At 40.3% G+C, this 121896-nt stretch overlaps 5 protein-coding genes across 9 annotated transcripts in view; 3 read left to right on the forward strand and 2 right to left on the reverse strand.

Moving 5' to 3' along the window:
- si:ch211-250c4.3 (uncharacterized protein LOC100535981 homolog) overlaps window positions 1-34444 on the reverse strand; it is a 47031-nt gene extending 12587 nt beyond the window's left edge. For both annotated transcript variants that reach the window (XM_054797325.1, XM_054797324.1), the window contains exons 1-4: window positions 34216-34444; window positions 14354-15102; window positions 4920-5081; window positions 2577-2721 (exon numbers count right to left, since the gene is read on the reverse strand). In XM_054797325.1, the coding sequence (XP_054653300.1) occupies window positions 2577-2721; window positions 4920-5081; window positions 14354-15102; window positions 34216-34294 (1135 nt within the window). In that variant the 5' untranslated portion in view covers window positions 34295-34444. The remainder of the gene's footprint in view (window positions 1-2576; window positions 2722-4919; window positions 5082-14353; window positions 15103-34215) is intronic.
- A 7866-nt stretch (window positions 34445-42310) lies between these two features.
- Window positions 42311-78156, reverse strand: ncapd3 (non-SMC condensin II complex, subunit D3). Of its 2 annotated transcripts, none has more exons than XM_054797353.1 (35): window positions 78023-78156; window positions 77590-77756; window positions 77221-77383; window positions 75944-76110; window positions 73431-73601; window positions 73290-73351; window positions 73127-73214; window positions 72799-72932; window positions 71990-72062; window positions 71776-71901; window positions 71416-71668; window positions 69771-69809; window positions 67279-67365; window positions 65977-66050; window positions 65740-65874; window positions 64659-64879; window positions 64286-64477; window positions 64109-64206; window positions 63159-63268; window positions 62195-62302; window positions 60567-60681; window positions 58233-58328; window positions 57912-58150; window positions 56161-56240; window positions 55735-55872; window positions 55487-55620; window positions 53466-53674; window positions 53236-53346; window positions 51334-51501; window positions 50841-50953; window positions 48286-48353; window positions 47837-47884; window positions 47398-47460; window positions 45686-45734; window positions 42311-43617 (listed from the first exon to the last, which is right to left on the reverse strand). In XM_054797353.1, the coding sequence occupies exons 1-35, from the start codon at window positions 78072-78074 to the stop codon at window positions 43548-43550; spliced, it is 4221 nt and encodes a 1406-aa protein (XP_054653328.1). In that variant the 5' UTR covers window positions 78075-78156; the 3' UTR covers window positions 42311-43547. The 2 variants fall into 2 exon arrangements, with proteins under 2 accessions (XP_054653328.1, XP_054653327.1); XM_054797352.1 differs by having other exon boundaries at window positions 73431-73607.
- A 1005-nt stretch (window positions 78157-79161) lies between these two features.
- hells (helicase, lymphoid specific) lies at window positions 79162-97112 on the forward strand. Its single transcript, XM_054797354.1, has 23 exons — window positions 79162-79431; window positions 80095-80192; window positions 81316-81434; window positions 81548-81670; window positions 81749-81790; window positions 81867-81894; window positions 82300-82358; window positions 82443-82484; window positions 82752-82979; window positions 83617-83799; window positions 83969-84112; window positions 85164-85360; window positions 85987-86080; window positions 86173-86334; window positions 89345-89487; window positions 90215-90359; window positions 90477-90560; window positions 91927-92046; window positions 92182-92298; window positions 93140-93299; window positions 93379-93475; window positions 93553-93629; window positions 96584-97112. The coding sequence occupies exons 1-23, from the start codon at window positions 79424-79426 to the stop codon at window positions 96670-96672; spliced, it is 2559 nt and encodes an 852-aa protein (XP_054653329.1). The 5' UTR covers window positions 79162-79423; the 3' UTR covers window positions 96673-97112.
- Window positions 97113-102636: 5524 nt separating this feature from the next.
- calhm3 (calcium homeostasis modulator 3) lies at window positions 102637-111578 on the forward strand. The gene is made up of 4 exons (XM_054796711.1): window positions 102637-103464; window positions 105066-105193; window positions 105716-105843; window positions 107626-111578. Exons 1-4 carry the CDS (start codon window positions 103178-103180, stop codon window positions 108067-108069), a joined length of 987 nt encoding a protein of 328 aa, XP_054652686.1. The 5' UTR covers window positions 102637-103177; the 3' UTR covers window positions 108070-111578.
- Window positions 111579-112971: 1393 nt separating this feature from the next.
- On the forward strand, window positions 112972-120794 carry LOC129193087 (calcium homeostasis modulator protein 2-like). Of its 3 annotated transcripts, XM_054797707.1 has the most exons (4): window positions 112972-114243; window positions 114409-114742; window positions 114812-114985; window positions 117781-120794. In XM_054797707.1, the coding sequence occupies exons 2-4, from the start codon at window positions 114434-114436 to the stop codon at window positions 118198-118200; spliced, it is 903 nt and encodes a 300-aa protein (XP_054653682.1). In that variant the 5' UTR covers window positions 112972-114243; window positions 114409-114433; the 3' UTR covers window positions 118201-120794. The 3 variants fall into 3 exon arrangements, with proteins under 3 accessions (XP_054653682.1, XP_054653680.1, XP_054653681.1); XM_054797705.1 differs by having other exon boundaries at window positions 114409-114985; XM_054797706.1 differs by lacking the exon at window positions 112972-114243 and having other exon boundaries at window positions 114250-114985.
- The last annotated feature ends 1102 nt before the right edge of the window (window positions 120795-121896 follow it).

Consider the following 121896-nt stretch of genomic DNA (forward strand, 5'->3'; position numbering starts at 1 on the left):
GGAACCAATTAACCACAATCAACGAGGGACGACTGTAATATCACTTGATCAAGCCTTTTCTATTATTTAACACTACAAAATACGTAATGAAAGTATGCATGATGCATGATGGTACCGGCCGATGCTCAAGGCTGCAATATCAGCATCGTATCGGGAGTGAAAGGTTGTATCGGGACACCAACATTACGTACGAAAACAAAGATTTGATGGCACTTGTGAAGCGTAGAAGGTGAGGGATGCAAGTTCTAAACTCCTTGCAGTAGGAGTCACTCATTTAACTATGCAGAGACCTCACTTTCCTCTAACTGCTCAAGCTCTGAGCTGGACGTCAAATTTCAGAGACATTCCAGAGGCCTTGAGGCAGTAGGATACCAGGAATTGTGTCCGTGCCCCAGTTGCATTTTTCTTGCAGGACCGCGAGGATGCCTCAGGCAGCACAAGGCTGAAAACACTGCAGTAGAATTTCCGAATGATTCCTACAACACCCCATGACTAACTACACCAGGGGTGTCCAAACTTTTTCCAGGGTGGCACGCTCTAAAAATATCATTAAAAGAGAAATAATACAAAAAAACATTTTTTTTTAAGTTGTGATATGAAAACAAACAAAATAACGAACTAGAGAAGCACTCGAAGAGCCCCCCCCCCATATTGTGCTTCACACCAAAATAATCATCCTACATTTTTTTGGATCAGTCTTTGATATTTTGTAGAACCTGTTGGAAACTTGTCCTGTACGTTTTTTTTACCAAGCGCTCTGACCAATTTTTGTGGAGTTATATGCACAAATGCCGAAAATAGTCCTATCTCACAATGTTAAAGAACCCTTTTTTAAAAATTCCTGGATCCAGACCGTGATCCAGATCACCCCCTAAATGAATCAGTTCTTCCGTACCCCATTTCCCACAATTCCTGGAAATTTCATCCAAATTCATTCCGAGCTTTTCAAGTTATTTTGAACACAAACAAACAAACGCAGGCAAGAAAAAAACCTTGTCGCTGCGCTCGGCGGAGGTAATAAATTAGGTTGGAAAATCAGGTTGCAGAAAAAGTTATTTTATGTGAATAAAGTCTAAATATGATGGAAATAAAGTCATAATTATAAGAATCAAATTTAAAAGAAGAAAGTTGAAAGTTGTATAACTAAATAAAACAATTACAAAATAAAAAAACGTAAATAAAATAAATGTAAAAAAAAAAGAAATGAAGAAAAAAAAGCTGTCATTTTATGAGAATAAAGTCTAAATATTAAGAGAATTATTTTTACGATAATAAACATGTAATATTATTAGGAAAATAATGTTATTTTAGGAGCATAGAGGTGAAATATTAAAGAAAAATACAATATCTTTAAGTCACAGTGTTATTTTAAAAAAACAAACAAAACAAAATGAAGTTGTCACATTTGGAAAATCGGGATGGGGAAAAGTCATAATATTACGAGAAGAAAATTTACAAAGATTAAAAAGTAAAGTTTAAATATTTGGGAAATTAAAAAAAACAACAGCAAAAATGGGGGAAAAAAGAGCCAAGTCATACTAACAAAAAATCACTATGAATTTGTCCATTGCGCTCTTGAACAGATGCAGTCGTTCTGACTTGGCATGGACATACCTGTGTGTGTGTGTGTGTGTGTGTGTGCGTGTGTGTATGTGTGTGCGTGTGTGTGTGTGTGTGTGTGTATAACGGCATCATCTACATGCATTTGTGTGTTAACCTCTGGACAGATGGCAGGAAGCTCATTAATATACAGTATATACACTGAAGAACAGGGGGCCTAAAACTGATCCCTGGGGTGCCCCTACAGGGCTGTCTAAACAGGAGGACATCGTGCTCTAAATTCTTGTGCAGTTCCGTCTGTTCATGGATCTTCGTACATTAGCGTTCACGAGTGGTGAGTAGCCATATGTTTTACACTTGAAATGTATTTAATAAGTGCGTGAGGCATATCCGGGGCTTAAACCTGGATTGTATCACGAGTGAACAATGACAATTGAAAAGACAAGAGGATGGTCCTGGAGCCGAATCGAATCTAATAATTCCAATAGTCACTTTTATTGCAAATGTTGATGTGAAATCGTAGGAAAACGGCAATGTCAAGCTAGTAGGTGGTTAGGAGAAGGGAAAACAACAAAGATGTTTAGACTCTTCAAGCTGCAGGGGGTAAAATAACATGTTTGTAAGGTTCTGCCGGGTGACCAGTGGAACAACTTCTCATTCTTAAAAGCCCAATCAGACCTGAAATTCTCCCCGACATGTGGAAGAGCAGAGTAGTTTGCCTGTGAAAATAACAAGGAAGGTTATGTCAGCGCTGAACATAGTTTGATAGTTGATTTGCCAAGGTTCAAAGAATGAAACGCTCAGTACAGATCAAGGACATCGCCCTTCCAATCCATCTACCGCTTATTCTGTTCAGGGTCACGGGTGAGCTGGAGCCTATCCCAGCTGACTTGGGGCAAAAGGCAGACTACGCCTGCACAGGGAGTCGGGGACTGAACCCAAGCTACCTGGATGCAAGCCGAATGAGTCGAGAGGTGAGAACCTAAATACAAACACGAGTCAAACGGTAGAGTTACCTCGCCTGCTTGAAAGGAGCTGGTACCGCGTGGCCTCAGGAATGGTTGACAGATCAGAGAGTGTTCCGCCGGGTGACAAAGCCTCACTTATGTCCTGAAAGGCCAGACTGGCTGCGCCACAGCAGCAGTGATGTCGGAAGAAGTCCTGTTCCCAAATACACAAACGACACATCATTGCAGCTTTCTAGCGCAGTTTCTCCTGTCATCGTTTTGTAACAACAATTACAGAACTTACAGTAATTCTATTTTATTTTTAATACTTAGTACAAGCATGTAGCATTCGTTTCTATGTTGCTATGTGAAGTCAATGCGCCCAGGAAATGAAGTTCCGCTAATGCTTAAAACAAGCAAAGTACGGCAAAATACGCTAAGAATTACATGTTGTCATGAATGTGCCTGTTCCTGCATGGATATAAAAACATGAAACCTTGCTGGAGGTTTTTGGAGGTGTTCTAATGAAGGCGGAGTAGGTGTGTCCCATTACGTGCATGAATTACCTGCTTCTTTGATCTGTTTTTGTATCTTCAGAACGCACAGAAAAGAGAAAGACGTGTGTGCAGTTTTCCTCCTTGTTTGAACATTCGGAGTTATTTATTATTCAGTTTGTAGATTTTCTCCCCAGCTCGGTTGTTTCCGGCATTTCTTAAATTGCCACAGAAATGTGTAGTTTTGAGAACAGGTCGTCATCAAACATTGCATAACCACGAGATATTTATGTTCTCCATTAGTCTGGGGAGTGGGAGCGTCATTCATGAGGGCGGGCGGGCAGATGACGACATGCTTCTGGTATTTCCCGCGGTGTGTTTGTTATTGTTAAACCTCTCGGCATTCAGGCTCCGACTGAACACACTTTCAACATCAACAGCATTTTTTGACACTTTCAAATTTAAAGTGGTCTTCTTCATTCACACGAGACGCAATTTAAAGTAAGCCAATCTGTTAAAACCATTCCTGGGTGTGCAGTCCAACATCTCACGCCTGCGGCCTCGCTTTCCCGACATTCCATTGACCTGCGGAGTGTAAAGATGTTCCTTATTTCATGATGAAATCATTTGCTAGATGGGCAATGAGGCTTTAAATCAAAACCGATGTGTGTTGACAAACATAGTTGAATGGATGTACGTTACACTAATACCTCGTTTATCGCGGTTTATTACTTCTGATTCCACCGTGATAAGGGAATTTCAGTGAAGTATGATACCTTATTTATAATAGTTATAGTTAGACCTGTTTATGACCTTCTAAACACAGTTTTGAGCATTACTGGAGCCCCAGACACGAAATAACACCCCTATGTCACCTTTACACTCGTATTACCCCATATAGAAGATATTATAATAGTAAATAAGCCATTTACGACATAAATAAGGCTCGTGCTCATGTGTTGCGATAAACGTGTTCCCCAGGGGAGCAGAGTAAGGCCCTGTCCACACAGGAACGTCCTAGGGATTTTTTTTGGCGGGTTGGAAAATGGTAAATGGTCTTTCACTTATATAGCGCTTTTCCACCTCCATGGCGCTCGGAGCGCTTTGACGCTGTTAGCACATTTACCTCCTGATAACGCAGCATCAGGAGCAACCGGGGGTTCAGTTTCCCGGCCAAGGATACTTCGACATGATCACAAGACATGATCGAACACGTAACCCTCATTTTGGGAGACGACCACTGTACCACCTGAGCCATGCCGCCCGGGGGGGAGACCCAGTGTTAAAAAAAAAGTTGCAGCCACACTGTGCCGGATTAGTATATAGTTGCATCCAGACGGGAACTGATCACTGGGTGAAAACGATGTAACACACCAGGCACACCTACGTGGGGCGAGTGGTCGCTGGTCAGGATGCCTCCCGGACACGTCCCTGGGGAGGTGTTCAGGGCACGTCTGACGTTGGTGAGACTATGTCTCTCAACTGGCCTGGGAACACCTCGGGATCCACCGGGAGGAGTTGGATGAATTAGCGGGGAGAGGGAAGTCTGTTTCCCTGCTTAGGCTGCTGCCCCCGTAACCCGACCTCGGATGAGCGGAATAAGATGGATGGATGGAAACACAGACGCCATCATTGCTCAACAGACCAATGCTAGAAGATTGATTCGAGACTATGACAGGGAAAAAGGTTGTTGAAGGTGACGAACAGCGAGTGACTAACATTTATGACTGCTTCGTTGCGCACGCCAGAGTGGGCAACACAATTTGAGTTTGGCTTTCAAATTTGCTATGGTAGATAGTGAAACTCATTTTTAATACTCATTTGTATTCAATTAAATTATTTGGCAAAAAGCATTACGTTATCATGATTATAATAACATTAATATTAAATTACAGCAAGGGAAATGAAGAATGTGCACCTCTTTCGTCTTTGCCATCCCACAGTCCTTCTGCAAGCGACAGATCTGCTTCTGAAGCAGAAGGTTGGTCTCCTGCAGGTGGCCGATTCTCTCAACAAGCTGGCAGATGTGCTCCAAGTACCCAAGTCCTGACCCCAAAGGGTTGGAATGTGACTGCTGGACCTGGACAAACAGGAGGTGTGTGTGCAGGTTAGTCGTACATCTACTTCCAAAACTAACACGATACAAGATGCACAGTGAAACACGTTTATGTCGGACTGGCTGACTGAAGTCGGCATAAGCGGTTGTTGACCTGACCGAAACCGAAACTAGCCTGCCCATTTACTTGCGCTTGCTGCTGAGGTTGAAACTTCTTCAAACATCTTGAAGCTCATAGAACAAAAAATCAAGTGGTAAACCCCAAAAAATGTCACCGGCCCTGAGCCGGAGGATCCCATTGGCTGTCAGTCAAGACACGGAACCATCCTCGGCCCAAATGAAGGTTGTTACTGGTGCCGAGTGCAGTCCAATAACCATCAGACGGCATCTGCGAGAGAAGGCTTTTTCAGAAAGTCTTCAACGCCACAAAAGGAGATCCCAACTAAGATGTTTTCCACACGGCACAGTGGAGGGGGCACCATCATGATCTGGGCTGCTTTTTTCAGCAGTGGAACAATGGAGCTTTAGGTTGTGCAGGGGCGTCAAACGGCAGACGGCTGTGTGGAGATGAAGCAGGGGGCATCCCTCATGACTGAAGGCCCTCGTCTGTGTGGCAATGACTGGCTTTTTCAACAGGACAACGCTGCACTTCACAATGACAAAAGATTTCTTCCACAGGAATAACATCAGTCTATTGGACCATCCTGCGTGTTCCCCTGATCTAAATCCAATTGAGAACATTTGGGGATGGATGGCAAGGGACGTTTTAAAAAAACTGGACATCAGTTCCAGACAGTGGATGCCCTCCGTGAAGCCATCTTCACCACCTGGAGCAACATTCCCACTAGCCTCCTGGAAACACTGGCATCAAGCATGCTAAACCTATTTTTGAGGTTCTTAACAAGAATGGTGCAGCTACTCAAGATCCAACAGTGCAAACTACAAGTATAAACTTCTGCAATTTTTCAACTGGTCTTAAAATTTGGAGCGCGTTGGTTGATACTCTCTCTATTAAGCTCTATTAAGCAGTAAAAAATGACTTTTTGAAAAAACATAACTCTCCAGCCCAAACAAAACAGGAAATGAACTCTGCTGAGTTTTAATGTCCCGCCTTTGAAGTTCCTTCCCTGTAACTTTGGCTCTGGCAATCCAGTTGAGTCACTGGGAGCTCTAATGGAAACACTGGGCAAACAATAGGCCAGAGCTTCTAACAGGCTGAGATCATACATTTCCTGTGACAAACAAAGTGTCTGAATCATCACACCGACTCCTGAATTCCCACACCACAGACAGTGTGGTAGAAGACAGCATGGATAGTTCAAGTAGTGGCTGTTTCAGTAGTAGTGGTACTTTTTTACTACTCTCATGCTACATAACAATGAAGTGGTGTACTAGTGTTGAGAATGAAATCACATTAACTCATTAAATACCAAAGACGTATTTATATGCTTTTATAAACCCCAACTCCTGAGCCCAACAACGCATTTATACGTCTTTTACGTTTTTTTGTGCGAGAGACAAAAAGAGGTGAACTTTGAAGCCATAAAAACGGCTACAGTGTCGCAGAAGTGCATTTGAAGAGAGCTCTGCGGGGTCATTTCAATGGAAGAATCACACATGACAGGAAGGAGGAAGCAAGAGAGCGTGGAGGAGTGTAGCATGCAGATGGTTACACAATGTAGGGGAATTTTAACGCATGCACACGCACATGCATGTTTAGTTCCAAATGTGAAAACTGTAAATAGTTCATGGTGTTATATTTGTAAATAATTTTTAACGTAAAACAACCCGTTTTTGTGTTGTGGTATAGTTGTTTTAGATATTTCAGCTGTCACAAAAGCAAAAAATATTTGTGTCAAAGTGAAAGTTATGCTTGAAGTGTATCTTTTCACAAAAAGCAGTTTTTCTCCCTTTTTTAGTCAGAAACGGATATTTTCCTGAAACTTCCCTGTGTTCTACTGCTGATTACTGAAGAACGGGAAAAGGTAGAAACAAACTTTTTTTTTCTGATGAAAGACGGGAGTCTAATCTTTCTTTTGGTAGGTTCCATGTTTTTATAGCCATAGAACACAATATTCTGTGTGCCTTGAAAGATCAGTCAAAATCATCTAAAATGGCCTCTACTGGAGGGGATGTTTTTTGAAAAATTGCTTTAAAATGTCATATGTCCCAGTTCTAAGTGCAACTGTGTATGATATTGTTCATGTCCCGAACTTTGTTCTGAGAATTGAAACCCATGAAAGAAACTAAATGAACATTAGTGCCACTGCAATTGCAAAAGAGTATGGTAACTAAAATCCAGGAAAAAGTTGCTTACTAAAATTGTTGTCTGAATAGATTAAGGGGTTTTCACGTTTGATTTCATCCTATTTTGTTTTATTTTATTGTATTTTTAACAAATGATTGTTAGAGTCGCAAAGCCTGACAATGTCAACAATTGTTTTCATTTTTTTTTCATTTTAGGATTTCCTCACTTCTGCCGCATGGTTTCATAATTACGACAGCAAAACACAGTTGCACTGTAAGCTAATTATTTGAAAGGTTGTGGGGAAATGCCAATACAACCGAAATATAACCAAAGAATAACAAATTCATGGTTATGGGAACATTAGAGTAACATTCAAGACAGCAAGCATGCAACCAATAGAGACCATAACGAGAACGTTCCACTGCTCCCAAGGGACAACCAGTGACGTGCAGTGCAGCCAACATGTCATCGTGAAAAAAAAGATCATGTAAATAAAATTGAACTGTATTACTGTATAAATACGTTCTGTATGATTCTGATTGTTTTTTACATTTTCTTTGCTGGATTTGCACATTTCCTAATCCAGTGCAAGCCACAAACCTAAGATGAGGCTGCCGCCAACGTCGCTGGGTCACGGCGCCTGCCAGTTTCTCTTTGACGGCATGTTGCAGAAACCTTTATACACACCATCAGTTAGCACATTTACAAAAATGGAATCAAGTTGGCTGGGATAGTTCAGTATGTGTATTACCAGAATTAGAGCTGAAAAAGGTGTATTTTCAGAAAGGTACAACAAGCAAATGAGGCCGATTCGGTGCAATGGATGTAGAAACATATTGTTGCTAGCGTTAGCATTTGTCATCTAACATAACCACAACACCACAATTTATTCTGCAATCCTTCATCTGAGACGTCAAAAACTGTACAGTTAATACCTGGCTTTAGTCTGTGAACAACAGGCAGTAACCTTTACAACTTTTATAACGATTCTGTTTTGTGTCGAGCTGGGTTAAAATGATGCTGATAAGAGAGACAGATCCTAAGTTCACCAATTCCACTGACATCTCTCTCGTACATATTTCCATGAGCTCTACTGCGTTCAGAACACTTTCCTAAACATGACAGTGCCTGGAAGGAATGAATCCAGATAGGGAGGACAGTGGAAACACATGTACCAGACAAGACTGGCAAAGTGCTTTTGCCTCACTTGAATTCAGTCTTTCAAAGCACCCAAACAGGGGCTATTTTCCATACTGCAGGTCAATTCCAATTTGTTTGCTGTATTTAATTTTGTCATGTCAGTGTGAGCAGTACAACTCCGACCTTTTTCAAATATGACTCACTCCTCATTTGTGTGGAGACAGACTCCTGATCAGCATTTTATGACCAGTTGAAAAACTGCAAGAATTGACATTTTGCATTGTTGGATCTTCAAGAGGTTCTAAGTAGAGCTTAGAATTCCAAAAGAAGAAATGGGAGTGAGGCACAGAAAAGCATTAAGGTGAAAAGGGCTGTTCATCAGCTGATCAAAAGTTTAAGACCATAGCTCAAAATAACCCGAAATCCCCCTAAAATTGAAATAAAATTTCCCAAAAAGGACTCAGTAAATAGTAGCAGCGCCATTCTTCTTAAACACCTCAAAAATGGGTTTGGGCATGCTTGATGCCAGTGTTTCCAGGAGGCTAGTGGGAATGTTGCTCCAAACTTCCCTTTCCAACCATCCCCAAATGTTTTCAATTGAATTTAGATCAGGGGAACATGCATGGTGGTCCAAAAAAGTGAGCTTTTTCCTCTGGAAGAAGCAGCGTTGTCCTGTTGAAAAAGCCAGTTATTACCACACAGACATGTGTGGTAGTCAGTCATGTGACAGTCATGAGGGATGCCCCCTGCAACATCTCTGCCGTTTGACGCCCCTGCGCAACCTGAAGCTCCATTGTTCCATTGAAGGAAAAAGCACCCAAAAATCATGATGGCGCCGCCTCCACTGTGCCGTGTGGAAAACATCTCAGGTGGGATCTCCTTGTCATGCCAGTAACGTTGGAAGCCATCAGAACCGTCAAGGTTACATTTTTTTCATCAGAGAATAAGACTTTCAATGTCCCACCTTTCAATATCCCATGTTTGGTGCTCTCATGCAAATTCCAAACGGGGAATTTTGTGGCATTGAAGGAGAGAGACCTTTCAAGACCGTTTTAAAACCCTTCTCTCGCAGATTCCATGTGATGGTTATTGGACTGCACTAGGCACCAGTAACAACCTTCATTTGGGCCAAGCATGGTCCCGTCTCCTGACGGACAGGCATTGGGATCTTCCGGCTCAGGGCCAGTGACATTTTTTGGGGTCCAACCTCAGCAGCAATGGTGCGCTGCCATCAAGAGATCATGGCAGCGTGAATACCTGACAGAAAATGACATTGAAGCCACATTTTTGCCAAGATTTTGGCTTTTAAAGGCTGTGCTTTTAAACTTTTGATCAGCTGATGAACAGCCTATTTCACTTTAACGCTTGTTTGCAATAAACCGCTTTCCCAAAAGTTTTTTGTCCCATTTTTCCATTCCCATTTGCTCTTTTTGCATTTTGAAGTTCTACTTAGAACCTCCTTAACATCCAACAGTGCAAAATGTAAATTCTAGCAATTTTTCAAGTGGTCTTAAAATTTGGATCAGGAGTGTTTATATCCGATATGTCTTCAAGCTTTGTAGTCTCAACGCTTAGGTCGTATATATCCGACCTATACGTCATCGAAAGTTGTGCTTTGGCTTGGATAAAGGTACTCACCGATGACGGCAAAATTTATTCTTATCATTCAAAAAATTTTTTCAAAAAAGTTCCTGGCTCCGATACCCACATGCTCTGCAAAACAGACGTCCCAGCAAGTTGTCCACAAGCTCCCATAGCCAAAAGTCTTTCTTCTTAAGCTTACTCATTTGGTCCAGAAAAGGTTGCTCTCCCATGAAAGTGCCAAGGAAAGTTTATTTGCGTGAACACACGGCAAAACGTGTGTCGTCGTGCTTTTTGCGCATGCGCATCATTTCCCAGACGCTTTGTGTTCACACTGACAAGTTCCATTTTTTCCGGTAATGTGAACGACCATCGAAATCGAAAAGTTCCGATATAAAAAAATAAATAAATAAATAAAAACTCGATGGACCTGATCACAAACTGACAAGGTCTGCATCCCAACAGACGTTTCTTGTTCTCCGTTTGGCGTTTCCTGTCCTTCCAGGCAGTTTGGTCGGGTGACGAGGGCAACGCAGTGAGGCTGGTGGACGTAATCGGCAATCACCACCACTCCTAAGCCCCACGTCCTCACTGGTTAAACACTTCATTATTCATCACCGTTCCATGTAGACCTAAGTTCTGCTGTCTGGGCCACTACTTCCTTGCTACACCTAGCTTACTGTGTGGAGACATGGGGCAATAATTATAAAAGCAATCTTCACATATGGTCTTAGAGGAAAATTAAGGTAGGTTTTTGTTGTTACGTCTAACTTCTTCCTCTGTCATCCTGGACCTCCTTATTCCTCCATTCCCTAATTGTTGATTGCGTTCCAGAACTTCAGCCGAAGTCGTTACTCTTTTGGACACTTTTTTGTTGCTCTTTGTCTTCTCTTACAGACAATGAAGTTTCCAAATTGTTAAATTCCTTCAAGTAACAAAGTATTGCAGTATTAAATATAATAAGGAGAATAAAAATTCTTGGTTGGTAAATGCTTTTAGGTTGACACAAAAGATCCTTGATGTTCACATTTTTGAGGCAACGAAAAAAATCCTCTCTTTGTCCCAGATAGAGAGTCCCATTCATGAAGAAGGAATTACATTATTATCTGTGATGACAAGCGATGAGATGGTGCTGGTGGGGTCACTGTGCTGCCTTCATCTGCCAAACTTGGCCCTTGGTGGTGACCGGCCCCTGGATGCTGGCCTAGCCTGGGGCCCAGGAGGGGATGTCTAGCATCTGCCACTTCTTCAGAGATCACCTTCTCGCATCAGCAAAAGTTCCACTGGATGTTCCAAGCGCAATCAATCAATATATCAACAGCCAATTTGATCCAACCGCGGTTGGTTGGCCCCAAAATTGGTGGTGCATCGTATCTGTTGATATTACTAGAGATACTTGAAATACAGATTATGTCAGGTCACATGATGCATCTTTTACTGCGATGCCACTCGATGCATTTCACAAATATATGTTATAGAAAAAGTTCCATATTTATGACAAACACTTTGTCTCAACAAAAGTCATTATTAAAAAAATCATGACCAATTAAAGGAAGACGCCGTACCCCACCATTCGCATATCCGGCGCGTTCATTGCCAAGTGAAGCTGTTTTTCTGACATCCTTACTTTGTTAGATGTACCGCGCACTGTTTTTATTGTGAAGGCCGGATGTAAGCTGTTTTTTTGGGGGGTTCTGGTCGGCATCTTACTACACCCTCGCTTACACGTACAGTCGTCCCTCGTTTTTAGTGGTTAATCGGTTATAGAACCAATTAAATTAATTTCCATGTAGGATTCAATGGAGTAGCTACGTAGTTTTCGTGGAAAACCTGTTTCCTATTATTCGTTGTTTACACCACACTGCAAATATTATGCTGCAGGGACTCAAGACGGCCGCTAGCTAGCAAACTAGCGAGCTAACCAGTTAGCCATGAATTGATTTCTTCTAAACTTAAGAAGCCAAAAACGTACCACGTCCACACGGGATGGGAGGAGAACTTTTTTCACGCTATCATGTCGGACATGCCATGGCTGACTTCAGGACTTCATGCAGTGTTAAGGTAATGTAATGTAAGCTAATGTCTCAATGTTTTGTGTCATTACTGCCACCTAGTGACCAGAATACTACAGTTGTGTTTCAATATGTTTTGACTAGTAATAGACCATAATCTACCACAAAACAGCAAACATGAATTCATTCATTCATTTCTGAAAAAATGCAATATAGCGAGGGAGCGATAATTGAACCGTGTTATTGCGAGGGACGACTGTACAGTATTTACAATCCAGAAGGCCAAACTTGGATAAAATTGCAGACTGCCGTGTGGAGCACATCATTGCACGTACTCCGATATCATGGTCGGCACAAAAGTCGATTCTGATATGAACCAGCGTTTCATTTTTATGGTCAGCCGATATCACCGTACATCCCCAGATATGACAATCGCTCTGTATGTGAACCCCCAGGCCAGGGGTGTCCTAACCCTTTCCATCGAGGGTTGCATACTGAAAGAAATCAAAGGATTCAGGGGCCATTTTTTATATGCATGCCATCTATGTGTTATAGATAACAATACATATGATTATTATTATTATTAGTTATTATTATGCCTTTTTGCACTTTTTTTTTTGAACTTTTTTCATGTTTTCTTGTTTAATTGTATTTTTAGAATGTGCCACGGGCCAATAACAAACAAGTTGCAGACCACAAATGGCCCCTGTGCTGCACTTTGGAGACCCCTGTCCCAGGTTCACAGTGGCTAGGTTGTATGTAAAATACTGTAAACCAGTGTCCTACTCATAAAGGAATACCTTTCCCATTTATTCCTGTCTATGTTTGACTTGTTTCATAGTTGTAGCGATACAATAGTCATCACACATCTGTTTAAAAAAAGCCCACAATTGTTACATGTTTATGTCTTCCCTCAAGTGATGAGATTTCACACTTTGTTCAGCGGTCCTTGAACGCACCATGACTCAAAAGTGAACCTTACATGGCTTACAAGTGCATGTGCGTGTACTGACTTGACCGTCCCACAGGGAGCTGTCTTGTCTTCATCAGCGCTTCCATCTGGACAATGACGAAAAAGATCAGCTGCTGCTGAATAAACACTTTTCCGAATGTTGTTTTGTGAACAGTTTTGAATTTGCAGGTATTGTAGGGGTGATGTAGTAATTTCACGCCAACTTCTTTGGCATTGCCTTCCAGCGCCGTTCCACAAAACAATTCTAGTTGACTCGCAGAATCTGATCCATGACCTGCTGCAAGCTACAGCTAACATTCTGGTAAACTCGTGTGCCTCAAGGGTTTACACTTGAACCTCTTCTTCCTCCTCTTCTTCTCCAATGTCCTCCCAAAGTCTTTGTTAGGTTGACTTCAAATTACCAATAGATTAACTCATTCAATCCCAGCCATTTTTCAAAAGACAACCACCTTCAGTACTGGCCACGATTTTGACTGATCTTTCAAGGCACACAGAATATTGAGTTCTATGGTCATGTAAACATGGAACCTAGCAAAAGAAACATTAGACTCCCATCTTTCATCAGAAAAGAAAGTTTGTTTCTACCTTTTTCCGTTCTTTAGCAAACAGCAGTAGAACATAGGTACTGTAAGTTTCAGGAAAAAGTCAGTTCCCAACTAAAAAAGGGAGAAAAACAGCTTTTTGTGAAAAGATACAATTCAAGCATAACGTTCACTTTGACACGAATATTTTTTTGCTTTTGTGACAGCAACAACTAAAAAATAATTTGTGGTTTTACATCAAAATAATTCCCTTACAAATATAACACCATGAACTATTTACAGTTTTCACATTTGGAACTGAACTCTGTGTGCACGCGCGTGCACGCGCATTAGCATCTCCCTACAATGCGTGACCTTCTGCACGCCACACTCCTCCACGCTCTCTCATTTCCTCCTTCTGTCACGTGTGATTCTTCGTTGAAGTGATCCCTGGCGAGCTCTCATCAAACGCACTTCTGCCACCTTGTGGCCATTTTTATGGCTTAAAAGTGCTCTGAAATGTTAGTGCATTAGTGCAAAGATGCATCGTCACCTCTTTGTGCCTCTCACGCAAAAAAAATTAAAAGACGTATAAATACATCTTTGTGATTGGGCGTTCAGGATTATAAAAATGTATAAATACGTCTTTGGTATCGAAGGAGTTCATATTAACAGTTGCTTGTCTGTCTGTGTCCACTTTATGATGAACTGGTGATTCGTACCCCCGTGTGAGTGCAACAGGATCAGGATACGCGATATGAGAGCGATATTGCTGACTGGACTGCAATCGTTCCAGTCGCTGGGGACCACATTGAGCTTACCTGACTGAGTCTGCAGCATTCGTCCATGTACTTGTCCAGACTGTCCCGGGTGCCACTCCCCTTTAAAGACTCCAACTCCGTGTCTGCCTTGTCATTATAGGTGTCCGTTAATGCTTGTTTTCTAGGCTTCAGGTCCTCTGTGTTCTCTTCAAGTTTGTCAGTGTCCTCCGGGTTCATTTGTGACACGCCACACTGATCCATTTCCAGGACCTCGCCAGTGTGCAGGTCTGTTTCCAAGGCTGAACGGCTGAGTTGATTTGAAGGCGTAAGCATGTTGTCTTGTATACTCATCCTGGTAATCTCTGGCTGTGGAATGGCAGATCTCTGTCCTTGTCTTGTTTGCTTGTCCGAGTGAGTCGGTGGGTCAGAATTTAAATTAGATGAGTCACAGGAGGACTCACGGCTGTGGACGATAAAGTTCTGCTCAGAGCCTGTCGGAGTGGATGGAGAGTTTGCGCCACTTGATAATTCCACTCCAGAGTCCTCTGACTGAAACTTGTACAACCTGGTCAGCTGAGAGCCTGACAAAATCTCTGACAGGTACTTCTCACCGGACTCAGATTGATGCCGTCCTGACAGAGTGTCCACCAAAGATCCTTTGGAGTGCGGTGAGAGCTTCTGTTCTGAAGCTGAAGTTGAGCTGCTGGAAGAAGAGTCGTCCACCTTTAAAAGTCTCTCAGAGACGTTGCTGAACAGCTTCATTTTTGTCAGCACAACTGCACTGTCCAGCACCGAGTCTCCATCTTTGCCTGCAAAGAAAAGGTCAAGAATGAGCAGTTTGTTTCATTCATTATAAACGCAACACTTGTGTTTTTGATCCCATTTTTCAAGGGCTGAACTCAAAGATAAAAATACACTCTTCATCAAAATCTCAACACCAGTTGAAAAATTGCTAGAATTTGCATTTTGCACAGTTTGATCTTAATGAGGTTTTAAGTAGAGCTACAATATGCAAAAAAAAGGGGGAGTGAGACAAAAAACTAATTTGAAAAAGTAAATTATTGAAAACAACAATTAAACTGAAATAGGCTGTTTATCAGCTGATCAAAAGACCATCGCTCAAAAAATAACAAAAAACTCTCCAAACCAGAATAAAATATGTTCTCAGTAGGACTCAGTAATGAGTAGCTCCACCGTTCTTGTTCATCACTTCCAAAATGGCTTTGGGCATGCTCGATGCGAGTGTTTCCAGGAGGCTAGTGGGAACATTGCTCCAAGTGGTGAAGATGGCATCACCAAGGGCATCAACTGTCTGGAACTGATGGCCATTTTTAGAAACTTCCCTTGCCATCATCTTTAGCTTTAGCCATCAGGAGGGCATGACAGTGTGAATGCCTGACAGAAAATGAACATTTTGAGCAGATTTGGGCTTTTACAGCCTGTGGTCAGGTGTGCCTTATGTTGGCCACAATAAAAGGCCACTACAAAATGTGCAGTTTAATTGGGGCAGGGCGATTAATTGAAAAATAACCTAAACCGAGATTTACAGCTTCGACGTAAAACTGCTGTGTCGATTATTTCGGATCTCCCCCCACCCCACCCCGGAGTAGGTTGACCACTGGTCGTGTAGTTGCCACAACACCGACAGAAGAAGTAAACACATGACTGTATCCCATCCAGTCTGACGGCACACAAGTCTATGGAGTCGACAGTACAAAGCGAGCAGCTTGTTCCCAAAAGGAATTCCGTGTCAGTTGTTTCGACACACTTTGGCTTCGAAAGGGATGACGTCGACCAAAAAGTAGCGAGTCACTTGTTTCAAAGTTATACAAATATTTACAGAATAGATAGTTGAAAGTGCGATAATCGTACATTAACCGAAATCTCAGGTGGGGGTTCAATGAATCGTGGTTTTGATTTTTTGCCAAAACCGTCCAGCCCGACCGGTCCCAAATACCATGTATGCCCATGCAGAGCATCCCAAACGTGCTCAGTGGGTGGCATGTCGGGTGACTATGCTGGCCAAGTACTGGGATGTTTTCATCCTCCAGGAATTGATCCTTGCGACATGGGGCCGTGCTTTATCTTGCTGCAACATGAAGTGATGCTTGTGGATGAATCACAGTATTGCTGTGCAGTGAAAACGCCATCAGTACAGTAACATGCGCCTGTGTTGCGGAGGGAGCGGCCCATGGTGCCAGTGGGGTTATGGTATGGGCAGGTGCGTATGTTTCGGACAACAAACACAGGCGCATTTTATTGATGGCATTTTGAGAGTCAGCAATCTGAGAGAGATAGGCCTTTCGTGTACGATGTTCCCTCACTGCATCGCGGTTCACGTTTCACGGACTCGCTGTTTGTGGGGGTTTTTGGTTTGTTTTTTTTACAGCGTATGAACGCACATTGTGTTCTGCATCCTGATTGGCTAAGGGAGAACCCACCCATTGTGTTCTGCATCCTGATTGGCTGTAGACCATTGTCAATCAATGTGCTTCGTACCAAAACGGCCGTGTTTCCTGTTGGCTGATCGCTAGCAAACGGCCTGCAGAGACTCTGAACTCTGCATGTTTGCACGTTTTCTCCCTGACAAAACCCACAATGCCAACTAAGGTCCTGTCTGCACGAAGGCGGATATTTTAAAACCATATTTTCCTCTGTGTTTTGGCCTCTCACCCAAACGCACACGGAGGTTTTTGTCCTTACAAACGCAGCTTTTGGAAAACTCCGGCCAGGGTGAAGATTTTTCAAAACTCCAGCTTCAGCGTGTTCACGTGGATGGCGAAAACGTAGCTTCTGGCTTGTTGCTGACAGATGATATAACAACGACGTGCCGTTATTTCCACAGTAGATATAATTTAATGTGTGTAATGCCACACATCGCATTGCTGCTTTCAAGCACGCTGAAATGACTTTTTGTGTGCATAAGAGTAAACATACGCCTATTTTCACATTACATTGACGAACAAAAGCGCCACTGTGAGCTTCGGAGGACGCTACGGCTAGGACATCCTCGCCTAGCTACGGCTAGGACATCCTTGATGGAAATTGGTTGATTGGTTGACATACTAGTACTACTACTACTTTGGCATGCGCATGACAGCCTGCTTATCCGTATTCGTGTGGATAGGAATAGTTTTAAAACGTCTCTGTGTGAGCAGAGCTATTTTTGACAGCGGAGAGGGGCAGATGTGCGTTTTTGAAAATATCCGTATTCATGCGGACGTGGGTGAAACGTTCTGCACCCAAAAGGCAGAGGAAGATGCTAACACCGCACAATAAGTTGGACTTCTGGACATGCTGCTGGAAGGCGTCGTAGGGCGCCATTACGGAATAAATGAATCTTCGGTTGGAGGAGGAGGACTAAAAGGACAAGACGACGGCAGGAGCAATATGTCTTAACAAGGATACAAAAAATAAGATACAAAAAACGCGACAGCCGGACGTCGCCAGGACAAAGAGGCAGATGAGTGAAATACGTGTGAGTCACGTCATCATTTCTTGTGTCCAACCTAGTAGGTTGATCATTCAAATTCAAACGAAATGTGAACTTTGAGTGTTTAGACAAGAGAGAAATGTGAGAAAATGTTCATGCCTGTCTGAGAAAAGTGTTAAAACACACTTAAAAAACACAACACACAACACTTATGGAGGGCTTATGGAACCTATCCCCGGCGAAAAAGCGTTTACATTTCTGTTGAGTGTAATTGTTGGTTCACACATATATGCTGTTCTGCACCAAAATCATTCTATTTATTACAGTCTATGACAGGCGTGTCCAAACGTTTTCCGCATATTGAGAGATGTACTGTATGCAGGGCCGCATATTGAAAATCACATACTGAAAATCAAAAGATGTGGGGGCCACTTTGACATTTGTAAACGTGAAAAAAAATGTGTATATACTGTACATGTCAAGACAAAGCGTTGTGTTATTGTTAGTTATTAGTAACGCTAACATAACATTACAGGTTCTTCTCTTTACATTTGCATTTTTGCGCTAGTTTTCACATTTTTGCTGGGTTTTTTCTTGGTTTCACTTTATATGTATAACTAGCACGGGCCAGTAAAAAGAAAGCTGCGGGTCGAAAATTGCCACCAGGCCACAGTTTGGCGCTACCGGCCTGTGAACTGATTCAAACCATTCCAACATACAAGTAAAAAGGTCAGCTCGTTAAAGTCACAATGGCGATCTCTCAACACATCCCCAAAAATTCCCACATTTTCCATAATTCTACAATTCTACATTCCAAGTTCATTTTCCAAATGCAAATGCCCTTTGAGCTTAGGAAATCGTACGACTTCCACATTTCTCAACTGATTCAAACCATTCTAACAGAAAGAGTTTCAGCTAATCACAAACTTTCCAGCTATCTCTTTTCGAAATTCCCCACAGTCTACGGTTTTCCCCGAATTCTACATTTTCCTGGCCCTTAATTGAGATGAATGCAGTTTTCTTCAAATTTCTCAGCCCGTTCAAGATTTCCAGCATCAAACCATTCAGGCTATCAATTTTCCACATCCCAAAAATTCCAATGCCAATACATTCAGCTCATTCCAAACATTTAAGTGATCATTTATGGAGGTTTCCATAAATCCCCTGTTTTTTTGGCCCAAAAAATAATGAAAAAAAATGAAATAATAAAGTCTTGCAATACTTCCTACTACTTACTCTACTTACACACATACACAGTACACATATAGCTGAATAATAAACAATAAATACAGTAACTTCTGATCAATCCATGTCAATTTCAGACTTAAAATGTTGCACCCATTCTGATTAAACCACACCCACTTCTGGTTTATGGCCCGCCCACTCCGAGTATAGATGCGGATACAGATCATTTAGTTGGGTGACGGGACACAGATACAAATAGCGCTTATCCCTAAAATTGACTGATAAAAGCCTGTGTTGGCAATGCAGGCTGGAGTTTAACGTCCCAAACGCTTGTGAGCCAAGATGAACCTGTTCTTCAACGGCGCGCAACCAACATGTGTGGAAATGCCATAACTGGTGGCGTGACAAAACATGATTATTGGATCTGTGCACTGCCACGAACCCTCCGATGAATGGAAGGTGGACGTCTGTTCGGGATGAAGCCCGACTTGACATGCAACACTTTTGAAGTTCATCTGAATAAAGCGCAACAAAGCCAACTCGGCGCAGCAGAAAGCATCCTGTTCTCATTCCCGGCCTAATCATTCTGAAAAACAACCACCTGTCTGCAGTTCCTAGAAATGGCTCACTTTTTTGATAACCATTTTGTTGACACTTAGCCGAAACACTGATAGTGTAAAAATGCTACACCATCTGCTGCCAAAGGCTCTCCTTACATTTTTAGCAACTGTTTTCCGAAGGCCTGAACTACGGAGCAACTTTAATGTGCAGTGGATCCCTGCAGATTCGCAATTCAGAATTTGAAGTCGCGCAAGTTTGCAGATTTTTGTTTAAAAATATTTTGGTTTTCATTTTTTACAATTATGTGTTGCTTTTAATCACTGAAAAGAGGTCATTTTCTCAGAGAAAACACGTCACAGTCACCCTAAGACGGTAATCACTTCTAAATGCATGATAGAGTCGTCCTTCACCACATCTCAGTTCAAATTTTGCGGCTTCGCTCTATCACGGATTTCAAAAATATTAACTAATAAGTCATGCTGTTTTGTCGTTGGCCTATTATTAGTAAAAATATATCCATATTTAAAGGGATAGTTGGGATTTTTTGACATGAAGTTGTATGACATCCCCATCAGCAGTGTAGTCCATCAACAGCGACTTACCCGCCATTTTGTCCAACAAGTCCACTTCTGGGCGGTAGTCGCTGGGGTTACACAAGTAAGGAGTTTGGCACTTGCATCACAAAAATGCCTTCTCGAAAAAATCAGACCTCACAGATCGCTCGGCGTTATGTTTGTTTCCCGCCGTATCCCTGCGCACTGTCCAACTGGACCAAGTGGGGGCGTGATGGACCACACTGCTGACAACTTCAGGTCAGAAAATCACAACTATCCCCTTAAGCAGATGTTATGCATTTTTTTTGCCTAAATGAAGCACTTTGAGGCATAAAAATGAATGTAAATGAAGTGAAATACAAATATGAGGCATTCAGAAGACGCATTCAAAGACATGATGATGTGTAGTATTCTACACTGGTCACTAGGTGTCAGTAATGTCACTGTAATGTTTGGTGAGACACACAAGCACCGGCTTTTATTGCACGTTTGAATGATCTCACAACAGGCACAATAATAATAATCATAATAATAACACGAGTTACTAGTTAAAAAATAAAAAATAATAATAATAATAATAACACGGGTTACTGCAGCTAAGCTAAAACTGAACTGAATAATCCATGTGAATGGATTATTAACTCCTATTATGTTTACTATGTTGGATAACAGGAGTGTAAATGTTACTATCTGGTTGTTATTTCATGTCTAGAGGGCTCTAATAATGTTAAAAACTGTGTTTAGAAGGTCGTTAACAGGTGTTCTAAGCTCTAACTGCAGAATGATTCCATTTAGAAATAAGGAATCCTACTTAGTGGAAATTCACTTATCACGACAAAATAGCAGAAATAACTCCTGGCACAACAGGCAGGTGGCGTCCGTGTGTTGTCTCGCTGCCACATCGTGTCTTTGGGAACACTCGCATCAAGAATCACGTCTTCAGTGAAGGTAAAAGTAACCTTAAATGTTCATTTATCCTGTTTATTCATCATTTGTATGCATTTTGAATTGTTTTATGTGTGTAAAACAGGGGTGTGCAAACTGCGGCACGCGGGCCACAGCAAGCCAGGCATCTTAAACCGGTCCAACGGGCATTTCCAAAGTCCTTTAACATGGAAACTGTAGCTGGCAACATGACTTGCGGTGCTACTGTGGCGCGCTCGAGTCGCCAAAATAGTCAGATGCAATTTGTAGCTTGTAGAAAAAAGCCATCCAAACAACAGAACACGGCGCACAAAGTAACCGACCTACTGCACCACGTGGGCATACAACACCCATATATTCCTGCCGCAAGACATGCTGGGTAACTTTTTGGCTCCCTTTTTGCCGTGTTTTGCCACATTTTTGTTAGACTGCAAAAATAAGAGGTCGTCAGAGAAGTAAACAAGGAGGAGTTAACAAACTTTTGATAGCCAATGTGTTATTGTTCATAGTTTACATTGCTGTTGCGGCTGGACTACTCAGCATGCCTTGCGGGCATTTGGTAATAACAGTTTTAAGTGACGTGTTATGTTTAGCGCTTAGTTGTTGTTTGATTTATGTGATGCGTTAACTTGCTGTGGATGTGTTGTGTTTTTGTTTCGCCTCATTCTGCCACCTACACACTTTTTAACCCAACGTGGCCCGCGAGTCAAAGAGTTTGCCCACCCCCGGTGTAAAACCATATTTGTCAAACTATAAAAACGGGTTTTGTGTTAACATTTTTGGCTTTCTGGATTAAACATATTTTAGACTCGCGGGACAAATTGATTCGGTTTGCGTCAGTTTAGAGTCGAACTAATGACACTAACCAAGGTTCCAGTGCAATTGAAAAATAGCACTGTCGGCTACAGCTTCCACGGGAAAGGTTTAATAAAGTCATTTGGAAACCTCGGGCAGGCCGGGCTTAACAAATCTTGACTTACATCAGAGTGGGTTTAGTAAGTAGGGTTTTTTTATGAGAAATAAAACTGATCCGGAGAACTTATCGGCACTCAGTTGGAGATGTTTAACAGTGAGAGACAGGAGGACACTGGACAAACTGCTCTCCGTCATGGACAACCTCCACCCACCCACTCCATCGGACATAGAGGGGCAGCGGAGACTCCTCCAGTTTCGCTCCCACAGTAAACGCTACAGGACTTCATTTATTCCACAGCTCTGCAAGACCTCCCCTGCCTGTAAAAGATAATTCACTACACTATTGTGCTGTACTGTCTGTCCTCCTTGTAGAAAGTGGACATTTACTTCTATTTACCATGTTTCTACACACTATGTGTAAACGTGCAAATCTTGTTTATCTTATCTGATATTCTTTTTTATGGTTTTGTATTTTATTGTTATTTAAGAGTTTGTCTTTTTCTTCTGCAACTGAGCTACTGTAACCAAGCAATTTCGCCTGTGGGCCCATAAAGTGTAAGTCTAATAAAGTGAATAATGCTTCCTTTCATTGTTCTCTATGCAGCTCTCAGTTGTGCTGCGTCACTCCTGTCATTTAGGGTTTTACTGTGTGAAATGACGGCCGTGAAACAGGGCACAAAATGGTTGGCAAACGATGAGTCTGCTAAAAACAAATTAAGTCATGTTTTAAAAACAGCTGGTTGACTTTCATGACACCATGTCATCATCGTCTGTGTGCCTCCCCACGCAAGAAAACCACTTCCATCCCATCCTGTCATTGTCTCCAACCTCCGTGCTTGACTACAAGCCACAACGTGTAATTACAACCTAACCCGCCGACCCGCACTAATCCTCGCTTCTTATTGTCTAAACGTGTCCTTCAGCCAGTTCCCGCCACGGTAAACGTCGGTGTTGCGTCCTCCAAAGTCTTCAGGATACTAAAGGAAACCTGCACTTTTATTTTGTGAGACATGAACACACGTCTTTCTCTTTTCTGTGTGTTCTGAACATTTAAAACAGATAAAAAGACGGAGCTAAGAATGCACGTCAGGGGAAAAAACGATTCCGCCTATAAAGCCTTCTGAAAAAACCTCCAAAAAGCGGCAACAACGCTCTATTTCTGTAAAATGTGACGTGCATATTAACCAAGCTGCAGCGACATTCTTATAAGGGATGAGGGACGTCCCGATCCACATTTTTTGGCTTCCCATCCGATCCGATTGTTTTGATAGTCTTTTTTTTTTTAACAATAAGATTTTGTTCCAAACATGAATTTGTGGAATTGAATGTGGTTATGAAAATAGCTCTTCAAAGCATTAAAAATAATGCAGTATTGCTGAATGTACTTTTTTTTTTATTACACATCATGACCAACAATATTGTTTGGCTTTTGTAACAAACGTCTGTGAGTCAGGTCCCTAATCCAATAAAGATCAAATTTGAAAAAATGGGCGTGCAAAATACTTCTAGGGTAGGACTAATCATTTGACATGGTTGTAGATCAATTTGTAGTGTGATTTTGAGTTACTTTTTTTTTTAACAAACTCTCTCCAACGCAATAGTAATTTATTGACGGTCCCAAGTATAAACAGCCAGCTGTTAGAGCAGCACTTCCCGTGCGAGCTCCCCGCACCGTGACACAGAGGTCCCTGCACAGTGAGGGGTACTACCGCTGTAGCTACGGAGCCGAATGTCCAACGTCCAACGTGAAACTAACTTCAGCACGGTACACGGCGGACATGTCTGCATGGTGGTGTTGCGTTTTCTTCTTCTTGCGGGTGGCGGGAGTCGAGTCGAGTCGTGGCAACCAGCTTTGAGGCGCATTACCTTCCCTACTGTTTCGGAGTGTGGCCAAGAGTTACGAACGTTATACGGCAACCGGATGGGCCCGATCTCATGGCACAGCATGGATAGAAAACCTTGTCGGAGGGTTTTGGAGGTGTTTTAATAGCTGTCTTTCTAGGCGCCACTGGTGTGTCCCAGTATGTGCAGTAATGAGCTGTCTCTTTTGAACTGTTTTTATATCTTTACAACGCACAGAAAAAAGAAAGGCGTGAAATAAGGATTGTGGATGATGGGCACATTTTTCCTTTAACATTGGGTACACCCCTGCGTACTGCAATCCACTCAAATGCACGGGTGAGTTTAGATTGATACTGTCGCAATGTTGCGAGTAACAGCGTTACCAGTGTTGGGCAGTTGGTGGTTATACAGTAGTTACTAGTTGTACTACTTGAACAGCTCTTTTATATGGGAACCAGTTATGTATAAGGGGGGCTTGTTCTTGTAAAGCGGACCCTCGGTTAGCGTGTGCCCCGGTTAGCGTGTTTTTTCTGTTAACGTCAAATTCATGCCACAATTTTGCCGCTGTTAGACTGAAAGTGCACTGAGCTAAGAGACTGAATCTAAGGGCGTACTAATAACATTGAACACTGTGTAACCTCGTCATATTATCTTGCCATTTTCCTTTGAGGTCACAGCAGCAGCACTGGTGGTTTTCGGAGGAGTCTCCGAGATGAGCTAAGCCTTCCTCAAGCCCCCCAGGCAGAAAGGTGGGCTCAATCGGCCGCTCACATACTTGTGGACAGGACAAAAACAGGCTGTGACAAGCCAAGTATTTGTACATTCCAGGTGGTGATGGACACGTCCGTGGGTTATACTGACACACTGCGTCATAAAAGGCTACAGACGGGCCGGCTGGGGAAACTGCATCAATGGGAGCGGAATTGTTGCTGGGAAATTTAGCCAGCGACCTATTACCTTTTCTGTTATCGATTTTGTAATAAAACTGTATTGTAATATTTGAATATATAATCCTAGCTTTCACGCACTATACAGGTATAGTTTGTGCGTAAGTACTGTATGTACAATACTGCCCAAAATGATTCATACCAGGAATATGTTTGGGTCCATGTGAGTTCTGATGTGGTTAATGGATGTGTAACTGGGAATTCATAGCTTATGATATTGGGATATAAATGTAAAATGTCTGCCATTGTCATTGTTTTTTACATGTAGAAAATGTATAAAAGCTCTCTGACGTTGCGTTGATGGATTTTATGAGCAACAGGCTGTGCACAGGTGATGATTACGTGACTTTTTAGGCTGACACAGCATGAGCTGACAGTCAAATCCTTACTTTTTCATATTCTGACTTTGTTCTTGAAACAAAAAACACTCAAAATGGCAATTTTCATCTTGTACAAACACTTTTTGGACTATTACATTAACTCATTCAATGCCGGCCATTTTAGACGATTCTGATCTTTGATTTTGATCTTTCAAAGCACACAGAATATTGTGTTCTATGGTTATAAAAACATGGAACCTACCAAAAGAAACATTAGACTCCCTTCTTTCATCAGAAAAAAAAAGTTTTTTTCTACCTTTTTCCGTTCTTTAGTAATCAGCAGTAGAACATAGGGAAGATTCAGGAAAATATCAGTTCCTGACTAAAAAAGGGAGAAAAACAGCTTTTTGTTAAAATATACATCTCAAGCAAGCATAACTTTCACTTTGACACAAATTCTCAGCTTTTGTGACATCTAAACAAGTATACCAACATAAACAACATAAAAAAGGGGTTGTTTTACATCAAAATGACAATTTATTTGCAAATATAACACCATGAACTATTTACAATTTTGACATTTGGAACTAAACTGTATGTGTGTATGTGTGTATGTGTGCGCCCGTGTGTGTACGTTAAAATTTCCCTACAAAATTTCCCTAACCTTCTGCACGCTACACTCCTCCATGCTCTTCCACTTCCTCCTTGCTGTCGAGTTTGTTTTTTTAAAAACTTATAAATACATCTTTGATATTGAATGAATTAATATAATATTCATTTTATAATAAAATGTATTGCTTTTTCTGGTAAAAATGCAATTTTCATCTTATATAACTGTCATTTATTTCTCACAAATGTACGATCCTTTTTACAGTCTCTTTTGCGTGTGTAAATATTTAACTTGTTTCTCATATTCTGGCTGTGTTATTGTAACAATGTCATATTTCCTGGTGAAATGATGACTTTTTCTATAAGATGACGACTTTCATCTTGGAAAATTGCAATATTGAATATTAATATTACTTTTTCACAAAGTACAACTTTTTTCTCGTACAATTTCGACTTTCTTCTGGTAATGGCTTTTTTGGGAGGGGGGTTTTGGAAATGTTAAAAAAAAACTAATTGTGGAAAAATGTTTTTTCATTATTACTACAAATGTCCGTCTCATAAAACTGTGATTTTAATCTTCTATTTTTACCACATATTCTTCAGAACTGTATGACTTTGACTTTTCCTCATTAAGTCTTAAGATCTTTTTTGTGATATTCTGACTTTGTAATATTGCAATATTTTCTCGTACAATTACAACTTTTTTCCTCATATAAGGAACTATTATTGTAAAATTCCGATATTTTCATAATCTTGCAACTACTTTCCCGTTTTTCATATCTCATAAAAATCGTTAGTTTGTCTTTTTTTCTCGTAAAATTGAGACATTTATTTTGTAAAATGGCAATATTTTCTTTTCTAAAATTATGACTTTTTCCTCATAATATGACAACTTTCACATTGGAAAATTGCCATAGCTTCTTGTAAAATTCTGATATTTTCATTATATTCCATTTTTTTTTCATCGAAGTAAAACATTTTTTCTCGTAAAATTGAGACTTTCATCTTATAAAATTGCAATAGTTTCTCATAAAATTCTGATATTTTTTTAATACTGTTTTTTTTCCACGTTTATTAAATTTCCCATAACAATTATTACTTTTTTCCTTACAGGTACAACTTTCTTTCTGGTAAAATTGTAACTTTAATCTTATTTCTCTTAAATATACAATTTTTCCTCATATTAAGAGTTCAGATCTGGGTTTTTTCCCCCATATTGTGATGACTTCTTGACACATCGCTATAGTTTCTCGTGAATGATGACTTTTTCACTCATATGTTGACGCCCAACTTGGAAAATTGCCATAACTTCTTGTAAAATGTTGACATTTTCATAATAGTCCACCTTTTATTTTTTATTGCAAATATGTTTTTTCATTTCTCATTAAAAAAAACATGACTTTTTATCTTAGCAGATCAAATTTCTTTCTTGTAAAACTGTGACGTTCATCTTGTAAAATTGCAATGTTTTCTCGTAAAATTCTGATATTTTTGTAATACTGTTTCTTTCTATGTTTTTTCATTTCTCGTCAGAAATAGGACTTTCTAGTCGAGGTACAACTTTATGGTAAAATGGTCATTTCATTCTTTAATCTTTCTTGTAAATGTTAAGGCTAAAGATTTTTTCGATTTTTTTCTCATATGGCTACTTTGTGCTTGTAATGTCGCCATGTTTCTTGCAAAATAACGACTTTTCCAAAGTGGCTCTGCTTTATTTTATCAGCAACAGGCTGCACACGGGTGATGATCACTTTACTTTCATCATTTATTGACTTTTTCGGTTGACACAGCACATTTCTATGGGACATTTTATATCCTAATTAAGATCATTAACATGGAATGAAAATGAAATGCAGTTTTTGCGGTGGTAAAAACATTAGTACAGTCATTTTGATACATCAATGTATCAAAACCTCCTCTGTATTTCCATCAAAAAGAACATGGATTTGTAGACTTTTTAGATGCAGTGAAATGGTGTCTTTTTAGTAGTTGTGTATGCGTGAAGAGGATAAGCAGCCGCATCACATCCACACCCAACGTTCACCACGCGGGCCAGCTCTCTGTTTTTGGACTGTTGGGTCATCAAACCCAAGGATGATACCCAGACTCCCTCTTGTTATCAAAGTGAACGCACCCCCCCGCTCCCCCGTGGCGATAAGGGAAGAATGTTTGCAACTACTGCAACTCAGGTCAATCCAGGGCTGGCTTCTTGTACTCTTTCATCATCCAGCCCTTCACAAGTACACCAGGTCATGACTTAGGCTACATTTCATAAGCCTTACAGACAAGCCTGGGAAAAATGGGTGGGAATCCAAAAGTTTGTCATATTCCCCTTCTACCCTTACACTTGACCAACTTCTCTGTTACCCTTACTAGTCTCTTTTTGTGTTTCCTCCTTAGACTTCACTTTTTCCAGTTTTAGGTCAGTTATGATTACCACAGTGAGTTCTATTTGCGGGCCGCACGGTAGCCTGGTGGCTATTTGCTCAAGGCTGCAATTATGAGAGTTTTTTCTGACATTCTCCAAAGTCACACATTTCCTTAGTATTTGCTTCCATTGTCTTGGGTTAAGTGTTTGGGTATCCTTCCACAAGCTTCTCACAATAGGTTGTTGGTCTTCTGGCCCCTTCCTCCTGACAGAGCTGAGCTGTAGCTGAGTCAGATAGGCCGCCTTGCTCACACACGCCTTTTCCAATCTGCCCACAAATTTTCTATGGGATTGAGGTCAGGGCTTTGTGATGGCCACTCCTAAACACTGAGTTGTCCTTGAGCCACTTTGTGACTATCCGGGTGCTATGCTTTGGGTCATCGGTCATTTGGAAAACCCATTTGCAGCCAAGCTTCAACTTCCTGGGCGATGGCTTGATGGCTGCAATATTTCCACGTGGTCTTCTTTCTTCCTGATGCCATCTATTTCATCAAGTGCACCGACGCAAGGCACGTTTATTTCTAGAGAACAATTCACACACAAGCTGATTCAAAGTGCTTCACAGAAAAGATGGGGAAAATCCAGAGATGCACTTTGGCACAAGACCATGAAAAGACTTGTACACACGCAGAGCTGTTTTAACGTCTATTCTCTGAGCGACAGGTAGCCAGTGCAGAGACCTGAGTACTGGACTAATATGGTCATGTTTCCTGGTTCTAGTCAGGACTCGAGCAGCAGCATTCTGCGGCAAAACAGCAAAAACAGACAACATGATGCTGCCAGCCCCATACTTCACAGTCGGGATAGTGTTCTCCCCCTTTTTCCTCCAAATGTAACGATGGTCATTACGGCCAAGCAGTTCCACTTTAGTTACATCAGACCGCAGGACATGTCTCCAAAAACGAGGGTCTTTGTCCCTGTGTGCGCTTATGTTGCTTTTGGATTAATGGCTTCTTCTTGGTACTTCCATCCCGGGTCAGTACAAGACTCGTTTGACTGTGGATAATGACACGCTCTTACCATCTGCATCTACTGTATCATCTTCACAGGGTCTCTAGCTTTGGTTCCGGGGTTGATTCGCATGTTTCGGACCTTCTGGGACACACAACTTGTCCCCTTCCTGAACGGAATGCTGGCTGGACATTCCTATTCGCGTGTTGTTTACACTTGCGGATAATTGTTTGAACAGATGAACACGGCTCCTTCAAGCATCTGAAAGTTGCACCCCAGGATGAACCAGACTTGCGGAGCTCCACAATTGTTTTCCTCGTACCCCGGCTGATACCCTGGCTGATTTCTTTTCATAACGTCAAACAAGGAAGCAGTGTGTTTGAGGTGTGGCCTGGAAATACATGCACGGTTGGGCCTCTAACTCAAATGTTGTTAGAAGCTTCCAAAGCCATGTCATCATCATGTGGGCTTCCCCACATTGTTTAAAGACAGTCAGCTTCGTGTATGTCAACTTTTGACTCGGAAGAAAATCATTTTAAAAAATGTTTTTAAATATTGTCTCTCATAATTGCAGCATTTAGCAAAAACAAGTCATTTTGGTCATCCTAACTGACCTGAGACAGGAACAGTTTAGTCTTCTGTGTATTTTAGAGCTGTCAAAGTTAACGCATTAGGAAGGTTCCTTTAACGGCACACATTTTTTTGACGAGCGATTAACGTGCGCACATCCTGTTTGACCCTCGGCCCGCACCGTAGTTTGAGGAAACGGTGGCGTGGCAGCTGATATGAAGCCAGACAGTGGCGAAGCTAGAAATATTTCGTTGGGGTGGCCAAGGTGAGACCATTACTCACAAAGGGGTGGCAATAAGTTGACACCTGAAATGTTTAGTTGGCCAGAGGGGTGGCCGGAGAGTGACCAGGGGGGGCCACCCCGTAGCTCTGCCACTGCTCACTCAATGAAGTGTCTGGATTCTGCTCCCTATCAAGGCAGTCAAAGCCGCGCAGAGCATAATGCGGAAGTGGAAACTGTGCAGTCCGACTTTTATTGACCTCTAGGAGAAGCCAGCAGCGAGACCTGAGCACAGGGACCGTCTACAAATGTCTTGTTTTTCTTCTGTATTATGGCGGTTGGCATCAATGTTGCCAACTCCTCAGTAAGACAAGCATCCATTGGCTGTTCTGAAAGGCCATATATGGCGTCATTGGCTACAAATACATTTACAAAGCAACAAGTTAATTTAGGGCAATTTTTATTAGGTTGTGAATAAATTCACTTCTGTAACGTGTAGGACCACAAAACTCACCTCCCGCATCAGCGATTCCTTCCCAGTATGACTACAGCCAAGACTTTGGGAAAATGTGCTTTTAAATAATTTTGGGGAAATTGTATTGTTTAATAAATGCAATTGTGCAACAGGTCCGTTCAATAGCTTGACTTGGCCACTGATTTGTGAGGTGATTTTTGTGGTCTTACTCTTCACAGAAGTGAAGTCATTGAACGGACATGTGACAGAATTGAATTTATTAACGATAATCCTTATGAAAATTCCCAAAAATGATTTAAAAGCAGGTTTTCCAAACTAAGTGCTGTAGTCATACCGGGAAGGAATCGCTGATGCGTGAGGTGAGTTTTGTGGTCAAACACGTTACAGAAGTCAGTTTATTAACAACCCAAAAAATATTGCCCGAAATTATGTCAAAGTCCATTTTCACAGTATGTTGCTTTGTAAATATTTTTGTAGTTCTTAACATAATCAAGGTGTTTTTTTTTTTACTTTGTTAATCTATCATACTTCTGTTTTTTTCCTACATCGCTTACAACATCATATGCAGAAAACATGCACACTAGCCAACGACGTCATCTATGGCCTTCCAGGACAACCAATAGATACTAGTCTTACTGAGGAGTTGGCAACATCGATGCCAACCGCCATAATACAGAAGAAGAAGACATTTGTAGACGGTCCCTGCGCTCCAGTCTCGCTGCCAGCTTCTCCTGAAGATCAATATAAGTCAGACTGCACAGAAGACGGCTCGTTTTGATCAAAACTGCGTTGTAGCTGTTTGTCTGTGTTGCCACGGTTGGAAAGAGGTATGGTTTAGAACCATTCACTTGGGAGTTATTCATCCCGGACGTTTGAATATGTGAATATGTTTCCAGCTTTACCTCAGTCGCTTTTGCGTTCCCTCGCAAAACAGTTTTGCGTTATCTTGCTAAAGTTTTGCGAGAGGATGCATTGCAAAATTAAATGTTAAATGTTAAAGTTAAATTTAAAAGGTGCATTTAAGGACCATGGAACAAGTCGCCGCTGGCATTAAATATGCAAACAGTGTGGGATTTCTAACTATATATTATTTTTTTTAATAAAACAATGGCCCATATTTAAAAAAAATTGTATCCCTTTACAAAAAAAAAAATTATGTAGGTATTCACAAATTATTTCATTTTTAAATTTGTGTGTTCTATTTTTTTTTAATCATTGCACCTGAATGTTTCCAGCGGCTCTGTGGCTGGGGACCCCTGCTTTATGGCATGCTTGGGGCAATGATGTGCTCTTTAACACATTTTAAAACACTGTAACAGTGACACTTTTATACAAGTGGCTCCTTGATTTTATAATGCAAGATGAACGTCTACATCGACAAATGTAATTGTTGGATCACGTCGAATCGAATTGTATCGTTTGTACACTGTACTGAATTGTTTTGTTTTTAAAATGTATCGTCTTTTAATCGTGTCTTAACCCGTGTATCGAGATGCGTATGGAAGTATTTCCCACAGAGAGATTTACATCCCTGCTTATTATAGATAAAAACTTCTTTCTAGCGGTGATTAATTGCGATTAATTATGAGTTAACTATGACCCAAATGTGATTAATTGCGATTAAATATGTTAAATGATTGACAGCCCTAATATACTTACTGGGGGTGCTTCAATTCCAAAAAATAATTGAGGATTTTTTTTCGCTCACGTCACCGACGCAGAGGATGAAGAAGGAAGCGGGTGTTTGAAGGCACGGGAAGATTGAATAGGAATTGCGGAATTGGCCAATAAAAACGGAATCTTACGGATATTGACATATTGTGAATTTTCTTACCGATATCATCTCCATCCACATTTTTCTCATAAAACGTTATTTCATTGCATCATAAAAATGATTCCTTCCCCTCCTTAATCTTGAAAAATTGCAACTTATTTCTCATAAATGCGTGAATTTTGTAATGTTTTTTTTCTGGCTTTGCTCAGGAAACATTGCGATATTTTCTATGAAAATGATGACTTTTTCCTCATCATAATTGTGACATTCTTCTTGTAAAATGGATGGAATTTGTAAGCGAACTGGAAAAGGCAGAGGAAAAGGCAGAGGTTGTGCTCCGTTCCTGACTTGAGCAGCAGCTTTGGAATGATAATAATGAGACACATGAGAAGGTTGCTCCCTGCTGCACGGAGCACAATGTCGGACTTATCTTGACAATGGATCTCTGCCAAACATGGAAGAACAACGTGCGGCAACAATGTGCACATTTCTCTTCCTTTGGACACGAAAATGGAGGATCGCTGCAGGGCAGGTGTCGGACGCTCTTACAGTAAATGAGGTGAAAGCGATACGATTGAGGTCTGCACTTGGAATGTGCGGCAACCTGACACCAGCATCAGGAAAAAGAAACACGACATAGACTTTGGCGTGACATATCTAATATTGTGGCTCTACATCCCGTCCCATATATTCATATTCAATATTCTTCATTCTTATTATGCACCAAAATGATTGTATTTGCTGTTTTTCAGGACACAATCATCGATCTATCGACGCAGAAAAGAAAATCCACCTTTTCGAACATTCCGATTGAAAATGAATGGACATTTTCCAAAATTCCACTTTTCCCATGACACAAATTCCTTGAGAATTCCCACTACTTCCACATTTTTCTACGGCCGGGGTATCCAAAATGCGGCCCACAGCAAATTGTGTAAATAGAATTTAAGAAGAAAGCAACGAAAATGGAAAATTCAGCAGCAATCTTCCAAGAATAAAGTGAAACTAGAAAGAAAATGTGTAGAAATTTTGAATGGGCCTGCCCTTGCAGTTCCCCCCAGTACGGCACAGGGCTTCTATGCACGCTTCGTCAGGGTGGGCGTGTCCCGTCAGGAACCAAGATTTCTGCTACGCATGTGTCCCCCTACTCCCAAAAAACGTTAAGATTTGAGAAATGACAACATAATCTGTCTTTTTTCCATACATCATATCCATGGTGCAAGTGTAACCCGTCTGTTTCAAACTGCATACACCCAGGATTGAACACACGACCTTCTGAACGGGAGTCGAGCGCCATTAAGTGTCGGCCAAACACCCGGACTGTAACCGTGCGGTCAGCACAGCTCTTAAATGTGGTTGTTGCCGCAGAATACGTTTTTTAAAATGTTTTTTTATATGTTACACACTATAAATAGCACACTACCCATCATCAAGACCAATGAAGTCCAATGATGCGCCACATGCAGGGGTTCTGTGCACGCTTCATCCGGGATTAGTTGCGGCAGAATAAGATATAATTCTAATAAATACTGTAAAGAATACATTTGGAATAGTAAGATAGGCTGCTGCGCTTTGCTTGTAGGCCCGTAATGAATATTAAAGGGAAAAAAGTTGAGATTTAACAGGAAAAAGTAATAATTTTACGAGAATAATGACTAAACATTATGATGAACTGGAAAAGCACGCGTAGAGTGCGGACCTCCGCCAAGCGCTACAGTTCCCCCCATATTGGGATTAGTCCTACATTTCTTGTATCTCCATATTTAGGTTCCTTGACCATGAAAACATACCATGCGCTAGAGTAGGTTTGGCGTAGAGACCTTTTGCAATGGATTAATGACGCTAACCAAGCTTCCACTGTACATTCAAACCATTCAAGCTATCGATATTTCATACTTTTGCCGAAATTCCACGTTTCCCACTGCACAAATGCCCTTTGAATAGTTTCACATTTCTCAACCGATTCAAACCATTCCACCACCAAAACATTCGGGATATTCATTTTCAACATTTCAAAAATCCCCCAAATTCCACATTTTGCAGGCAAAAAAAAAGAATCCCAGCATGGAAACATTTTGCATTCCCATTCAGCATCAATCAGCACTGACACATTCGTTGTTGGTAGTGTGCTTTGGTTATTGACTGGCAGTGGGTTTCCTTGTCTCACATTCCAGAATCCAGCATGTCCTAACAAGAGACAAAAGTCAACTGTACCTTTCCTCCATGGAGCCAAGATGGAGAATGACTTGTGCCATCTGATAACCATCCCACTCTTCTTCATCTTCACACTCATCCTACAAACTTCACCGTGTCACCTTGACTGGACCTTCAAGAAAGATTCCTCATGATGTTGTGAAAGACGTTTGTCCCGCCTCAATTATTCCGTGTTTACCGTGTCCTCCTCGTGATGCCTGTGTCAGCGTGTGTGTGTGTGTGTTTTCACGTCGTCCAGCTGAGTGAGAGGGGGCCAGGCTCCAGCAGCAGAGGTTGCAGTCATGAGAGGAGGAGGAAGGGGGAAGAGGAGGCGTGGCAGCCTGCCAAAGGAAGTCAGATAAAGCAGAAAGAGGAATGCAGGCAAAGAAGGAGCAACAAGACCAAACACAAAAGACAGAAAGCATGAAAAAACCAACTACTTACAGTCAAATGATGGTAACACAATATCGGATGGATGTGAAAGATGCGATGTTACATAAAGTGGTGTGCAAAAGTGTTTGCCCCCTTCCTGATTTTTTTTGCATGTTTTTCACACTTAAATGTTTCAGATCAAACTAATGTAAATATTAGTCAATGACAACACAACTGAACACAAAATGCAGTTTTTAAATGAAACTTTTTATTGTTAAGGGAGGAAAAAAAATCCAATCTTACATGGCCTTGTGTGAAAAAGTGATTGCCCCCCTGTTAAAACATAACATAACTAAGATGAATTGAGATCTATCAGTGTGGAAAAGGTTATAAAGTCATTTCTAAAGCTTTGGGACTCCAGCCAACCACAGTGAGAGCCATTATCCACAAATGGCCAAAACATGAACAGTGGAGAACCTTCCTAGAAGTGGCCAGGCAACCAAAATTACCCCACGAGCGCATCCAAGAGGTCACAAAAGACCCCACAACAGAACTGCAGGCCTCACTTGCCTCAGTTAAGATCAGTGTTCATGACTCCACCATAAGAAAGACAGACTAAAACCACTCTTGAACAAAAAGAACATTAAGGCTCATCTCAATTTTGCCAGAAAACATCTTGATGATCCCCAAGACCTTTGGGAAAATAATCTGTGGTCTGACGAGACAAAAGTTTAACTTTTTGGAAGGTGTGTGTCCCATGACATCTGGCGTAAAAGTAACACCACATTTCAGAAAATGAACACCATACCAACAGTAAAATATGGTGGTGGTGGTAGTGTGATGGTCTGCGGCTGTTTTGCTGCTTCGGGACCTGGAAGACCTGTTGTGATAAATGGAACCATGAATTCTGCTGAAGGAGAATGTCCACCATCCCCTCCGTGAATCACCACCTTACCGTGGTGGAGGGGTTTGTGTGCCCGAGTGATCCTAGGAGCTATGTTGTCTGGGGCTATATGCCCCTGGTAGGGTCTCCCAAGGCAAACAGGTCCTGGGTGACGGACCAGACCAAGAGTGATTCAGAAGACCCCTATGAATAAACACACGAGGAGAGACCGCACCTCGCCCGGAAGTGGGATACCGGGGCCTCACCCTGGAGCCAGGCCTGGGGGAGGGGCTCGCAGGCGAGCGTCTGGTGGTCGGGCTTTCACCCGTGGGACCCGGCCGGGCTCAGCCCGAAGAAGCCACACGGGATCTCCCCCCCGTAGACCCACCACCTGCGGGGGCAAGCATAAGGGTCCGGTGCATTGCGTTTTGGGTGGCGGTCGAGGGCGGGCACCTAGGCGACCTGGTCTTCGGCGGCCAAATCTGGTTCTTGGGACATGGAACGTCACTTCTCTGGCGGGGAAGGAGCCCGAACTTGTGAGAGAGGTTGAGACATTCCGACTAGATATAGTCGGACTCACCTCGACCCACAGTTTGGGTTCTGGATCCAAACTCCTCGAGAGGGGTTGGACCTTGTTCTACTCTGGAGTTGCTGCAGGGGAGAGGCGGCGAGCTGGTGTGGGCTTATTAATAGCCCCCCGGCTCGGTGCCTCTGTGTTGGAGTCATCCCCGGTAAACGAGAGGGTCATTTCCCTACGCCTTCGGGTTGGGGAAAGGGTCCTGACTGTCGTTTGTGCGTACGCGCCAAACGGCAGTTCAGAGTACCCAGCCTTCCTGGAGTTCATCAGAGGGGTGCTGGAGAGCACCCCAACTGGTGACTCTGTCGTTTTGCTGGGAGACTTCAACGCCCATGTGGGCAATGACAGTGTGACCTGGAGGGGCGTGATTGGGAGGAACGGCCTCCCCGATCTGAACCCGTGCGGTGTGATGTTGTTGGACTTCTGTGCGAACCACAGTTTGTCCATCACAAACACCATGTTCCAGCATAAGGATGTCCATAAGTGCACATGGCACCAGGACACCCTAGGCCGCAGGTCTATGATCGACTTTGTAGTCGTATCATCAGACCTGCGTCCGCATGTTTTGGACACACGGGTAAAGAGAGGGGCTGAGCTGTCAACTGATCACCACCTGGTGATGAGTTGGATTAGATGGCGGGGGAGGATGCCGGACAGACCCGGGAGACCCAAACGTGTAGTGAGGGTGTGCTGGGAACGTTTGGCAGAGTCTCCTGTTCGTCGAGTCTTCAGCTCTCACCTCCGGCAGAGCTTCTCCTGCATCCCGGGGGAGGACGAGGATATCGAGTCCGAATGGGCTCTATTCCGTGCCTCCATTGCTGAGGCAGCCGATCGGAGCTGCGGCCGCAAGGTGGTCGGTGCCAGTCGTGGCGGCAAGCCCCGAACCCGATGGTGGACACCAGAGGTCAGGGCTGCCGTCAAGCTGAAGAAGGAGTCCTATCGAGCATGGATGGCTTGTGGGACTCCTGAAGCAGCTGACGGGTACCGGCAGGCCAAGCGGCACGCGGCTTCGGCGGTGATCGAGGCAAAAACTCGGGTGTGGGAGGAGTTCGGTGAGGCCATGGAACACGACTTTCGGTCGGCCTCGAAGAGGTTCTGGCAAACCGTCCGGCGCCTCAGAAAGGGGAAGCAGTGCCCGGTCCACACTGTTTACAGTGGGGACGGGAGCCTGCTGACCTCGACTGAGGATATAGTTGGGCGGTGGAAGGAATACTTTGAGGCCCTTCTCAATCCCACTGACATACCTTCCCTAGAGGAAGCAGAGACTGAGGATACGAACGCGGACAGTTCCATCACCGTGGCTGAGGTATCTGGGGTAGTCAAAATGCTCCCCAGTGGCAAAGCTCCGGGGGTGGACGAGTTTCGCCCTGAATTCCTCAAGGCTTTGGATGTTGCGGGACTGTCTTGGCTGACACGTCTCTTCAACATTGCGTGGAAGTCGGGAACAGTACCTCTGGATTGGCAGACTGGGGTGGTGGTCCCCCTTTTCAAGAAGGGTGACCGGAGGGTGTGTTCCAACTATAGGGGGATCACACTCCTCAGCCTCCCTGGGAAAGTCTATTCCAGGGTGCTGGAGAGAAGGGTACGACCGTTAATCGAACCTCGGCTACAGGAGGTGCAATGTGGTTTTCGTCCTGGTCGCGGAACACTGGACCAGCTCTACACCCTTGCAAGGGTCCTGGAGGGTACTTGGGAGTTTGCCCAACCGGTCTACATGTGCTTTGTGGACCTGGAAAAGGCATTCGACCGTGTCCCTCGCGGTGTCCTGTGGGGGGTGCTCCGGGAGTATGGGATTGGTGGCGCGCTACTACGTGCCATTCAGTCCTTGTACAACCGGAGCAGGAGCCTGGTTCGCATTGCCAGTAGTAAGTCAAGCCTGTTTCCGGTGAACGTTGGCCTCCGCCAAGGCTGCCCTTTGTCACCGATTCTGTTCATAATTTTCATGGACAGAATTTCTAGGCGCAGCCAAGGTGTCGAGGGAGTCCAGTTCGGGGGCACTAGGATCTCATCTCTGCTATTTGCAGACGATGTGGTCCTGATGGCCTCATCGAGCTGTGACCTGCAGCGTTTACTGGGACGGTTTGCATCTGAGTGTGAAGCTTCTGGGATGAGACTCAGCACCTCCAAATCCGAGGCCATGGTTCTCAGTCGGAAAAGGGTGGATTGCTCCCTCCGGGTTGGGAATGAGGTCCTGCCCCAGGTGGAGGAGTTCAAGTATCTCGGGGTCTTGTTCACGAGTGAGGGAAGGTTGGAGCGTGAGGTCGATAGGCGGATCGGCGCAGCGTCTGCAGTAATGCGGTCGCTGTACCGGACCGTCGTGGTGAAGAGAGAGTTGAGCCGGAAGGCAAAGCTCTCAATTTACCGATCGATCTATGTTCCCACCCTCACCTATGGTCATGAGCTTTGGGTCATGACCGAAAGAACGAGATCGCGGATACAAGCGGCTGAAATGAGTTTTCTTCGTAGGGTAGCGGGACTCACCCTAAGAGACAGGGTGAGGAGCTCGGTTATCCGAGAGGAGCTCAGAGTAGAGCCGCTGCTCCTTCACATCGAGAGGAGCCAGCTGAGGTGGCTCGGGCATGTAGTCCGGATGCCTCCCGGACGCCTCCCTGGTGAGGTGTTTTGGGCATGCCCAGCCGGGAGAAGGCCCCGGGGAAGACCTAGGACACGCTGGAGGGATTATGTCTCACAGCTGGCCTGGGAACGCCTCGGTGTCCTCCCGGTGGAGCTGGAGGAGGTGGTCGGGGACCGGGAAGTCTGGGCTTCCCTACTGAGACTGCTGCCCCCGCGACCCGGACCCGGATAAGCGGAGGAAAATGGAATGGAATGGAATGGAGAATGTCCACCATCTGTTGTTCTGTTCTGCAGCAGGACAATGATCCAAAACACACCAGCAAGTCCACCTCTGAATGGCTGAAGCAAAAAAAAATGAAGACTTTGGAGTGGTCTAGTCCAAGTCCTGACCTGAATCCTATTGAGATGCTGTGGCATGACCTTAAAAAGGCGCTTCATGCTGGAAAACACTCCAGTGTGGCTGAATGACAACAATTCTGCAAAGATGAGCGGAATTCCTCCACAGCGCTGTAAGAGACTCATTGCAAGTTATCACAAACGCTTGATTGCAGTTGTTGCTGCTAAGGGTGGCCCAACCACTTATTAGGTTTAGACGGGAACATTATGTCTTTTATTGACGGTAGAAAGTACTGCAATAGCGAAATCTATCAGAATGTGCGCAGTTACACAAAGCAGGGTTTGTACGAACGCATCTTCAAAGGTGTCCGAGGGGCTCTGGGGATCTAGCATGGATGTGGATGGCACAGCTCTGGCTCCATTTCCTATTTCTTCACATTCTCGCTTTCCATACATGAAGAAAGAGAGACAGAATAGTGTCAAGTACTGGGGGGGGGGTCAGTACCAGCACCAAAATGCAAACAAAGGCGTTCATTATCCGCCGTGCCAGTGTTGTTGTTTTAGGATACAAGATGATGAAGCGGAAATGACGTGCATTGCGTCATGATGTTTACCATGTGTCAAAACATTGTCCGTGCGGGTTTTTTTTCACGTCACGCATGTGAACAGGTTATTACGAATGTTTCAGAAACCGGAATATTGACTGCATGTAAACGTAGTCACTGACTAATATTTAAATTTGTTTGATGATTTGAAACATTTAAGTGTGACAAACATGCCAAAAAATAACGAAATAAATAAATAAAAATAAGGAAGGGGGCAAACATTTTTAACACCACTGCCTATAAAATCAAACCAGTAAAATTTGAAACTACAATACTAAATACTAATGATTAGTATTTCACATTCACAATTTCAAAGTTTAAAGGTCATCAAAATAGTTGATATCATTGAATAACAATTCAATTCAATATAGCAATAAAGACGTATTATTAAAGATGTAAAGTTCATGTGTTACGTCCATTTAGCATTTGCTATCAAACATTACAGGTATACTAAAAATGAAAATGATTATACAAAAGACATTGCAGCCAAAGTCAAGGCAACATATTAAAAAGTACAGCAATGGGCGCATTTTCTAAATAATCATGAGATCATAGTTTGACTAATGAAAGTGTAGAAAACACACATTTCTATAGTGGAGTTCAGGACGCGGGGCTCAGCCATCAAATAATTGACTTTTCCCCACATTTTGACATAACTAGCCACTACAAGTGAACAGATAAAACAGATAAAATAACAGATAAAAACAGATAAAAATAAAGGCATCTTACCGCCGAGTCTGTAATTGGAATAATAAGGACGAAAGTTGCATTTCCGTGTCGCTTGTTCACCATTTACTTTGCCACAGAGGCATAAAAGCGACTCAGGAGCGGAGCTTAATGTCAGCTGACTATGTCATATGACAGCTACTAAATGACATTTATGACTTTGGGTGACAAAAGCAATCAACCGGTAGATCGCAATTGACATAACGGGCACCTGCTCTATAATATTGTGAAATCGTGTTTTTGCGTGTTTTTTGTGTCATGCAGTACAGCATCTTGCCCATTGAATTTGCAGTTGTTTGTGTGCTTTTGGATCATTTCTGTGTTTGGAGCGTTTGGACAGGTTGTTGCTCCTACCGAGTCCATTTCAGGACATTTCAAGAGTCGCTGTGGCTTCTTATGTGTGAAAGTGAAGCAGGAAATGAAGTCTCCTTCCCTCAAAAGCGGTGGGAAATAGTTTCCAAAAGAAAGAGCCACTGGTATTTTTATTTCAAACACAATTCAAGCAATGCAAACTTAGGATAATGAATGACACTCGTGGAGCCGTGACACACATGGACACAATTAAATAGTCAAACGTGAGCTCCCGCCAAATGGGGGGGGGGAGGCACATTTCCAAGCAGATGTCTTCAGGAGACACCTGCTGGTCAAAGGAAAGAAGCAGCGTCCCAAATATCAACAGCACCAGCGACTGGCTGCCCTTGTTTGCAATGTAAGAGTCCACTATTTAGCTTTAACTCTAACTCTCTGTGGACACTTGTTGATGCAAAGTCGACCAGTGTCGGGGGGTAATGGTAGATAAATGGCTTGCTCTATAATATTGTAAAATATGATGACTAAGTATTGAAAAAAACACAAAGAAAAACATACAGCAATCCCTCTCCACTTCAAATTTGACAGCTTCACTCTGTCACGGTTTTTCAAAAAATGTATTCATTAAAATGTCATGCTGTTTCGTGGTTGAATGCGACCTATTAGTCAAAGCATGCATATTTAAGCACATTTTATGTTGCCTAAATGAAGCATTTTCAAGCCTAAAAATGGACAATGAACAACAATACAAATATAAGGCATTCAGAAGATGGATTCAAAGACATATCGTTTTCTACACTGGTCACTAGGTGTCAGTAATGTTACTGTAATGTTGGGTGAGACACACAAGCACCAGATTTGATTGCCAGAACAACAGGCACAATAATGCCTAATAAAAACACGGGCTGCAACACATGCCAAGCTAAAACTCAACTCTGAACCCCCGTCACTTCCTGTCTGCCTTTCACTCTGCTCTTCTAGGGATCACATTTATAGCAACACATACGCACACAAGTACGTTTGTGTCTTATTTTCTGTCTTTTATGTCTCCTATATTGCTTACTAGGAGTGTAAAGGTGACTATAGTGGTGTTATTTCATATCTAGACGACTCTAATGTTAAAAATAACATATTTAGGTCGTAAAAAGGATTTCTATTCACTAACTATGAAAATATTCGCGTTATTAGGGAATACTTTGTGGAAATTCACTTATCACCGTCAGGTCTGGAGCCAATTAACCACCATAAATGAGGGATTACTGCATTACAGGCATTCAGAAAACGTATTGAAAGACACACGGTGATATGTAGTGTTGTACACTCTGGTTACTAAGTGTCAGTAAAGTATGCAGTATGCCTGTATGCAGTAGTGTGCTGGTAGAGCAGCCTCAAGAAGGACGCCACACGCCTGGACAAACTGGTGAGGAAGGCAGGCTGTTATTGGCACTGAGCTGGACAGCCTGACATCTGTGGCAGAGCAAAGGACACTGAGGAGGCTCCTTTCCATCATGGACAACCAGCATCATCCAATGCACAGCATCATCTCCTGACAGAAGAGCAGCTTCAGTGGCAGATTACTATCACTGCCCTGAGAGGTCGGCAAAATTATCCAGGTTATCAGTTATTGTGAGATTAATTTATTATCACAAGACTGTTTCTTTCTGAATGACAAATCTCGTCACGTTTTAATTTTCTGGTGACACTAGATCTCGTGGCACTCCTCGTGGATGTTATTAATTATTCATTTTTTTATTACTCAGACGATGTTTGTCAGCTTGTACTCCTGTGTTTATTTTGTTTTACTCTAAGAAAATGTTAACATTTAATGACAGGAAGTGAACAAACTATCAGTGGAGAAGTGGTAGGATTAAATTAGGGTTGGGCAATAGGGACCTAGCATGTATCATGATATGACGATGTAATTAAATTCAGCGGAGTCTTGTATAAAAAGCTACAAACCTTAACCCATACAAGTAAATACACTCCAATTGTAAAGCACATTTATTGATTTATTGGTAACAAAGTGCAATACAGCAAGTGCATTTAATGTCTCCCAAACTATGCGTTTTGTATTTTGGACTGGGTAAGCGTAGACATGCTCGCTGACTCTGTCTTACTCAACTCTGTGTTTGCGCTCCAGATGGTAGAACAAATTTGTCGCGTTCCCACCTTTTGCCATCACCGTTGCTTTGCAAACTTTGCATATTATGGTCTCTTGCTCCACTTCTGCTCATTTTACACTTATTTTTACCAGCATAGCGTGTGTGCTTTATGGGTTAGTGAATAAAATGTCTGTTAATTAAGTGCAAAAATCCTTATATTTATTGATTCTATACATCAGTGGACAATTTTGCCCAGTAATTGAGAAATGGATGTAGCCTGGCTAACTCTTCTAATGGGATGTCAGCCTCTGCCCATATTGCTTCAAAATCTTCAACAAACTGTAATGCCCATGCTTGAGATGAAGGAAGATGTAATCACCCATGCAATCCCAACTGCATATGTAGGATATTTTTCATGACTCTTATTTTGAAGGCTGTAAGTGTGTTGAGAATGTCTGTAAGACAAGATGGGTGCAAGAATAAACGTGCTACTCGTCTTTTTTCACTCAGAACCTGCATGCCGTCATCGATCGGGCATTGTAATAAAATTTAGGGATAGTTGGAATTTTTTTACATTAAGTTGTATGACATCCCCATCGGCAGTGTAGTTCATCAATAGTGACTTACACCCCCCACTTTGTTCCCGAAGTCCAGTTCTGGTGGTATTTCGGTGATGAAGAACGTTGTTCCAGGTAGTCGCTGGGGTTACGCAAGTAAGGAGTTTGGCTTCTCAAAACAATATGCGTCAAAAAAGTAATACATTTGAATCACAAAAATGCCTCCTCGAAAAAAGTAAATCAGATCTCACAAATCGCTTGGCGTTATACAATCATGGAAAAAAATTATTAGACCACCCATGTTTCTTCAGTTTATTGATTGGTTTTCTTTTTCTGACGGAGCGGGGACTGCACGTTCCACTGCCTCTGTCCAGGCAGAGATCTGAAAAGCAGAATAGCGTAGCTTTAGCCATCTTTATGGCTTTGTGTCACATGGAATACTTCCATCAGTACACTTCAATAAGTATAACCGTGTACACTGATGCTGTGATGAAATATGGATACATCACGATGTTTAGACACGCTCTTGCTGTGTATTGTTTTTGTTTGAAGCCACTGTTCTACTTCAGTGAGTTGCCACTTTACATGTCATCCAGGAGGAGCGGCAGACTCGTGCGGTGAAGTTAAAGGGATAGGTGAGCCAGCATAGTTGACACCACAAGTGTGGGCTCACTTTGGCTTTGCTTTTATAGCGCAGATGAGACACGCGTGTTTCATTTACGTCGTTTATTGTCAACATTGTGGAGCTGCTCAACCTGATCCGGGTCCTTGTCTGTCTCCTTCTGCTGATCACGTCACTACCACTATACTACACTAAATATTTTGTTTTGTTATGTTTCTACTATCACCATCTATCGCAAATCGTATTGTATGGTACTCTGAAATTCCCAGCCCTAGTAACAGTAATTCCAGTGTAGTGCTGCTCCAAATACATAACTGTCATTACGCATGTACAGGAAATGCCGATCACAATACTTACCTGCTTCTTCTTCGTCTGAGCGCTACTTTCCTACAGCCACCTTTATGTCATGTTAATCCCTGCAGTGTTTTCCATACATTAATTTGATTGGGATGGCCTGCCACAATTCAGTGTGTGACTTTATAGGAAAACAGACTGGAATATGGATGAGGCTCACTTGTGGTTGCAGCAGAATAATGTGTTTATTTTGTGTTATTTTGTTAATTGATAGTTTTGTGGGTTTTCCCCACCAACAAAACTAGCTAAAAGTGATGTTAAATGTTCAGTTGTCCATTCATTTGTCTTATTTTTTGCATGTAAAACTATAATTGTCTCCAAAATGTGTTTTGTGTTTACATTTTTGGGTGTCTGGAACAAATTAAATGGATTTACATTATTTTCTATGGGAAAATTTGATTTGGTTAGAGTTGGTTTTGGTTTGAGTCGGACCATCCAGAACAGATTACCGTAAATTCCGGTGTATAAGCCGCTACTTTATTCTTAAACTTTGAACCCTGTGGCTTATACAGCAGTGCGACTAATTTATGGCTAAATTCTAATCTTGTGACATCTCCTTTACTTCAGAAGTACTATTAATTGTTTAAACACTGTGCTGCTCACGACTCGGTGAGGAAACAAAAGCTCTTTCTTTGGCAGGAGCCAACCACAACCTACTACTGCACCCACAAAAAGCTTGTCAAACCACTGGAAATCAGTGGAGGTCATTATATACAGTATACCAGTGGAACAACATAACAGTCTGATTCACAGTGTCATCTTTCAAAGAACATTTTACCAACAGCACTAAACTCATCACACATCAACTTAATACTCAAAAGGTTTATATACAAATATATAAACATGTCCCAGTATGACTTTAAAATAAAATTTAAAATTTTTTTTTTTAAAAGTTTTCCCATAAGGCATTGCGTCTGCACAACACATTAATTGGGGCGCTGCAATAACATCAGCTTCTCTCTTTTTGCTTTGGGCTCTGGTCCTCTCTGGTGGACAGAAGCAGCACTGCAGCGCCGTTTTCAAAGAAATGGTTTTCTCAAACGAAATGCATAATGGGAACACTTTAAAATGTCCCCCCCCCATATAAAACTCATATTGGTACATGTTTCTATATTTCTGGATGTATAACGTTTGAGTGTTAGTTGCTGTGTGAAGAGTGTAATGTTGTTTGTAAAATGAAACGGTGAGTCAGGCTGTTATACTGAGTAATGACCTCCTGCAATTTCCAATGGGCTGATATGCTCGACCTGAGTTTTTTTTAACAGCTCATGATTGGCTTGTGTCAAAGAGTTGCCTGGTCCTCACAAACTCGTGCGGGCCACAATATGCCATTTTATGATGCGGACACGTGCGGCTTAGACACCAACCAAGGCACCGCTGTATTTAAAAATGGCTTGCAAGTCAGAAGCGTTATATCAAAAATTATATTAATAATAATAGTAAAAAAAAAAAAAAAGTGCAAGGTCCAACTTACTGTTCTGTATCAGACTGTACATGAAGAACATTTGTCTCCTCGCCAAGACCTGTCAGGGCACAGACAATGTGTAGTCAGTGGCCTCATCCACAGCTTGGGAAATGCACTCGGCATGTTTTATTCTTCAGCAGAGCTGCTTAACCAGATCATGAGCCCTTACATATTAAACCGATCTTGTCTACATTGGTGTAAAAAAGTGTTTGCCCCCTTCCTGATTTCTTATTTTTTTTGCATGTTTGTCACACTTAAATTTGTTTGATCTCAAACATTTAAATATTAGTCAATGACAACACAACTGAACACAAAATGCAGTTTTTAAAATGAAACCTATTATGGGAGAAAAAAAATCCAAAGCTACATGGCCTTGTGTGAAAAAGTGATTGCCCCCTAGACCTAATAATTGGTTGGGCCACCCTTGGCAGCAACAACTGCGAACAAGAGTTTGTGATAACTTGCAATGAGTTTCTTACAGCGCTGTGGAGGAATTTTGGCCCACTCATCTTTGCAGAATTGTTGTAAGCGCCTATTTAAGGTCGTGCCACAGCATCTCAATAGGTCAGGTCAGGACTTTGAATAGGCCACTCCAAAGTCTTCAGCCATTCAGAGGTGGACTTGATGTTTTTTTTGGATCATTGTACTGCTGCAAAACCCAAATTAGTTTCAGCTTGAGGTCACCAACAGATGGCCGGACAGCAAAACAGTCCCAGACCATCACACTACCACCATCATATGTTACTGTTGGTATGATGTTCTTTTTCTGAAATGCGCCGTTACTTTTACGAAAGATGTAATGGGACACACACCTTCCAAAAAGTTCAACTTTTGTCTCGTCAGAGTATTTTCCCAAAGGTCTTGAGGGTCATCAATATGTTTTCTGACAAAACTGAGACAAGCCTTAATGTTCTTTTTGTTCAGCAGTGGTTTTGGTCTTGGTATTCTGCCATGTAGGCTGTTTTTGTCCAGTGTCTTTCTTATGGTGGAGTCATGAACTCTGACCTTAACTGAGGCAAGTGAGGCCTGCAGTTCTTTGGATGTTGTTGTGGGGTCTTTTGTGACCTCTTGGATGAGTCATCACAGCACTCTTGGGATCATTTTGGTTGGCCAGACACTCCTGGGTTCACCACTGTTTCATGTGTTTGCCATTTTTGGAAAATGGCTCTCACTGTGGTTTGCTGGAGTCCCAAAGGTTTAGGAATGGCTTTATGACCTTTTCCAGACTGATAGAGCTCAATTAATCTCTGTTAAGTTATGTTTCACACGATTTCTTTTTCCACATGGGGCCATGTAGGTGTGGATTTTTTCCTTACGTAATAAGAAAAAGTTTCATTTAAAAACTGCATTTTTTCCGTATTCTATTTTTTCTTAACACTCCTACTTTGCTTCGTTTGCTTTATTTTTAAGTGATTATGTTTATAAGGACGCTTTTGCAGAGTGGCTGGAAATGTGAATTTCTCTTGGCGATAAATAAAATACCTATCTTTTCCAGCGAGGACCACATACAGAAAAATTAAAGGACTTTGATACATTCTGTACATAAAAGATGCTAAAAGCAATCCACTGTAGATCAATATATACTAAACTATCTGCACACAACATCCACATCTTACTTTTGCAATATGTAGAGGGCCAACAAAAAACTGCTCTGGACTGTAAGTGGCCACTGGTTGTACTTGGACACCCCTGATTTAGATAGATGACTAATGAGTTCATACTTGTTCCTTTATCACTGTAGATGGCGCTGACTCCCTCCTCAAAAGTTAGGTTGATAGTGACACCTGGTTTAAAAGACAAGCAGAAACAAGAGGGGTAAAGGGTTATGTTCATAAGGAATAAAAGAATGACAGTAAATTAGTGGAATGATTGTTGCAATTATGCAGCTTGATGTATGACTGTAAAACATACAGTAGGTGTAAAGTGTGTCTGCTCTATATGATTCACTGTTAATCAGGATGCAAAACAACTTACACTAGGTATAGTTTCAAACTCTGTCATTGGCACAGCAATATGATAAAACCATAATTATGTGGTCACCCGAGGGAGTAGCGCAACACAAACATCTAGCCATCCAAAAGCTTCGGATTGAAGTGGGAGTGTGTGTTGACTGTGCAGTCATGATTACACACATTTGTAAACATTGCTGAGGGTGCATACCTTTGGGTGTGCTGATGGCTCTGCTCTTCACAGCACCGGTAGGCATTACTGCAACAAAGGCACACAAACATTAACATACTGAATTTTCTCAAATATTGGCCAGGGATGCATTTAGTTACACAGACTACCTAGAGTTTATGGAAGCAATGTTTCCCCTTAGGTTTACAGCTTTTTTTCAAAATAATATAAAGGTAGTGGAAACAACGAGAAGTAAAGCATCTATTAGAGAGGAGGGCTTATTTCTAGAAATGCATATGTATGTGTAGAACTGATCTAGGTATTCTCTGCTGAAGAACAACAAAGATTAGCTGTAACGAGGTCAGCATGAAGCCCTTTCCTAACTTTGCAAGACGCGTTCACATTTTAAGGGTTGCAGTTCCAAATAACTCAAGAATGTTAACAAAATGTAATAAACATTTGGATTGTAGTTTAAGCTTGTGATGATGTACCTGTTTTTTCCAGAACAATAGACTGTGACGACTCTTCTGGCGCGGCTCTGCCACAGAAATGCACACGCCTGAGACAAAGACAAAGACAGATTCCTTTTCAGAAGCATGCATATGCAATTAACCCACTCAGGGAAAATTAACCCACCCTTGTTTCTTAAGTTTATTGATCCATTTTAATGCCTGATACAACTACAGATACAATGATGATAACAAATATAGCCCATAAGAGTTGAATTTAACATCTAATATCAAGCAACTTCCATGGTTTTCTTGATAATAACCAAAATCACTTAAGTTCGTACATGAATAGCTATAGCATTGTACTGCCAAAACATGGAACTCTCATGAGCTATTTTTGTTGTCGTTGTTATATTTGTCCAAACAAATTAACCTTTAGTTGTATCAGGCATTAAAATGAACAAGAAACTGAAGAAACAAGGGTGATCTAATCATTTTTTCCATGACTGTATATGCATGTGGCTATGATAAATTCTACTGCATCTCTAATTTGACATGCTGTACTAGACAGAAAGAAAAAAAAAATCTATATTTCTATACTGCTTGTCCTCATTATGGTCACGTTTCTTGGACAAACACTGTGTGCCTCCAAAGCACTAGGGGGCAATCTTGGTCATTTCAGCTCATTTAGCTGTGTGGGTTTCTCAACAAGGCTAATAGCTAACTGTTAATGGTAGAAAATGATAAATGGATAACATACGGTCATTCATGTTTTCATGTGTGTGTGTTTTTGTTTTTTTTACGTAATTTGAGCTTTAGTTCTTGTGGTTATGGTGATCCTCAAACACACAGAAAACAATCTCTCACTTCAGAATTTAGCCATGAAATGATCATTGCTAGATGATCACTGATGCTTCACTTTGATCAGTCATGACTTTGGGTTAGTCTCAAAGGACACAGATCAAATGTATGATGTATGTAGGCCCGTCACGATAATCGATAAGTCGATAATTATGACGCCCTTGATAAATTGACATGTGCATGTATGCGTGTGTGTGTTTCATCTGCTCATCTCTGTGCCACACAGCCTGGATGACAAGAGGGTTCACTCTGCATCTGTCTGTGTGCATTGGTTCTATAGTGGAATGAACGGAGAGAGTGAACCCTCATCTCATTCAGCCTCTCTGTGGAGGCGGGGCTACTAGTGTGTGGATACGGAGGGTTTAGCAGTTAGCTTCGTGAGGCAGCACTGCCTCGGGCAGCGGAGCCTTCATCCCGACAGTCAATGCTTACTGAGGCGTTTGGTCGACAAATATGAACAAAACAGCGCAAAATGGTGCGCGCTCACAGACTGTCTTGCTGGCTACATCGCAAAAGAAATGCAACCATTTAATTATATGGCATAAATTTTAAACATACGTACAGGCAACTTCTGTGTCAAGCTAATGTGGTTCACACGGTTACACTGCACTGGAGTACCATCTACTGATTCAAATGTGAATTACACCTCTCATGACAATAATGAACAAACGGCCTCAAAAAATGTCGATAATATCAACTATAATTTGTAGCACAATTATTGACCAGCAAAATTTGCTATCGTGACAGATGTATGCAACATTCGTACTTACACATACGTACATCTGGAAGCTGTCGCTAACAGGCTTGGAAATTAAAATCTTGGAATACATACAGTAGCCCTGTGTATTCTTGTTTTTCATTTGGAGGTTCTATCATTACAAAAGAAATTGGGGAACCTCGGTTTTCGGACGCCCCAGTTTTAGCATGATTCGGTTTTCGATGTTCAATTTTTTTTGCCTGTGTTCTCACACACAGTCTCGGTTACCACACAATATTGCATGTAACAAACTGTTGTATTTCATCCTTTGGCGCGTTGAATCTTGTGGTACTAACAAAGATGTGGACGGACTACTCCCAGTATTGCTTGTTTATTCAGCCATCTTGGATCACACCCCCAACACCAAATCTGGCTATACAGTGCTTAGTTTACACAATACTACCGTATCCTCTAAGGCACATTAATTTGGCATACTCAAATAACAACACAACCTAGTCCGTTTGCCCGCATTATCAATCATCAGACTTGAGCGCCCAAGCAAAAGACCTCACGTTGGTGACATAGTCTGATGGCGTTATTAATACACCGAGTCCAACTCTGTTCGGAACATGCCTTTATTGCAAAACCTACTCTTAACTCCCACCTGCACGTCACAGTCATAATAATAACTCATAGCAAAACACAAAGGTGTCGTCCATGTGGCTCTCACTTCCCCTCCTCCCTCGCCGTCTTTGCCTCCCAAAAGTGATGTTAAATGTTAATTTATCCATTTAAAATTTTTACTTACACACATTTGGCGTGCCTTTCTGAATGTATAATTATTCTCTATAAAATGTGTCTTGTGTTAATATTTTTGGGTGTCTGCTAGCGGAAATATATATTCAGTTTTCATACGATTTGGTTTTAGATGGACCCTTTAGAACGGATTTGTCACCAAAACAGAGGTTCCACTGTATTTTTAAGTGACAACCTTTTTCCAAAAAAAAAAAAAGAAGAAGGTGCTGTAATGTAAACATACTTCTCAGTCTGTATCTGTCTCATAGACAGAGGATTTGGACGTGGCGGCTGCGGCGTGGCGAAGTTGAATGGAAGAAGAAGTCTGGGCTTGACAGGAGAGCCATGGACCGAAGCCTGCAGCAACCACAATTACCACACAGTCATGGGTTTTAGATCAACAAAGCACTGCAGATAATACAAATAAATAAAAAGTAGAGGTGTAACGCTAACATTCTTATAGCTGTATTTACTGATATTCTTTTGGAGTGGTTGTATATTAAAGCAAACAGAGCCCTGGTATCTAAATTGTATCGGTAATGGTGGATATCCAAACTCAGATATCGGGATTGGATCGGAAGTGAAAATAATGTGGATGGGTGCATCCCCAGGTGGGGCTCTGGCTGCACAGACGGTAGCTGCGTGTACAATTACCTCACAAGGCCACAGGAAGTGAAGTAAAGTAAAGTAAAGTGGCGTCAGACACACAGTCAGACACTTCTCAAGTGCATTCAAACCTCAGCAGTCGGCATTTTAGGTTCTTCCGTGAGGCTGCAGTTTTCCATCTGCTTCTCCATCTCCCCCCCCTTCTCAGCCTCCTTGAGAGCAAACTCCACCTCTGCTGCTAGTTGCTCATCTCCAGCAAAAAATTCCTTGACCTCATTACGGTAATCCTGCATTGTGACCTTGAACAAAAAATATGTGTCAAACAGGATGCACATATGGACCTCTACAATTCTACCAATGTCAGTTTTTCCTCTACCATTATGTTTCATTTGACTTAATTTTCTATACGCAGTAGCACCAATAAAGGACAGCTTTCGCAAAGAACAGAGTTATGCCTCATTTATAAATACTGTACGTGGATATCTGACTAAAAGTCTGCATACGCCAGAAACCTAAAATGTGCGTACGGACAAACATATTCAGACCTGAAAAAAAAGGCATATGCACACATTCGTGCATTCATTTGTGCTTCACCTGTGCTCCACCCCAAGCCCTCAATTCACCATAAGTGGTCAATGCAGAGTGGCCTGTGAATGCAGCGTCCATATTTAATGACCCTTGATTGAATTTCGCTGGATCCTTCTGAATCATGGCTGCTGAGAAGCCGAAGACAAAGAAGCGGAACTTCACCAAAACTGAGGTGAAAATCTTATTTGGAGAGCAAACACAGCAGTGGCATAATAAGAGGAAGATGAGCAAGTGTCAAAAGCGTCAGTGAAACGGGGCGCACTGTGGCAGAACTTTAAAAGAGGTGGTCGCACATTTCCATTTTTTTAGTGAGCGTGTTTCTACATTTTTCCTAATTGATACCACATTTTAGATGAATATAAGCTTAGCGAAATCTGTTTCATTTAAAAGGACGCAAAGACTCAAAACGGGGATGAAGTCATGTCTTACTTTTTGACAAACTGTCCAAAAAAAGGGAGAAACTGAGCACTAAGGACATATTAGCTCTGTGTTTAGTAAACTTAACCCACATAGAATTCTATAATTGACAACCTGATGTTTGTTAAAATTCATATTAATCGAACACATAACATCCTGATGATTATATTAAAACAAAAAAGAAGTATTCAAGCGCTGCATTGTGTTTTTTTATTCATCTTTTAGTCTGGATACAATACATTGGTGCGTAATGGTGTTTATGATAAATGACAAATGATATCCAACTGTCACATCCAATAACACTATCCAGTAGAGGGCACTGTGACACCGGGAATGGAACCAACTTTTTTTGATTTTCTATCAACTTTATTAATGCCTTAGCGAATCACAAATCCATGAGTGGTATGCAGCCTACACCAGGGGTCTCAGACTTGCGGATGATAGTTTGCGGCCCCCTTCTTAATATGAAAGATTAATATTCATGTGGCCCGCAAGTTTGATATGAATGACACTTGTCGTGTGCGGAGCTGAACGAACCAATCACGGTGAGGTATATGGGTCGAAAAGTTTTATGCAAGCACAAAATTTTTGGACGACTTAGACGTACGCCAGCGTATTGGCCAAATTTATCATACGTTGGCGTAAGCTGGCTAAATCGTCAAGGTGTGACAGGCGTTGGGCATAAATTGTGAACACCGGCAACATGCTACGCATTCGTTCATATCAGTTGTCTATAAGTTACAGAAACGTTCTATATAAGTTACTAATACTCTAAATGTTTACGTTGAACTGGTTATGAATATGCTATGTATACGCCCAAAATTGAAAAAAAAAAAAAATGTCGGCAGTTCAACGTATGCCATCAAAATCACGTCAGGCATGCGCTGCCAAAATCGTCAAGGTGTGACAGGGCCCTAAGGGCCCAGGTCAATCCACAGTTTTGTATTGAACAAACTAATTAGTCTTATCACATTGTCCTTTATTTCTCTAAAATCTGCGCATGTGTCTGTGTCTACATGTATACTGACCTGGAGGTAGGCCATGAGATCTTTCAGGACAGAAGAGCGTTGCCGCTCCAGTAAGTGCTTCAGGCTGATAATGAGCGGAACCGTGTTCTCTATGAAAGCCTTCTTCCTGACCTTGAGGGCCAAGAAACAAGCAGAAGGAAGTTCCCATTCAAGTTCAACTTTGACCCACCAATGTTATTTCATTGGAGAAAGACAGCAGTACCTTCATGATAGTGACTTCACACCCTCACCTGAGACACCACCTTATTTTGAGCTGCTTGCAGGACTACTTTGGCCATGGCGGCCATGTTCTCCTCTTCGCCCTCCTCAGCTGCAGCGCCGCCATGTGGAGTAGACATGATTTGCAGCTTCATCTCTTTTAGAGTCAGTATATTGAAGGTCTCTGATAAAATGTCTGCACCCTGTGCATCAAGTGGCAGCTCTTCATCTGCAAACAAAGCTGGAATATGGAGGGCAGAAGATGTAAGTAAGTCTCTAAACATAACACTAAGTACAATTATGATGCAGGAACGAAAATGACAGCACAACACGTAACAGGTAAGTAAACACACATAGGGCAACAAACATTTAACTCTTGGAAATGAGTAGGCAAGAGTTAACAGTTGGTGTTCTCAAGAACCTGTTCATGATCTGAACTGTTATTAAAGAAAGGTTTTGTTTTTTTAAAGAATAAACTTTTTTTGTGAAATACATGTGGCCCAGCCCTGTGAAACCCCCTCTTTTATTTTGAGGGCCCAAGTGTCAGATTTCCAATATTCAGGCCAAATTTGACAACTGCCGGCCAATCATTAAAAAAACATTTACAGCTGTTATTGAAAAGAAAAAGAAAAGAAAAGAATATGTTAAATGTCAGCTGGGACAAGTTCTAGCATACCGTGTTACGTGTTAGCACGTATGGCTCAGAGGAAATGTTTGTTCGGTTGTGGTTGGAGTTGCCGATTCTCGGACAGCAAGAGAAAGATATGCTCATCCGTCAACGGCACTTCACACAGGACCGTTTTGTGAACATCGGCCAATGCAAAGCTAGACTATCCGCCAAACTGTTGCTGAAGTCTGACGCCTTTCCAGCATTACTTGGTCATGTTGAAGAGTCAGAAGAGCAACCTGTAAGTAACAATTTATCAGTGTCCTAACGGTGTTTATTTTGTGTAGGTAATCGGACAAAAGCGGATGTCTGCGTCGCATTACAGAATGTGCATACGGTGAGCGGAGGGAGTGTGACCAATCACAGCAGAATGGGCTCGGCGGGAGGTGTACCGGGGGTGGAGTAAATTATACAGACCGTTTGGGCGAGAGGGAGGAAACCCAAGGAAACATTGCAGGAAAAGGTGCAGAGTCTGAAGGATCTAGAAAAGCTTTCTGTTCAGGTTATCGTGTAGGAGTCCAGAACTCCATACAAAGGCCTGAAAATTTGTATATGTCTCCTTTAAAAAATGCTTTCAGTACTGTGAAATGAATAAATAAGAGGACAAAACAAAACATAAAAGTTTTACTAGTTATATATAAATTTGTGACGTGTTTATGCCATGGCGGCACATGCTCGTCAACCACAGTGATCCATGGTAGCTATCAAATTTTAATAAATGTCTAATTGGAGGGTCAACATCTGGCAGCTAATGAAAGCTCTGACAAGGAAGGAGTTTCACGCTGAGCTCCGTGTCTGCAAACGGGAAGCTCGCGTGCCAGATCCAGACTTTAATGACAATCGGCACCTTTCATAATAAATGACAGGGTGTCAGTTCTGTCGCTACATCAGGGCTGCACGATGTATCGTTGGAGCATGGAATGATGGTTTGTGATGTGTACATCACTGACTGTGAAAACTTTACACTGGATTTCAAGCAACATGGATTCTGTGCCTCTCCTCTCTTCCTCCAGACTCTGGGACCTTGACTTCCAAAGTGATGTGATGGTTTGGGGTGCCATGCCATCTGCATGTTCATACAAAATCCTTTTTTTTTTTTTTTTTTAATAAATTGGTCATAAGTAATATTCAAGTTGAATGAAATTACTGAAATAAATCAACTTTTTGGTCATATTCTAATTTATTGAGAAGCACCTGGATATACATATACATACCCAAAGCTGTACAGCTCGGTGAAACACTGGATGACAAAGCAATTTTCTAATTGAATTTGTCTGAAAAGGGTTTTGTAAACTTTGCTATATATGATCTGTTTTTTTATTGTATTTGACTGCACCACAATAGTTTGTGAAGCACAAAATTGACTGCCTTGCATGGATTGCTCACCTAAAACACTTTGGTTGATCTTGTTGGTGATGTTGAAGCGCTGAGCATCAGTGAAGTGCTCGAGCAGAAACCGGTAAATCCGAAAACGTTTCTCACGGTGTTGAGGACCTTTTAGGGAGAACCTGACTTTTTCACTGAAAGGAAAAATGGAAGAATGAAGATTTTACAATCATTGATAAGTGGGGGGGAAAAAAGAGAAAAAGAATGAAAGCAACCTAGCGCACATTTTTCTTGGCATCCCTTCCTACCTCTCAGTCTGAGGGAACTTGTTGTAGGAATTGTGTCCACTGTAAGAGTTGAAGTGGAAAATGCACTCAATGAAATGCTGACTAAACATTTCTGGGTTGTTCTTCAGCAGTAAGTGCCGCAAGCAGTACTCACACAGACTGTAACAGAAAGGAAAGAACGTGGTTATTTACGATACCGAATACAGACCAACCTCAGTTTTCGTACACCCTATTTTTTGTATGATTCAGTTTAGGTCACACATTTTCACTAAAATGTTGCCTCCGTTTTTGTACATTGTCTTTTTTGCACGCAACAAACAAGTCCCTGCACTGTATGGTTCCGCGAAATCTGAGTATGCTCCCTCATAATAGCCTGGTTGCACGAAGGTTTAATTGGCTGTTACACTGTGATGATGAACTGCATACAGCATGCAAAATGTGATTTACCTGGCATTAGCCGGGACAGGATCAACAAGCATGACCATGAAGCGGAAGAAAAGAGAACCCTTCCATTTCACAAACTGCTCCTAAAAATGCAAAAAAAGAAAAACTATTGGAGAAAGACAGATAACACGACAGTCTTCTACAATGGAACCCGTTTCAGTAGACATCCCTCGGATTGCCAACATACTGTACACAGACATAAGCATTTGTCGATGGGGCTGATAGGCGAGATTACCCGTTCTGTGCTGTAGGTGGCTTCGGCTGAGCAACTCAAGCTCTCCTTTTCTGTGATGTGCTGCAAACGGCCTGTCCTAAACTTCCCCCTGAGCTCACTTGTAAACAAACATGCCATCAATCGTGTGGGACTTCTCATTGCTTAAAAAAAAAAAAAAAATTCTGCCAAATACTCTGCAAACATTCCACGATGAGGGAAAAAATAAAAAAACAAACATTCAGCTGCAACACATCAAACCTCATCAGCCACCTGAAACGGTAGCATTGCTACAACGCCCGGGGGTTTGTTCCTATCGCTGCGGTGTTTGAGAAGTGCAAACAGTTTGCTAGAGATGTCCCGAGCCGCCGCTAATTTTTATGTTTTGTTAATACAGTAGTAGTGATGTCATGATATTTGGTAAAGTTAAATCTACAGGTAGGGCAGCTTTGGCGGAGGCCAACATTAAAAGGGAACAGGCTAGACCTACTGCTGACAATGCGAACCAGGCTCCTACTCTGGTTGTACAAGAACCGAATGGCACGTAGTAGCGTGCCACCAACACCATACTCCCGGAGCATCCCTCACAGGACACCACAAGTGGCACGGTCGAATGCCTTTTACAAGTCCACAAAGCATATGTACATGTTGGGCAAACTCCCATGCAACCTCCAGTGCCCTTGCAAAGGTGTAGAGCTTGTCCACTGTTCCACGAACAGGCCAAAAAACTCACTGCGCCTCCTGTAGCTGAACGGTCGTACCCTTTTCTCTGTCACCGATTCTGTTCATATCTTTTATGGACAGAATTTCTGGGCCTTAGGATCTTTATTTGCAGATGATGCGTTCCTGACGGCCTCATCAGGCTGTGACCTTCAGCGTTTACTGGGGCGATTTGCAGCTGAGTGTGAAGCATCTGGGATGAGACTCAGCACCTCCAAATCTGAGCCCATGGTTCTTTCGACCTTTGGGTTGGGAGTGAGGTCTTGCCCCAGTTTGAGGAGTTCAAGTATCTCAGGTATGGCTGGTGCTCAAGGTCGACAGGCGGATCGGTACAGTGTCTGCAGCAATGCAGTCGCTGTACTGGACCATCATGGTGAAAAGAAAGCTGAGCCGGAAGGCAAAGCTCTCAATTTACAGGTCCACCCTCACTTATGGTCATGAGCTGTGGTTTGTGGATACAAGCGAACAAAATGATTTTCCTCCATAGGGTGGCTGGACTCACCCTAAGAGATGGGGTGAGGAGCTTGTGAGTCAGTCGACATAAACAGGGTCAACTTAAAAGGATTCCACGGTGAAACCATCCATGGAACTTCCAATAGCACAGGGAAAAACATGTTGGTGACTTTTTACAAAAGTTCGTTGAGTAAAACTTTTGTCAATTACATTGCTGAATGCAAATGAATCTGCAGATGCAGACCTGTGTTATTTTGTTTTTGAATAAATTTTCTACAATGTCATATATTTGCAATTTATTTTTGAGGAGAATTCATATTTTTGGAAAGCCTCTGTAGGTTAGGCTAGGTGTATGTGGAACTCTTCCCACCTGGAGGAGGTTGGTCAACATGATGAGAGTCTGCTCCCTGACGACCGGGTCATTGTCTCGTAGACAGACGGAGATGTTGGGAATGTAACTGTCGACTTTGTTTGTGTATCGAACACATAGATCACACATGATCACCACCACATTGTTGCGTAAAGCCACTTCTGTGCCGACCTCCAGCTCTCTGGCAAACACGGGAAGGTACTTTTGCACCAGTTCCTCGTGCTGTAGACACAGCTTACCTGATCCATCAGACAGAGAGGAAAACATGAAGCCATCCCTCCTCTTTGTAAAAAAGACAGCCGAGTAAGAGTGCGGCTTTACCCAAAGTGAGGACACCATGTGCTCTGACTCTAGTAGGCAGAGAGTTTGCTTTGAACTGGGACAGAGGCAGTGAAGCTGGCAGCTCCTCCAGAAGCTCTGTGATGAGAAAGTTAAAAAAAAAGAGAATAGATTATGTGTTCGCAGTCAACTACGTTACCATTGAATTACTTTTATTGCTTGAAGCTAAGGAATACATTTTTAATGGGGCTGTCAAATGATCAAATGTCAAGTTTTAATCAAATGAATCATAGTTTTCTAAAGAATTAATCATGATTAATTATCATTTACAAGCTTCAAATTAACAAAAAATTGAAATCAAGCCAAAAGATAGCACACGTCTGAAAATCCATTTGTTTAAACAGTAGTCTTTTTAATAGCGGCAGAACATTTGAAAAATGCCTTTAACCTTATTTATTATGAGTAATGCGGAGCTGCATTCACAGACACCTCGTAATTTGAGTTGAATTCTCATGTTTTGAGTGTATTTGCTTGAATTTCCAAGCATGCCTAAATGCAGCAAATTCAAATTCTGCAGTAAGCATTACAAGGTGAGTGATAAGAATATCCAGGTCCGTTAATGCACCTCGCAGCTTTGTAGGGAGGAAGTGTTGTTTCTGGGATGACTAGAGACGTGTTTGTGAGTTGGAGATATATAAACCCCACATCCATTTTCTATGCCTCTTATCCTAATTAGAGACGCGGGGGGTATTCTGGAGCCTATCAAAGCTGACTTCGGGCAAGAGGCGGTGTACACCCTGGGTTGGTCTCCAGCCAATCTCAGAGCAAGATATATACATTCCTAATAAAAATCTTAAAACCAGCTGAAAAATTGCAATAATTTTCATTTTACACTGTTGATCTTAAGGAGGTTCCTAAGTAGAACTTGCAAATGTCCTGATGTCCTGCGTAGTCCTGTTGAAAAAGCCAGTCATTACACAGGGAAGGCCCTCGTCTGTGTGGTATATTCATGAGGGATGCCCCCTGCCACATCTCCACATAGCCAGCTGCCGTTTGACGCCACTGTACAACCTGACGGTCCATTTTTCCATTGAAGGATCATGATGGCTCCCCCTCCACTGTGCCGTGTGGAAAACATCTCAGGTGGGATCTCCTTGTCATGCCAGTAACATTGGAAGCCATCAGGACTGTCAAGGTTACATTTGTTCTTCAGGGAATAAAACTTTCTTCCTACCTTTCAAAGTCCCACATGGTGCTCTCATGGAAATTTCAAACGGGCAATTTTGAAGGAAACAACGCATTTGAACATTTTTTTGTTCTACAAGGCCGTCTCTCACAGATGTGGTCTGTTGGTTATTGGACTGCACTCGGCACCAGCAACAACCTTCATTTGGGCCAAGGATTGTCCCGTGTCCTGACCGACAGCCAATGACATCCTCCGTCTCAGGGCCAGTGACATTTTTTGGGTCTACCACTTGACTTTTTTGTTGCATAACCCTCAGGATCTTTGTAGACGTTTCAAATGACTGTCTTACATCGTCCAACCTCAGTAGCAATGGCACACTGCGAGAGGCCTTGCTTCTGCAGCTCCACAATCCAACCGCTTTCAGAGAGAGAAAGCTTTTTTGCCTTTGCCATCAAGAGATCATGACAGTGTGAATACCTGACAGAAAATGGCTCTGAATCCACATTCTTGCCAAGATTTTGTCTTTTAAAATGCAGTGGTATTAAACTTTTGATCAGCTGATGAATATCCTATTTCACTTTGCTTGCTTTCAGTAAATTGCTTACTCAAAGTTGTTATTGCCTCACTCCCATTTCTTCTTTTTGCATTTTGAAGCTCTACTTAAAACCTCATTAAGATCCAACAGAGCAAAATGCCAATTCAATTTCTCAAACGGTCTAAAAATTTTGATGATGCGTCTATATGGTGTTGGAATTGCACTGCTGTTGATGAGTTCAGGTCAGAGTAAAGTTCTAAAAAGAGCGTCACTGTGTATGAGTCTGCAGAGGCACTACACTGTGCCACCATCCAGCGTCATAATAGAGAGGTGTGACTTGCCATAATGTGTATGCCTTGATAAAAAATATTAAAGTAATTAATCAACCAAATCTGTTACCGCATTAGTGAGTTATTTTTGACAGAACAAATTTATATTAATATTAAATACAACATTTCTCTTTCTTTTTTATTATATGTAACAGAAAAAAACAGTGAATCTGTGATCTACAGTAGCGCTGTATAGAAAATAAAAACGCAATTATATGAAATTGACCTTCTAATACAGTGGAAGGAGAAACACTGAGTGAGGAGCGGTAGAATAGTTCAATGATAAGCATGTCTCTACATCACAGGAATTCATATCTCTTAAATACCTGGGAGCTTGTCGGGATGTGTGGTGACAACAGATTCAACCAGCAAAACCACCCTTTTGGATACTCTGGCAGGACAGTTGAGAGACGCAACACCCAAAGTGTGAAGGTGTCTTACCTAGAAGACACACGTAATGTAAGTTCTATCACAGACACAGCTTGAACTTGTAGCTGTTAAAATGCCCTATGTTCTTATGTTTCATTGACTTCAACACGAACATAACACCACTTTCACTGACAACAGTTACAGTGGTGTAAAAAAGTGTTTGCCCCCCTTCCTGAGTTCTTTTTTTTTTTTTTTTGCATGTTTGTCACACTTAAATGTTTCAGATCAAACCAATTTAAATTTTAGTCAATGACAACACAACTGAACACAAAATGCAGTTTTTAAATGAAACTTTTTATTATTAAGGGAGAAAAAAATAAAAACCTGCATGGCCCTATGTGAAAAAGTGATTGCCCCCCTGTTAAAACATAACTTAACTGAGATGAATTGAGATCTATCAGTGTGGTAAAGGTTATAAAGCCATTTCTAAAGCTTTGGGACTCCAGCGAACCACAGTGAGAGTTATTATCAACAAATGGCAAAAACATGGAACAGTGGTGAACCTTCCCAGGAGTGGCCGGCCAACCAAGATTACCCAAGTGCACAGCGACGACTCATCCAAGAGGTCACAAAAGACCCCACAACGACATCCAAAGAACTGGAGGCATCACTTGCCTCAGTTAAGTTCAGTGTTAATGACTCCACCATAAAAAAAAAAAGACACTGGAACTGCCATGGCAGAGTTCCAAAACCAAAACCACTACTGAACAAAAAGAACATTTAAGGCTCATCTCAATTTTGCCAGAAAACATCTTGATGATCCCCAAGACCTTTGGGAAAATACTTTTTGGAAAGTGTGTGTCCCATTACATCTGGCGTAAAAGTAACTCTGCATTTCAGAAAAACAACATCATACCAACAGTAAAATGTGGTGGTAGTGTGATGGTCTGGGGCTGTTTTGCTGCTTCAGGACCTGGAAAACTTGCTGTGATAAATGGAACCCTATATTCTGCTGAAGGAGAATGTCCGGGCACCTGTTGGTGGCTTCAAGCTGAAACCAACTTGGGTTCTGCAGCAGGACAATGATCCAAAACACACCAGCAAGTCCACCTCTGAATGGCTGAGCAAAACCAAAATGAAGACTTTGGAGTAGCCTAGTCAAAGTCCTGACCTGAATCCTATTGAGATGCTGTGGCATGACCTTAAACAGGCGCTTCCAACAATTCTGCAAAGATGAGTGGGCCTAAATTCCTCCACAGTGCTGTAAGAAAATCATTGCAAGTTATTGCAAATGCTTGATTGCAGTTGTTCCTGCCAAGGGCGGCCAAACCAGTTATTAGGTTTAGGGGGCAATCACTTTTTAACACAGGGCCATGCAGCTTTGCATTTTTTTCTATTATTATTGACTAATATTTAAATTTGTTTTATGATCTAAAACATTTTGTGTGACAAACATGCAAAAAAAAAAAAACAACAAACAAACAAATTTCTTTTTTTTTTTTTTTTTTTTTTTTAAATCAGGAAGGGGGCAAACACTTTTTCACCCCACTGTGAACTTACATTACATATTGCAAGACATTCTCACCATGAGGTCCTCATTCAGATTCTGGGCTCCATTTTCATTCAGTAGGATGCCGGCTAGATAAACCTCACACAGCGACACCAGTTCACCACAGTGCTGATTCAGGAAAGCCTGAGGAAGACAAAGCCAGTGTTGTATTAATAATGCCGCCTGAGAGAGAGAGACATCTGCATGGATGTAAAATGTTTAAGTTCCCCTTGTAGATGTTTTTTTTTTTATTCATCAGTGCTTCTAAACATTCATTTGAATTATTTACACAAGTAAATAAATCAAGAAGTCTTTCAATGTAGCTTGTCATTCCAACTCCTTACAGTAGATGGCATCGTAACTGTGCTTCTTAACGCCTCTTACCTTTTATACAAGATACAAGATACAAGATACAAGAGAGTTTTATTGTCATGTGCATAGTAAAACAGCAGTTATGTTACATTTTTTGTGTTTTCATTCATCATAACAGGCTTCGCAATCTTATAATATTAATATTTATAGTGTTCATTGAATTTCAAATCCAACAATGTTTTACATTTGGTTATAGTATAAACTGTGATTGATGTTGCTCAATCAAGTATGTGCAACAGGGACAGGGTTAATAAATGCAGAGAATGGTGGCTTCTCGGTGGGTTTTGGTTGTTTCTTAAATTTTTATTTTTTGCCCTTATGATGGACTATCTTAGCAATAGCGTTTTCCGAATTACGTATTTAAACGATTAGTAGTAGTTCTGAAGTATACGGGATGTCATGAGATTAGAACATGACCACACCAAGCACCACAGGTAATGTAGTTTTTAGCCACATATTCGCCGCACCGGTGTATAAGGTGCAGGGTTCAAAGTTTGAGAAGAAAGTAGTGGCTTACACACCTGAATTTACGGTAAATGAAAAGTTGATTGTTGTATGTATGGACATGAATAGAGTAGAAAAGAGAGAAATTCAGTAAAATAAACTAATAGTTAAAGAAATCTCAAACCTGAGTTTGTTTGAGATCTTCACTGCTGCCAAGTTGATGAAGGGTCTCGATAGCGGCGCTGATCACATCAAGAGACATCGTAAAGGTCTTCAACAAAGACATAAGATCATCTGTGGGGGAAAAAAATAATTACCATAAATTCTGGTGTATAAGCCACTATTTTTTTGTTTTTTTTACTTTGAACCCTGCGCCTTATAGAGCGGTGCGGATAGTCTACGGCAAAATTTTTATTTTGTGACATCTCCTCTATTTCAGAACTGCTACTAATTTTTTAAATACTGTGCCACTCACGAGTCAGTGAGGAAACGGTAGCTCTTTCTTTGGCAGGAGGCAATCACGAGCTATCAGTGCACTCACAACGAACTTGTCAACCCACTGAAAGTCGCAGGAGGTCAGTATATATTACAGTATAACATAACAGTCTGACTCATGGTGTCATGTACTGAGAACACTTTACCAACAATACTAAATTCATCACACAGCAACTTAACACTCCAGAAAGGTATACCCCAGAAATATACAAACATGGACCAATACGAGTTAAAAATAAAAATCGCGACATTTTTCCCATAATGCAATTGCATCTGGGCAATGCATTCATTGGGGTGCTGCAATGACGTCAGCCTCCCTCTGGGCTCTGGCTGCCTCTGATGGAGGGAGGCAGCATTGCAGCGCCACCCACCATTTTCTATGCTGCTTGTCCTCCAATAAAACGCTGTTCTCAAACCAAATGCATTATAGGAAAACTTTAAATGTTTTCTTTCCATTTTAAACTCATATTGGTACATGGCTCCTGTCAAATAAAGAGCTGCCTCACAGACTTGTGCGTGCGACAATACGCCATTTTATGACGTGGGCACGTGCGGCTTATACACCAGTGCAGCTTATACACCCAAATTTATGGTAAGCTAAGCATGTTCCCATAATATTCAACACCGATGATCACTCACCAACTATCCTTTCCTTGGTATCTTCATTTAAGTGAGCAGAAATCTCCCCGATCACACACAGAATGTGACAACATGTTCTCCCGCTCACCTCTTTTGAACTGAAGGAGAAAAGCCGAGACAGTCAGTAATGAGCCAGGGTTGAACGCAGACTTGATAAATGAATGTAGACCCTCCCACCTGACCATGCTGTCCCAGGCATCAAGGATGTTTCCATAAGGGATTTTGGGTGAAGCAGCCACAACCTTAGAAAGCAGCAGCCAGGCTCCGGCACGGTGATCAGCCTCCGTGTGTGAAATCAGGTTAGTTACGAATGTGGCAGTGAACTTGTTTTGTTTGGACCAGATGCTAAAGGCCTGGCTGAAGTATCGGCTGGAGAATAAAATATGATGACAACACACTTTAATAAGATAACACTGTTAATGACTGCTTTGAATTGACTCCTCGTGCTATTAGCAATATATAGAGTATTTTGGCACAAATAAAACATTTATTGAAGCTTCTCACTGCTCATCTAAAAAATCTTGACATGAAAAGGATTGTAAAATCAAACCTAAGGTTCTGGCACTCATCACAAAGCATATTCAGCAGGTTCCAGGCGCGTCTCTGATGGCTATCTTGGAGGCAGCTGGCGGAGTAGGCCTTGACGTGGCTTAGTAAGACCTGGTCTAGAGCCTCCAGGGCCTTCTCTTGGACGGAGCTCTCTGTGTCCCCCACAGCTGGAAGCACACCCTGCAGCCATGCCTTCTGCACGATGCTGCAATCTGGTTTAGCCTAGCAATGACAGCACCACAAAATGCACTTCATCAAAGCCAGTTTCCCCTACCGTTATGATGGAGAAGTCCAGTTCATGTACAGCGTGCACCCCAGTTAGCGTGTTTTTTGTTTCACGTCGAAAATTTAGGCCACAATGTGCGTGCATTCTCTGGTTAGCGTACAATATGGCGCATGTCTTGTCGTGTTATTAATACAATAACACTGCGTGAGTCCATCTATATTCTTAATAAGTAATGTGTGACCTGCGCTAATGAGTCGCTCAAGCACACAGCGTATCGCTGAGTTTTCTGTGTGCTTTTTAACATTTTTATTACGGCTGCAAAATAAGCCAGCATTGGGTCAAATATTACAGACGGGGAATTATTTCATCATCTTTTGTATGCGTGTGGTTTATGTCTTCATAGGACGCACAACTCATATCTGTCACCTTCCATCCTCCTAATAATCACTGTGAACCCTCCGCCGATGAGGCATTCAAACATACTGCATATTTGTAAGTGTTAGAGGAATCTGTGCTTTAAAAAAATATATATATATATAGATGCAAAAACGTTTAAAGTAATAGAACTTTGATTAAAAAGGAGGCACACATGCATACAGTGTGCACCCCTGATGTTACTTCAGAGGAGCTATCATACTAAGACGGTTATGCTGCATGCGTGCATGGGTATGTATGTTTGTGTCGGCTTCGATAACACACACACATGCGGTGCACGTGCGCACCCCAAATTTTCCATGTGTGCATGTTTGCATCAATGCCCCACCCGCCGCACCAAATCTGTGAACCTATGGGGAACACTAATCATTTATGCTTTACAGTTGTCAAAATCTGACTTGAACTGCTAATGCAGACTCACACTGAGCAACTCTCCCACACACAACAGTGCTTTCTTCTTCACAGACACAGCCGGGTCTCTGCAGCGCTCCGACAGTACCGACAGGTTCTCCCAGCTTGTCGGGATCACACTATGCTTAAGAAGACCCACAAGGGCCTGAGGAGGGAAGTTGGTGAACTGAAGTTAATGATCTGTAGCGAAAACGCTTCCTGTACATCGAGTATGGAATGAAAACGACAAGGTACATGCTCACGGTACCTGCAGGGCAGATTTCCTCACGTTTGTCTTCGAGTTTTGTACACGTCGCAGGAGAAGAGACAGGTTCTCTTTTGCTGCATTGAAAGTATACAGCACATTAGTGACTATGAACCATTGGGACATAGAACCCAATAATGGAGAAAGCCCGAATGCTCCAATTACTGGTCGTACGACAAACTGCCCGACTTGTTTCTTTGTCTTGCTGATAAAGTAAAGGAATATAAAAGGAAATAGCTTATGTTGATCCCCCTTGGACTGACAGACATAACAAGTTGTAGACATAAACGAAACAACAAGAACATTTTTAGAAAGTCAAGTAATTTTTTAATTTTTAAGAATAGAGTCAAAATATTAAGAGAAAAAAGCTGTAATTAAAGAGAAAAATGTAGGAATGTCAGGATCCACATTTTTTGGCTTTCGATCCGATCCTTTAATTAATAGGTTGTGGTAAAAGGTGTAATGTTATGAGAAAGCAAGTCAAAATATCATGGGAATAAAGTCATAATTATGAGCAGGAGTTACAAGAAGAAAGATGAAATTTTTAAAACAGCAGGAAAAAAAAAACAGCTGTAATTTTACAATAATAGTCAAAATGTTAAAAGAAAAAAATGTACTCTAACAAGAAAAAAAGTTACAAGAATTTTAAGAAATAATGTCCTATCTACTAGCATCAAGTTAAAATATGAAAGAAAAAAGCATTTTTTAGGTCTTATGAGGAACAAAAAATAAAATAAAATAAAATCGTCATCTTTGGAAAAGAAGAAAGTTATATTATGGAAATAAAGTCCTAATGTGATGGGAATAAAGTCATAATATTACAAAAAGAAAATGTACTAAATTTATTTAAGAAGAAAGTTGAAATATTTGGAATTCTTTATTTATTTATTTATTTTAAACAGCATATTGGCGAAAAAAGAGAATTGAGCAAAGTTGATACTGATATTGCCTTTTTCACCTATTTCATAAAACTGAGCTGCAGTTTTTTCTTGACATATGCAGTGGTGAGAAAATATGTTCATACTTGCTTGTCTCGTGGATTAAGACATTTTATTTCTGTATATTCACTTATAATTTACTTAATTGCCGTTTGTGTGACGTGCATGTGAAAGTATACCAACTCCCTTAGCAACTCCCTTTTCTCAGTGAAGGTTGTTCCAAAGGCCTTAATTGACACCTCCCAATTTAAAATAAGATCATTAATGAGCAAAATAGCAAAGTGGGTGTGAATGGGACAGACAGACAACATGGTCATCTACAAGTGTGAAAGTGAAGGCCTAGTTAATCGCCTTTTGAACGACTCACCATCAGAGGCCAAAGTATCGGAGCCGCTGATCTCCACAGTCCTGAAGGGCAAAGAGCGGTAGGTTCTCTGAGGTGGCGGAAGACTGCCTGGAACACAGGAATCAACACCAATAACATTCTCTCTCATTTCGAGACACTGACAAATACAGTGGAACCCGTTTAAGTCTACATCCCTCGGATTGGCTGACTCACGTCGACGTAAACCAGGGGTGTCCAAAGTGCGGCCTGGGGGCCACAAATGGCCCCGCAGCTTTTTTTGCGGCACATTCTAAAAATATAATTTAACAAGAAAACTAAATAAAAACAAATCAGAAACAGCAAAAACTGAAAAAATCTGCAGTAATTTTACAAGAATGAAGTAAAAATTTAAAAATAATGTCATTTTAGTGGCATAAAAGACTTTTTTTTTTACTTTTTTTTTAATACTATGAAAAACAAACAAAATAACAAATGAAGGTGGAAGAAAAATGTTAGAATTTTAGTCAAAATATGGGAATAAAGTCAGTTATTAGAACAAAATTTTCAAGAAAAAAGTTCAAATAGTTGGAAAATTAAAAAAAATAATAAAAAAACAGCTTTCATTTTATAAAAATAAAGTAAACATTTTTTTAAAGTCATTACATAAATTATATAAGAGTAATTATGTAATTTGAGTCATTACATAAATACTGTATGTTATTTTTCAACATGAACAAAAAAAGCAAAATAAAGTTGTAATTTTTGGAAAATTAGGTTAGGGAAAAAGTTTGAATATTATGGAAATAAATTCATAATATTCCGAAAAAAATCTTTTATGAAGATTTAAGAAGAAAGATGAAATATTTGGAATAAAATAAAATTTAAAAAAACAGCAAAAATGTGGGTGGAGGGGGGAGACCAAAGAGTAAAGTCGATACTAATAGGCTTTCCCACCTACATGATAAAGCTGAAATGCATTTTTTTTTTTTTTTTAAATATATACACTAGGTCCCCAACTTAGGAACATCCGAACATTCATGTATACGAACACAGCCGACTGGTCTATATTTTCATGTATTTGGCCTTATTACTCCATATTTATACTGCTACAGTACATGCTTGACCAGTAGAGGGCACTGTGACACTGATAATGGGACCAACAGAGGAAGACCAGGAAGAGGAGAGAGAAAGGCTAAGAGTTGTATGACACAACCTGGAAAATTAAAGTTTATGAAGAGTTAATAGGCCTGCTTAATTCTACACCACCCACAGAACGATGAGAGTCTAACGATGACGACCATTTGTCCTTTTTTTCCAATAACATTTATCATTACGTATCATATCATTTTTATTATTGTTTTTTCATTAATTATCCTGGTTTAATATTACTACTGCATCCAAACTCCTATTTACATACATACACATATACTGTATATGTATACACGTACATGTAGTACCTATATCATCGGTAATATTACCTTTTCCCCGACTTAAGAACAATTCGACCTGCGAACGATCGTCTGGAATCAATTGTGTTCGTAAGTTGAGGACCTAGTGTATACGTATATAACTTCTCAGCATATCTTTACAAAATATCAAAGTTGCATCCTTTCATTTTTCCACTATGTGGCCCTCACTGGAAAAAGCACCCCCAGATTAATCTGATTAAAAATTGTAATTGTTTGACTGCTTTTTCAAAAACATACGAGCGATGGCGATGAGGTTAACACTACTGTACAACACGTCGACATAAACAGCCCCGTTTGTCATACAAATGACCCCTTTTGGTGTCACATTTTACGTCGACCTAAGCGGACACTTTTTTTTGTAATAAGGGGAACATGGTGAACCAGGACTTAGTGCAGGGTGTCAAACTTGTGCCATGGAGGGCCGAGACACTGCAGGTTTTTTCTCCAACCAGTTTCTCCAGCAGGTGATTAGATTGATGAGCTCCTTCCCTCAAATTAGAGGTGGTGGTGGTGATCATTAAAATCACCTGCTTTAGTGACCGGCTGGGAAGAAAACCTGCAGTGTCTCGGCCCTCCATGGCACGAGTTTGACACCCCTGACTTAGTGGATTTAAACGGGTTCCACAGTGAAATGTTTGATTTTGCTGGCTTTTAGTGGCTAGAATTAAAGATTTGTGCAAATGTTGATACTCCTTGTTTGATCTTTGGTAACACCTATGACTTTCCTCGTCTTCAATTAGGGTCGCAGGTGACCTGGAGCCTAACCCAGCTTACTTTGGGCAAGAGACATGGTGCACCCTGGCCCTAATACAACCAACCACTCACATTCACACCTATGGGCAATTTAGAGTCTCCAGTTAGCATATCATGTTTTTAGGATGTGGGAAGAAGCTGGAAGGACAAAGAACATGCAAAAATCCCTAATGCTACTACAAAAACTTGAATATCAGGAAAACCGGAAACCAGAAGTGTTCTTTCATTGCAAAGCTATGGCGAATGCAACAACTCCTACCCACTCCAAGTCTCCAACCATGTGCATTTTGGTGCAAAAAAAAAAATTGTTACCTTCTGTAGTTTCCCCCTCCAGCATTGTCTGGGTCACAGCTAAACAAAAGATGGTACAGTGTCAGTTAGTGGATCTGCACCAACAAAAAACATTAACCTGTCTTTCTAAGTTTTGCTTTGCATCCAATGCAACAATATGTGGCGACAACATGAGGCTCAATCCGAAAAGCAATAGTATCAATACCAAGGGTAGTACTGCAACAGTATCGGCTGGAGACTAGCCTGACAAGGTTGATATTTTCAGTTCTTTATAGTTGTATTGTTTATAAAGTCAGGGAATACGTTGTTGGACGGAGGAGGGCTACGAAGCATTTGGATGAGAGCCAATAGTAGTTTTAGCTTCTCTTGACTTCCCAGGGCTTTGGATGGATCGCAACCAGACTGTTCAGGTTCTCAAATGGTTTCAACTCAGGACCCACATTTTCCAGTGGTCAATGAAGCTACAATCCACTTTCGTCATTTTAAATAAGTACGTATTTTTACTTTTTTTTACACTTTTGTCATTTTTATTTGTATTATTTTTTTTTTTTTACACTTTTAAGTCATTGTAATTTTTTATATTTAATTCCATCATTATTTTACTTATATTTTTGACACTTAAGGAATTGTCATTTTTATATTTATTTATTATTTCATTAGTTTTTATACTTTTAAGTCAAACCAAGCAAATGTATTTTTTAAAAATGACTTTTGAATCATGAATGCAAATAATTAGATGTCCAAAGTGCATTTTAGAAGCATTTATAAAGAGGTATTTTGTCAAGGGAATGAGAAACATGATATCTGTATGCATACAAATAATGCATAAATGAAAATTAAATATCAAAATTGCATTAAGTAACACCACAAAAGCTGATACTTCAATTATAACTATGTGATGAACAAATATCAAGGAGGAAGAGGACTAAAATAGTTCTAAATGTGCTTCAATATAACCGTCGAGCCACCCAGAATGGATCCGCGGCCCACCAGTTGAGAATCAGTGTCTTAAAAGCCATTTTGCCTCTCATTCGAGCAGGCTTTATCAGTTCATGCTCATTGACCAGGTGGGCCAAACACTAGTCTAACTAGGTAGGACAGCCATAGTCTGAGGAGTTGGTGCAGGATCCAAAGTATTTGTGGTTCTTTCTCTGTGCGTGAAGAACAGACTAGAGTGATTTGCAGCTCTAACCCAATATAAACATACTGCAAACACATTGAGTAAACAGGGGAACCCGTGAGGAATATTTTCTTCGGGTCTGTTGTGTATAAATCACAATCTGATGTCAATTTCAGTCCGTTTGCACATTGCTACTTTGTGACATGCAAAGTACGATGAAAGAAATAGTACAAACCGGTGGCACTTATGTTTCAGCTGCCGAGATTTCTAAAGTATAACACCTCATTGTGTACCAAGCGAATTTGTTGCATCCAAAGCACGTGATTTGACTAAACTCTGAGAAAGCCGTAACACGTCGTTAACCTAAACAGTGTAGTCCGCACACAATGTAACTAAAATAGAATGGGGGAAGACGATATGTAAATGAGCTGACTTCTGCCTTCACGCACAGTGTGAACTTCACACTGAGGACTTTAAAAAGGAGCCGTTGAGAACAGTAGAGTATATGCATAAAAGCAGTCATAAATGGAAAACATATTGGATTACTGGCAGAGAAGAGGTTTTGGACAGCGCGGGTGGCGTTGAGTGAAGGCAACTCCAGACAGTGGGCCAGGCAGGTGAAGGCGTGGCCTTGGACAGTTGGCGATTGGTCATTACGCTGAGCAAACAACAGGCTCTGGATCAGAAACTTGTGTGGCAGGTAGCAGGCCAGCTCCGGATCATTACAATCCTCTGTCCTCCTCTCTGGCTGCCCCAGTAGAACCATCACCACATCCAGAGAGAACAGGCGAGACACCATCTACCAGACCGGTCCACAATATCATTGCTTGACATTCTGCATCTGCTCGTCCAGATGACATTTTGACAAACTATGGTAGGCATTACACATGGAGAATAAAGTGTTACCTTTGAATGTCTTGAGAACTTATACAGCCATTTGATGAAGCAGGCATAGTCAGCATTTGACATCTGAGATGTTAGCATGCCAACAGCCTGGGCTCCATGGCTTCGAAACTCGCTTTTCTCCACCATCTAAACATCACGTTGCATCTCACAATAAACATGATCAAAAACACAGCAACAGCAAGGATCCATTAAAATGATCTTGACTAAAGCTTACCTGGTAACAAATGTGCTGCAGCAGGATGTGTAAGAAAGGGAGCGCCAGTTCCTTCAGCTCATCCACAATACGACTATAATTGCAAATGTAAACGTCATCTTACAATACAAATAACTGCAGAAGAGCAACTAAAAAAAATAAATAAAAATGTGACAAATGTTGCAGTTATGGAGAAATGCAACAAACTGAAATGCTTTCTCAAAGAAGGCGGTGCCACACGTAGTTTTTGACATTTTTGTCTCTTACAGTGGTGTGAAAAAGTGTTTGCCTCCTTCCTGATTTTTTTTGCATGTTTGCCACACTTAAATATTTCAGATCGTCAAACAAATTTAAATATTAGTCAATGACAACACCACTGAACACAAAATGCAGTTATTAAATGAAACCTTTTATTATTAAGGCAGAAACAAATCCAAACCTGCATGGGTCTGCGTGAAAAAGTGACTGCCCCCCCTGTTAAAACATAACTTAATTGTGGTTTATTATCTTTGATTTTTGTACACTAAAATTGGACTTCCATCACAGTCTAGGAATGGAACTGGTTGGTAACCCTACAACTCCTGTATGACACTCATTGGCTTTGTCACCTATAACAACACATCACATCCATTTTTCTTTCTGAAACCCTCAGTGAGAAAAAAAGTTTGGACACGCCTGCTGTGTAGCTGAACCTCCGGCTTGTGAAGTACAGGTGAAAGCAGTCGACTTACTTGAAGTGATCATCGTGTAGGAGAAGTTATCTTCAGCATACGTGTTTCTGTTCTATTTGATTCCCTTCTATTCTTTTCATGATGAGTATTGCGGCTTACCAAACAAATTGGATGGCTTGATTACGTGTTGTGAGGATTGCCTGACTGGGTACAAGCAAGGTTGGCGTCCCACTGTCCCCTTTATTCATCATCAAGATCACATAGAGGAGTCGGTGGAAAACCCTCCGCAGGGACTGGAAAAATAAAAAAAAAAAAAAAAGATTACTACTGGCCCGCTACAGTGTTTCCCCCTACTATTATCTCGGAAAAGTTCTGATACTTTGTTGTAAAAGTCTGATCGCCGTCTGAAAATGTAATGTAGGGGAAACACTGCTGTATGAACCGGACTTGTCTATTACGGCACCAGACACAGGAGATTGAAAGATACCTCTCTCTGGTCTCCATGTTTTGGTGAGCAAAGCAGTTGCAAGCCATAAAAAGCCATCTCTGGGATGCTCTGCATTTTTGTGACATCTCTGCAAGGAAACAACGCAACCATGAGATCAATTTTAAAACCACAGAGGAGAGCAAGTGAAAACATCAAAACTTACTGTCCAGCAGCAAATGTGAGCTCGCTGACGACTGGATCAAAGTAGAGCAACTTGCTGAAAATCTGCAGACAAAATTGGGGGGGAGTGGATGGCTAGCCAAGCACTGAGACACAAACTTGGCTGGGAAGAGTTCATTTTTACCTGGGTGCAACTGCTGGCACTTTGTGGTTTGTCTTTAAGCGCAAATGTCTGCAGAAGTCGGAGAAGACTTTGAAGCAGAAGAACCAGTGCTTCTCTGATCTTGTTCAGATCTTGGCCTGAGAAGTGAAGCACCGCTTCCTCCTCCTCCTCTTCTTCTTCATCCACATCCATCTGCAGCTAACAGACAAACGGTGTCACAATTCACAGACAGTATTCAGCACCCTTATTGCATCGCAGTGATGGGAGTATCGATTCTGTGGTATCGATATATCAACACTCACATGAGTGTTGCGTATCGATTGCGCTCACCAAGTATGGATACTAATCAAGAAATTTTAAAAAAGGGTGAAAAATGTGTCACTTCCACATCTTTTAGGGCAATTTACTACACGTACGAGTTTGTGCTGCAACACCTCCCAGCCACGTAAAATTGCAATGACCCATTCGTCACATGACCACTGATCAGATGAGTGGTGACTCCATGCTGGAGTTAGCTCACACAAAACCACCAGGGGTTTCCGCTACATGTAATTGATCGTGGCTGTGTGCCACTACAAAATAAAAGCCACCATACCTTATAAATGTTTTTTTTTAACTTGAAAACAACTTTAAGTAACATATTGTATGAATGTATATGTATCGCTACATGTGTTGACTGACTTTTGGCGCCAAGATATCTTATACTTTGCATTCTTCGGTGATGTGTGTGTGATGACAACAGCTGAGAATTGCGTTTTACCTGACGTGGTAGAACTCTCATCAGCACCCTTTCCTGCACAAAATAGCAGATGCACTCCCAGCATAGTACATCCTATCTTTGGCTGTGACCATATCAGACCCCTGAATGTGAATGTACTTTATCTGATCTGTTTCTGAATTGTACTCATCTATTCAGCTAACAAGTTATTAAAACAATATTATCCTACAATGGGATACGTCAACAACATCACAACTTACTTTTTAAAAGTGTCACTTAACAATCTTGCTCTCATTGTAATACTTGTGGCTTATCTACAAAAACACTAGTTGTGTACCTGAAACACGTAGTGTGTACAGCTTTAGACAGTAACGGTCTCACAGGGGTCTCCAACAGGTAGCATGTAAGCTAGCAGTAGCTCACCAGCTGATGTTGAGCAGTTCACCAAAGAATATTTGCTTCACCTCTTAGTTTTTTTTATAGGCATTCTATTCAAACGTGACACCTGTATTTAATGACAAATGAGCACACTGAGTGGAGATGTGCTTTGTAAATAAAGTGCCATTTAAATGTTGGCGGTGCTCTCAGCAACTTTGCCACAGATATGCAACGTTGTCGGTTCAAGTTCGGCTAATTGTTGAAAAAAGTTAAATAAATAAGTCATTAAAAAAAATTGTTATTTGTCATTAAAAAAAAAAAAGACTGGTCCCCCAGGACACCATCCGTAGTCTCATTCGGAGCATGCCCCGACGTTGTCAGGCATGCGTACAAGCACGTGGGGGCCACACAAACTATTGAGAATCATTCTGAGTTGCTACAATGACATTTTAACAAAACGGACCAGTGTGCAACAACTAGGCTTGTTATTCTACACCATCCACAGAACAAAGCTGTGCTACTACTTGTATATATACGGCAGAGTGTCATTACAGCTTTAGTTCATCAGGAAGTGACGGGAAGTGATGGTGCGACGTCACGAGCAGGAGAGCTAGGCTCAGTGCTAGCTTTGAGTGTCAAGAGAGTTGGGAAGTGTGTGGATGTTGGCGTGGATGTAAAGTCCTGCAGTGTTCTCCGCTGTTAATAAAGCCATTAAAGTGCATCGGCGACGTGAGTCTCTCCTTCCCCACAACAAGCGGCATTACAGGATTGACCAGTGCACATTGTCTCACAGCAGGAAATAAACGGTGTCACTGTCTGCAACAAGCTCCAAAGAACACGGCTTTTTTTTTTTATGTCGAACAACTGACAGTTTGTGTGGATCTTGTGAATGATTGTGACTGAGCTACGACTCAGTAATTAAAGTGCACACACGACGGCTTCATTGCTTAAAAAATGAAACTTTTTCGTGCATGAAGCTTATGCTTGAGTCGGTATTTTGGCCGTTATATGCGGTCAGATATTGAACAAGGGATACAAAATGGGTGGCCGCTGGCCACGTTAGACAGGTGACTGCAATACACAGGGTCTATAAACACGTAAATTTTCTGCGGGGGATTTTTCAGTGGCCGCTAAGACAGGTTTGACTGTGTGTGTGTGTGTATATATTATTATTTTTTTTCTCCTATTATGTGTACTATATTGGGTAATAGGAGTATAAAGGTGACTATATGCGTGTTATTTCATGAGTAGAGGGCTCTAATAATGTTAAAAATGTTATCTAGAAGGTCGTAAACAGGTTTACTATGTTCCAACTACGAAAAGATTCCATTTATAAATAAAGGAATCCTACTTTGCAGAAATTCACTCATCACGGTCGGGTCAACCACAAACCGCGATAAATGAGGGATCACCGTCGTGTGCAGGTGATTGCTCAGACCTCAAGAGTTTCCTTCCGCTGTGATTTGGAGCGCTTGCCCTCTGCCTGAGAACTCTTGAGACCGTCCTTCTTGCGCTTCTTGCCAGAGTCCTGAGGCCAGCATTGGAAGGATGTGTTCAGGCAAGTGTCCAGCAAAATCTCATGAAAAACTTTGTTGGCGACGCTTCCTGGAAGAAACGTACAAACATACTTTACAGTTGGTCTTGCCCATGGTGGCGGACAGCGCAGTTTATTGCGCAAATATACCATATTGTATAATATTGGAATTACCCGAATAAATTATATGCACAAACTTTCCAGAAATGTTGAATTCAAAAAGAGTAACTTCTATGGCAGGGGTGTCCCTACTGAAAAATCAAAGGATGGACGGGCCACTTTGATATTTTACATTTTGTAAACCAACCCATGACTTTATTACCATAACACTTTTACTTTATTCTTGTAAAATTATTACTTCTTCCCCGACCCAATTTTCCAAAATTTGCAACTTTATTCTCTCTTTTGTTTTGCCATAACATTAGCACTTTATTCTCGTAAAATGATGCCTTTTTTTCCTGTCAGATGACAACATTTTTTCTCTTATGACTTTATTCTCATAATATCAGACCCTTTTCCCAAACTCATTTTCGGGAAAAAAAAATAAAAACCTTATTTCAAAATTCTGAGTTTTGTTTAGTTTCTCATAATATTACAGCTTTATAAAATAAAACCAATTACAATCGTCCCTCGCTGCATCGCGGCACCAACATCATTCCCTCACTCTTTTGCGGTTTAAAAAAAAATGTAATAAATGATTGCTGTTTAATGGTTGAATACGGCCTATTATTAGTAAAAACAATATGCATATTTCAGCAAATTTTACTTTTACTTGGCCTTAATGAAGCATTTTCAAGCATAAAAATGGTGAAATGAACTAATAAAATTAACTAAAATGCAAATACAAGGCAGAAGAAGCATTTTACTTGTGAAAGTACGTTGGGCACTTGGTGTCAGTAATTGTTCGGTGAGACAGGCACTCCACTCGTCACTAAGCTTCCCTAGGGAACACATTTACTGCGACGCTGCCCGAGCAGGAGGTTTATTTATGACTTAAATGGCTTATACTTTTATTTTGTCTACTATATTGGGTAATACGGGTGTACAGCTATTTATAGCCGCTACGACGACAATTTTTATCTTGTAATAGGACTATATTCGCCCAGTATTTTGACTTTATTCTCATAATGACTGCACACACGTGTTCTATGGTGTGTGGACATTACTGTGTGGTGACTTACCTGGGATTCCAAGCAGCAACAGGTAAAGTGCAGCAGCATGCAGGCTGCCCACCCTCTGCCGAACGTTGGCTGCTTTAGCTCTTCCTCGCGACACAAAAAAGGACAGCACGGCCATCAGAGTCTTCATTGACACGCCATTCTCCTCCAGCTGTGCCCAAATACTCTAGAGTAGAGCAGACGGTCAAGATTTTTTGGTTGACTGAATTATGGACATATCAAAAATATGCGGGTTTCAAAAAATCCCACATACATAGCGTACTGTAAGAATCATTCATCAGTGCATCATGGAGGATATATGATGGTTTTTCACTCTTTTTCATTCCCTGAAGAAGAAGCGAGGGGACCAAATATACTATATTATGAATATACCTGTGAACCATCATCTCTGCTTGAAGACGGCTGAGTAGCATAAAGCAACAGACTCTTGTACAGGCGTCTGAAAGCTTCATCTCCACAGGCTGCCAACTCCTCTTCCATGTTATCTTCCATCAGCTTCGCCTCAGTAAATTCTGTATCCCACATTGCATCTACCCAGGCTGGAAATCACGGGAAAACAAAACGGGTTTTATGCACAGATATACGCATGTTATATTTGATTTCTCAAACCTGGATGGTTATTCAATGGAAAACAATTCTGAATAATACGTGCTCACGAACAGTCACATCGAGGCCATACAAGAAAGATTTACGACTAGCTAACAAGCTCAACAGTAAATATAACCTAAGATAGAGCGATATATTTGAACCATATTCCTCAATAATACGTCACCGGTGGTAGAATGATCCGTATTTCCGACCATACCTTGTGGGATTTCGTTTAACCTCAAAAAATGCAAAGCAGACGTCAACTCCATCTTGTTTGTACTTCGAATAAACCCGCCCGAAAATAAAGGTTCCACGCATGCGTATAGATTACGCCAGAAATCGTTGGGTTTAATGACGTCATATCCTGGACACATCCTGTTAAACATAAATGGCAAATGTCATCTTTAAAACATTGTTAAATTATAAATATACATATATATACATATATATATATATATACATATATACATATATATATATATATATATATATATATATATATATATATATATATATATATATATAATATACACGCGTACAGTATATGCATTCATGTGTATATACACACATAATATTAATATTATATGGAATAATCATTATACAAAAAAGTTCAGCTGAATTAATAGTTGATGAATAAATAAAATTTAATTATTTACAAATAATAAAGTAAATCATTTAAAAAAATCTACAAATAAAATAAACATTATAGCATATATAATGATATAAATAAAACGCAGTTAATATAATAAATGTATTTTTTTTAAAAGAAGAAATATCTATTAACTATTTTTTGATAAGTCTGTCTTTCTGGCGAACTATAGAAGACTTTAGAGTAAAACTGTCCGTCTCAAAGCATATACGAAGAAACGTCCTGAAATCTGAATTCGCGGGAAAACTCCGTCTTGGTTTCGTCCATTTGTCAATTTACATGGGTGCGCTATTTTATTTTTGCAAATTAAAAAATGACATTGCATGAACGCATACGACGGGATAGGGTAGTGTAGTGTATTGCACAAAGTAGTGTATTAGCATAGCTATTCTCCCGTTTGCATTAATCTGTAAAATACAACAGTAGTTGTGTTCACAAACGACTTACCCCCTGATTTTGTAACAAGTGTTTTCGTCCTGAATGGCGCGAAAGGGAGCAAAAGCACCACCCTTTCTTCGCTGCGTCTTGAATCAAAGCAGTCAAATTTAGGTACAAAACCTAACGGAAGTGAAACGTTTCTTTCAAAGTAAACTTTAATGACGAGTGTCGTGGCAACTTCGACATGGCAACTCAGCAATTGTTGTTTTAAGTTGAAAGGCTCAAAACGACTACTTACTACTTGCTCAACATGTCGTGTTTTTCCTTTACTTAGCGTTGTCTCAACTTTGAACCTCGCTACCAAAACTTCTGCTCCCTTTATCTTAAAACAATGCTAATACCCGTTGAAATTTTTAATAGGGATTAAAAAGAAGGTTGTATCCGCTGTGATATTTCCGATACGTCACTCTAAAGTACTTGTGAGTACGTCATCGGTACTTTTATAATAAGCAAGTACAACCGGGAAGCTGGTTGTAGTTCGCTAAAACCGAATATTGACATTGTTCAGCGTGGTCGTCGAGTTTGGACACAATGAGTCGGTAAGTTGCATGCATTTGGTTCTAACTTCTTGTAAACAGTTGGCGTTTTACCTACAGGCCACGTGTCCACAATTGCCCATTTTCTTATTATTCCTGAAAAGCTTGGTGTGTGTGTTTTCTTCGACATTCATCATGCGTGTCCTTCTTCACAACAAAGGTAAGAAATGTGAATGCGACGATGAAAACACTCACATTGCCACAGTGAGCATTCATAATTCATCCAGCTCACAGGTGTGGCATAGCAAGATGCTGATTAGATTACACAGGTGTGCCTGAGGCTGGCCACAATAAAAGACTACTCCGAAATGTGTAATCTAAATATTGATCTAAATATCGATAGCATGTTGTCAAGGGTAGTGTCGGCATGGGGCCGATTACTATCGCGTTAAGTGATGTTTTTCTGTTTTCTTCCATGTTTATTTGTAGGAATATTTGCTTTTTGATGTTCCAGTTGTTACATTGTTATATTTATATATTGTTTACACAGTCCTTTTACACATATATCATCGGTACCAGTATCATCCACCCCTTGTACATACTGTATATGCTTAGTATATGAAAATTGCTGTGATGAATTGAGCTTTGGTGTTGTCTGTTTTGTCGAACACAAGTATGAATGATTTTCTGGCTGTGTTTCATCTTTACCGTTCTCTCCAATGACAGCGTAAAGGAAGACAGTCGAAGTGTTTCCCCTCACTGCCCGAAACCAGATGAGTCTGAGGAGCCCCTGGGCACGGCTATGGAGACAGGAGCTGCAAAGGGTCAGTAACTAAAGAACCTCATCCCAAACAGAAAGCTCCACAAAAAGCCACTGCTGCTTACTTGATGACATGTATAGAAGGAGTCTTTAAATGTATAGAGAGACTCCAAAATAATCCACAAAGCCAAAATCCTTTAATGCGATCGCTCCACTGTGTGCACTACAGAAATTGTAAACATGACCATGTAAAGTTACAAATGAGTAGATTAGGTAAGTTAAAATAAGTTTATGTAGTTGACTAAAATAATACAGTGTTGTGAAAAACTGTTTGCCTTCTTCCTGATTTCATATTTTTTTCACATGTTTGTCACACTTAAATGTTTCAGATCATCAAACAAATTTAAATACTAGACAATGACAACACAACTGAACACAAAATGCAGTTTTTAAATGAAACTTCATATTAAGGGAGGAAAAAAAATCCAAAGCTACATGGTCCTGTGTGAAAAAGTGATTGCCCCCTAAACCTAATAACTGGTTGGGCCACCCTTAGCAGCAACAACTGCAATGAAGCGTTTGTGAGGAATTTTGGCCCATTCATCTTTGTAGAATTGTTGTCATTCAGTCACATTTTCCAGCATGAAGCGCCTTTTTAAGGTCATGCCACAGCATCCCGATAGTATTCTCCTTCAGGAGACAGCAGAATTCATTATTCCATTTATCACAGCAAGTCTTCCGGGTCCTGAAGCAGCAAAATTGCCTCAGACCATCACACTACCACCACCGTATTTTACTGTTGGTACGATGTGTGATTTAAGTGTGACAAACATGCAAAAAATTAAGAAAACAGGAAGGGGCCAAACACCTTTCACACCACTGTATAGACCTATTCTATATAAAAGTTATTAAGTTACTTATGTTGTGATGTGATGTGCTATATTAAAAAAAAAAAATAATTCCAAGAAATACTGATTTGTGTATCTAATATTATCTTAGTCATGTTTAAATCATCCATTATGTGCTTTGAAAAATAGACAAGACAAACTCATTTTACACCACAATATTAGGGGAAAAAAATCAATTAGGCAATTGGTTCAGCCCAAGAAGTGACACAATGTGTATATTTGTGTACACAAAGTCCACTTATTTGCATTTATGGATTTCTTATCTAATTTTGTTTGAAGATGCAAGTGTGAAAAGTGAAAATGTGCCATCTGAAGTGTTGATCACCAAGGAAATGGAAGAAGAAGAGCAACATCTGATGGCAGAAGGTGAAAAGCGAGAGAAGGAAATGATGGACGAGGTTTGTTGTGAAGCACTCTCATCAGCCTGCATGGTGACTGGCTGGCATTGTGACAGTACAGATAGATGATGGACTCCTTGTGTCTCAACTCTGCTCATATTTGCAACCAAAAGGCCCGTCAGTCTTGGGAGAGAGACCCTCATGAAATGCGCTTCAAAAGGCTGCAGCATTTGCTCCAGAAGAGCAACATCTACTCCAAGTTTCTGCTGACTAAGATGGAGCAACAGCAGAACGAGGTGTGTGCGTGCGTGCGCATGTCAGTGCAACAGTTCTTAACAAAGTCCTCCTCTTTGCCTTGTTTTTCTACACACCAGGAGACACTCAGGAAAGAAAAACTGGAAAAGAAGGCCAAAAAAGTGAGGTTTTTATTGATTTAATTTATTGATTTAATATATTCACTATCACTGAACACTGTTTGTGTTTTATGTGCAGAACGCAAACGACACTGAGCCTGAAAAAGGTTAGTGGAAAGGTTTGCTTGCTTATCTCATTACACGATTGTGTAAACATTTTGTAAACTTTGAAATACTATTGCAAATATTAATGATTAGTATTTCACATTGACACTTTTAAAGTTTAAAGGTAAACAAAGTAGCTGATATCATAATTCTATTCAATATAGCAGTAAAGGTAATTACACATAATTCCTCAAATGTTTAACTTTGGTTTACTGCATTTCTCTTGAATGAAACACTTCCGTTCCTCTCTTTTAATGCGCACCGTGTGCTGAATCGGTGCGCCTCTGTTTAGAACCCAAATATCCGATTAGGAACACGTATAGCGTTACACCCCTGTTCCATACAAAAGTTAGTTGCTCCTTTAAAAGTTGAGTTATGACGCTTTGATTGTGTTCCTTCTAAACTAGGTAAAAAGAAGAGACGACGAGGCGACGACTACAAAATTGCAGATGTCATGTCTAAAGACGTACGGTCCCATTTTGACTTTGTCTTCTGACGGATTTGAAAAAGGCTGTTTTGAAAAACGAATTCTGCTTGACTTTGACTGCAGGAAATCATGTCACGAGCTAAGAAAGCCAAAGTGGAAGAAGCGGTAAGATTTTAAGTTTTTGTTTTGTTTTTTCACAGATCTCAACTTTTCAGTTTCCAGGATTTCACATTTTGCTGGACTTTATCCCAAAAAATTGTGATGAATGTTGAGCTTAAAAGATTTTTAAAAGTTAACAAAAATAACAATTTTATTTTTTTTTATGAGATAAATTGCCTGAGAAAGTGAACGTTTCAATAAATCTGAGTTTGCAACGTGGTGAAATCAGACTTCCTCAACCATGCTATCTCGAACGTGAACATTTCATATCAGGAAGTGGCTCAAGCCCAGAAGAAACTAGACACCAAGGATATCGAGAGCATGAGCGACTCCAACCAAGACATCAAAAATCGCCTGGCCGAGACGGTGCGAGACAACGCCAAACATCTCCTGGACCCTGATCGGAAGGTGAACGGGCAGCCAGTCCCTGCTCAACAGCCACAGTTGTTCACAGGCGGGGTCATGAGGTGGTACCAGATTGAGGGCATCGAGTGGCTTCGAGTGAGTATAGCCTTAACCGACAGATGTATGCCCGCGCTTTTGGTGGTTTTGCATTATTTCAAAAGGACACTGCGTAGCGACATTAGGATTGGGCACACGTTCCCTTCTCTCTCTTGGCCCCTGCTGGCCTGCTCTCACACTGAGAATTTGTGCTTCCTGTTGTTTCTGCTTGCACCATCGCTTGTACACCCCTGTATTACTGCAGTTTCCCTGTCCTGGCGGGATGTCTTCTTTCAAGTCGTTCTGTTTCTATTGTGCAAGGCGGCGGCTGAATGAATTACATGGGAGGGGAGAGATCACATTAAAAGGGATACTTGGGATTTTTTTGTCCTGAAGTTGTATGACACCCCCATCAGCAGGTAGTGACTTACCCCCCACTAGGTCCAGTGAGCCGAGTTCTGGTCAGATTTCGGTGATGAGGACGGTAATTCAGCTTAGTTGGTGGAGCTGCTTAAGTAAAAAGTTGGGCTAAATTGTTTTCAAACTAATTGTGGTCAACATGTACAGTGTCTCATTTCCGGAAGTGTATCAAATCTTACAATATTGTTGGATCACAATTCAATCCTTTTAATCATCCATTGAAATGATCTTTGTAAGCGTGAACTTGCTTTCGTGTCTTCTGCCCCGTCATTGTCAGATGTTGTGGGAGAACGGCATCAATGGGATTCTGGCTGATGAGATGGGTCTGGGGAAGACTATCCAGTGCATCGCCCACATCGCCATGATGATCGAGAAGAAAGTGATGGGCCCCTTCCTGGTGGTGGCGCCGCTCTCCACTCTGCCGAACTGGATCAATGAGTTTAAGCGCTTTACGCCACAGGTAGGTGTGCGGGGGTACTGCTTATATTGTGGTACTGTCACTAGGTGCCGTATAAGCCTGTCACGATAACACATTTTTCTGGATGATAATTGTCCTGCAGATTATTGCCGATAATAACCGATATTGTCACATAGCTCGTCTTGGTCTTAATGTGGCTGATCTCCTCTAGGTGTCTGTGCTTCTTTATCACGGCCCCCAATCGGAGAGGAGCAAACTGCTGAAGCACATGCGCAGACCCCAGGGGCCCCTCAACATGTGTCCTGTTGTCATCACCTCATTTGAGATAGCCATGATTGACAGAAAATTCCTTCAGGTACCATCTGTGTTTTGTCCTGATCAGATTGGTTACCAGTAGGCACTACAACTCTATGGCAAGAAGCCCATTTACCTAAATACTCCATCTACTTTATGAGGGAAATAAAGGACTGGTGGTCGACTCCTAGCTGGGTCAGGCTCCAGTGTGGTGGTGGTGGCGGTAGTAGTAGTAGTAGTAGTAGTAGTAGTATTGGTAGTGTGGGATAGTACTTGTAGTAATACTATTAGCTGATGATGATATTGTACTCATAATATGTAACATTACCAAAATAATAAACCTAAAAATAACTGACCTTTAGTAATAATTAATACAAATCATAAATAGGTAATGGTATTGGTAGCAGCAGTAGTAGATGATAATATGTAGTAAAAGCAGTAGTAATGGTGGTGGTGGTAGCAGTAATAGACTAGCAGTAGCAGTAGTACTAAATGGCTACAAAAATGAGTAGTAGTAGTAGTATTGGTAGCGGTAGTATTGTAATAATTATAAAATAAAACATAAGACATATTATAAATTAATAGTAATAAAAAATCAGTAAAAAATATAAATAGGTAGTACTGGTAGCAGTAGTAGATGATTGATAATGGTCATAATATTAAATAATAGCGGTGGTCATAGTAGTGGTAGTAAAAGTCAGCAGTATCAGCAGGAGTAGGAAATATATAGTCGTATTGGTGGTAGAATCAGTAGTAGTAAACAATAAATAAAAAGGTGGTAGTTAAAGTACTAAATGATGGCGGTAATAAAATCAATACATATCATATTTAGTGATGGAAATCTAGATCTCTCTGTGTGTATTAGCTTTTAGGTCGGTGTGCGTGTGTGTATTCATGGGTTGCTCTTATAAAGTAGTTTAACAGTATTAAGTCAGTGCACTTATCATATACACTGTAGATGTCACGTGAGCATTTGTTTGATCATGAAAGGCTTTTAGGCAAGTGTCAATGTTTTGGATCCAGCTGGTCTCAAAGAGCTGGAGTCCCATTGGTGTAAACATACTCACAGAGTACCCGTGAAGGATGGACGCTGATGCTGTTTTCTCTTCCAGCGCTGTCAGTGGAAGTACTTGATAGTGGATGAAGGCCACAGGATCAAAAACCTCAACTGTCGCCTGGTGCGGGAGTTGAAGACTTTGCCCACTGACAACAAGCTGCTGCTTACAGGGACTCCACTGCAGAACAACTTGGCTGAGCTCTGGTCCCTTCTTAATTTCCTCCTCCCAGAGGTCTTTGATGACCTGAAGAGGTAAGCGCCACGCTAGTGTGGAACTGTATACCAATGTCTTGACTTCCTCTTCAGTACAAAGTAAGCTTCAAAATAAAAGCATGGCAGTATTAACCTGGATTATACCACAACAACTAACAAAATGCATCCGTTGAATTTTTTTTTTTTTTTTTTTGAAGTACTGGTAATTATATAGCTCTTCAAGATACCCAAAGTGATTCACTGTGGAAAATATATAGAAGAGAGATTTGTGCATGTACAAAAACTTGTCTAATTATAATTGTATTTTTGTTTTATGATAGACTATTTATTTTAGAGTAAAATAAATACAATTATAGTTTTTAATATAATATACAATTGTAAATAAAACCAAATTATATTTTATAGTGTATATGAATAGAAATAATTTCATATAATTGTGTGTGTGTGTGTGTGTGTGTGTGTGTGTGTGTATACAAAAAATACATAAAATAAGATATCTTTTTATTTACTTGAATGTACTGATAATTATGAACGTATTCATTAGTGTCAGTGACAGAGGGCTACTACGGCCGCAATTATTGAACTAATTCTATGCACGATGAGTTAGAAAGTCATCCTGGGGACAAATAACGTAATAATGTTGTAACGTATCGTTTACTGTGTAGCTTTGAGTCGTGGTTCGACATTGACACACTCTGTGAGGCAGAAAGTGTGGTGGCGGCTGAGCGCGAAGGGAACATCCTGAGTATGTTGCACCAGGTTAGTTCTCTAACACTCTACAGTACACTGTTCAGCTGGTATTGTCTTTTGGTACGCACACATTTTTGTGACTTTTTGCTTTTTCTTCCCAGATTCTGACGCCATTCTTGTTGAGGAGACTGAAGACTGACGTGACATTGGAGATTCCTCCGAAGAAGGAGATTATTGTTTATGCCCCTCTGACCGCCAAACAGGAGATTTTCTACACTGCCGTGGTGAACAAGACTATAGCAAAAGTTCTTGGTCAGAACAAGGTATCTCCTCTGAACATTCACTTTTCACATTCAGGACGTGCATGCAGAATCAAGAATGCTGCTCTTTTTGGATATACACACTAGGCTATTCATCAGCTGAGTGCACCCCCACCCAACAGAAATAAGTGTCTAAAGGACTGTGGAGCAGTACAAACACTGCTTGTGTAATGCAGTGCCATGTGGGACTAACTGGTGGTGCTGTAAAACTGAAAGGTCACGCTAATCCCATGCGTGCATGTTAACTGTTAAAATGTCCACAGAGTTCATGAAGTGCAAGTGGCTTCTTTTTAACTATCAATTAGGTGCACAACTATTCAAATTCCTTCATTCGCTCCAGAAGGTTGCTAAACAAATTTTTCCCCATAAGAAATCATGTAAATCCAATTCATTTGTTCCAGAAACCCCAAAACGTTTTTATAGTTTTACACACAGAAAACAATTCTGAATTCATATAAATACACTAGGTCCCCAACTTACGAACACAGTTGGTTCCAGACGACCGTTCTTATGTCTAATCGTTCTTTTTTTTTTTTTTTTTTTTTTTTTTTCTTTTGAAATAAGACACATTGGACCTGAATAAGTTAATCTTGGCAGTTCCTTGTTCTTCCTGCGGTGGCTATTGTCTTATCAATGTACACTAAGTCCCCAACTAACGAACACAATTCGTTCCAGACGACCGTTCTTATGTCTAATCGTTCTTAAGTAGGGCAAAAGGTAATATTACCAATGATATAGGTACTACATGACCGTGTATACATATACAGTATATGTGTATGTATGTAAATATGAGTTTGGATGCAGTAGTAATATTAAACGAGGATAATTAATGGAAAAAACAATAATAAAAATGATATAATACGTAATGATAAATGTTATTTACCTTTGAAGAGGAGTGGTCGAGCATACGTCGTTGAGGAGGAGTTATTTGGAAAAAAAGGACAAATCATCGTCGTGGTTAGACTCTTCTAAAAGAGGTAGTGTTCTGTGGGTGGTGTAGAATTTAGCTTTACACTGTATCTCCCCAGCGTCTAACACGTCCTCTGTTGGTCCCATTAGCAGTGTCACAGTGCCCTCTACTGGTCAAGCATGTACAGTAGCAGTATAAATACTGATTGAGCGACTACAAGGCAAAATAAAAAAATATAGATCCAGTCGGATGTTCGCAAGTTGGGGAACTAGTGTACTTAGAAATGATAAATGAAAAGGATAAGGATAATGAACAATTAACTTCATTTGAAGACATTCTTTGTGTGACTCTTCCCAAAGACACAATGTGGCAGCGAGATCAATGGACACCGCCTTCCCGTTTTGCCATGAGTTTTTTCTAGAAGTCAATAGTGTTCCTCATCTCATTAAAGTGGAGCAAAAGAAAGTTGTAAATGCCAGCATTTTGATGAAGGTGAGAAACACCAGTGAATTCAAAAAAATAACTCGGCAAAACAGGAAGGTGGTGTCCGTGTTGATCTCACTGCCACATTGTCTTTGGCAAGAATCACGTCTTCAATGAAAGTAAAAGTAACCTTAAATTTTAATTTATCCACTTTAATCATCATTTATTTGTGTTTAGAATTTTTTTATGCATGTAAAGCTATAAAAAAAAAAAGTCCCTGACATGATTAATCAACTTTGCTATGGCGCCACCCATGACAAACTAGCTCTCTCTGTTCAGCCTCATTCCCTTAAGTGACATCATGAGGGCGACACGTCTCAGCTAAAGCAGACAACAAACACTTCTCGGGGTAGATAGTCGGCTTGTTTCTGTATATTCTTTTATCAAAATAGTAGTCATGCCAAATTGTAGTATTGCTGCTGGATGTTCATACTGTAGTATCTGAGTGATACTGTATTTCTATTCCAAAAGAGGAAGGTTTAAGACAAAAATGGACCAAGTAAGTGCAGAGAACGAGCGACAGATGGAAGCCCACTTCGAGTTCTATTCTTTGCAGTGATGGTTTCAGTGATTACTGCTGTGAAGGAACATCTTTACAACAAGCATTTGGCTTGAAAGTACAGTATGAATGCATTTTCAAAAAGGATGCTATTACGCTGGTACACAGCGAAAAAACAAAAGACAAGAACGACCACTATTTCAAAGTTGCCACAGAACAGCTTAAGTCATGTCTTGTTGACATGTCTTCTAAACACTTCCACGATAGAGACAAGGCTATAAAGCATTTTGTTACGTAAACCTCTTCTGACGGCGATGCTGTGGGGAGTGACAGTGAAATATACAATAAAAAAGGCTATAAAAACTCCTTTTATGCTAGTTAAGAAGCAGATTTAAAACAATTGGATAAGCAACTAATATAACAAATATTCGCTATAATCACTGTAAACATCCTCCGTCTCGTACACGGCCATGTTTGTTTACCTGAGCTATAGTACCCCGCTGGCGTCATTTCCGGAAATGAGACTGAACAGCGAGAGCTAGCTTGTCATGGGTGGTGCCATGAACTGTAAATGGAAGATTTGCGAATTTACCGTTCGCTGTCCAAAAATCTAACAATGTAGATCATAATTACAAAATATATAACATATTTAAGCATAGTTGATGAATCATGTCAGGGACCCTTTAACATTCATGAGTCAACCGCTGATGTCTTAGATGGGTGACGGATGTCTTAGATGGGTGACGGAGCTGCACTCTGGTTCCGGTTGCCATTTTGTTAGGAAGCTAAGGATGTTAACAAGGACTTTTTTGTGATCAAAATACATTATGAACACAGTTGTACATACGCACTGTATTAATAACAGGACAACACGCGCCATATTGTACTCTAACTGCAAAATGTACACAAACCAAGGCAAAATTTTGCCATAAAAGTTCGATGTTAACCAAAAAAAAAACATGCTATCCGAAGTTCCACTGTATAAATAAAAATATCAGTTTGCCACAGTCGCCATGAGACACCTTGGATTTGAGAAGACTACAGTCACTTGTCAGACACACAGACCCCGTCAGTAAAGGTAGCGGGGAAAAAAGCTAACTCGGTGTTTGACCTGCTTTCAGACTGAAGCTCCTGTCACTTTGACGTCGAGTGGTCGACCAAAGCGGCGCAATCAAAAAGTGGTAGACTACAGCGAAGTGGAGAGTGACACACCATCCAGCTTGGAAAAATATCTGGAGAAGATCCAGAAGGAGCAGGAGCAGAGGTCAGAACACAAGCCCCAGACTTTGGCAAAGTCCATCCATTTTCTTCTGCTTATCCGGGTTGCGGTGTCAGCCGTCTCATATGTCATAGAAGTCCAGACTTCCCAGTCTCCTGCCACCTCTTCCAGTTCCACTGGGAGGACACCGAGGTGTTCCCAGGCCAGCTGCGAGACATGACCCCTCCAGTGTGTCCTAGGTCTGCCCACGGGCCTTATCCCAGCTGGGCACTCCCATTGTTTCTCGTAGGGTCTACTGAATCACTTTCTGTCAACGAGCACCTGTTGGCCTTGGGAGACCCTACCAGGGGCATATAGCCCCAGACAATATAGCTCCTAGGATCACTCGGGCACGCACACCCCTACTCCATAAGATCACGGAGGAGCTTCATAAAAGTCCAGAAGTCAAATCCCAACCTCCAGACTTCTACTAAGTCCAGAGGTCTGAACCCAACCTCCAAATTTTTATGGTTGGGTTAAACCTCCGGACTTAACACCGATGACAAGGCTGTAAAAAAGCTTGCAGTTATCAAAACTCCTGACTTGTAAACCTCCAGACTTCTAGAAAATCTGGACTGCTGAACCCAACCTCCAGACTTGTTCCGAGGACAGCTCCAAACCTCCAGGCTTATACAAAGTCCAGTCAATACTACTATAATACTGCTGAAATAACGTGTGTGGATATAATTGTGTGGTTGTTACTTGAAGTTTCTCCCTCATCCCCCAATTTCAGCTCGTCTCCGGTGCTGGACGTGCAGTGCCCACTGGACGCTCAGATCAACCTAAAGATGCAGAATATTTTCATGCTGCTCAAGAGATGCTGCAACCATCCCTACCTGGTGGAATACCCCCTGGATCCAGCCACACAAGAGTTCAAGGTAAAGCATTCACGTTTGTTCTTTCACGTCAAACCCAGAGAAGGTTTGCGAATAGATTAGACAGATGACTACAGTACATTATTAAAGTAGCTCTTAAGTGTCATATCCTTGATTCAGATCGATGAGCAGCTGGTGGAAAGTTCTGGGAAGTTCCTCATACTTGACAGACTTCTGCCTGCACTCAAGGAACGAGGACATAAGGTGAAACAGAACACCTTGTTTGATGTTTTTTTTTTTTTTTTTTTTTTTACTTATGACTGTCATATTAATGACATGATTTACTTTTAAGCCACCGTGTTAAATTCAAACTAAGAGCAGTAATACAGTAGATCCCCACTTTTCGTGAGGATTAAGTTCCCAGCTCACCCCCTCCAAACCCTCCTGTTGGCTTGACAGTGACATTCTTTGCCAATTTCAGATCATGGTTGTTGTAGGTATTGAATTAGATTCAGCTCCACAACCGTCCCTTTTCTGTCTTCGTTATGTCTCACACACTTATTAAACATATTATCAAGTATAAAATGTATAGCTACTCACTGCAGGTACCACAAGATCTCGTCAGATTAAAACGCGACCATTTTAATCTTGCCTCTAAACAGACATCAGTTTCAGCACCTTGGCGCATTTGTTCCATAGAACAACGGCATGAAAGGAGTGAGCTCTTTTGTCAGCCATACTGTCTCTTTGTGTCAGTGGGTGGAGGTGAGGCCACTAGCATACACACAGTGCAGAAGAAATTATATTAGTAGATTGCAATATATTGTCAATGTTTTCAAATATTTTTTTCATTGTACTTTTATTAAGGAATGTTAAAATCTTGTCACATCTCATTCTTGTAGACCCAATCTCGTGTATCACCTCGTCTTATGAGTGTGTTGTGACACAACAAATGAATTATAATGGAAGATGATCCATGAACACATGGAATCAGTCACGGTGTAGACGTTATGTATACCGTAAATTCCGGTGTATAGGCCGCACCCACTAAATTTAGAGGGGAAAAAATATTTTTTTTTTCCTTACATAAGCCGCGCGTGTCGACGTCCTAAAATGGCATATTGTGCTGCGCGTGAGTCCGTGAGGACCAGTCACCTCTTTATTTGACAAAAAAAATATCTGCAAGTTTGCGGGGTTGTCGCAAACTTCGCTCAATCGTGTGTAGTGCGTTTGTTAAGCAACAAAGACATGGTGAGAAGCTGCACTTGCTCTCAAAATGATTTAACCTCCATTGGAGATCAGCAAAGTTTACAAACTTGCAGTATAACTGATGTTGCAGAATGATGTGACCGTGTCAAAGCATGTTGAATACCTTCAAGGTACAAAAGCACTGTACAAGTGAAGGTCACTTTACTTTTTTCCATTCTTAAGGAAATGAGGAGGAACATAACTTCATCTATAAAAATAATGAAAAAAGGCTGCCTCAATCTGTCTGTGGCGGTCCAAATGCATTAGTGGCGGGCCACCACAAATAAGTGAATGTATGGGAAACACCGCAAATGAATGTTTCTGGTTTATCCGGTGCTTTCGCACATTAAAACACTTTGTTGTTGTTATTGTTGTTGTTAAGGTTCTCCTCTTCAGTCAGATGACATCCATTTTGGACATCCTGACGGATTATTGCTATCTGCGTGGCTTCCAATACAGCAGACTGGACGGCAGCATGGCCTATGCCGACCGGGAAGAGAATGTGAGTTACAAGATCAATTCAAACTATGGCTAGGTGCAGATGGAATGCTTTATTTTGGATAAAGTACGTTCATTTCATTGTCTTCATGCCCAAGTACTCATTTCAATGCCACTGACGCCACGGCGTTTCTTTTAGATGACAAAGTTTTCCAAAGACCCGGAAGTTTTTCTCTTCCTGCTCAGCACTCGAGCCGGAGGGCTTGGGATCAACCTCACAGCTGCTGACACGGTCATCATTTTTGACAGCGACTGGGTGGGTGCACATCGACATGAGTCACATTATACAGGTGGGCCAAAGGTAGGGTTACAGTTACCCCACTATCTGTTTCACCTCAACAATGAAGTAACTGGAACCCTACTTTTGGCCCACCCTGTATACACATGCATTGAGATAAACATCATTAGTGGCACGCAGTATGGTTTTTTTGGGGGGGGTTGGCACATGGCAAATATTTTATATATATATATATACCTTTACCTTTTCAATTGACTATTTAAAAAAAAAAAAAACACCTTAGAACAGGAAGGAATTGTTACATTTTTTATTGTGGATTGGAAAGGTAAAATAAAAATGTATCTCTTATTTGACTTTGTCCAAAAAAAAATTAAAAAGAAAAGGAAATGAACACAGAAATTGATTGGCCTATGTAATGTTTAGATAATCGTGGAGTGTATTAATTGAAATTTTAGGTGAGAAAAATGAGAACATTTTACTGGGTTATATAATATTTGGATTATCAGGAAATGTATTAAATATGTATTCATTACAATTTTAGATTTTGGGGGGGTGAGGGGGAGAACAGGAAATGTGTTGGCATATGTATTTTGATAATTGGATATTCAGGAAATTATTAAATAAAATTTCAGCTGGGTGGGTGGGGGTCACTGGAAAAAATCTACGAATATCATATTTGGATTATCAGAGTATTTATTTTAAAAATGTGATGGAACGAAAATATATATATATTGATCTGTACAATATTTGCACAATCAGGAAATGGATTCACTACACTTTTAGATGTAAATATAAATCAGAACAATGTATTGGCCTATGTAACTGTAGTAGCCAAGTAAACATGTTGACTTCTTTGCAGAACCCCCAGGCAGACCTGCAGGCTCAGGACCGCTGCCATCGCATCGGGCAAACCAAACCAGTGGTGGTGTACCGGCTGGTCACGGCAAACACCATCGACCAAAAGATTCTGGAGAGAGCCTCGGTGAAGAGGAAGCTGGAACAGATGGTCATCCACAAAAGTGAGTCCACTTTTTCTATTTATTTCTGGGTAATGATGCATTTCTACTTTAAACTTTTTCCTTTCACTTTGACCCCCAGATAAGTTCAAAGGTGGGAGGGCAGACTTGAACCAAACTAAAAGCTGCATTGATTTGGATGAGCTGATGGAGCTGCTCCAAGCCAGAGGCACTGAGAAGTAAGACTCTTTACTGCAATTTTGATTTTTTGGGGGGTTTTTTTTGGACTGAATTTCACACTTTTGCCTCTTTTTAGGGAAGTGAAAGCATCAAAGGGGAAGGTCATCAGCGATAAAGACCTGGATTTTTTACTGGACCGCACTGACCTGTTGGGTGAGCACTCAACAATACATTAGCATGAATATTTTCGGAGGTCAACACCGCCCCTTTAATGGACATATTTAGTCCAGTGGAACCCGCTTATGTTGACAACACTGGTCTACCAATTTTCAAAAAATGTCTGCTTCTGAGATAAAACGTTTTATCACCCTTGGTCAATGTTGAGCTGCTGAACAGGAATATGACCATCAAAAAAATCTTATTAGCTAAAATTTTTTAAAGATATGCGAGGTTCTTCATTACATAGTAACGTAGAGGGGAGTAATACACAATGTGATATGTCGCCATACACTTTATGTGCATACTGTCACAAGATTATGAAGATTCAACTCGGCACTTCTTGGGAAGTGAATATAGGTTCTGTATTCAACATTACGTGGCCTACCTTCATTGCCATTTGTGGGCACATGGTATGCCACAGGGTGGTGTATCTTTAAAACAAGAGATAATGAGCATTTTTAAACATGGTTTTCATACTCGGCAACCCCAAATTAGCCAAGAATGACTACTTTCATTTCAGAATCAAGCAATCTGTTCTTGCAGTATTACCAAAAATGTCTGAATTTCCACAAAGTAGAATTCTTTATTTATAAATGGAATATTTTCATAGAGCATAGAATACTTGTTTACGACCTTCTAAATACAGTTTTTAACATTATTAGAGCCCTGTAGATATGAACTAACACCCCATGTCCACCTTCACACTCCTATTACCTAATATAGTAGTCATAAGAACACATAAATAAGACATAATATAGACTTCCATGTTAACATTGGGAGAGTTGCTGTTTTTGTTTTCTGTACTGATATTGTCTTAATGTAACATTACTGACACCTAGTGGCTGGTGTAGACAAACACTGCATATCATAACGTCTTTGAATGCGTCTTCTGTATGCCTTATATTTGTATTTTAGTTAATTTAATCATTTTTATGCTTGAAAATGAAAATATGCATATTTTTTGCAGTATTCAACCACGAAAAACCTGATTTATTCATTATATTTAGAAGAAAAAAAAGTGAAGCCGCGAAGTTCCGCAGGTCCTTCATACCGACCGCTGTCAGGCTCTACAACACCTGCACCATCTGAACCATGTTGTAGTCACTATGTATTCTTTACTTGCGTGTCTTGCTTGCTGCTGTAACAAGTGAATTTCCCTGCTGTGGGATTAATAAAGTACAATACGTACGTACGTACGTACGTACAAGTTCAAAGTGCAAAGTGGTGAGGGATTACAGTCATAAGTTGACAATGCTACAACATGTCCGCAGGAACTCTGCTTCGGTTGTCTTTTTTTGTCTTTGTCATCGTATTCATCTTTTCGTCTTTGTCGTGTTTTTGTCTTCTTTCGTCGTCTTAGTTTTTTTATTGTCTTCCGTCTTTTTTGTCATCTTTGTTCTTAGTCGTCATCCGTTTTTGTCTTTTCCGTCTTGTCTTTTGTCTTTTTTGGTCTGCTTTTGTCGTCTATTGGGTCTTGTCGTCCTTTCCATCATTTAGTCTTCATCTTTTTAGCCTTTGTTGTCTTCCGTGTCTCTGTCTTTTCCGTCGTCTTTGTAGACCTGGGTCGTATTTTCATTGTCTTCGTCTTTTTAGTCATCCTTTGTTCTTGTCTTTTTTTACCGTCTTTTTTTTTGTCTTTGTCTTCTGTCATCTTTTTTTGTCTTCTTTTGGCGCCTTTTTAGTTTTTTCCATCGTTGTCTTTTCTTTGTCTTTTCAATTGTCTTGTTATTGTATTCGTCTTTCTCGGCTGTCTTTTTGTGGCTTTGTTGTCTTCCTTGTCCGTCGTCTTTTCATTGTCTTCTGTTTTTTCGTCGTTTTTCTTCTTCATTTTGTCTTTGTCTTTTTGGTCTTGTCTTCATCTTTTCAGTTGTCTTTTTTTGTCTTTGTCGTCTTCCCTGTCTGTCTTTTCTGTCGTCTTTGTAGTCCTCTTTGTTTTTTCATTGTCTTCATCTTTTTTGTCACCCTTCATTTTTGTCTTATCCATCTTGTCTTTTTCGTTGTCTTCTGTCTTCTTTTTTTGTCTTGTCTCCTTTTTGGTCTTGTCTTCCTCGTCTTCATTTGTCTTTTGTCATTGTATTCGTCTTTTTCGGCTGTCTTTTTGTCTTCGGCGTCTTCCCTGTCCGTCGTCGTCTTCCCATTGTCGTCTGTTTTTTGTCATCTTTCTTCTTCGTCATCCATTGTTTTTGTATTTACGCTCTTGTCTTTTTCATCGTCTTGTGTTTTTGGTCTTGTCTTCGTCTTTTCAGTTTTTTTTTTTGTCTTAGTCTTTTTTGTCCTTTTTTTTGTCTTTGTCATCTTCCCTGTCTTTGTCCTTTCGGTCGTCTTTTCATTGTCTTCCGTCTGTTTGGTTATCTTTTTGTCTGTCTTTTTGGTCATCTTCCTCGTCTTTTCCATCATTTTGTCTTTTTTGTCGTTCGTTTTCATCTCCTTATTTTGTCTTCTTTCTCATTGTCTTTTTTACTCTTGACTTTTTCCTCTTTTTTTGTTCTTTTGCTTGTTTTTGTCATGCTGCTTCTCTCCTTTTTTAATAATGAATGGCAACCGCTCAATGGAACATTATCACATGGTCCATCATTGCACACTCAACATTTTGAGTGCAGCATTGACAGTGGGCGGCTGCATTTTGCCCTACATCTCAGTGTGACTCCAAAAGACTTAAGTTGTAAGTACACAAGTGTGCACTCAAATGACTAAGTGTATGTACTCAAGTGCACCAATTGAGACGCAGCTTAGTTTATAGCAGAGATGTGCAATACCACTGATTTCCAATTTATTTTCAACTCTGAAGTATATTGATGTAGCGGCATGATTTACAACATAGCCAAGCTAATAAAACAGGAAAAAAACAGGACAAAATCATTTGAAAATTGATTTTGTACCATAAAGACCTGGTATTGAGGAGGTATTTCCATTTTGAACTTAAGTGAGGATGATGTGTGCATTTGCAGATAAAGAAAAGGGACGCACAAGGAAGGAGAAGCTTGGAGTCTTCCGAGTGATGGAGGTGGATGAATCGTCGGCGATCGCCTTGACTTAAAGACCGGAAATATTCACTTGCAACATTCCCTCCAAGTCTACTAAGCTCTACGACTGGAAGAAGTTAAACCAGTCAAAATATACTGAAAGTCATGTCTGTAGATTGAATGTGTGTTGGTGACTGGAAGTTTGTAATTTGTCTGACACCCTGTTCACGTCATCCTTTTAACCCGCCTCTGTCCATCACGCTCACCTTTCCCTTACCTTACCCCATCACCGCCTTGTGACCAAAAGAAATAGACAACATGGTTAAGAAAAAATACAGTTCATGTCAAATCCACAAGTGATGCATGTGTGTGAAAAGACTTGACATTGTTCACGTTAATATAAAGTTCGTGTAAGAGTTGTTTTTGGTTTGTTTTTTTCTAATTCACAGTTAATGTTGAAAAGACTCCATGCTCCTGTTGTACAATTTTATATTATAAAGGCATGTCAGCAACACTTTCGATGTGTCTATGCAGCTTTGTACTTGAACTAAAGTCCCTCGTTTTGGGATTGGCCAGTGACAGTCATGTGACTATGCCGGGCTATGGCTTCCCCAAAATGGTGGTGTTAGGTAAATTAGCTCTTTTCCTAAAGGTAATTTTGAAGCCGTTTAATAATTGTACGTCTTTAATATAGTAGCCAATATTATAATGTAACTTATCGCAATATTTTATGGAATAATTGGTATATTTGGGGAATAATTTCGATGGGTAAACTTTTTTTTTTTTTTGCGAGATTTCGTTACAACACCATATTTGATCATCGAGGTACGCCATACATCACAAACCGGAAGTCATGCTCTTAAATTGTCAAAACGACATGACTTCTTGGAGTCAGGGGCCATTGTCAGTTGTTATACATCAACGGTGAATCTCCACCGCCAACAGTGTGGTTCCAATTCTCCAAATAGCTGAAGTGAACTTTGTGAGCTCGACCCTTGGAGAGAGTGAGTCTACATCACTGCTCTGTATAATATATCTGGATAGCTCATTGGCGATGACTTGTGAAGCCACACGGCCGCCATATTGCCACTCGCAAGAAACACTTGTCGACAAGCTTTTGCATTCGTGGTGAACTTTTTATGAATTCGGATTGGACACAAATTTTGCCTTAAGATGCCTGCATGTGCAGCTATTAACTGCACAAATCGCCAGTTCAAAGGCTGTCGACGAACATTTTGCACTGTCGATCTCGCAGATATTTTCGATCGTGTAAAATTCCTCTGATTAAATGTATGTCCAGAATTGATTCGGTTATATAGCTTTATAATAGCTAAGAGGACATTTACGTCCTTTTTTGTTATATCATGATATATGTATTTTTTTAAGGGACGAAGGTTGCGTTACTTGAAGGAATGGGAGAATCTCAGTGCTTCAATGGTGCTTAGCAGGCATTGTATACAGTGCAGTTAGCAAGCCAGTTTGCATACAATTGACCCGGCATGACCCTTCATTTGGATAAACAATTTTTTTTTTTGCTGCTGAATGACTGACGTAAAAGGATTCATTCACATGATATGTTCTGGAAAATAATATTACTGAACATGCATACCGGTATGTTTGAGATTGCAAACAACGTATTGTCTTACCCAAAGCATATGGTTTTGTTTCAGTGTTGTTGTTTTTCTGTGTGTGTGTGGTTGTATGTGTTTATAGTTATTACCCATTATGGTTATCACATATTATTCCTGTGGTTTTTGTTCAAATATATTTCTATATCACAAAAGAGGTTATTTCTATTTCATAACACAAACAAATAAAAATCAGCAAAATGTGGAATGATTTTAAAACTTGTCCAAAGTCACTCTCTTTTATGATTCATATTTTCTACAGACGAGAGCATAGTGAATTGTATGAAAGTAAGAATAAAAAGTAAAGGATCATGACCATGGATTTTAGTGGAAAAAAGGGATGGGATATGCAGTTAAAATTAAAATCTCTTTCTAGAGGAGTAAAACTATCATTGCTATAGGGGAGTGCTGAGCCAGGGTGCACAGTAGAATTTAGTCCCAAAGGCAATGAGAATTGGAAGGGGAAAAGGTACATTTAATATAGCCAAAAGATAGAGAACAACGTATCAAATCGTTTTTAAGGGACGAAGGTTGCCTTACTTGAAGGAATGGGAGAATCTCCCACTTTTTAATTTAAAATATAGATGTTCTGCGAGCCTCTTCATCTGCTTTGTACACTATGTACGCTGTGCCAATGTAGTCGAGATGTGAGTAGTAAGATGGCGTCTATGTGGCTTCAGCGGCTTGCACGGGCGGGTGCGACGTATGAGCTATCCAGATATATAATACAGATCAGTCGACATCGATGGTCATCCACAATGCATTGCAATGGTGAAAGAAAAATCCATCCATGGGGTGGCAGTAATGTCAAACGTTTGTTTGGAAGAAGACGCTACATAAAATGACAATGGTCATTTTTTTTAACTAAACAGATTAAATATTTTAAATAAATACATTTTATATATACACACACACATATATATATATATACATATATATATATATATGATATACACACACACACACACATATATATATATATATATACAGTATACATATTAATTATATGTATATTATATATATATATATATATATATATATATACATATATAAAATATACATATAATTAATATACAAATGCGGCTTATTAAATAAAATAATATCGTCCGGTATTTATTTGTAAGAAACAGTATAGCGCTACACCAACAACTAGTGGTCCAACCATGATTGGTTGGGCTGAAAATGAATAAAGAAAGGTGCGTTCCATTTATTACTTCCACTCCTCCCAAGTCCACTTTCCCTCTATTCTGCATGTGGCCTCCGAATGACACTGGCGATGACGTAATACCAAGTGCCTAGGGGAAGTCAACGAGGGCAACACAAACTGCTATTGGGACGCAGCCAAATGGATGTTTCCAGCAACACTAGCTAGGTGTCCCAAATGTTAGTGTTTTATTTTCAAAAGACGAGCACAACAGCCGTCGCAGATCAATGAAAACTTGTTCCGTTAGTTAAAATATCACTTTATGCCTCTACAAATGTGCAGTAAGGGGTGCGCAAATGATGAAGATGGAAATAAAATGATCCATTTCCAATGAATTTTCGCTATGTGGTGGCATATTACAGCAAGTGTGTCGTGTAGCTTCACCAAGTTTAGTAAGTTTTGCGAGATCTCGCAAAGGTTCTTAGGTTATCTCGCAAAATTCTTTATTTTTAACCCATGAAAATTACTTACACATTAAATAACAACCTTTTAGTCACATTTACATTTTAATTCCCCTAATATATTATAGATAGATATAATCAGATGAAATAAGACACATTGGACCTGAATAAGTTAATCTTAGCAGTTCCTTGTTCTTCCTGCGGTGGCTATTGTCTTATCAATGTACACTAAGTCCCCAACTAATGAACACAATTCGTTCCAGACGACCGTTCTTATGTCGAATTGTTCTTAAGTAGGGGAAAAGGTACTATTACCAATGATATAGGTACTACATGTACGTGTATACATATACAGTATATGTGTATGTATGTAAATATGAGTTTGGATGCAGTAGTAATATTAAACCAGGATAATTAATGAAAAAAACAACAATAAAAGTGATATAATAATACGTAATGATAAATGTTATTTACCTTTGAAGAGGAGTGGTCGAGCATACGTCGTTGTGGAGGAGTTGGAGGAGGAGTTATTGAAAAAAAGGACAAATGGTCGTCGTGGTTAGACTCTTCTAAAAGAGGTAGTGTTCTGTGGATGGTGTAGAATTAAGCAGGCCTATTAACTCTTCATAAACTTTAATCACACACTCTGTCTATACAGCTAACAATGTAGCTTTCTCTCTACCGCTGTTGGTCCCATTAGCAGTGTCACAGTGCCCTCTGCTGGTCAATCATGTAACAGTATAAATATGGACTTTATAAGGCAAAACACATGAAAATATAGACTAGTCTGCTTTGTTCGTATCTACGAAAGTTTGCATGTCGGATGTTCGTTAGTAGGGGACTGAGTGTATTGTAATAGCTGCTTTAAATGCCTTTACACTCCTATTACCCAATATAATAGACATAATAACAGTAAACAAGCCATTTAAGACGTAAATAAAACTCCTGCTTGTCTGTTTCACAGTAAATGTGTTCCTTAGCAGGGAGGACAGGAAGCAACGATGGAGGTTCAGAGTTATGGCCCCAACAGCAGTCTGTGTTATTATATATATATATATATATATATATGTGTGTGTGTGTGTGCAGATATTAGGGTATATTAGGGTATATTAGACAGCTATTAGACTGTGTATATATATATATATATATATATATATATATATATATATATATATATATATATATATACACACAGTCAAACCTGTCTTAGCGGCCACCTTTATAGAACGGCCACCTGCCTATAGCGGAATCTGAAAAATCCCCCGCAGCAAATTTACATGTTATAGACCCTGTGTATAGCAGTCACCTGTATAACGCGGCCAGCGGCCACCCATTTTGTCTCCCTTGGTCAATACCTGACTGCATATAGCGGCCACATTACCGACTCAAGTAGAAGCTTCATGCACTTCAATCAATGAAGCCGTCGTGTGTAGACTTTAATTACTGAGTCCTAGCTCAGTCACAATCATTCACAAGATCCACACAAACTGTCAGTTGTTCCACGTAAAAAAGCCGTCTTCTTTTGAGCTTGCTATTTCCTGGTCAAACATGTAACTTTAAGAGCATTTGCACCAAAACATTACCGCAAAGTAGGCTGGGAACAGGACGTGCTCCCAGCGACGCTACAATAAAAAAAAACATACGCTAGCATGCATGCGGCAGCGGGAGCAAAACTGAGTTCGCTTGCACTTAATTGAAGTATTTTAGAATGTACTCATGTTATTTTTGATCAATCCTCATCCACAAATCCATCAAAGTCCTCATCTTCTGTACTCGACACAAAAAAGCCGTCTTCTTTTCCGTTCGCTACTAGTCTGTTAACTTGTCAGTGTTATTCAGCTCCGAAGCAAAGAAGGAAACTTCTCCTGTTTCTTCTGCCAACTTTATTTATTGAACGCGGCCACCAGAGAGCAGCTCAGAACACACACACATCTCTCAGCATCGTCTCTCCTTCCTGCTTGCCCACAAGGCAAAGGTTAAACAAGCCCCACTACATAGCTGTCCAGCCAATGCCTGTAAGAAATGACAGCGTTTATTTCCTGGTGTGCACTGGTCAATACTGTAATGCCGCTTGTTGTGGGGAAGGAGAGACTCACGTCGCCGATGCACTTTAATGGCTTTATTAACAGCGGAGAACACTGCAGGACTTTACATCCACGCCAACATAAACACACTTCCCAACTCTCTCCAAACTCACAGCTAGCACTGAGCCTAGCTCTCCTGCTCGGGACGCCCACCGTCACTTCCCGTCACTTCCTGATGAACTAAAGCTGTAATGACACTGCCGTATAAAAAGTAAAATATTAAAAACAAGCGTAAGACATTACTAGCACAGCTTTGTCCAGTGGGTTGTGGATAATAACAAGCCTAGTAGTGCTGTACAACTTTTATCCACACTCACACAGTGCCCTCTACTGGTCAACATTATTTTTTTCCCTTTTTTTTCTTTTTTTTCCTCTACTTGTCAACATACAAACTGGACGCCGACCTGTCTATAGAGGCCACCTGTCTATAGCGTCCACTTTTGCAGTCTCCCTCGAGTGGCCGCTATAGACAAGTTTGACTGTGTATATATATATTATTACAATTACCGACACCTATTGGCCAATGTTTAATACTATATTCACAATCTGAATGCTTCTTCTGCCTTGTATTTGTACTTTAGTTCATTTAGATCCTTAATTTAGCCATTTTTATGCTTGAAAATGCTTAATTTAGGCAAAGAATAAGTACAATTTTCTTAAATATAATTTTTTTTACTAAGAATAGGCCATGTTCAACCACGAAACAGCGATCATTTATTAATTAATCACTTTGTGAGCAGGTAGAGTGAGGGTGCGATGTTCGAAACGTGTATTCCTGTCTTGAAACTTAAATTGATGCCATATTATTTGTACGTCTGTATGTATGTTTTATAAAAGAGTCAATAAAAAAAAACAAAAAACGCCCTATATAGTCGCCATCATGGCTACGTGGCAGAAGGGACGGGTTAACTTGAGTGGTTGCAATTTACCATTAAAAAGGAGATAAGAAGAAGTGGGTAATATATTGCGGCCGTCATTTCCTGTAAGTGCACAACAGAAGTAATATATAAGTACACACAGTCTATGTATTCAAGTATACTTATGGAAGTACTCCTTTTGAAACACAACCAATTGAGCTTCCTGGTGCACAGTTTACTCAGAGCTTTTATTTTGGAGCTTCCTGCCGACTTGAGCGTGTCCCTGAATGATGGGTGTGGTCGTCACTGTACAGGTGTACTTATGATGCACAGGATGGGTTTTGCACTGTGTGTCTTTAGGAACGCGTGACTTTTGTTGGAAGTAAACCGTTTGAAGTTGAAAGGATGGAGCGTCTCAAGTTAGTCTTGCAGTATTTCCAGTCCAACTCGGAGTCCATCTCCAACGGGATTTGCGTGGTCCTGGCCTTGGTGAGCGTGAAGCTTTACACCAGCCTGGACTTCAACTGTCCCTGCCTTCCTCGCTACAACAAAGTCTACTCTTTCGGGGTGATGGTGGTCCCACCCATCATCCTCTTCTTCCTGGGGGTCCTGGTCAATCGACACACGGGAGTCATGGTGGACGAGTGGATGAGGCCGGTCGGGAAACGGTCCAAAAATCCAGCTGTGGTCAAGTAAGTCCACTTTTACTGGAGCATTTTTTTCAACTCTTCAGTTTTTTTCAGCATGATCAAATTCAGTTGTCACTTCGAGCAAAACCCCCCTCGCTCTATCGCGGGTTTTCAATAAATGATTGCTGTTTTGTGGTTGAATACTGCCTATTATTGGGAGACAAATATCCATATTTAAGAAAATTGTATTGTTTTTTTGATCGTAATATTACGACCTTAATTCTTGTAGTTACGACTTTTTTGCCCATGAGATGACAACCTTTTTCCTAATAGTATATGACATTATTAACTTTTTCCAAAATTTGCAACTTTGTTCCTTGTTTTGTTACAACTTTAAAAAATAAGGTATTTTTTCTTTAATATTTAAATTTCATACTTAGAACAATTACATGTGTTTTCCTCATAATATTACAGCTTTATTCTCATCAAATTATGACCTTTTCCCCCGTAAGGTGACCATTTCTTTTTTTTCTTTAATATTATGACTCTATTCTCCTAATATTTCAACTTTATTCTTGTAAAATTACGGCCCTTTTTTTTTATTTTTGCTGTTGTGTTCTTGTGTAATTGTATTTTTAGAATGTGTCATGGGCCAATACAAAAACAGCCGCAGGCCCTAAATAGCCCCTGGGCTGCAATTTGCTGTAGTATATATTTATTATTATTATCATGTACTATATAGAGACACTTTTTTCTTTTTACTCCAATTTACTTTTATTTCATCCTTGATTGCAACAACTGCAGTTAAGCGTTTGCCATAACTTGCAATGAGTCTGTGGAGGAATCATCTTTGCAGAATTGTTGTCATTCAGCCACATTGGAGGGTTTTCCAGCATGAAGCGCCTTTTTAAGGTCATGCCACAGCATCTCAATAGGATTGAGGTCAGGACTTTGACACCAAAGTCGTCGTTTTGTTTTTCTTCAGCCATTCAGAGGTGGACTTGCTGGTGTGTTTTGGATCATTGTCCTGCTGCAGAACCCAAGTTGGTTTCAGCTTCAGTTCACCAACAGATGGTCAGACATTCTCCTTCAGGATTTTTTGGTAGACAGCAGAATTCATGGTTCCATTTATCACAGCAAGTCTTCCAGATGCTGAAGCAGCAAAACAGCCCCAGACCATCACACTACCACCACGATATTTTACTGTTGCTATGATGTTCTTTTTCTGAAATGTGGCGTTACTTTTACACCAGATGTAATGGGACACACACCTTCTGTCAGACCACAGAGTATTTTCCCAAAGGTCTTGGGGATCATCAAGATGTTTTCAGGCAAAATTGTGATGAGCGTTAATGTTCTTTTTGTTCAGCAGTGGTTTCAATCTTTGGAACTCTGCCATGCAGGCTGTTTTTGCCATGCAAGGCCATGTAGCTTTGTTTTTTTTTTTTTCTCCCTTAATAATAAAAGGTTTCATTTAAAAACTGCATTTTTGTGTTCATTTGTGTTGTCATTGAGTAATATTTAAATTAGTTTGATGACGTGAAACATATAAACATAGTACATACATTGAATTAAAAATAACATGTTCATTGATACTCTACACTGTACAGGCAATATTAAAGTAAACCTTTTCAATATGATTTTCTCTCATTCTATTTCCATAGATACTTATTCTCAGCGATGATCCAGCGGGCCTTTCTTGCACCGATGGTGTGGATCCTGGTCACGTTGCTGGATGGAAAAATATTCATCTGTGCTTTCAGTGTGAGTGTGGATCCTGCACTCTTCTCAGGTAATGGAATTAGCCGTATTCTAAGTACTGTGATGTTACTGTACATGTGGAAGTACTACGGTGTTCTGTTACATGCAGTACAGCAATGGCACCCGCTATGTTTACATGCTCTAAAAAAAAAAAATGGGATTACTGCAAGAATTTGCTTAAAAGCAGTTGTTTAAAGTAAAAATGAAATATACAACAATTTAAACAATGTGAAAATAGTCCATTTATAAATAAGGGATTCTACTTCAGACCTTCTAAAATGAATTAATGATGATAAACCAAGGTTCTGCGTCATCTATTTTTAAAATAAAAGTCTTATATATGGGGAAGGTAGTTGACCCCCTGAGACATAATGAAAATGGCTGATAACAAAGGCTTTTTGTTTGTTGACGTATTTTTATTTAGCTTTTTGTGTTTTCATATGAGATTTTATACTCCTTTCTAACAGAGCAGCTGCACTGACATGGTTCTATGGCTTGAATAAAGTATTGTTGACTATTTCATGTAAACGTAGTCGGTGTTGTCTTCCCGCAGGTTTGCCCAACAACACGGGCCTGGATGCCATCAAAATCATGGCCAAAGTTCCCTGCAAGGAGGATGTCATCTTCAGGAATAGCTCTTTCCATAAAGCCGTTTCTCGTTACGTTCGCTGCTATTCACAGGTAATCAACACCCACACACAATTTATTTCACCCTGACGGGAAATCGAGCTCCAGTGCTGAAAAATGCCAACTTCCTCATCAGCCTGAATGATTACAGTACTTAGAATCAAATGAAACACCCACTGATTCAAAGGTACACTACTGATGATGTGTCCCAAAATGTACAGTACATCCTTCCCATGGATGAGGTAAAGTTCCCACGCCACTCTCCACAGCCACGCCCCATGTGATTATGGCACAAAGGACAGTTTCCATCAAGTCCTGTGTATTTACCAACTCATCAAAAATATCAATTATTTACCTGCTATTGTCATTATTTGTGTATCATTTTGGAAATATCTATTCATACCCTTTCTCAGCAGACACTGATGCAAATTGTAAATGTACAGCATAGTTGATTTACTGTATACTGTATGCAGCGGGAACTTAAAAGTTGGGGCGCATGGGCAAAAATACATATATGGTGCCATTATAAAAAGGAAGTGATGTTTACTTTTTAATTTAATATATAATAATATACATATATAATACAATATGAATAAATATTTTATTATTTTTTTACATTCATTCATTTTTTAAATATATTTTTTATTTACTTACACTTATTTTATTTTTTAAATTATATATTTTTATTTATTTATTTATTTTAATTATCGTGAATGTGTCCTCCCACATTCCAAAAACATGCATGTTAGGTTAATTGGAGACTCTAAATTGTCCATAGGTATGAATGTGAGTGTGAATGGTTGTTTGTCTATATGTGCCCTGCCATTGGCTGGCGACCAGTCCAGGGTGTACCCCGCCTCTCGCCCGAAGTCAGCTGGGATAGGCTCCAGCATATCCGCAACCCTAGTGAGGACAAGCAACAATATAATATAATATAATACACAATACAATACAATACAATATTTTCTTATTTTTTACATTTATTAATTCAAATATTATTTCTATATTATTTATTTACTTACACTTATTTTATTTTGTAATTGTTTGAAATATTGTTTTTAGATATTATAAATGCTAACAAATGATTTATTTTTAATAAGTATGATAAATGATGTCATGGTGTGAATGATAAATTACTTAAAACGTCATTTATTTTTATGTAAAAATCATGTTTCCTCCAAACTGAAATTAATCTTTACCTTTTTATGTAATATATAATAATATAATATGAATAAATATTTTCTTATTTTTTACATGTATTAATTGTAATATTTTTATACATTATTTATTTATTTACTTACATGTATTTTATTTTTAAAGTAATATATTTTGATTTGTACATTTTTTAGTTATTAATGTACAATATTTTTAAACCAATAAACTATTATTAATAATTTTAAAAAAGTAATGTTGTGAATAATAATTTCTTTACTATATATTTTTATTTTAATATATATTTTCTTTTGAATGGATTATGAATGAAATGACATTTACATCCATATTAATAATTCTATTCATAATAAAAAATAATGTATGTATATTATACGGTCGTTTTAGACTTTAGGGAAACCCTGTAGAATGCTAAAGTTACAAATCATGTTTGTTCCAACTCAATTAATAATTTAATGAATAATGAAAATTATTTAAAAAAAAACAACAGCAACAATTATTATAATGTAAATTTAAAAGATATTCTTATTTTCATGACATTTATTCATTCTAATAATCTTTACAAATATATTTTTTTAAATAAATTTTGGAATGATTGATTTTAAATAATAAAATAATGACCAATTACAATAAAAGATAATTACCAACATTCCATTGTGTGTGAAGGCAGTTGGCTGGTCCGTCCTCCTTTTCTTGATTGTACTGGGAGCGCTGGGACGCCTCATCAAGCCTTGTGTGGACGACCACGCCACCTTCCTGCAGACGCGCTACTGGAGCAACTACCTGGACGTGGAGCAGAAGCTCTTTGATGAAACCTGCGTCCTCCATGCTCGAGACTTTGCCCAAAAGTGCGTTGTGCAGTTCTTCCAGGATGTGAGGGAGGACGTGGACCTCTGTCCCCCGCAACCACATCTCATTCAACACTTCACACAGGAGTCGGACGAGGACGAGGTGGAGCGACTTCATGGGATAACAAAGCAGGAGCAAGTGGACCAACTTCTCCAAAAATGGTATTTCAGTAAACCTGAACTGGACATCACCAAAACCTACAAACCCAGGATGCACACAACTTGGAAGCAAGGGCGGGAGAGCTTATCTTCTAATGTGTAGGCCTCATTTACACACAAAATACTCAACGCAGGGCCTAATTATGGCTGACTGACGTCGACATAAGCGGTTGTCAACACAACACCACTAAGTAAGTGAAGTGTAAGTGAATGAGGTAGGATTCCTTATTTATGAAGGAATATTTGTGTACTTTTTTGTAATTAGGACCTTTTACAGTAAATATTGTTTTTAACATGATTAGAGCCCTCTAGGCATGAAATAACACCCCTATAGCCACCTTTACACTCCTGTTACCCAATGTAGTACACGTAATAAGAGCCAATAAGCCATTTAAGACACAAATAAGACTCATGCTGGTGTCTGTTGCTATAAATGTGTTCCGAGGAGAGCGGTAGTGGCAGGCGAATGGGAGGGCTCTAGAGCTGAATCTAATCCAGGGGTGTCCAAACATTGTGAAAAATGAAAGGATGCAACTTTGCCACATTCATATTTTGTAAAAAAGTGATGTATATTTCAAGAAAAAAAACGCATCTCATGTTTGTGATACACTGTAGGTGAAAAAGTCATCATTAGTAGCAACTTCACACGTTTCCCCCATTTTTGCCGTTTTTCCAGTTATTTCATCTTCCTTCTTGAATAATCTTCGGAAATTTTCTTTTTGTAATATGATGACTTTATTCCCATAATATTTGGACTTTATTTCCATAACATTATAACTTTTTCCCCAACCTAATTTGTTTGTTTCTCATAATATTACGACTAAATATATATATTTTTTCTTTAATATTTCATCTCACTAAAATGACAATATTTTTACTTCTAATGTTACGAATTTATTCTGGTAATTATAATAATGTTTTTCTCTTAATATTTTTTACTTCATTCTCATAAAATGACAGCTTTTTTTTCATTTTTGTTGGGTTTTTTTAAAATACCATTTTCCACCTTTCTTTTTGTAAATGTCCTTCTCGTAATTATGGCTTTATTCCCATAATAGTTATAGTTATAGTTATAATTTTTGGAAAATTATAACTTTTTGCGCAACTGAATTTTAACTTTATTTGTTGTTTTGTTTGTTTCTCACAAGATTGCGACTGTTTCTTTACTATTCCAACTTTATGCTGCCAATGTGACGTTATTTTTCGACTTTATTCTTGTAAAATTACTGCTGAATTTCCCATTTTTTTCCTGTTGTTTGTTTGTTTTCTTTTTAGTTTTTTCGTAAAATTCTTTTTTATAGAATGTGCTGCAGGCCAATAAAAAAAAAAACGCTGTTGGCCCCAAATGGCCCCCAGGCCGCACTTTGGACAACCCTGATCTAATCGAATAACTACAACAGTCATTTTTATTGCAAATGTTGGTCCGAAATTGGAGGACAACTTTGAGGCGTGTCAGCACCCCTGCTTGACACGGTTTCGTGTGCGTTTGCATGTAGGAAGAAAAGATTTGAATATGTTTGGGTGCCAGGTAAGATGTTGGTGTTGGTGGCGCATTCACATGATGGAAACATGCAAAGGGGCATTTCAAACTTCAGTCAACGTTTGTGCTTTATTATTCTGGCGGCCATGGCAACCAAGCGGCATCAGCATGTAGGTTCAATATTTATTCATGTCAGTGTTTCCAATACACTTTCCCAACACACGCTGACCACTGTTGATTTGAATTGTATTGTTTGAAATACATTGACCTGTTTGACCTTTGGATGGACGCTAAGAGGGGTACTGCATGACGTTTCAAGGCCAGTCGATACCGATATTTTTCATAGTGAAAAATGAAAGCATATGCTAACAAGCTATATATATATTTCAAGAAAAAAGTGCATCTGAGCTTTGTCATATACCGTGGGTCAGTGGTCACCAACCTTTTTGAGATCAGGATCCCCTTCCCACCCCACCATATATATCTGCTGAGAACATCTTATACTGTATATACAGTATGCAATACAGTGTTCCCTCGTTTAGCACAGTTGATAAGTTCCCAAAATAGCCCCCAATAAGTGAAATCCGAGAAGTCGCTAACTTTATGCGTTTACAATGATTATATATGTTTTAAGGCTGTAAAACCCCTCACCATACACTTTATACACTTTTCTCAGACAGGCATGAACATTTGATCACATTTCTCTCTTGTTTAAACACTCTCAAAGTTCACATTTCCTTTGAATTTGAATGATCAACCTACTAGGTTGGACACACGAAATGATCAAGTGACTCATGTGTATTTCACTCCTGTGACCGTGCCTTGTCTTGGCGCTGTTCGGTTGTCTCGTTTTTGTATCCTTGTTAAAACATATTGCTCCTGCCGTCGTCCTCCTCCTCATCCTGCTCATTGAACTAAAGATTCATTTAGCCGGTTAGCTTATTCTTCTTCTATTGTTTACTGGTGGTTAGCAAGCAGCTCACACAGTTAGCTAGTGTTAGCTCGTTAGCTAGTGCCACGGCACAAAGGAGAGAGAGATTGACAATGGTCTACAGCCAATCAGGACGCAGAACACAATGGGCGGGTTCCCCCTTAGCCAATCAGGACTGTTGTGGCTTTATATTTAGCTGGCTATTGTCACTCTGTGGGTTCCTACTATGCTCGTACGGGCACGTAAACGCATACTGAGAACAGGTGGAGCTGCACACGTCTTCAACTCTAACAAGAGTATACAACACCCTCTACTGGTGGCAGTAGTAAATACAATAACAATGCAACAGAGCACCTATTGATCGCTGTAATACACTACAAGCATGCACAACACAATGCGCGTTCATACGCTGTGAAAAAAAGAAGCAAAATTGCACTTCAAAAATCTGTGAAACAGTGAATTTGCGAAGTGTTATGTAGCAAGGGAGCACTGTACTGTACATGCTTTGTGTTATTATTTCTTGCTTTCAACATTTCAGCTTTTTCTCATTGTGGCTTTTGCCATATTTTTATCATTTTTTAAATTGTACTTTGTTTCTGCAGTGATGCAATGACAAATGAGCCACGGGCCACAGATGGCCCCTGACCCACGCTTTGGGCACCCCTTCACCCTTACTTTTGTGGCTCTTGGTCGGGGTTGGGCTTGAGGCGTCGGCTCCATGAGCAAACCACAACTCTTATTTGGCTTGTTGGCTCAGTGCAGTGTTACTCCCTCCCTCTCTCGCTCGACCTTCTTGCTAGCGCCGGGGGCCGAGTCGGTGTATGAGGCGAGCCGGCGTACTAGTGCACCTCTGGCCGGGTTTTGGGGACTGGGCTCCTTGCTGGGGCTTGCGGGTCGCGAGGCGAGGCGTATTCAGTGGACAAAATGCGTGCCTGTTGGCGGCTCTCTCGGAGGTGAGGGCCCTGATCATTTTTTTCAAATGTTCTCACGATCGACCGGCAAAGTCCCAAAGATCGACCAGTAGCCCACGATGGACGGGTTGGCGACCCCCTGCTGTAGGTGGATAAGTCTATTATTAGTATCAACTTCTCTCTTTGCTCTTTTTCTCATTTCTGTCAAATTTGGCCAATATTTTGACTTTCTTTTTAAATAATCTTCTCACATTTTCTTCTTGTAATATTTGGCCTGTATTCTAACATTTTCCCCGACCTAATTTTCCAAAAATTCTAACTTTATTTTGTTTCTCGTATTACTTTTTAAGAAAACATGTTTTTCTTTCATTCTTCAACTCTGTGCTACTGAAATGACAATATTGTTCCATACGGTATTACATGTCTATTTCCATAAATTGATGACTTTTTTTTGTTAGAATATGATTTTTTTCTCTAAATATTTTGACACTATTCTGGTAAAATGTGATTTTTTTCATTTCTGATGATTCTTTTTTTCCAGCTATTTCTTATTGTAAACGTTCTCCTCGTAATTATGACTTTATTCTCGTAACATAACTTTTTACTAGGGATGCTCCAATCGGGGTTTCATGCTGCCGATTCCGATACCGATCATCCAGGACTGAAATCGATGCCGATACGGATCACAAGGATTAATTATAGATTTTTCAATGTATTTATAATGAGTGCTATTGGCCAGGGGCGCCGTAAAAAGGGGAAAAGTCAGGAAAGTTCCAAGGTCCCTTGACTGCCAGGGGACCCAAAAAATAGGAAATTATGAATAAAATTAGTAATTAATTAATAAAGAGGTGGGGCAACGTGTTTTTTTTTCATGAGTCCCAGAATTCCTGGCTGCCCCCCTGCTGCTGGCTATATGATGTGAAACAAGGAAGCATAACATCACCTTCATTTAGACAAAATCATACTAGCTTAGACCAGGCGTGTCCAAAGTGCGGCCTGAGGGCCATTTGCGGCCCGCGGCTGGGATTTTATCGGCCCGCAGCACAGTCTAAAAATGTAATTTAACAAGGAAACTTAAAATGAAACAAAAACAACAGCAAAAATGGGAAAATCAATCAAAAGCCCAAATATTCAGAGAAGAGTTGTAATCTAGCAAGGAAAGAAAGCCATGCTTTCACAAGAATAAAGTAACAGTGTGAGGAAAAATGTCATTTTAGTAGCGTGAAGTTGAAACATTAAAGAACTTTTTAAGTCAAAAACAATGAATAAAGTTGTAATTTTTGGGTGCAATTTATACCATAAGAATAGTCAAAATTATACATTTATAAATTATATAATTATAAACTTATACAAAAAAAAAACAACAGCAGAATTTGTACCAGAGTAAAGTCAAAATATTAAGAGAAAAAAAATAGAGAGAACAGTTGCACTTTTATGAGAATATACTTGTAAAATGAGGAAAAATATAATTTCAGTAACAATGGTAAAATAAAGAAAACATACATTATTGTTTTAAAAGATATAAAGTTATTATTATGAGAAAAAACTTTAGAAGAGGAAAGCTGAATTGAAATAGTTGGAAAATAAATTTTAAAAAATGGAAAAAACAGCTGTAATTTTATGGAAATAAAGCAAAAATCTTAAGAAAAAAATCATAATTGAATGAAGAACAAATGGCGTGCAGTTCTTTGGATGTTGTTGTGGGGTCTTTTGTGACCTCTCAGATGAGTCATTGCTGCGCTCTTGGGGTCATTTTGGTTGGCCGGCCACTCCTGGGAAGGTTCACCACTGTTCCATGTTTTTGCCATTTGTGGATAATGGCTCTCACTGTGGTTAGCTGGAGTCCCAAAGCTTTAGAAATGACTTTATAACCTTTTCCAGGCTGATACGGTAGATCTCAATGACTTTCTCATTTGTTCCTAAAATCTCGGCATGATGTCTAGCTTTTGAGGATCTTTTGGTCTACTTCACTTTGTCAGGCGGGTCCTGTTTAAGTGAATTTTTGATTGCGAACAGGTTTGGCGGTAATCAGGCTCGGGCGTGGTTAGAGAAATTTAACTCAGGTGTGAAAGTTCTGTTTTAATGAGGGGTCATCACTTTTTCACACAGGGCCATGTAGGTTTGGATTTTTTTTTCTCCCTTAATAATAAAAAGTTTCATTTAAAAACTGCATTTTGTGTTCGGCTGTGTTGTCATTGACTGATATTTCCATTTGTTTGATGACCTGAAACATTTAAGTGTGACAAACATGCAAAAAACTAAGAAATCAGGAAGGGGGCGAACACGTTTTCACACCGTCGTATTTGCCATGATTCCGTCCCGCCTCATCCATCTTTTGTGTTGCAGTGCTCAGGTTTGGTGTTCCTGTGCACACCTGTAACCAATCTGTGTTTACATGCGACAGAGAGATGCCACCCACCACACCACATTGTTTTCTGTTTTCTTTTCCACTGTCTCGTTGTCGTTACCAGCTTTTGTTTCATGCCAGGTAGTCCTGCCCGTTCCTTTGTCCTGCTCCGCGTTGTGAGTGTTTATGGTTACCTTTGTTTACTTTAGTATGGCTTTGCCCCGTTTCTTGGTTTGCTGCGTTTTCTTTGTTGCTTTCTCGCAGCAGCTCAGCTTTTCCTCATTTTTGCTTTCATTTTGCTGCCTTTTTCCCACAGCTCTTTTCTGTAGTAACATTTTCAGGCTCTCACTCGTGACGTTCATTGATGCCTTCTTTTGGCACGGCTGTGTTTGCGCATGTTTTCACTTGCAGATCGAGTCTCCCTCCTTTTTTTCCACTGGGGAGGAAACCAGAGGGCGGGTCTTAGCGCTGAGTCATTGCTGGTGCCCAGGCGGCTCACGCGAACTCAGAGTTAAAGAACTTGCTGAAGTCCATTGGTGAGATGTGCTTTTCCCAGCTGAAAGCGTGAAATGGATCATCAAGACTGAGTCACAGGACGCCGCGCGTTTGTAAGACAGCATGACTGACTTTCAGTGTTTCAAGTTTCAGGTTGCAGGGCTGGTTCTAAAGTAGCACGTGTGCGTGTGTGTGTGTGTGTGTGTGGTGTCTTTACTCTGGAAAACTACCACATCACTTTTTTAACGTCTTGGTCTTTGTGTGTTTTGTCTTTGTAGGTTTCCTCTGCTTTAACATCCCAACATGGCCGCTTATGCCCTTGTCACAGAGAACTTTAAGTTTGCGTCTCTCTTCTTCAAGAGTAAAGATGTGATGATCTTTAATGGTCTGATCGCTCTGGGCACTGTGGCCAGCCAGACCGCGTACAACGTTTTCGCCTTTGATTGTCCGTGCTCCCCCGGGAGGAACTACTACTACGGCCTGGCTGCGATTGGCGTTCCAGCGTTGGCGTTTTTCATTGTGGGGATCATATTGAACAAGAGAACGTGGGACCTGGTGTCAGAGTTCCGACTCAGAAAGTTCCGCAAGCTGTCGGCGGCGGCGGCATCGGCGGTATTGGGAAGCATTCTGGGTCGAGCCGTGGTGGCGCCGCTGACATGGACCGTTCTCTCCCTGCTGCAGGGTCTGGCATACACGTGTGCTTTAAGTGAGTTTACTGATCCCAGGACAGTGGAGGGCTTCCCCGCAGGTCAGGACTCAGACATCATGGCGATGTTCCCCTGCAAGGAAAGTCTTCCAGCAGAGCTGCAAGGCTTCTGGGCAGAAATTGACCGGCGTCTCAAATATGAGTCACAGGTAGTGGAAAACCTCATCATCTGCCATTTTCTCTCTGACCAAAACCAACCAATGAATGTCGTCATTTATCCAGGTCATTGCATCCGCAACATTTCACCTCTCATCCGAGCAGGCTTCATCAGGTCATGCTCCGAGACGACACAGGTCATAGGTCACACTAGCTCCATGCACCGAGGGCCACACACTGAAAAACGAAAAGATGATAGTTTTTGAAGATGGGCTAAGAAGTTATACAGTGTATATATATATATTTCAATATATATAAATATATATATATATATATATATACTGTATATATATATATTTATATATATATATTTATATATAAATATATATATTCATATATATTTTTATATATATATATATATATATATCAATATATATAAATATATATATATATATATATACTGTATATATATATATTTATATATATATATTTATATATAAATATATATATTCATATATATTTATATATATATATATATATATATATATATCAATATATATAAATATATATATATATACTGTATATATATATATATTTATATATATATATTTATATATAAATATATATATTCATATATATTTATATTTATATATATATATATATATATATATATATATATATATATATATATGTGTGTGTATATATCAAGAAAAAAATGCATCTCAGTTTTGTCATATAGGTAAAAAGTAAAGTAATTAATTCAAGTAATTTTCCAAATAAATCAACTTTCTTCAATAATCTTCATAAATTTTCTTCTTGTGATATTTTGACTTTATTCCCATAATATTATAACTTTTCCCCAACCTATTTTCCAATTCTGTTTTGTTTCTCATTAAAAAAAAAAAAAAATTCTTAACTATTTCAACTCTGTGCTACTAAAATGATTATTTTTCCGCATAATACTACGAGTTTATTCTCAGAAAATTGCAACTTTTTTTCTCTTTAGAATATGGCGTTCTTCTCTTGGTATTTTGACTTTATTGTTGTAAAATGACAGCTGCTTTTTTGTTCATTTCTGCTGGTTTCTCCCAACTATTTCAACGTTCTTCATAAATTGCCTTCTTGTAATATTTGAACTTTGTTCCCATAATATTATAAATTTTCCCCAACCTAATTTTCCAACAAATACAACTTTAATTATGTTTACGCTTAATATAACGAGTTTATTCTTGGAAAATTACAAAAAATGTTCCCCTGAAAATATGACTGTTTTTCTCTTAGTATTTTTACTTTATTGTTATAAAATGACAGCTGTTTTTCCCCCCAACTATTTCAACTTGCTTCTTAGTCTTCATAAATTTAGTTCTTGTAATATTATGACTTTATTGCCATATTGTAACTTTTCCCAAACCTAATTTTTCAACAATTACAACTTTGCTTTGTTTTATTTGTCATAATATGATGACTTAAAAAAAACAAACATATTTTTTCTTTAATATTTCAACTCTATGCTACTAAAATGATATTATTGTTCCGCATAATATTTATGTTTTTTCTGTTTATTCTCAGAAAATTACAACTTTTTTTGCTCTTTAGAATATAACTTTTTTCTCTTTACATCTGTTTTTTCCATTTCTGCTGTTTTTCCCAACTATTTCAAGTTTCTTCTTCTCTATTATAGCTTTTCCCCACCCAAATTGTTTATCTCATAATTATGCCTTTTTAATCTCATAATTTCAACATTTTATGTCATAATTACGACTTTTTATCTCATAAATACGACTTACCATTGGGATGTTTTTTTTTTTTAATTTCAATGGCGGAAACGGGCTTCCAAATATATTGTTATGTCCCCTTATTTATCTTTTTGTTCATAAAATAACGGAAAAAAGATGGGCATATTTCACACACAGTTGCAAATGCTGATTAATCATGATTAATACGTTTGTAAACTGATTAATTCGATTACATTTTTAAATAATTTGACAGCCCTAATTACAATTTTAAACAGTCCGTTCAGAGAGAAGCCATCTGATGAAGGTGACCTCCAACACTCCTCTTTCAAACCATCCACAGTATCTTCTCTGTCCAGACTTTGTCCTGTGCATTTTTGTCCTGACAAGTGCTGTCCTACACCATTCCCTCAGACTACAGTTGTCCTATCTAGTCAGACCACAGCTGTCCTATCTAGTCTTTGAGCATGAACTGAAGATTCCTGCTCGGATGAGAGGCGAAACATCTACCAAGACAGATTGAACTTGGCTCAGGAGGTTAAGCCTACCTCCTCCATCCCAGTTGTTGCTGTTGTGACAAATGCTTGTAAAGGTGTTCCTTTGTAGCAGTCATCAGTGAAATCATCACTGCAAAAAAACAACTCAAGGTGGGCTTCCATCTGTCTCTTGTTCTTCGCACTCACTTTGTCCATTTTTGTCTTAAATCTTCCTCTTTTGGAAAAGAAAACAAACTTACAGTATCACTCGGATGCCGTAAACATCCAGAAGCAACACAACATTTTGGCATGACTACCATTTTGATGAAAAATATCCCGAACCAAGTCGACGAGGTACCTCGTGACGTGTTTGTTCGCTCTGCTTTCGCTGAGAGGCGTTACTCTGCTGATGTTACGTCTGGAAATGACAACCAGTTCATCATGGCTGCCAATTTACCGTTCACTTTCAAAAGACGAACAATGTAGAACATAATTACTTTAGGCAGAGGTGATAAATAATGTCAGGGAGCGCTTTTTAGAAAAACACGGTGGACCAGGACTTGCCGACATAAACGGGTTCCACTGTATTCAAAATAAGTGTGCTTTGAAATGAATTGATGCTTGTTTTGTGGTTTCCAGCTGATAGGCTGGATGGTGCTGGCTGGAATGTCTCTGACGGTGTTCCTGATTATGTGCACCAAGCGATGCTTCTCGCCCCTTGGCTACCAGCAGGAGGAATACTGGTCCAAGTATCGCTCCAGCGAAAAGGACCTCTTTCACCGCACAGCAGACGTGCACGCCAACATCCTGGCTGCAAAGCACGTGAAGAACTTCTTTGGTTTTGTGGCTTTGGGGAAGGAGGAGAAGGAACAAATTGCCGAGCACCAGGAAGCCACCAGTCCCATCTGTAGCAGAGAGTGGAACAGAGTGACTGGCGTCTACCTCTACAGGGAGAAGAACGGTCTACCGCTCTACAGCAGGCTCAACAAATGGGCCACATACGGCCAGGAGGACAACGTGGACGCTCTTGATAAAGAAATGGAAGTATTTATTAGTTAGCGTCGTCCCGACTTTTTTCTTCTCATGTGCATTTCAGGCTCCGGAACACACGGGTTCACTTGTCTTGACTGTCCGTAAAAAGGCACCTTTAGACTTCGGCTTAGACAGACTTTATTGATCCACAAGGGAAATTGCTTTGTTACAATCGCTCAATTGCAGAAGAAATAGAAAAAACTCTTACTGTAAATAAAATGCAGTGCCATATGAACAAAATATAACAAAATAAACGGAATATAAGATAAACAAGATTTACATATTTATAAATAGTGTGTAATAATGTAGTAAATGTCCACTTTATACAAGGAGGGCAGACTACAGCGCAATAATGTCGTGAATGATCTTTTACAGACAGGTGTGGTATTGTAGATCTGGATGAAGTCCTGTAGCGTTCACTGTGGGAACGGAACTGGAGGAGTCTGTTGGAAAATGAGCTCCGATGCGCCTCTATTGTCCGATGGAGTGAGTGGGTGGGGTTGTCCGTGATGGAGAGCGGTTTGTCCAGTGTCCTCGTGTCTCCCACTGCTACGAACACCTCCAACTGAGTGCCGATAACTTGTTCGGCTTTCCGGATCAGTTTGTCCAAGTGGTTTAGATCATTGTTGCTGGTGCTGCTCCCCCAACAAACCACAGCAGAGTACAGGGCACTGGCTACCACAGACTGGTAGAAGATCTCTTGCAGCTCGCTGTACACATTGAACAATGTGTGCAGCAGGTAAATGTTGTAACAGTATCAAAGTTGCAAGTACTGTATCTGTGTTGTGTCTAAAACATCAGAAATGTTCCTTGCAGATCAGATGTACACGATACACTGGAGCCTACTGTACATTTTCGTCCGCAACGGTTGTCAAAGGATTCCATTTTCGACAAAAAACACTTCAAAATATGTCTTGAGTTTCGTACACAGTCTTATCGTACGGCCAAACGCACACAGAACGCACACACTTATTTCAAGCACGGCGCAGTGCGCTGATGAGATGTTCAAGGCGCACTGCGTAATTCGTAAGTGTTAGCGGAAATGGGCTTTGTGATTTATCATTATATTGCTTTGTTTACGTTATGATGTCTTTTCTGTTAATATTGGGTGTCTGGAACGGATTAATTGGATGTACAGTCGTCCCTCGTTTACAGCACATAATTGGTTCCAGACCCGACCGTGATGAATGAATATCCGCGATATAGGATTCATTGTCGACTAGAAAAGCACTCGGAGAGCACAGACCTCTGCCAAGCACCATAGTTCCCTCCATATTATGATTAATATTAGTCCTACATTTATTTGATCTACATATTTCCATTCCTTGACCATGAAAACATCCCATTAGCAACTGAATTCATCATGATATCAATATTAGTTCAGTAGTTCTTCACAAAAATCTAATTTTCTGTAATGGCGGTTTTCTTCTGGATCTAGTTCCATAGCTTTTGAAGACAACAACAAATCCGTTGGCACACAAGAGATTCCACAGTGCCTTGGCTGTATATAACGGTGTTTATTGTAGGTTTATAGCTTCATTTGTTGTCTTCCTATGATGAGAATTCCAAAGATCCCCTATTTTTTCATTGTGTGGATCATAGTATGAGGAATTATTCCATAATGTGGATCAGTCTTTGATATTTTGTAGTACCTGTTGGAAACCTGTCCTGTATTTCTTTCCAAGTGCTCTGACCATTTTTTGTGGAGTTATATGCACAAATGCAGAAAATGGTCCTATCTCACAATGTTAAAGAACCCTTTAAAAAATTCCTGAATCCAGACAGTGATCCGGATCACCCCCAAAATGTAACCCCTTCTTCCATATCCCATTTCCCACAATTTCCTGAAAATTTCATCCAAATCCATTCAACTTTTCTAGTTATTTTGAACACAAACAAACAGATGAATGCTCGCAAAAACATAACTTCTTGCCGGGGGTAATAAATGGAATATTTTTGTAGTTAAGAGTATAGAAAATGTGTTTAGGACTTTCTAAATACAGTTTTTAGCATGATTAGAGCCATGTACACATGAAATAACACGCCTATAGCCACCTTTGCACTCCTATTATTCTTTGTTTACAACACATTGCACAACTCTTAGGCTGCAGGGACTTGATATGGCCGCTTGCTAGCAAGCTAGCGAGCTAACCGGTTAGCCACGTATTTATTTCTTCTAAACTCAGGAAGCCAAAAACTTTACCATTTCGACACAGATTTTTTTTCACCCTATCATGTCAGACATGCCATGGCTGACTTCATGCAGTGTTCAGGTAATGTAATGTAAGGTAATGTGTCAACGTGTTGTGTCATTACTGCTGCCCAGTGACCAGAATACTACATATCACTTGTATTTCAATGTGTTTGGACTAATACTAGACCACAGTCTACCATAGTCTGGATTATAGCTTCGTTCATGTGTACACTGTCGCTTTTTAAACAGCATTTGTGGAGTTGTATCTATTTTTATTGCTCCTTTATTTGCATTGTTCAATGTACAATCTTTTTACTTTTTTTTTTACTGTGTTTTTTTTAGGGAGACCATTTTTTTTTATTTGTTGAGGGATAACAAATGAAAAATAGCCTTTTGGTTAATTCTGGTGCATTTGAAGCAATGCTAATTCATGTACACTGTCCCTTTAAAATAAACAAGTAATATCAATAAAATAAGATCTTGGGCCACTTTTCATTTGTTGTTTTGTAATACAATTTATAATATATTGATCATGATTATCCATCCATCCATTTTCTATACCGCTTCTCCTCTTTAGGGTCGCAGGGGTATGCTGGAGCCTATCCCAGCTGACTTAGAGCGAGAGGCGGGGTACACCCTGGACTGGTTGCCAGCCAATCACAGGGCACATATAGACAAACAAGCATTCCCACTCACATTCATACCTATGGACAATTTAGAGTCACCAATTAACCTAACATGCATGTTTTTGGAATGTGGGAGGAAACCGGAGTACCCGGAGAAAACACACACACGCTCGTGGAGAACATGCAAACTCCACACAGAAATGCCCAATGGAGATTCAAACCCAGATCTTCCCGATCTCCAGACTGTTTTGGTTTGATTTGGTTGAATTTATTTCGAACATGCATATGTCCAAATAGGAGTAGGAAGAAGCAGAGCTTATTTAATCGTACCTCCTCTTTGTAGCACATCATTTGCTAATACATACTGTACATGTGTATACATACATACACGCGCATACATATACTGTATATACACATGCATGTGCACCTACACAAGTACACACATATATACATATACAGTACACACATATACAGTATACAGGTACACACATGTTTAAAAAAACAACAACAAAAAAATCAAATTTTCAAAAGAGTTCCTTTTATGAATTATGTTGAGGTTATTGCTGTGGAATGTAGTCCTTCCCGTTGCATTGGTCTGTCTTGTAGGGTGTGTCCTCCATTATGCTTATTGTCATACTAATATGATCTTTTATATGCATCCAGATCACTGATGTCTTGGACAAGGAGCACTCTTGCGACTCCTGGACCTCCTTTTAGTTTGATGTAGATTTTCCCGTTGGTGCTCCAAGTGTTTTGAATCTTTCCCTGCTTCCTCAGGTCTCGTGCTTTCCTGGCGATGTCGGCATTGCGTTTTGTGAGATGCTCGTTCACGTAGACGTTGGTGCCTCTTAGCTTCTTTCCCCGTTTCAGCAGTGCAGCTTTGAATTCCCTGTTGGTGACCTT

This window comes from Dunckerocampus dactyliophorus, chromosome 13, assembly GCF_027744805.1.
Source record: "Dunckerocampus dactyliophorus isolate RoL2022-P2 chromosome 13, RoL_Ddac_1.1, whole genome shotgun sequence".
Lineage (NCBI taxonomy): Eukaryota > Metazoa > Chordata > Actinopteri > Syngnathiformes > Syngnathidae > Dunckerocampus > Dunckerocampus dactyliophorus.

Bases quoted from the DNA above. Each gene is read 5' to 3' on its own strand.
- ncapd3 (XM_054797352.1), bottom strand. From the start codon at position 78,074: ATGGAGTTGACGTCTGCTTTGCATTTTTTGAGGTTAAACGAAATCCCA. The intron at 65,875-65,976 runs GTACCGTGAGCA...TTCCCTCCTCAG, and splicing joins TGAGGAAATCTGCCCTGCAG to GCCCTTGTGGGTCTTCTTAA. The intron at 43,618-45,685 runs GTAAGTTGGACC...TCTGCTTTTCAG, and splicing joins GTACAGTCTGATACAGAACA to ATCTCTGCCTGGACAGAGGC.
- hells (XM_054797354.1), top strand. The intron at 81,895-82,299 runs GTTAGTGGAAAG...CTTCTAAACTAG, and splicing joins CGACACTGAGCCTGAAAAAG to GTAAAAAGAAGAGACGACGA. The intron at 86,081-86,172 runs GTTAGTTCTCTA...TTTTCTTCCCAG, and splicing joins TCCTGAGTATGTTGCACCAG to ATTCTGACGCCATTCTTGTT.
- calhm3 (XM_054796711.1), top strand. From the start codon at position 103,178: ATGGAGCGTCTCAAGTTAGTCTTGCAGTATTTCCAGTCCAACTCGGAG. The intron at 103,465-105,065 runs GTAAGTCCACTT...CTATTTCCATAG, and splicing joins AAAAATCCAGCTGTGGTCAA to ATACTTATTCTCAGCGATGA. The intron at 105,844-107,625 runs GTAATCAACACC...TTGTGTGTGAAG, and splicing joins ACGTTCGCTGCTATTCACAG to GCAGTTGGCTGGTCCGTCCT.
- LOC129193087 (XM_054797705.1), top strand. From the start codon at position 114,434: ATGGCCGCTTATGCCCTTGTCACAGAGAACTTTAAGTTTGCGTCTCTC. The intron at 114,986-117,780 runs GTAGTGGAAAAC...TGTGGTTTCCAG, and splicing joins GTCTCAAATATGAGTCACAG to CTGATAGGCTGGATGGTGCT.